The sequence below is a fragment of the Amblyomma americanum genome, chromosome 10 (assembly GCF_052857255.1).
Source record: "Amblyomma americanum isolate KBUSLIRL-KWMA chromosome 10, ASM5285725v1, whole genome shotgun sequence".
Lineage (NCBI taxonomy): Eukaryota > Metazoa > Arthropoda > Arachnida > Ixodida > Ixodidae > Amblyomma > Amblyomma americanum.
Genome location: NC_135506.1, coordinates 33,734,478 through 33,878,656, shown reverse-complemented (window position 1 = coordinate 33,878,656; position 144,179 = coordinate 33,734,478). Strand labels below are relative to the sequence as shown.

Below are 144,179 nucleotides of genomic sequence, written 5' to 3'. Positions count from 1 at the left end.
TGTGCTATCGCCCTTAAATCCTCAACTCCCTCCGCTAATCTTTCCACTACTTTGGGGCTTCACCATTCAGGACATCATTTAGCCTCGCCGCTAGCACTACCAAATTCCGCTCTTCGACATTCTTAGAAAGTTCGGTTTTTGTCTCTCTCAATGCTGCGTCCATTCTCCTGCCTGGGAATGCCCCGTCTGATACCCGCTTATCACCCTTTACACGCTCCATTGTAGTTCTTTTGCACCTCCTCATATTGAGTGTCCACCGATAAGGGCATTGTCTTCCTCCCTCCTAACTTCCAGATTATGCTGCCTCGCTTATCAGTGACTGTGACCTGATTCCTTAGGGTTAGCTTGTTCCTTTTCTCTCCATCGCCTCCAGACTTCCTAGCTGCCACGTGTGCGTAGCTGTTCCTGTCTGAACCTGCCTGACTACTTTCCTATTGCTCTCCATGCCAGTGCAGGCCCCATCCACGTGGCTGGCGCTCGAATGTCTGCCAATGTTAGCTCGCATGGTAGTGTCAGCCATTTTTGCGTCCAACAATTCGCTACGCTGCTCTTGGAGTTTGCGCTTCTCTGCCCTCTCTACCTGCAGCTCTTTTTCTAGGGCATCCATACGTAACGCTAGGCTGGTGTTCGCTTCGTCAGCCATGCCCAGGCGTGCACTTAATACGCAGCATTTGCACATAAAATCCGCGCCTTCGGCCTCCTCTACAGATTCGAACCACGTTTCCTTCAAATTCACTGACGCTTCACACTCCTTGCATTTAACCTTCTGTTGCTTGACCACCTTATTAGCAGCACTCTCTTACTGCTACCAAAAAATGCTAGAAAAAAAAACACTTGCAGCCACATGCTCAAATAAAATTCTGCCTACCGCAAAAGCCGATTACTTAGAAAATAAATACTAACTACCTGTCTAAACAAGTTAACTCACAGATGAGTCCTGCAAATCTATAGCTGCCGGCCAGAATAGACCATGCTGTTAGGTCACTGACCTGCTATTTCGCATGCACTTGACCTAACTAGCTTAAATCTAAACTCTCAAAATATTAAAGGAAACAACTCATCTGTTTGTTGTAATCATGGCGCTCTCGCAGTCGTCCGTCCGCCCGGCCCCGTCACCACGCGTAATCCGAAGAGCACCGAAATAAGCGTCCGCACCGCACCGCACGGCTGTCAGCTGTCAACTAGGGTGCCTCGATGCAGCCAGCGCTGGCATCGAGGCACCCTACTGTCAACCCGCTCACAGCGCACCTTCGCGGCAACAAAAGTCACTGACCAGAAATTTTAATTGTAAAACTGAGAACACTACCGTTTTGCTTGGTGTTGTTGCATTTGAAATACATTTTCTTAGCAAAATAAAACAATACTCATTTTATTCACTGCGCCTTTACAGCAAACTTTTAGCCTACGGTCCCTTGTCGCGCAAATAAATGCTTCCGGGGCGGAGCCCTGCTACTATTGCTACGTACCACCGCAACCTTGCTGCTAATTGGCTGACCCGCGGTCGGCGTCTTGCGGTGCCGTCATTTTGACGACCCGCTCTGAAGTATACAGCCCTTCGTGGCACTGCAGATGGTTTTGTTGTCTTTTTTTTAAATTTCTGACTTGGAAGCAGCGGCGCGACGTCAAAACACTGCTGATACACCATTGGAACTACAGAGGACCTATAGTCGTCCTGGCTATGCATGTGACCGCACTCAGAGCCAATAGAGAACGGCTCTGGGTGGGGCGCGAAACTTGTTATTTCGCGCCGGCACCGGCACATGCCAGGTCTTCATTTCCCTTCGATCGTCCGCGCTAGTCGTCACGGTGTTGCCACGAAGCTCGGGACTATGGACTCTCCTTTGGAGGATTGCTCAACTTCGTCCGCTGTAGTTCAGAAACAGCTAGGCAAGATTTTATTTATGGACCTTCCTAATGAGATAATAGACTACGTGCTCCAAAAGATGAATTATTGTGACCTGCAAAGTTGGAGATTGACCTGCCCCCGAATACGTGATATACTCTTCACTAATGGGTTTTGGAAGCAGAAGTGCTCTCGGGACGGCGTGGTGATCCCAGCCATCATTCCGGACGAACTGCAAGATCGATCCAACGAGTCAATTTACGTCGAAATTCTCTACGAGCAAAACTTGCTCCGGAACGGTGACGGATCCACTCCCGCAGGTAAGTGCACGTTGGTCAGCGCCCGTGCTGTCCTCGCCTTTTTTCAGTGTTGGCAGTAACGTGTTACAAGTAACGGCGTTACCAGTAACGCGTTACTTTTTTCAGTAACTTAGTAACATACTCGTTACCACTTGGGAACTGTAAAGGCGGAACCGCATGGCGCGATTTCAGGCGCGATTGACGCGCGGATGGTGAGACGCGCGCGTCATTTTGACGCGTGCCCAGTATGATCCGTCACGAAATCGCGCCGCCGCGTGCTCCTACTCGGAGGAGAAAAAAACGCCTCGCGCGGCGCGTCCGGGGCGCGTCCGCCAATCAGTTTATAAGTAAGTCACGTGGTATTTGGTCACGTGGCATTTTTGGTTTTTGGTTTTGCCACTAGATGGCCCTACTCTCTGCGCATCTCGACGGAACCTCTTCGGCGCATTTTTTTTTTCGCTCTGCAGAACCGGCGCGCACGTGAAATACACGTGCTACTGTTTCGTGCGCGCATCGTGTTCATCGAAAATGGAGAAAGCAGTCTTCAACGAGGCCCTTATCACGGAAGTGGAGAGGCGTCGCGTCCTGTGGGATATACGCGACCGCCTCTTCTGCTCTGTAGTAAGCGCCCGACACTCCATTTTCTATGTCGAGTTGTAAACAAGGAGGTTATATATTAAAACTTCTGGAGTGGAGGGGACGCTCGAAAAGTGAAGCCGGCGCTCACTGACGCGGCGCCATGTTGCCAGGGGCAGAAAACAGCCGGAACGCGTAGCGTCCGCCGTATAGCTTAGTGGCTCCGTGGTGTTTTGTTGCGGTTGTGCTAGTGCACTGTTTCTTCAACGGACAGCAAGCGACTGCATCGTCAATGGTGGGGTCGTGCGTCGCATTTGGATGTACGAATCGCGTCAAGGCGCCGGGAATAACGTTTCATTTGTAAGTATTTGCATAGCAGTGTACTAGGCTTGGTCGATCGCACCTGACCGCCCCCGACCATGCGCGAATACAACTGTGCAGATTACATAGCGCTTTTTAAGCACTTTATTTTGCCAGAATGGAGCGTATACCGAGCCATGTTATCATGTTTCCCTGTAATAAGTTTCCTAAAGATCCTGGTTTGCGTGGTGCGTGGGAGCGTGCGGTACGCCGGGATGGCTGGGCGCCGAAGGATGGTGACCGTCTTTGTTCAACGCATTTTGAGCGTCAGTGCTTCGACAGGACCGGGCAAACAACCAGACTGCGACCTGGCAGCGTTCCTAGCATCTTTCCGGCACTCCCACCGCATCTCCAAAAGCCTGTAAGTACAAACGCGGCCTCATGTAGTACGTTCGCGATGGTTAGTGGAGATGACTTGTTCTTAAGCTATTTTAAAAACGCGCTGGTACAGTATCAGCGTTTCTAAAGTTGTTGATGCTGGCTCTCCAGCACTGCATGACTACGTGAGTATCGCAATGCAAAGCGGGTCACGAGTAATTAGGAAAGAACGCAAATGCTCTCTTGTCTCTGTGTTTTTCTTTTTTCTCAGTTTTGGTCTCTCGACAGTCGTATTTCATGTTCACTTTGCCATAACTTTACGGCACTATATGTAACAGGTGCTTGAAATACACAAGCTTTCACTGACTCATACGCTTTCCTTCTTACAGCGAAAGAGAAAGCGTGACCCCCCCAAGTGTCGGACGGTGCCCGCGATAAGTCCCGAGATTAGCGAGGAGCCGGTGGAACCCGAAGGACCTACAGATCAAGCTACAGATGAAGTGAGCTCACCAAGCAAGGATTGGTATCGGCAAAAAGCCAGAGATGCAGAGGGACAGGTCAACCAACTGAAAAAAAAGGTCAAGACATTGCACCAGACAAAACGAAGACTAGCGGCGCGGTGCAATACTTCCCGCGAATTGGTCAAGGAGCTGAGAGAGATGAAGCTCTTGTCAGAGAGAGGCCTTGAGGTTTTTGAAGCCTCCTTTTCTCCTGACATGCAACAGCTCCTTGGCAGAGCCATCGACAAGACAAGCAACAAATATCCTCCTGAACTGCGCGCATTCGCATTAACGCTTCACTTTTACTCTCCTGCTGCATATGAATATGTAAGAGCTAAGTTTAATAATGCTTTGCCTGCTCAGCGCACGCTGCGCGAGTGGTACAAGGCAGTGAATGGTGAGCCTGGGTTCACATCTGAAGCGTTTGCGTTGTTAAAAAATGTGACGCAAGGCCGGGACGAGCCATTGTTTGCTGCTCTTATGATAGACGACATGTCCATCAAGAAACACGTCCAGCTGGTCGGCAACAAGGTAGTTGGCTACGTCGACCTTGGCACAGAACTGTCTGACGACAGCCTCCCAGAGGCAACCAATGCTTGCGTGTTTATGGCTGTTGCATTGAATATGAGGTTGAAAGTCCCTCTTGGCTATTTTCTCATTGAGTCCCTTTCTGGATCAGAAAGGGCAGACTTAGTGAAAGAGTGTCTGTCAAGAGTCGCATCAGCAGGAGTAGAAGTTGTTTCGCTGACATTTGATGGAGCCGCTTCAAACTTCACCATGGCAAGGTGCCTCGGAGCGGACCTCAGCTACCATTCATCTATGTTCAGCACCAGTTTCGAGCACCCAACAGAGCCTTCCAAGAAAGTTTTCGTGATGCTTGATGCATGTCACATGATCAAACTGATCCGAAACTGCCTGGGGTCTGTGAGTCACCTCATTGATCTTGAAGGTTCAAATGTCAAATGGTGCTATATTGAAGCTTTGGAAGCATTGCAGCGCAAAGAGGGGCTCCACTTGGGGAACAAGCTCACGAGAGTTCATCTCTTGTGGGAAAAACAGAAGATGAAGGTTCGGCTTGCGGTTCAAACGCTGAGTTCATCGGTCGCTGACGCACTTGACTGTTGTGAGTCCACACTGAAATTGCCGCAATTTCGAGGTGCGCATGCCACAGCAAAATTCATACGGATCTTTGATCGCCTCTTTGACCTACTGAACTCAAGAAATCACCTGGCACGCTCATATAAGGCTGCAATACGCAAGGAGAATGCAGCATCTTGGAAGTCATTTCTCCAGGAGGCTGAACAGTATATTAGGAACTTGAAAGATGCCAATGGAAGACTAATGACTGACGGACAGAAGAAAACTGGGTTTGTAGGCCTGCTCATTTGCATGCAGAGCGTTGCAGTTTTGTTTGAAGGACTTGTTTCGACAGGCAAGCTCAAATACCTCCTGACACACAAGATGTCTCAAGATCACTTAGAGACTTTTTTTGGTTGTGTACGGGGAAGGGGTGGCTTCAACAACAACCCCACTGCCTGCCAGTTTAAAGCTGCATATAAGCGTCTTCTTGTTCAGACCGAAGTCAAGTCATCTAACGCAGGGAATTGCTCCCAAGATGTTGTTACTGTTTTCAGTCTGTCTGCTGCCACTGATATGGCCGAATCTCCAGTGGCAGTAACATCGCAGAGAAGGTCTGCAATATTGGAGCCTTTGGACGACGAGCACGATTATACTGACCGTGTGGACTTTCCCAAGAGCCTGTCAGCAGTAGCGAACTCTGTTGTTCCCTACATTGCAGGATTTGTAGCTGCAAAAGTTGCTGCTAGAACACAATGTGAGGACTGTGTGGCAGCGCTGCATTCCAATGAGCTGACCGGCCTCATTCGTGCAAAAAGCCGTGGTGGGCTTATAGCACCATCCAAGGACGTCTTGCAGATCTGCGAGGCTGCTGAAAAGGGACTCAGAGTGCTGCAAGTTCAATACAAAGATTTAAGGCTGCTGCATGCGCAATGCGAACACCTTGTAGTGGAGATTCTGACCACAGTTATTGAGAGGGCCTGGTTTGCACAACTTGAAACTCATCTGTTGGACTGCGACCCATTAGATAACCATATTTACAACTTGTCCAAGAAAATTGCACAGCTCTATCTGAAGGTCAGAATTCATCACATTGCCAAGGAGATGAACCGAGGAAATTGCGAAGAGAAGGTGCGCACTCTCTTGTCCAGACTGATTATCTTTAAGAATCAGTGACTCTTGTGTATATATATGCATTACTCAATGCAGTATAGATATGCCAAGTTCAGATAGTCGGCATTGTTATTCTTTAGAGTGCTCTGTATGTGTAAGTTTTTGTTTCCGCAACTTGCTGCTTTTCATGTTTGCCTTTCTACCTTAATTTGCCATGGAACCCTGTAATAGAGTGAATAAACCCTGATTAAATGAAAGTAAAGCGCGGTTTTCTTGTTCATGTTTAAACAACCTTTGGGCTTAAATTGAAACACAGACTGCATACACAGCTTTATGGCACCATGAAGCACTTCTAATATTCATAAATTAAACTGCAGGGCCAAATGGTGTCAGTATTAGTGGTGATCTGGTCATGTGCGGCAGATCTTAATCCAGGTAGCAATGACAGTATGCTCGACCATTGCAGTTGCTTTCGTTTCTTTCCGCATGTTTTAGATATTCGAGAACCCTACCATGTATTGCAGAACTGTAAACGCTTAATTGTCCTTCCCATTCCCAGTAAAGAGTATGTTCGTCAGTTAACTTTCCGTCCAATCACTGCTAATGTTTCATTGCATGATTAGCTGAAACGACACGCTTTACGCGCTTTGTTGAGAAAATTATCAGCTTTCCAAGGCAGCGACAGTTAACAGGAGAAATCGCCTACCGGAGCCTTTCAGGCAAATTCACGCGAAAATCGGGGAGAATATACAAGCGAATTTAGTGCCCTTAGAAGCAACATCCCTACCAGAAGATGTTTCTCACTTATTCTTGCGGCTGAGGCGAAAAAAAATCGCAAAATTAGTCGTTCTCTGCTGGCGCGCATTTCACCACGGCCTGTTTCCGCCCCTGGCAAGATGGCCGCCGGTCTGTCTGGCTGGCTTCACCTGTTCCTGCATGCATGCATAGGGGGCCTCCACTCCAGAAGTTTTAATATAACCTCCTTGGTTGTAAACAAGCAGCGGCCTCTTGGCATGCAGAAAGTACATAGTCGCAGTTTCGCACACACTCTTCCTGCTTGAAATTAAGCTTGATAAATATACTTCGGAAAAAAAATGTCGTTGTGTAATTACACTTAGATTATTTCTATTGCAGTGTTGTGTAAGTTTAAGGGCATATTACATATGCGGTAGCAGGGACAATTCATGTCGTTGGGAGTTACGTTGTCTGGCAACCCGGAAAACGCGCCGCGAAGGCGCCGCTCCCCTTTTTTCGTGCGGGTGCTCGCGCGTTGACGGCAACGCGGTCGTCCACCGCGCGTCGCGTTTTTCGCTCGCGGAAAACGCGCCATGCGGTTCCGCCTTAACGGGTAACGTACTTACGTTAACATTTTTCGGTACCGTGAGTTGTCACGTTACTAGTTACCTTTTAAAAAAAAGTTCCACTTATGACCCACTCCGCCCCCTTTTTTTTAGAAAAAAAAAGAGACATCGGCGAACAGAATGTCCGCCGATGTCGGCCGTGCTAAATTTAAAGCTGATAGCGAACTTTCGAGATAAAGCGTGCAAAGTTACTAGAACAATCCGGAACAACGTAGAATCAGCTCTGCCTGGCTGCTATCAATCGAGATAAATCTAATCGCGTCTTGCGTCGCAAACAAAGCGATAAAGTTGTGTGGCGGGAGATTTGAAGAATGAACAAACACAGCAAATGTTAGCGGCAATATCTTGAGTTCTTAAGGCAAAGACGCACTAGTTAAAATTTATGGCTATGAAGTAACGGCAAAGTAACGTGCGATACTTTTTTTCGGTAACGGTAAAGATAACGCGTTACTTTTTTTAGGTAACGTAGGGCGATAACGCGTTCCTTTTTTTCGTAGCGTAACGAGTAACGTATTTAGTTACTTTTTTTTCGGTAACGCCTGCAACACTGCCTTTTTTGTGTAATTAGCCAAGTAATTATAAATAAATGAACAAACAAATGCTTTACCTCGCGCGACTCGTGTAAGCTTCCCGGTGACCTGAATTAGATCATGTTTACAGGCGTTACAGAAGTTGGTGGCCAGGATTTTATGCAGCAGCGGTACACAAAAACGTTTCATCGCAATTTACTTTTTTTATTGCCACTTGCACCTACACAAATGATATGCACGCGCATGCACCTACGCAAAACATACGTATCAGTCGAGATTTGGTTTTCGTGTTACCCTGGTAGGATGTTAAAGGCCCATGCTGGGTTAACGAAATTTCCGGCTTGCAGGCGCCGCCATCCGGTCGCTTCTCTACTACTTAGCTTCTTATCCGGCGGTGGCACCAGCTTTCTCTTTAAAAGTCTGAGTTCTCAACGATTTCGGAATAGGTTTGCGCGCGCTCATCCAGGTTCCGACAGTCCGGCGGCTCCACGGTTCCTCGGAAGCAGACAATATGGGATTGCGTCGACTACCCCGGAGTCGACGAAGATATTGATAGCAGAGAAAGCTGGCAAGCCCTGCTGCGCAGCGAAGAACCCGCTCGGCAGAAACAAGCCAATCCGCCTGGCGGCTGCTGTCGCGTTGAGATGAAATCTATTTGTTAGCCTTTAGTCACGGAGGCTCCGGCCCCCGCCCTCCAGGCTTGCGTGACTGGGGCAGTGAGTAGTAAGATGTGTCCATTTCCGGTGGAAATAAACGCTGTCATCCACCCATCCATCAAGTCGAGATTTCCAACACGTGAAAATGTCGCGACTTGACTTTCGCTGCCGGCGCACACCGCGGCGTCGTTGGTTTCGCCGTGTCTGAAGCTGCTGATGGCTCGAACATGTATGACAAGAGTCCAAACTGTTCAACACTGCTTGGATTATCCATAATTTCTAAAACGTAGTCCTTAAAAGCCCGCTGAAGCAACGCGCTACTCAGCAACGCCGTCGGTGCCGGCCGGAGATCCCCGTGGATGACGTCACGACGGTCCCGACCAATCGCGGGCAAAAGCGGAGTTCGCTCGTCGTCCGATCGTTTTTGAGTGGCTTCCGCCAGCGAGCGGGTCACGGATGGCGCACGGATGGAAAGTTGATCTTCAGAGCATCGTTCGATATCGTTTTTGAGCGGTTTCCTGTTTTCGGCCTCCGGGCAGACGTGGGGCGGAAAGGTGTTGTACGATCACTTTGAAGAGGTTATTAATTGTGGGGAGCAGTCGCGCAGGGAGTAGGCAGGCAGAGGTGGGGGGCGCAGCCCGGTAACTGCCTCCTTTTGCAGGGGTACACCGCAACTGAGCCGCGCGGGCAGGGGTAGAAAAGAATGAGCAGATAGGAAGCGGTCTGAAGAGGTTTGCGCATGACCTACTGCCGCAGCATTCCGACTTGCGCGCCCACCGATTCACACGACGGTCCGTTCGCCCGCGGCCCGCGCATCACGTGCTCATGCGCCACTAAAAACTGGCCTGCGATCCGATGACGTCAAGCGGATGCGACGGACCAAAAGAGCAGACGACGCGCTGGGTGTACCACTGTTGCCAGATTATTTTAAAGCGTTTGGCAACGCTGGTCAAGCTCGTTTCTCCTCCCGACCCATGACTGCGATTGAATGGTGCAGGTGCGGCCCTTTATCCATTTCCTCAATGGCCTGGGCCGTCTTGCTAACCGAGTAGATCACTTCGCAGTGCAGCTTGTCAAAACAGCGCGCCAGCTCAACGCCACTCATCGAAATGCGGCAGCAGAAATACTGGCAAGAGCGGCGGTTGCCAGAGCGGGCGCGCCCATCTTCGCGGGCCGCCGCTGATTCACACGAGGGGAGAGGAACGAACTTCCTTGGTTGTCCAGTCCGCGAGCCGACAGCACACCTCTCGATTTGGTGACGCACGAATACGTGATTCATGGGCCGCGGGCGAACAGTCCGTCGTGTGAATCGCCATAAAAGGTGTTGGCCTCTCTTCAGGGTGTTGCCCGGCAGTGCCTGTCTGCTGTCTAATCGCGTGCGGCGGTACAGGCATGTGCTAGTAGCAAAACACACAGATATCTTGCAGTAGAAATTGCCCGTATCCATTGCGGCGTACTAGAGACACCCGTTGCGTTAGAGTTGCGTCAACGTTTGTTTTTTTTTTTTGCTGCGGGATTTCAGTCGAAGGTGCAATTACAGTACACTGTAGTACAATCGTGGTCGCCTAGATATGGCATGAATATCGGTGCGGCCGACTCTAACGGCCGCGAAGCAATTCGTGACAAAACTTTTCAACATCGCAGAAGAGCCTGATCGTCTGACGCGATGTTGTGGGAAACGATATGTCGACCATTTCTATCCAAGAGGCGGAAAGACGCGTCACATCGCGATCACGTACTCCTCGTTCGATGTGCTATATATGTTCTCACAATGGTCGACGATTTGCCGAAATAACAGAAGGCCGTCCCCTCTGAAATCTTACGCTCAGAGGTGGGAAAATGCGCTCATTTTTGCTTTTCCTCCCTCACCCTCACTTTTGAATCCATGGCCCTCCCTCACCCTCACTTTGAAAAGTTATTCGGCCCTCCCTCGCCCTCGCCCTCACACATCATTGGCCCTCCCTCACCCTCGCCCTCACCAACAGTCGTTTTAAAACTAGTTATTCATGTAGTCGGCTACCTCTGGCGATATTACTGACTAATAAACATTACAGTAATAAACATAAACAGTAATAAGAAAACCCCTCAAGGCAGTATTGGACGACAGATTAGATGCTTATATTGTTGTGCGTGCGCGTGTACGTGTGTGTGCTGCTTGAGCTAATACGTGAGACAAAACCGAGACAGCATCGAGTTGAGCCCCAAAATATTTTTTTTATTCGAGCAATGTGCCATGAGGCATAAGTTAAAAAAGGAAGAGGGGAAAGAATGCACGGGATAGAAAGTTAAAAGAAGCAGTGAAGACCCGTTGCGCTGAGGTAGTCGCAGAGGTTGCTAATGAAACGGTTGACCATAGTCCACTTTACGTAGTCACTTTTGCGGTTCCACCGCAGGCCCACCTCCCTGAAGAGCCGTTTTCTTATAGCAGCCGTCGCTGGGCACGTCCATAACAAGTGCGCACATCACAAATGTCCGGTGCAGCGCTACAGTGAGGGCACCTGTCAGGTGCTGGCAGATCTTTGGCACGCCACCGATGACGGACAGATGGTGTCAGAGCCGCCCCTGCCCGAATCCGGCGCACGGATACCTCCTCCTGCCGAGTAAGACAACGGGGGAGAGGATGCGAACACGGAGGAATTAGAGCGCGTGTTCGCTGGCGCAGAACTTCGGAATCGAAACATGGGACAGGAACGGATCTGGGGTAAGACGGGAAGGTGGCGGATCGTCTGATGTATGAAGATGAGTTATAGCATCCGCTTGAATGCTATGTGGATCCTGGGCATGGCCGCGAATCCAGTGTATGCGCACAGGACATGGATACTTTGCGCAGAGCACATGAATTGATTGTGAAATCTGGAATGTCCGTCGAACAGCCTTAAGCTGTTTAAGGGCGGCGCGAGAGTCGGTGTAAATATGAACTGCATTGAATGTTGGAACGAGCGGAAGGGAAGCACAATGGCATTATAAATGGCTTGAAGTTCCAATGCCAGAGGAGTGCACGTATCCGCAGTATACGTCACTTTGGCAGCGGCAGCGGCGGCGTACAGACAGCCCGTAAACACGCTCGCCTATCTTTGCAGGCGCTGTGGACACGAGCACTGCCTGTGTTTTGGAACCATACCCGGGACGCATACGCGGCTTCATTGCTTTTCCAAGCTTCGAGAAGACCCTATTTTTCAAGCATCAACTGGATCGTCATCTGCTGCCATCTGTTTTCGCCGGCTGGAGACTCACTCCTGGCCTATCAGCTTCATCGAGGGAGCGGAATCCATTTGCATTGCAGTCACTTTGGCAGCGGAGGCGTACAGACAGCCCGTAAACACGCTCGCCTATCTTTGCAGGCGCTGTGGACACGAGCACTGCCTGTGTTTTGGAACCATATCCGGGACGCATACGCGGCTTCATTGCTTTTCCAAGCTTCGAGAAGACCCTATTTTTCAAGCATCAACTGGATCGTCATCTGCTGCCATCTGTTTTCGCCGGCTGGAGACTCACTCCTGGCCTATCAGCTTCATCGAGGGAGCGGAATCCATTTGCATTGCAGTCACTTTGGCAGCGGCGGCGTACAGACAGACTGCAAACACGCTCGCCTATCTTTGCAGGCGCTGTGGACACGAGCACTGCCTGTGTTTTGGAACCATACCCGGGACGCATACGCGGCATCATTGCTTTTCCAAGCTTCGAGAAGACCCTATTTTTCAAGCATCAACTGGATCGTCATCTGCTGCCACCTGTTTTCGCCGGCTGGAGACTCACTCCTGGCCTATCAGCTTCATCAAGGGAGCAGAATCCATTTGCATTGCAGTCACTTTGGCAGCGGAGGCGTACAGACAGCCCGCAAACACGCTCGCCTATCTTTGCAGGCGCTGTGGACACGAGCACTGCCTGTGTTTTGGAACCATACCCGGGACGCATACGCGGCTTCATTGCTTTTCCAAGCTTCGAGAAGACCCTATTTTTCAAGCATCAACTGGATCGTCATCTGCTGCCATCTGTTTTCGCCGGCTGGAGGCTCACTCGTGGCCTATCAGCTTCATCAAGGGAGCAGAATCCATTTGCATTGCAGTCACTTTGGCAGCGGCGGCGTACAGACAGACTGCAAACACGCTCGCCTATCTTTGCAGGCGCTGTGGACACGAGCACTGCCTGTGTTTTGGAACCATACCCGGGACGCATACGCGGCTTCATTGCTTTTCCAAGCTTCGAGAAGACCCTATTTTTCAAGCATCAACTGGATCGTCATCTGCTGCCATCTGTTTTCGCCGGCTGGAGACTCACTCCTGGCCTATCAGCTTCATCGAGGGAGCGGAATCCATTTGCATTGCAGTCACTTTGGCAGCGGAGGCGTACAGACAGCCCGTAAACACGCTCGCCTATCTTTGCAGGCGCTGTGGACACGAGCACTGCCTGTGTTTTGGAACCATACCCGGGACGCATACGCGGCTTCATTGCTTTTCCAAGCTTCGAGAAGACCCTATTTTTCAAGCATCAACTGGATCGTCATCTGCTGCCATCTGTTTTCGCCGGCTGGAGACTCACTCCTGGCCTATCAGCTTCATCGAGGGAGCGGAATCCATTTGCATTGCAGTCACTTTCGCAGCGGAGGCGTACAGACAGCCCGTAAACACGCTCGCCTATCTTTGCAGGCGCTGTGGACTCGAGCACTGCCTGTGTTTTGGAACCATACCCGGGACGCATACGCGGCATCATTGCTTTTCCAAGCTTCGAGAAGACCCTATTTTTCAAGCATCAACTGGATCGTCATCTGCTGCCACCTGTTTTCGCCGGCTGGAGACTCACTCCTGGCCTATCAGCTTCATCAAGGGAGCGGAATCCATTTGCATTGCAGTCACTTTGGCAGCGGCGGCGTACAGACAGCCCGCAAACACGCTCGCCTATCTTGGCAGGCGCTGTGGACACGAGCACTGCCTGTGTTTTGGAACCATACCCGGGACGCATACGCGGCATCATTGCTTTTCCAAGCTTCGAGAAGACCCTATTTTTCAAGCATCAACTGGATCGTCATCTGCTGCCACCTGTTTTCGCCGGCTGGAGACTCACTCCTGGCCTATCAGCTTCATCAAGGGAGCGAAATCCATTTGCATTGCAGTCACTTTGGCAGCGGCGGCGTACAGACAGCCCGCAAACACGCTCGCCTATCTTTGCACGCGCTGTGGACACGAGCACTGCCTGTGTTTTGGAACCATACCCGGGACGCATACGCGGCATCATTGCTTTTCCAAGCTTCGAGAAGACCCTATTTTTCAAGCATCAACTGGATCGTCATCTGCTGCCACCTGTTTTCGCCGGCTGGAGACTCACTCGTGGCCTATCAGCTTCATCAAGGGAGCGGAATCCATTTGCATTGCAGTCACTTTGGCAGCGGAGGCGTACAGACAGCCCGCAAACACGCTCGCCTATCTTCGCAGGCGCTGTGGACACGAGCACTGCCTGTGTTTTGGAACCATACCCGGGACGCATACGCGGCATCATTGCTTTTCCAAGCTTCGAGAAGACCCTATTTTTCAAGCATCAACTGGATCGTCATCTGCTGCCACCTGTTTTCGCCGGCTGGAGACTCACTCGTGGCCTATCAGCTTCATCAAGGGAGCGGAATCCATTTGCATTGCAGTCACTTTGGCAGCGGCGGCGTACAGACAGCCCGCAAACACGCTCGCCTATCTTTGCAGGCGCTGTGGACACGAGCACTGCCTGTGTTTTGGAACCATACCCGGGACGCATGCGCGGCTTCATTGCTTTTCCAAGCTTCGAGAAGAACCTATTTTTCAAGCATCAACTGGATCGTCATCTGCTGCCATCTGTTTTTGCCGGCTGGAGACTCACTCCTGGCCTATCAGCTTCATCAAGGGAGCGGAATCCATTTGCATTGCAGTCACTTTGGCAGCGGCGGCGTACAGACAGCCCGCAAACACGCTCGCCTATCTTTGCAGGCGCTGTGGACACGAGCACTGCCTGTGTTTTGGAACCATACCCGGGACGCATACGCGGCTTCATTGCTTTTCCAAGCTTCGAGAAGACAATATTTTTCAAGCATCAACTGGATCGGCATCTGCTGCCATCTGTTTTCGCCGGCTGGAGACTCACTCCTGGCCTATCAGCTTCATCAAGGTAGCGGAATCCATTTGCATTGCAGTCACTTTGGCAGCGGCGGCGTACAGACAGCCCGTAAACACGCTCGCCTATCTTTGCAGGCGCTGTGGACACGAGCACTGCCTGTGTTTTGGAACCATACCCGGGACGCATACGCGGCTTCATTGCTTTTCCAAGCTTCGAGAAGACCCTATTTTTCAAGCATCAACTGGATAGTCATCTGCTGCCATCTGTTTTCGCCGGCTGGAAACTCACTCCTGGCCTATCAGCTTCATCAAGGGAGCGGAATCCATTTGCATTGCAGTCACTTTGGCAGCGGCGGCGTACAGACAGCCCGCAAACACGCTCGCCTATCTTGGCAGGCGCTGTGGACACGAGCACTGCCTGTGTTTTGGAACCATACCCGGGACGCATACGCGGCATCATTGCTTTTCCAAGCTTCGAGAAGACCCTATTTTTCAAGCATCAACTGGATCGTCATCTGCTGCCACCTGTTTTCGCCGGCTGGAGACTCACTCCTGGCCTATCAGCTTCATCAAGGGAGCGAAATCCATTTGCATTGCAGTCACTTTGGCAGCGGCGGCGTACAGACAGCCCGCAAACACGCTCGCCTATCTTTGCACGCGCTGTGGACACGAGCACTGCCTGTGTTTTGGAACCATACCCTGGACGCATACGCGTCTTCATTGCTTTTCCAAGCTTCGAGAAGACCCTATTTTTCAAGCATTAACTGGATCGTCATCTGCTGCCATCTGTTTTCGCCGGCTGGAGGCTCACTCGTGGCCTATCAGCTTCATCAAGGGAGCGGAATCCATTTGCATTGCAGTCACTTTGGCAGCGGCGGCGTACAGACAGCCCGCAAACACGCTCGCCTATCTTTGCAGGCGCTGTGGACACGAGCACTGCCTGTGTTTTGGAACCATACCCGGGATGCATACGCGGCTTCATTCCGCGCCGTAAGTGTCGCCACGGTCGGAACGATTGCAGCGATCCTGGTATCTGGCAGCAAACGCGGCTGGAGTCAAGCCTAATAAAAAGTAAAATTTCTCGACCATAGTAGACAACACAAACATGCTTATGAATGAAAATATAACCAGTCGTAAGCATTAAAAATAGTATATCAAAGAAATAAATTGCGAAAATGACACAACGCGTCTGCGCCGCCAGTGCCGCCGCGGGCAACGCTGCAGCGCAGTGGCAGCAGACGACAGCGACCGGCGCAAGCATAGCGAAACTACGCGAGCGACTGCCGACGCGACGTGCGCACTGGACCAGCGTGATTACCGTCCTCAGCGTCATGTCGCATATGTATTGTTGCGCGAAGTGGTGCAGCACATCCGGCAAGAGTGGAGAACATCTCTTCAGATTACCTTCTGACCACAGGTATTTATGAATTCACTGACTATCGTATCCCTCTTTGCATAGCCGTTGGCGACCGTTGTGCCTTTGTTTTGACCGCCCTTGGTCGTTACCATTTGAAATTGCCGACGGAATAGAACTAGTTTTACCTGGCGCTGTTTACTGCAGTGGCTTTGGTTTTGCGAGATGAGTTTGATAAGTACGTTTAAGGACATTAAAGCAAAATTAAGGGAAGGTGCTGCAGTTTGAGATGGCCCAACAGCCGTTGCCTCTCGTAAGCGTGGGACCGTTAGTTACCTTGCTTGCTTGTTCGCATGTGTGTGTGTGTGTGTCTGACTCACTGACTTTTCTCGCTGCCTTTAAAAGCTTATTCCCCGCAGATTCCGGTGCCCTCAGAGTGTATTTTAAATATGAATATTCTAACTTCTGTGCCTATAGCGTCGTCAGCGGAGTAATTGTAATGCTCAGTTTGGCTGTTTCTTTACGGAGTTCAGCGCGCTTGAATATTATTTCTTGCGTGTTCGTGCATGGTTTCTGCAGCAGTGATGCACGTCACATAAATTATCGAGCTGTTCAGACTAACACCACTAGTGTTGGACACCGCGCTGAAAGTCCATTGCACGCCGTGAGCCGCATATAGAAAGTCCGCCGGTCTTGTTTTTCTTACTTTTACCGGAGCTGTTCCTCGCGATATCCGCGCTCAACCACCCATGTACTCCGTGGAAGCGTTTCTCGAAACTATTGCCTACCGTAGTGCTGCCGCTCCAGCATTGTAAATTTCGCTCCACACTCCACCCCGGCTGTCCTCTACGCTGCTCGCTCGCGGGGCGCACGACTGACCTTGGAGGGCTCTGAACTCTCCGCATTATTCCCATCTCCTCACATATGTCTCTTATCTCGCGCCTTGTCCTTGACAGCTTTTGGGAAGCTCGCAAATAGTTTCGCCTAGTACGCCGGAAACGCTCGTTTCCGGCGGGTGGGTGAGGGGAAGGCGAAGGTCGCTTTCTTCTTGTCTGTGTCTTTTTTGGGACATTTCCCTTGCTTAAGCACTTTTTTCCCCTTCTTCTGGACCCATGCTATTTGCCTGCACCTTCAGTTTCTTGAAAGAGCAGTGTTTCCTGTTGATGTTCTGCTCACATCCCTTTCACACTTCCCATTTGATCACAGTGAAAGCAAAAGATGAAAAACTGTGCCTACTGGTTCATTTACCTGCTGTTCTTAATCCAGACTTCAAATTTGTGGGCAAGCAGCTGTCTGCCATAGCATAGCTACATTGGCACTTGTGTTTAATGGAGGAATTAGAAAAGAACGAATCATGGGTGGTGGTTAGTATGCAGTTACCTAGAGAAAAGTGTGAGTGGAATAATTGCTATGATCAGATAGAGCTTAAGTCTGCAGTGAAGCTCTGTCCCCATTTCTATCTGCTGCACAAAATTATGCCGCACCCAAAAAGCAGTTGGAACAAAGAACTAGTTATTGTTGCCTAAACCAAAAGCAGATCACAAAAGAAAACATAAGCTCAAGAATTTTAAAGGTTCTGGCTTGTCGATCATAGCCAGACATTAAAAAGGTGATTTCATTCATCGTTTCGATTGGCCAGCATAGCAATAGACTAGCAGGCTGTGGCACATTGTTACAAACTGCTGTCTTATTTTGCTTGCATCCTGCCACAGTTGTTTTCACGCATATATGTTATATAATGTTCGTACCCCTTTGCTGTGTAAGGAGATGCTAATAAGCATTCCTGAAGTGAGGTATGCAAACCTTTAAAATGTATGAAATCATGTTATTTGGCTGTTTTTCAGATTCTCCATTTGGCTGAAATATGCCAATAGGCTTGAACTCCTGGAGACACCAAGGGAAAAGGTCTACAAAACATACAGGCTCTGCTCAAAGCACTTCACGAGGGATTGCTTCACTAGTGATGCCTGCACAAGGCTCACGCATGAAGCAGTCCCTTCCGTGAAGGTGCATGAGCCTCGTCTGAGAGCCTTGGTGCACCCGGGTAAGCAAAATTCCTCTCCCAGTAAATTCTTCCCAAGCTTGATCCCTCAGTGTATCCTGTGGCTTTTTTGTTGCAGATTTCTATGAAGGAGGTGCGGCACAAGGTGAGGGCACTATTTTCAGAAAAACCCATCCTGTAAATGTAAGACCAAAGGGAACAATTGCATTCATAGAGGCTAACTGCAAACATCACTTCCCGGGCACAAAACTTTCCTGCTTCAATGTCATGTGGCCATTGTTTCAGTTGCATCAGACTGCAGTTGTGTACCATGTTGTAGCTTAAATTTCTCTTAACCATATTAACAATCAGATGCTGGATAGTGCACTCCAGCAGCAGTGAGGAAAATAATTTTTACAACTCTATGTTTAGTATTCTTGTCATTATTACTTACTGTTCGCTGCGGTGAATAGAGGGCAGACTGCGCGAATTCACTCCAAAATAGCACACAGGGTCAAGAAAGAACACACACACGCACAAACTGCCAGCAGCTTATTGTGACACACGAGGCGGTAATTATACATGAAGTGGCCGCATATTGTGCAAGCATGGAGGGTAAACATTTTACCGGTTTCTAAGGTAAAAATGGTTCTTTGAGGAGCAACCCGCCAGGATATTTAGCGATGCACATGTCACTTAGGCTATCTGATTTCTTCCTGAATGATTTCGGGAATAAGTTTGCAAGCATTAATAGTGGTGACATTGCACGCTTCATAGATAGGTTTGCAGTTTGATTTGTATTTCCTACAATGCACATCAAGTGAATTTATGGCCTCGTGGTTCACAGTAAAGTGTTCGTTTGTGTGTTTTCATTCTTCTTCCTGTGTGCTGCTGTGCTATTTTGTATGTCGCGGTATATTGATCGCACAAATTTTTCCTTTTTAATCGTAACTGCCTACAAACTCACAAAAACGATTTAAGCCCAATTTAAGATCACACTAACTCCCAGCAAGAGAAACCGTTCCAAATAGAACATCAAGGCCATACTGTGCACTGAGCAGAAGGTGCTGCTATGCAGAGCTTGATTGGCTATCTTTTTTTCCTTGTTCGCATAGGCATTGAATCCGCTTCACCACTACAGTCCACTGCTGCACCAGTGGAAGTCATGCTTGGTCACGGTAAGTCTTCCTGCAATCTTGCATAGGAAAACATTCCTAATGTCTCACTACACCAGTTGGTTTGTTTTCCTTGGGAGTAACTAAGTGGTACCTATATTTCAGACTACTTGCCGTTGCCATCAACACTTGGGCTAGGCACAATTGCTGGTGCAGATTCTGCTGTCCATGACACAGGTAGGTGCACTAAGTCAGGATCTGTTTTACATTACAGCTTGAAATGAAGAACTTTTCATTTGGTTCAGGCTAACCCTGTAATGCAGTATTACTTATGCTGAGGGCTCTGTCATAGCACAAAAAAATAAACATATGTAATTACTTTGCTGGCTGATTTCTTTAGATTGGGAGTGTCTAAGCGGTCGTTTAATTGCAGACGACCCACACTCTTCACGTGCCCCGCAGCTCACTGATGTGCAGACTACGCCCCCTCCCCCAGCTGACGAAGAAGGTAGGTGCAATGCACTAATAGTGCAGTGATAATCTATGAAAATTCAACAATAGACTGCAGCACTATTGCTGCAGATTTGCACGTAATAAATTAACCCTCTGCAATAGCAGCAGTGTGCAATTATGTCGTGGTGTGCAATAATTAGGTGCACGTCGGCACATCTTACTGTACCACTACTTCGGATGCCAGACATTTGTTTCAGAAGAGAAGAAACAAGTGTTAACTTTATGCTCACCAACTAGTATTTCATATATTTTTCTGTGTGCATATGTATGAATGCATTGTTTACGTGGTGGACCCCTGTGTTATCTGTACAGAATTATATTTACAGGTAATTTTTCATTCAGCTCAATGAAAACATTGGATAGCCTTCTCAGGTACTTGTTCTTAAAATTGCTTCACTAGCCTGTTGCTTACCATTCACATACACGCTGCGTAGCCAGGCTAAAAATGTGCACCTGAGAATTAAAATACTTGGTTGAAGCCTCCCACAGTGTGTTTATTTATTTGACAGGTGCTGCCCAAAGCACACCCATCAGAGTGATTGCATCAGCATCATGGGACTCACCTGATTATGGTAAGTACTCAAGAAAACATTAGAATTTATTGCAAACTACAACCTTCCACTTCAATGAAAAAGTATGCATCGGTAACCTTGATATATTCATGATGGGTATCGGCAGGCCCGTAACAGCGTGTAGGTATCGCTTTACTGCACATAAATATTTCTGGTTTTTTCCATTTGCTTAACTCAAGCTTGTCATGAAAAATTGCTCTGAATATTAAGCAGGCAAAACACATGGATAACAATGAGATCCATTAACTATTACCCTGTCTGTATTACGAGCAACTAGTTTCCATTTAAGCGAGGCGTAAAGTTGGTCGCCAGAAAAAACTGTCCCTATCAGCGAGGATCATATTAACGGGGCACGACTGTATTCATCATTTCACACAAAAACATTGCCCTGCAAGTTTGGCAACCTGTAGCCCTGTGACTGCACCCTAATCTTGATTTTGTGAGGGATGTAGATGTAGGTCTCGCTCTGAGGCAAACATAAATATGCTTTTTTTATATATTTTTTGCAGCTGAAGCTGGTCCTAGTGGCCTCAGCGGTGCCAAAGAGAGTGTCAGACAGCCAGTGATGACACCAGCATCAGGAACGCCCAAGAGTCGGCGGAGGAAGGGCGCAGTTGTGTACACCCCTCGCACCAAAAAGCGCTTCGAGAAGTTGCATTCTCGAAGCGACAGGTACCGAAAGGCACTGAGTCGGATTAGGAAAAGGCACGACACAAGGCGAGTAACGCAGCAGGAGGCTCTCAACAAGCTTGAACCGCATTTGCCACAAGACCTTTTTGAATTGGTTAAAGCTCAAATCAGGCTCTGCTCATTTCCGAAATCCAAAAAGCACTGGTCAAAACAAATTAAACAATTCGCTCTCAATTTGTTCTTTCACTCTCCAAAAGCTTATCGCTTCCTCAGAGAAAAGCTCCATTTGCCACATGTGAGGACGCTAAGGCGCTGGCTGGCAGACATCCCAATGACACCTGGTATCATTCCAGGTGCCATGGATGCAATAGAATCAATTACAAAAGATTGGCCACTACAAGACAAAGCATGCTGTCTTTTATTCGATGAAATATCCTTGAAAAAAAATTTGATGTATGATCAATCAAAAGATATTGTAATTGGCTTCACAGATGATGGGAATACTAGGACTTCTCGTGTGGCAAACATAGCCCTTGTTATGGCGGTGTCTGGCATATCAAGAAGTTGGATGCAGCCAGTAGCCTTTGCAGCGTCCCACAATGCAACTTCAGTTCTTGCAATGCGCAAGCTGCTATTAGATTTAATTCAGCAGCTTCAAACCAAAGGTCTTCTGGTGAAAGCGGTCATTTGTGATCAAGGGTCGAACAATGTGAGTCTGTCAAGAATGCTCATCCATTCTATCCATGAACCATATTTTGTTGTCAACAACCGCAAAATATACTTCATGTTTGACACCCCACACCTAATCAAATGCACAAGAAATAATTTGCGACGACATAAGCTCACCATTGGCTCTGAGGTTGTTGACTGGACACACATCGAAACCCTTTACAAAAAAACTCGTCACATTGATCGGGCCTCCAAAACACCAGTTGAGCATCTCAAAAGCAGATTGGCAAAAAAACTAAAAGAGCAACACATCTACAGGATGCCCTTTGCTGACATGAGAGTGAAGTACGCCACACAAGTGTTCAGCGAATCCGTATCTGTGGCACTCCTCACTCTCATTGCCATTCAAGAGCTTCCTGTTGATGCAAAATTTACAGCAGAGTTCACGGAAAGGATGGATAAGCTTTTTGACTGCCTGAACAGTTCGGCCCTGAAAAAGCAGGACGACAAGTTGCGGTACGCAATGACAGAAGGCTCGGAACATCATGTCTTCCTTGAGTCGTGCATAGATTGGATCGCCCAATGGCATTTTGGTGGTCCTCTGGACAAGCAACCACACACCATCAAAGGTTGGCAGATTACAATCAAAGCCTTACTTCTGCTGTGGACAGATCTAAAGGCAGATTTCGATTACACTCATCTTTTCACTCGTCGGTTGCAGCAGGATCCGTTGGAAAATTTTTTTGCAATAGTTCGTCAAAAACATGGCTGCAATGAGACACCTAATGTGTACCAATTCGTGGCTGCTGTAAAACATATTTGGATTGGCCAACTTTTCAAACTTTCGCAAGGAAACTGCGAAGTGACAACACATGCGTTCCTCACCAACTTGGAGAGTGTTTCTGCAGTATTGTCACCAAGCAGCACTCCAAGCACAAGCCACAGCAGGCAGCAAGGCTCAGGTTCATCTGACTTGCAGGCGTCTTCACAAGATGCCCCTGACATAGTATACGAAAATGTTGTGTACCATGTTGCTGGCACTCTTGTGAAGAGCTTTCTTGACCAGAGAACCACAGAATGCACATGTGAGGGAACACTCCTTGCAGCAGACGGTGGCTCTCTCCATGGACGACACCAATTCTTTGCACTACTCAAGGAGAATGGTGTTCCCGAGCACCTTTTCCAGTCAATTGCCGCAACTTCTGAGGCATGTCTAAATTATATAAAGAAATTGGATTCGGCCTTCAGAAAAGAAATCTCTTGCTGTGCTCATTTGTCCAATGTGTCCAGGAATCTTCTTGAGAGGATGCCTAACCAGCAAGCTGTTTTCTGTTCATTAGGCTGCAAAATTAAATTCCTTAAATTATTCTGCCGCACAAGGCTGCATTGGCACCTTTCCTTTTTAAACAGGAGCATGACGTCAAAAACAAAACAGAGTGCTCCCGCCAGAAAGAGGCGCAAATTAGCCGGCTAAATTCATGAGGCACTGTGTTAGGATATTATTGTATTTGGATTTTTAATGCTGCCTACTTACTACACATGTGCTCTCTCTTTAACTTTTTGTTGTACTATTTATTTTTTATGTATATAAGTATTTATGTACCTGTTTATCCGTAATTCTGCTCCGATTGCACATATACTGTACTGACTGCTTTTGCTCCTGCTGCGTTACTTCTTTTACAAAGTACAAGTTTGCCTTCTAGAAGCCTTGTGTGCCTTGTTAGTATGAGCATTGCTATGACCATTGGTTCTCAAATTAATATTGCTGAATGCTAACAACTTACAAGAGGTGCTAGGGAAACCGTTTTGTTTTGGCTTCTCTTTCTTCCTGCGTGACAAGTATACAGGCTCAGTGCCCTTCAAGGAATGCCAGAATTCAGTTAATGACTGGCTGTATGCTAACCATAGTTCTTATGATCAGTAACAGTGCCATTTGTGCAAAAAGTAAATTTGTGAAGCACACCATAATGTTGAAGCATACATCGATTCAGGTGCTCGCAAAAACCAAAAAGTGCTCTGCGGAACCCAGGAGTTCTTGTGGTATATAACTTGGCAACCTCTGGTCATGGCTTGCCCTCTGTTATGCTGCTGGGAAAATTGGTGATAGCTACAGTTCATTTCATACATAAGGTACAACACAGTGAAATGTACGAAAGTAATCAGCAAGAAAAAATGAAGGGAGGTATGTTATTCCGTGCTTGTTTTGTGGCCGAGTGGTCTGAGGACTGACAAAGCAACAGCGTGTCGTCAGCAATAACAGTGCATTTAATCAAGCTCATGACAAATGCGTCATGTAGTAAGCCTGTAGGCAAAGCATTCACCATGTTTCGCTCACCACAAGGAACGCACTACTTTTTGGTCATGGATGCAGGCAGCGCAAACAAGAGCACTAGCTTTGACAGCATTGCACCTGATGTATGAAACAGAGAGCAGAACCCACAGGCAGCAAACGCGGACTGGCTCAGGTGCTCGGCTCTGTAACATTTAAGAGGGGTGTACGCATAAGATGAAAAATGTTTGACATGTTTGCTGGTGTCCAATACAAGCGTGCTCGAAATATGCTGCGGTGCTATTTGTAGTTGCTTTTTTTTTCCTTCTGGAAGTTGTAGCGTTTGGGGGTTTCACCTTTTGGAGCAACACATGGGTCATGAGGGGCACAATAGCAGCGGCCGGCGCATTACGCTGAACTGTGTGGCGTCCATAAGCGTTTGCAGATACTGTACAGTACACGGACCACTTGCAATTTACCATTCAGTAATATAATAACTGGACATTGTGGTAGATGCAGTATAACGCCACATAGAGAAACATTACTGGCCTGTTACGAACCCTGTGCGTTTTCATTTCTCAGATGAGTTATTTATACGCACGCATATTTTGTTACACCCCAATGTGTCATCGCAAGCTGAATTAATGACCTCCAATTACTGTTCGTCACCAGCCACGGCCACAACTGTTCAGAGAATTTTCATAAAGTCGCTTCTCCACACAATTCTCGGCCTGCCCTGGTTGCATCTTCCTCCCCTTGGTATCTACAAAACAAAGAAACCAAAATAGGGCATGGCAGACGAGCTGTGTCCTAAAGCATGCAAGCCTGTAACTCATCTGCCAAGAGCTAAACGTGCCCAAGGTTACCTAAGTTCTTTTCATGGCATCTGTTTACTAAGTTATAGCACTGCAGCATATTATGTTGTCCTTAGTCTGATGCAACGAGTGAAAGGCTGAAACTTTTCGCTGCCCTTCTCTGTATGTGTGTATGCATAGCCACAGACAGATACATTTCAATACATCTCGGATGTTGTACTTCACTGCTGTTCATCTGAACCTGCACAAAAGCATATGCTACATGAATGTAGCACATGCTTATATGTACCGGACCTACCTTGATAGTACCTTACCTCTTTGTACCCTGTATATATTCTCTGTGCACTCGCTCATGTGTTCTAGGTTTCCATAATGGAATTTATTAATTTTGATTTTTAGAACGATTGTCACTGATATTGCAATGCCCAAGATGCCTAAAATCACTTTTGTACATCGATTGTCACTACTGATGTTTCCTTTAATAAACTGTTCTTTGGAGAAAACTATTTACGTTTTTGGTACTCGAGCGAGCGCCCTAAGCAGCTGCTAATCAGCCGCGCTGGCCGCGCCGCTCGCCACCATGCACCGTGCTGCCTCAACAGACACATCGAAATGCAAAAGCGGGTAAGCAGATGTCGTAAGTACTTAGGAAATCAAGCGGGAATGCAGCGCGGGAGCAGCAAGTCACCAGTATTTACGAAGCTTGCATCGAGCTAGCGGCAGCCAGCACCACGAACGCGCGAGCAACCGCCCGCAACCAGCCGGGTAAACAAACGCCGCCATATTGGATTTTTCTGGATTGGCTTGGCTGAGCTTGTTTCAAAAAGTTTTGAGCAATTTATGCCTTTACCGCCAACTCCCAGGCACCGCCACCGTCGCATTTCAAAATCGTCCCCATTGGCTCTACGGGAATGTCACACCCTTGACCCTATTTTTCAAGCATCAACTGGATCGTCATCTGCTGCCGTCTGTTTTCGCCGGCTGGAAACTTACTCCTGGCCTATCAGCTTCATCAAGGGAGCGGAATCCATTTGCATTGCAGTCGCTTTGGCAGCGGCGGCGTACAGACAGCCCGTAAACACGCACGCCTATCTTTGCAGGCGCTGTGGACACGAGCACTGCCTGTGTTTTGGAACCATACCCTGGACGCATACGCGTCTTCATTGCTTTTCCAAGCTTCGAGAAGACCCTATTTTTCAAGCATCAACTGGATCGTCATCTGCTGCCACCTGTTTTCGCCGGCTGGAGACTCACTCCTGGCCTATCAGCTTCATCAAGGGAGCGGAATCCATTTGCATTGCAGTCACTTTGGCAGCGGCGGCGGCAGCGTACAGACAGCCCGTAAACACGCTCACCTATCTTTGCAGGTCGGTGGTAATTTCGATGCCTTTGGTAGAAATGCTACACTAAGTCCTCGCTGTTGCTGCCACGAGTGCTGCTTTTGTCACTGTTCTTGGGCGAAACGTCATAAACGTTCTGGACACGTTCACGATCACTGCCCCTTGAGTTATGGGAAGCTCTGGTACTCTCGGTGACGTACTCGCAGCAATCGGCGAAAAACAGCCGAATAGCATCAAAGAAATTGTCAAAGTGTTAACCGAGGTGCTGGCAAAAATGGATGTGTTCACGGCTGAAGTAAAGACTGAAATTACAGCCATGCGCACATCTAATACTGAGATCCATTCTGAACTTGAGGGCATACGAGAGGCTATTGGTTTCATGAATTAAAGTTTTGAAGCGTTTAAAAAGGATGTCGACGAGTTCAGGCGTGAGGTGGCGGAGGTGAAGTTCCAGAATATTCAACGCCAGCAGGAAATACAGCAGATGCAGAAAGAGCTCGTGGAGGCTAGGAGGGAGATTATTGAGCTAAAACAATACGGCAGGAGTCAGAACATCGAGATTAAAGGCATTCCAGTGGTTAAAGAAGATTTGCGCATGGCCCTTGGTAAAATAGCTGCCTCTGTGGGAGTCGATGTCTCAGACGATGCCATAGACGTTGTACACCGTGTCCGTTCGAAGGACAATGGTACGCCAAATGTTGTGGTGCGCTTTTCCTCTCGTGCTGTGCGGGATAATTTCTTCTCTGCGGCCAAAAGAAGGAGGCTTGACACTGGTATTCTTGGCTTTGAAAAGAGGGAGCCGCTTTACATCAATGAGCATCTCTGCGTCGAGAAGATGTTGCTGAGCAAAGCCCGTAAACTGCGTCTGCAGAAAAAATGGAAATTTGTCTGGGTGTCGCAGGGAAAGATTCTGATGAGAAAGACAGAAACCTCTACAGTGTTAAGAATCTATAGCGAGAATGACCTGGCTGGTGTCGAGTAGTGTTAGTCATTGTTCATTTTTTCTTTTTGTGCTTGTTTCTTCATGGTTTTCAGGCCGAACGAAATAGATCAGTTAACGAAACAACATGTGTTATCGGTATTCCACAGCAATGTGCGCAGTATCAGAAAAAATCTAAACTTGATTATTGCTTATCTCTCGCGGCACACTTTTCGATATGACATTATCGCTATCAGTGAAACGTGGCTTAAGGAGAAAGAATCACCTTTTTGTACCTGGCTACAAACTTTCCTCTCTATCATGGGTTTCCCGTGCACGTGGGGGTGGTGTTGTCTTCTTTGTAAAAAGATAATATATCTTTTGAAGTCCTGCCCATTCTTACTATCAGCGACGATACAATTGAAGCGCTGTTTATAAAAATTGAGTGTGGTATAATTGTTGGAGTGGTCTACCGCCTTCCTGGTTCTGCTATTTCAGTTTTTCTTGAAAAACTCGAATCGGTTCTAGAAATTTGGCCTCTAAGAAAAGTAACCGCATTGTAATTGTGGGAGACTTCAACAGATATTTCGGGAGACTCAAACAACTACACCTTATATATATATATGGTGTATTGCATCGCGGCGATGGAGATATCGTGCGGCTCCCCGCCTTTCGTGTCCGCCTCGTGTACCTCCAGACTGCGGAAACTACGTCTTCCCCGGGAACCTTCTCCCTAATAACTAGCGCTTTAGAACGGGAATCCACAACGGGCTGCACAGACAAAAATATTAACTGGGAGTACGGCTCAGGCCACCACCCTCGCCCTCAGACTGTGCATCTTGCCCTCCCTCACCCTCGCCTCATCATGTCTTTCATCCCTCCCTCACCTCACCATGCTTTTCCTCCCTCACCTCATCCTCACGATTCTTGCGTCCATCCTCCGTCCCCCTCAACTCACAGAGTGAAATCCTCATGAGGTGAGGGTGGGGACGCCCTCATGAGGGCTCGCCCTCGTGAGGATGCCCATCTCTGGTTACACTGCACTCACGATTCCAGAACAACGACGCGATTCTTATTGCGAATTCTCGATCGGGTCAGGCCTAGTACAGGCTGCATGCTAACAACAGTCCGTAATTATAGCCGGGATAATCACATTTTTCAAATAGTTAAGGTTACGTACGTACTTAAAATTTTTAGTCAGTTATTCAAAACTGCACACTGCAGTGTTTTTTTGCATTGCTGACAGAGAAAAATTGCAGCCTTACCTAAGCATTTGCACAGTAGTGGACAATTTAATATGTAAACAACCTCCTCCAGCTACAGTCAGCTGACTGTTAATGCAAAAGACATGCTTATCTATCCAATATATAAGGTGTGCGTGTGCGCCTGTGTGTGTGTGTGTGTGTGTGTGTGTGCATGCGCGTGCGCGTGTGTGTGTGTGTTAAAATTCACATTTTAGCACACTGCTGTCAACAGGTAAAACAGTTGGAACAGGTAAAATCAGTTGTAATTAAAGCAGTTCTGCATTTCACAGAACAGTGACAATGCAACAATAGTCACTTATATTTTGTTGTGTTTTTCAGTTCATTATTAAAGCCAAAATAGAAATAGCACTGTGTGGCTGCAAAAGGGCTTAGACATGCATCACTTGGTTATAGCGCAAGGCTTTGTTCTGCACGGTGATGGCGGGCCATCAGGTAGGCCTTTAGCATTCCTTCATGAGCTCATATTGCCGTTGCACAAGCCAGACTACAGCGTTGGAAACAAGTACGGGAAGTTCTGCTGAAGGCCATGTCATTGTTGCCATGTGCAAAATAAGCTGGCATATACTCTGCGCAACTCCAAAGCATTCTCAAATGTCGCTGTGAATGCAAAACAAAGTGGGTGCCTTTGTCTTGCATAAAAGTCTACACATGTCTTTCTCATTACTATAAACATAATGAAATGTGGGAGCCTGTAAACTGGATTACAGGTAGAGGAAATGCAAGAACCAATTTGGTGGGTTTACATTGCCATGGCTCCTGGCTTAGGCTGGGAAAGAATACTTTATATAATCAGGGAAAGAGGATACGATGACCATATAATCTTATTATCTCGACCAAACACCAACATCTCAAGCAGAATTTGTAAAATTGGATTTCCATTATGAGAGATATGATGTCACCCAATAAAATGAAATAAAAATTAAGCCATTTAAGTACGTGACAGGCATATATGCGTATGTTCTCTGATGCAACTTTAAAGCAATGTTTAAGAGTTATTTTCACTCATTAATAAAATGTAGACTGACTGATTGTAAAGGTAAGCAGTTCCCAATCTAGCCAACAAAAGTGAGCATTGCTAACTGTTAACTGATGTTTATATCACTCAATGCGTGTTGAGTTTTAGAGTGTGCTATTAGTTGCTGACTATCAACATCTTCAGCAAAATATTCCTACTTCACTGCCAGTCTGGTTTTCAAGGAAAGAAATCGACCGAGAAATCGATAGGCATGAGAAGTTTGGAAAAGACCAATTGAAGCTAGGCTGAAAAATGCTGAAAAAGAAAAGCAGTGATGGTTTTTGTCTTCACTGGTGTCTCTTTGCTGCAACTTGAAGTTCACAGCTTTTGTGTTTAATATGAACCAACGGCCCTGTTAACACTATCCTGAATATATATAAAAGTCCCATGCATAAACATGCATTCGTAGCAAATTCTCCCTGAGCCATGTTATGATGAGTCACGTTATGAAGGCGGTGTGTTGCTTAGCTGAAGAGACGATAAGAGAGAAGCACCAAGGAAAATCTGACAGATATGCACGATAATGCTTGTTTATATAGCTTTTCAGTGCATGAGTTCAGCTGGCTAGACCTAGCTTGTGCACAGTGTGCAAGTTAGCGTAAATGCAACTGTATACCGTCTGACAAACTATTGTGCGAATCTGCCCCAGCATTACTTGAAATAGATTGTGAGGAAAGTTTTTATGCATAAGAGAGCATTGTATTGGTTTGGCAATTCCTGAGCAAGCGACTAAGCAATTCATCAGAACGATTTATTTTAATATTTATTATACTTAGCACTAAATGACAATACTTGAGTGGTGAGCTTTGACATGACGTGCCAAGTAGGAACTTGATGAGTTTGTAATTTACTAATATGTAATCAACCATTAGCATCCAAGCACAGCCATACGGCCCCAAAAGAAAGCTTTGTAGCTCTTCTTTGTGGCTTTATGGCTGCACTTGGGTGGAGGTTAATGAGTATTATTACTCCCTTATTACAAATATTCTCTGCCTTGGAGGAATCACTATAATCAGTGAATGGACATCGCCATTTACTGCATGGATTTCTGCAGTAACCAGCTCAAAGAACAACAGGTTAGTAAGCCTTGTGAGGTAGAAGGCTATTCCAGTCTTTAGTGACAAAACAAAAATCAATCTTGAAATGCAGTGGCATGAGCTAACTGAGGCACAACAGTACTTGAGCGGCTAGTGCAGAAGGAACCATGAGTCAGAATAGATTAGTTGGTTATGTGATGGTAAATAGTTAAAAAAACCTGCAGTTTCTGCACTTATTCTAGGATTTTAGTTAAGTTAGGTTTGTGCCATGTGCCATTAGAACACCCAAGGTGATGCCACACAGGGGATCTGAACGCAAGTAACTTGGAAGACGGCGATGCTAAGTACATGTTATGGTGTAAATATCCTAGGTTGTGGGTGGGGCGTATAAGGATTATGAGGTGAGGCTATGCTACATTGCTGTATCGTAATCTGTATCGCTATCAGCTCTGCGTGCAGCGAGCGCCAGCAGAAACTTTCCGAAATCGTTCACGACACCCAGCATGCGTTGAACGGCTAGTTTATCACTCGATGGGGACATGTGCACTATGAACTCCACAAGGGACGAGCTTGGATGGATTCCTTCTTCGTTTATCACGTCACCGAGGAATTCAATTTGTCGAACGCCAAATGCACACTTTGCTGGATTGAACGTTAGCCCCGCACGTTCTGCCTCTTCTAGCACTGTTCTGACGTTTGTCATGCTCTTGCTGGGATTTGCCCCACATGAGCATGTCATCGACATACACCCTAACGCTAGGAAACGCGTCAAAAATTTCACTTAGTGTTTGCTGAAATACTTCAGACGCTGATGATATTCCAAAGGGCAGTCGCAAAAACCGATAACGGCCGAAGGGCGTTGCGAAAGTGCATGTCCTAGAATTAAGTTTCCTCATCTAAGGGAATTTGGTGAAATCCTACGTTTGCGTCTAGGCGAGTGAATACCTTTGCACCGGCCAGCTCGGCCTCTATGTCCTCCCGCCTCGGCATTGCGTAGTGCTCGCGCTTGAGGCACTCATTTATCTTCCTGGGGTCCATGCATACTCTCTTTCCCGTCCTTCTTTCGTACGATAACAAGGGGACTCACCTTGTTATAGTGTACAGGGGACTGTGTGGGCTCGGTGACTTTCGCAATTATTCCGGCTTGCTCCATGCGTGCAACTCGTCTCGAAGTGGCTCCTCTAAGGCCAGGGGTACTCGGCGTGGTCTCTGAACCATTGGCACGGCGTCCTTGCGAAGCACCATGTGGTAGACGCGTTTTACGCAGCCGGTGTGCCAGTGAATAGGTGACGAAAGTTGGCGACCACTTCTTCAGATCTGTTCCGCGACGCGCTGTTCACGCGTGAAATCGTGCAGTCCCAGGTGTTCACTCGGCTCAAGACCTAGGATGGCATGGCGACCCTCTCGTGCCACGAAGAAGCTCAGCATGGCGACGCAATCGTTTAGAACGACTTTGGCACGCATGATGCCAATGTGTTTGATTACGTCTCCGCCGTAGGAGCGTAAAATCGCACTGCTAGGGTACAGCTAGGGGTGGCTGTGGGTTCATTTTGCTGCATATTCCATAAGGCAGCAAATTTGCTTGCGATCCGGTGTCAACTTTTAAATGAACTGCCAAGTTCTTGATTTGGACTTGCACCATCCAGTCATGCTTGCTTGACACATTTCTTGCGGATACGTCGAGTACCTCGAAATCGTCTTCGCCGCTTTCTAACTCGCCAACTATAGTGCCGTCGCTTTACAACACCTGGCGAAGTGGTTTTTTCGCCGACATATCCGGCATGTTCGGCCAAATGCTGGGCAGCTTCTTAGGGCGTGTGTTCCGCCGCACTTTGGGCACACAAACGTATATGTTGTTTCGGACTTTGCTGCTTGCGCTAGCCTTGCCGATGGGATGCACTTGGTGTTCTTGGCTCTATATTTGCTGTTGAGTTGCTGATGCTTCAGCTGCTTTACAGGCTTGCTCTGCTTTCTGCAAAGTCAAGTTGTCTGCGAGGAGCTTTTCACGCACCTTGTCGTCGTGTATCCCGAATACAATTTGGTCCCTAACATGGATTTTGTGAGAGCGCCAAATTTGCAAGCAGGTGCTTCATTTTTGAGGTCTCGCAGGAAATGCTCTACTGGTTCGCCAGCAGCTTGGGTTCTTCTCCTGAATATGTATCGCTCGTGCAGCTCATTGGTCTGTGCAATTCAATACTTATCAAATTTTTTCACCACCATGGCATAGTTGTCATTCTTCTCGCCTTCTGCAAACGTGAAGGTGTTGAAGACCTCAATAGCCTCTGCACCGGCGACACTTAAAAGCAGCGCTGTTTTCTTAGACTCAGGTCGAGGCTTTTCAGCAACCTCTGAAGCACTCAAGAAGATTTCAAACCTTTGCTTGCAGAGCTGCCAGTTCTTTCGCAGGTCGCCTGTTGTACAAAGTGGTTATGGTTTATGGGGGTTTAACGTCCTAAAGCGACTCAGGCTATGAGGAATGCAGTAGTGGAGGGCTCCGGAAATTTCGACCACCTAGGGTTCTGTAACGTGCACTGACATCGCACAGCACACGGGCCTCTAGAATTTCGCCTCCATCGAAATTCGACCGCCGCGGCCGGGATCGAACCCGCGTCTTTCGGGCCAGCAGCCGAGCGCCATAACCACTCAGCCACCGCGGCGGCTGTTGTACAAAGTGGATCCGGTGGCTTGAGGAAATCCATTTCGCTCTACACGATCCTTGGTCTTCATGCGTCTTGCACGCAGTGCATTGCCGTGCTAACCACTTCTGACACCATGTATCGCGCGGATCAGTCAATGACACATCATGTGTCACTTGCTGGCCAAAGTGGGCAAAGCGTTTATTCAGCACTGGTTTTATGCAAGATATGCCGAGGAGGGTGACGCCCTTTCCACATGGGGACGTACCTTGCCACGAACACAGCGTTCGCTACAATTGCGAGTCATGTGAATAGCTGAGTGTTTGAACCAGTATACAGTGAATATACCTTTCTCGGTAAGACCTTATAAGTAGGTAAATTGTAATTATGCTGACAATAAAAAAATATTAGTGCATTCTTAGTAACATTAGCAGACAGGCCATTCTAGAGCATGCAAAACGTTGTTTTGGAGAACTGAAACACGGGTATTTATTGCAAGATGGCGGACCCCGTATAGCCATCAGTGAAGGCATGTAACAAAACACTGAATGGAAAGTCATATTGTAGGTAATAAGAAGCTGAGGCCCAAGGGAAATGCCTTAGGGGACGTCCGAGATTGCAGGAAAAGGCAGGATGCTTAAGAATTGGCAAGGGAAATCTGCCGACGGCTGGTTGTTTAAGCTTGGATCCAGTTTAGTGCTATTGGGTACAAGTTAAAGCATGACAAAAAAAGCCATACATAAATAAGCAAATCACGTGCTTTTTCAAGGCCAAGGAAAAAAAAACACCGAGGAAGGAAGGAAGGAAGGAAGGAAGGAAGGAAGGAAGGAAGGAAGGAAGGAAGGAAGGAAGGAAGGAAAACGTTTATTGAGCTCTAGAGAGTAGGTGAGCAATTAGGCGGAGTCAGGTGTGTCGTCCGTCTTCTTAGCAATGGTCGTCTGCCCCTAGTCCAGGACTCCGCTGGATGCCGCTGCCAGCTGTGCTCGCCGGATCAGACCAAGTTGGACGTCCTGACGGTCGCTGGAGAGCATTCCTTCCCATTGCTCCGCACTCGGGCTTGGTATTTTTGGTGCCACCTCTATTTTCTGGCAGGCCCACGTTATGTGATAGAGCGTGGGTGTTTCATGGCACCATGGGCATTTGTCACAACAATACTAACAATACTAACCGACTCTCAAACGGCATGTCGAAACTTCATGTTAGGCAGAATATGTCACAGAGCGCTTCGCATACTCCGCTCTGGGGACCGAGCCATACAAAGCGCAGAAGAACCAATAAAACATACAATAGCATGGACGCCGGGGAATATTGCAGTCAAGGTGCATGCTGTGAAGAACATGAGCAAGTTGGCTATTACAGGAATGTTTTCTAAATGCTTGCCAATTTGGATGAAACAACTTAATTGGGCAAAACAATCTAGCAGGGCAAGAGTACAAAATTTGTTTGGTGATATTCAACACGTGGCAATGGCATAAATAGGGTCATAGATGCAGGGTAATGATTGGTGAGAAATATAGTGGGGCCAAGCTATGATGAGGTTGGAAGCTATCTGCACAGTATGCACTAGATATGCGTAGGCTCCGTGCGCTGCAGTTTGGAGCACGCGAGTGGCGCAACCTGGTTAACAGCGGTGGCGAAAGGCGGACGCAGCCAACGCAGCTCTCTGGTTCAGTTTGCAGTGAGCGAGGCGAGCGGTGAGGTGTTTCGTCCGAGGGCGAAAACAAACTTGGATAATTGTGGGTGCTCTACCTACTGCTGTGTTTACCCAATGTCATAACAGCTATAAAAACACTGCAGTCAAGGTACCGAATATATTTAAACGCTTTCCTTGGACATCGTGCATGCTCGCTCATGCACAGAGGGTCTGCTGGAAATGAGTGCACTGTGGAATTAAATTCATGAGTGTGAACTGGGAAAGGCTTTACATTGACTGGGGTGTTTTGAACGTGCCATCATTGGTAGGAGCTGCTTTATGTCTTTACGTAGAGCGAAGGAATGCGCTTAGTCAGACACAGGAAATGGTCTCCGGTGAAGTTCTTGGAGCAAGCATCTGAAGTTTAAGTCTTCGTTTGTTATGCTCATCTGTGGTTCAGTGTGTCAATTTTGTTTCTAGTTTTTTTTTTCGTGCGTATATGTATGCAGTGGGAGCGACGTCGTATTTCTGAGAGTGCTTATGTCGTTTTTCACATTGTTTCACCTAAGCGTTTGTGTATTTATTTGCATCATTTTATTTCCTTCAGTGGTTTAAAACTTTGTATCTTTATTTGTTGCATTTATGAGATCCTGTTCTAGACGAATAAAAAGAAAAATAGAGAGTGGTTCAAATTTCTCTATATATATTTATTGGATTTCACATCACTAAACCCTTAATTTCGGGAATTAATCTTTTGATTTTAATTGGGTTTATCGTCCCAATGCAACGCAGACCATAAGGGGCGCCATAATAGGAGGTTCCAGATAATTGCAACCACTTGGGGTTCTTTAACGTGCACTGAAATCGCACAGTACGTGGGCCTCTAGAATTTTACCTTCACCGAAATGCGACCGCCGCAACTAGGATCGAACACGAGTCATTTGGGCCAGCAGCTGAGCGGCGGCCTTTCTATAGTTAAGTATTTACCAAAAGAGAAATACGGCCAAATTAATTCATGTAATTGGTGTCTTCATGAAATTCCTGAAATGAAAGTCCTGTGGAAGATACTTAGGAAGAAACCCATCGTCTTTTTGTATGCTTAGAGCTATGCTTCTCTGAGAGGAATACACAAAGTAAAGCAGTGTCGACCCTGCAGGATATAGAGCACTATCATCTGATATATATGTGCAGTAAGTTTGCGTTTTTCGCAATTCTAGCCGACCATCCACATAGTCGATGTCACAGTGGATGTAAATTACATAGCTGAATTCATTATTTGGGTAAGAGCCTTGTTTCTCAAACTGTAAAGGTACTTAACTAATCTCAATAAGCTCAACTGCGCTGCCGGATATTGCAGAGCCGTCGGGAATGCAACACAATCATGGTTGCTTGGAATGAGCGATCAGCCCAACCTGAAAGCAATTGAAACGAAATGCAGCAGTGGTGGCGTCAAGGCTTTCAATGCGTTGAAATCCGCAGAGAAGCAGGCGTTGACTTAGAATGGCATCGCGGTCAGTGCGCGTCTGCTATACGGCCGGGCTGGCGCGAACGCATCGGGCATGGAGGAAGGCTCAGGGCCAGTCTCGAGGGGGCGCGCGCGCTCTCCCTTCGAGAGACCGGCCGTGACTGAGCGTCCGGTTAACGCGGCGAGTGCCACGAGGCGGCGCTGGCGACGTAGTCGCTGCTGGCGCCACCATACCAGCGCACGGAGCCCTATCAATAAAGGCTCTAGGGCAGTTTTTCCGCTACGCTAACTATGGCGTAACGTGTGTCTACTGCAGCCACTGTCCGTGATGATCCTTGCAGGAATTGGGAACGCTTGCAACAATCACAAACAGCTCCAAATGCACTTTGCCACACCGCCACCGCGTAAATCTTTTGGAGAGGCGCTCTGTCAACTAATGAGCGTAGATGATTACAGAATTCAGCTAGGGGAACTGCCGCTCGCCGCTGCTGCACGCGGCGAAGTTTGCAATCGCTCTGAACACTCGTAATATCAACATGTGGCAATATGCTTCGCTGCATAGCTGCCATATGATATGATATCTGATACCTGATTTAGTATCTGCTGCGGGCCCTTGGACACATGATATTAAACTTATTTTTGGAATATGGCGGAGTGCTTGGCTTGAAACACAATGGCACGGGTTGGCCCGGTATTGCAGTGCCTCCGGGATCGGTCCGGGGCATAATAGCGCGCGCCTTGTCTTTCTATCTTTGCCCTCCTTTCAGCACGCGGCAGCGAGCGTGGCTCGGCTTGAGCCAGTAGGCAGGCCCGTGCACTTTCCTTTTCTTTCTTCCTATAAGCAGCAGCAGTAGCTGCCACCGCCTATGCCTTGCTCCCCGGTCCAATCAACGTTGCCCCAAATTTGTCCAATCAATCTTGCCCCAGCAGAAGCGATGCGGAGAGGCCTGAGACTGGGATAGAGTGTACAAGAAACGTTCTAGTACATTCTAACGGGGACGTCACGTAAAAAGCAGCAATAGCTGCAATCCGGTCGCCAGCCGGTCGTATCCGCACACTCGCAAATCCGCATAGAAGTTGAAGTGTGTAAACTCTATGGTCTGTACTGTGTTGTCCGTTATCCGCATGCCGTTTAGAAGGCGCAAGAAAGCGATCTACGGTGGCCATTTCCTTTCCTCAAGAAACAATTTTGTATTTTAGCAATGCCCACCTACCAAAACTGGGGACTCGTTGGAACAAGCTATGACATGTGCGCGTGCATGTACTGTACAGTATAGTCCTGTGCACATGGTCCATCCAACATTTTGTAGTACTCATGTATGCCTGGTGCAAAACATTTATTCTTCTCTGTATAATGAAAAATATATATAGTTACACTGATCATTTGAGACTTTTCGGCACCAATTAAAAAAATTTCATGGCATTCAAGGCTAAATTTCGCACGGGAGCTGGCGATATGGCCACTTGGTCGCGTTGCATTCGTCAAGAGCACCCTGGCTCCATCGAAAGGGGGTCTTTAGTGATTCCAGCACAGGTGGAGAGGGTAATAGAGGGAGAGAGCTAAAGAGAAAGCTGCTGGCAGCCTGTTTTACTCATAGTTTTATACAAAGGGGAGAAATAAATTTAAGAGCGTTTTTTTGCTCAGTTTATAACGTGATTTTATAAAAAGTGCATGGAGAAATCATCAGTCTATGACACAGACCTTAAACAAGTGATCCCCATGCTCTGCCAGTGTGCTCAATGGTATTTGAAGTAAAACATCTTACAGTGAAATGATGCGTCAGTAACTCTACCCTATGCATATTTATGATACCACTACTTAACAGTATTTTTGAAAACGTGGGTAAGGCTAGCATCTCTCAGCAGTCTCGACAGGCTGTTCAGATGGAGACATTGCGAAAGTAAATAAATATCAATAAGACTTTTGCAAGCAAAAATGTGCTTTCGTTACACTTTATACAAAAAGCGCGAGTTTTAATTTCACTCTAAACAAAAATTCAACAAACTGATGAAAAATAAAAAGCAAACAAATTGTTATGCAAGTGAACAAACAAAAGTAACAAAAATATTACAAGAACAACAAGGTCTAGTCTTCCTGACAGGTGACAAGTGCAGCCTCTGAGTTCTTTAATAATATAATGATATAATAATAATAAAATAATAAGAAAAACAGTCGAAAGAAGCTCCGTTCTAAGGCGGTGAAGCTATCTTAACAGTGGACCGTGGTGCATGCGTGCACGAATTTGGAGGGCGGGTCTGTGTATGCTCGCTTTCAAAAAAAAAAAAGATCGCTGTGTGCAGACTCCGATTCATTCACCAATGCCCAAAGACAGTGAAGGCGAGGGGGGGGGGTTGTATTAAGACCCCTCATCAATATTGGAGGTGGGTCTGAGACCCCCCCCTTGACTTTAAGCCCTGGTCGCGAGAGAAAATAACAGTTTGCATGAATGTAAATTATGAATTTATTTACGAAGAATTATGTCATGGCTGATTAAGTTAGCAACTTGGTGCATGCATTTGCACTTTCTGGTTAAAATTAACGTCACATCTTTTCGTTACATTATTTGCATCAGTGGGTCATGCGCGTCTATTTACCTTGAGTCTTTTTATATGTGCGTGCTTTTGGCCGTTTTTAAGGCGAAAGCTCTACTCCTCATTACAAAATTCTGTCAATGACCAACAGTGAGGTCAAGAGCTAGATGGTCCCAAAAAGTGTACATGTGTGACGACGACGGCATACGGCATTCACAACAGGTCCAGGAGCAGCTACTGCCTCTTTCCAAAATCGCCTCTGACGCGCCATTTGCTCGTAAGGTTTTATGGTTTATGGGGGTTTAATATCCCAAAGCGACTTAGACTATGAGAGACGCCGTAGTGAAGGGCTCCAGAAATTTCGACCACCTGGGGTTCTTTAATGTGCACCGACATCGCACAGTACATGAGCCTCTAGAATTTCACCTCCATTGAAATTTGACCGCCGCGGCTGGGACCGAACCCGAGTCTTTTAGGGTCAGCAGCCGAGCGCCTAACCACTGAGCCACCGCGGCGACTCCCATTTGCTCGTAAGGCATAACTGGTGGGCCTCCATGTGCCGCCAGCCTTCCCGACATCATTTGTACTAATGCAGTCGTTTGTCATACAGCTTTCCAGGTGGTTTGATACAATTAAATGTGCGAGTCAAGTCGGAGGCTAGTTTGCAACGGGGATTTGAACTGACAACATATGCACCTTCAATTGTGTGCCTTCCCAGACTCTCTACCTCTTCCCTTAAAACGGGTCCACCTTTTTCCACAATTTTCTTTCCTCAAAAACCAACTTTTGTATCAAATTTGTGACGCAACTGCGCATTGTACAGCTTTCCAGGTGACGTCAATCACCAAAAACTTCCCTGGCACAGATATTGTCCTAGAAGGTGCCATATAATGCAGCACTGAACATTAAGTTGGCTGAACAATGATTTTTATATAGGTATGAACGCTGAATCAGCTGGCCTTGTGAAAATGTTTAATCCTGTTTGTTGTTTTTTCTTCTTTAGATGCATTCCAATTTTGGCAGGAGATAAGGGCTGGCTTTAGACATGTAAGAAATCCAGATATGGCCGATCCTGCACTTTTAGGTAAGCTTACACTTTTACATTTACTTAAGTTTTACAGCATGTTTTACCATTGTGTGGTCATTAGAATTACAAGAACTTTCTCAATCTTAAGTGACGTCTTAATTTATTGAGGTTGCCTGCACTTGGGAAAATTAAGTTGGGCACCTAAGAAGTGGCGTGGTAACTGGGACACAGCACTGGCAGGTGTGCCACTGGTAATGCCATTGCTGTTCTCTTACAGCATTTGTAATACAGTCGTGCCTCATTGATATGGACGCTTTGGTTCCAGAGAAAAATTATCCATAAAGCAAGTTGTCTGTAATAATGAATCACTAAGAAAAATATTTTTTTAAAAATCACGTTATGCTAAACGTCTGCTTCTGTGCACAGTGGTGGTCAGCGAAGTTGAAATTAGACACAATTTCGGGAGCCCGAAGGCCATTATCCTGGTCGCCACTATGATTGAAATAATGTAGTGTAGCTTCATGGGCTTAGTGATCTATGTGTGACCTGCTTCATCGCATATAATCCATGGCCAGATGACTGAACTCCTTATACAACTGTTCGCTTCCCACGACTCAGTCGGCTGGTAGCTGCTGAACAGGCTTTCCATGTAGTACAAACTGCTGTGAGTTTTCTTCGCACCCATTCATGCAATATGGCAAATGGTAAGGGGCGTCAACTCGGCAATGTTGCACTGTGGGCAACGTGGTGCCAGTACCAGCGCGGAAGTTCCCCGACTACAAAAGCCGCTGCGCCCCTGGAGCCATTTGGGGCACGACACCGCATATCAACCGGTCATGCAGACGCCTTTCCTTCTACTGCAGGTTAGTTACCTACCCTGTGCCACATGTTTTCGCACTAGTGATCGCTTCCTGCTAGCGGTGTCGTGCCCCAAAGACGCCAAAAACGCCATTGTCTTTTGCCATAGATTGTTATGTATTGCCTCCTCCTTTTGTCTTCACGCCCATTTTGCTTCTCTTTTGCTCATTTTATCTGGAGATATCGAACTAAACCCAGGCCCTACCGAAAACGATGCCCCTCCGACCCTCGAATCTATCTCACAGGCCATATTACGCATAGAATCGAGCCAGAACACTATACTTTCTGAGCTCGCCTTGATCAGGTCGACACAAACAACCATTGAAGACTCTGTGCGTCGACTTTCATCACGCGTCGAAGTACTTGAAAAAATTGTTGAAAACAACCCTGAAAATGATGTCGCATCTAAAGCTACCCCGGACTTGACTAAACTTTCTTCTGACGTCAAACTGCTGACGACCAAGTACGATGACGCCGAAAATCGCTTACGCCGCTCGAACTTATTGTTCTTTGGAATCACAGACGATCTCGGTGAAACTTGGGCACAATCTGAAGAACGCGTTGTTTCTTTCTGCTCGGACAAGCTTGACATTTCAATTGAAAATCATCAGATCGAACGTGCGCATCGATTGGGTCGATTCGAGGTAGGCAAAAACTGCCCAATCATTGTAAAGCTAACACATTTCAAAGACAAATCAGGGATATTGCTTGCTGGTCCGAAGCTGAAGGATACATCGTTTTCTATCCGCGAGGATTTTTCAGCCAAGGTACGCGTGGCTAGAAAGAAACTTTTCACTTATGGTCAACAGAACAACGCCTCTTTCAAGATTCGTTTTGACAAGCTGCTGATTGGCAAAAAGGTTTTCACTTATAATGCAGATACGGATTCCGTTGTCGAACTAAAACCATAGTGATTACTGAAAACACCGAGACCCCCACAATCGCCTCATTCCAATCCTGCACAGCGCAATCGCTCAATCGATACCTACAATAATGTTTCGCTTTTGCTGACAAATATTCGGAGTTACCTGCCCAAAAAAGAATCGGTTGAGGCGCTTCTCGACGACCACAGCACTGACATCGCATTATTCACCGAATCCTGGCTAACATCCGATATAGATGATACCGAACTTTTGCACGACAATCAATCATTTCACTCCTACCGGCGAGACAGAGTTGGTCGTCGGGGAGGCGGCATTCTCGCTCTGGTGAAAACAAGCCTTTCTTCTACCCCAGTTGATATCAATTGCCATAGCGAAATACTCTGCATCAAATTTAATTTTCCCTCTTGCACCAACATTCTAATTGCATGCTATCGAGCCCCCGACACGGATCCTTCTTTCATAAGCGACCTTCACTCTGTTCTTGAAGATTTGCAGTCTACATTCTCTCATGCCAACTTCATACTCTGTGGCGACTTCAATTTTCCAGACATCGATTGGGATAACTTGACTGCGTCATCTCGTCCATCAAAATATTTCTTGGATCTGGTCCTTACGTTTAACCTTACCCAAACAGTGTGTGCACCAACTCGAGGCTCAAACATACTAGACCTCGTCCTTGTATCCAATCCAGAATTAGTTCAATCGCTTTCGTGTACTAGTGGTCTAAGTGATCACTGTATCATAACTTTCAACCTGTCCATTGAAATTCCTATACGCCAACCGTCTGTTAAATACATCCGTGATTATTCTAAGGCCGATTTCCCAAGCATTAACTCCCACCTTGAAGAATTTCTTCAGACGTTTCAAATTTCCATACATAGCAGATCCGTGAATAACAACTGGTGTCTATTTAAAGAGAAAATGTTATCGCTTATAGAAGCTTACGTCCCGCTCATCTGCATTCGTGGGGATGCCAATAAACCCTGGTAGTCAAATGCGCTGAGGAAGTTGTCGCGAAAGAAAAAACGCCTATTCCGTAACGCAAAGAAATCAGGATGCGCTATGAAGTGGGACAAATACCTTGCAAGTCTGCACGAATACACGCAGTTATTACGATCTTCAAAACGAAAATTCTACTGTCACGATCTCATAGAGATAATGCGGGTAAACCCCAAGAAGTTTTGGAACTTGCTCACGCCCAATAAAAACAGTTCGCACAATATTTCCCTGAAGGCACGAGACGGCTCCGATGTTCCAATTTCCGAGCGCTCCGACGTCATGAATTCCTATTTCACGTCCGTATTTACCCAGGAGCCAACAGCAAGCATTGTTTCCGTGCCAAGTCTAAATTATGCACCTATGCCACCTGTTACCATCACAGCAGAGGGAATTTTAAAACTCATAGATAATCTAAAGATATCCACTTCCCCTGGACCAGACAACCTCCCTGCTAAGATTTTTAAAGCAACTAAATATTTCACGAGCCAAATCTTACAACTCATTTTTGCCCAGTCTCTTAACACTAGTCAGATTCCAGACGACTGGAAATTAAGCAAAGTTGTCCCAGTTTTCAAAGCTGCAGATCGCTCCGACCCCTCAAATTATCGACCAATTTCACTGACATGTATCTCTTGTAAACTTTTCGAACATATAATATACTCGCACATCGCATCTCACCTTGACCACAACCGTTTCTTCTTTCCCAATCAGCATGGTTTCAGGGCAGGTTTTTCGTGCGAAACTCAGCTGTTCGAACTTACAACTGATCTTCACCTAAATCTAGACTCCGCCTTCCAAACCGATATAATTTATTTAGATTTCGCCAAGGCATTCGATCGCGTCCCTCACCAGCGTCTCTTTTCCAAACTCTCAGCTCTTTCACTTGACCCGCTTGTCTTATCCTGGATCCACTGTTTCTTAACCAACCGCTTGCAATTCACTGTCATCGCCAGTCATGCATCTCAAACTACTAGAGTAATCTCCGGGGTTCCCCAAGGATCGGTTCTTGCTCCATTACTCTTTTTAATCTTCATCAACGATTTGCCATCTGGTATTTTATCATCTGTCCGTCTCTTTGCGGATGACTGCGTCATTTATCGCCGCATCAACAATAGCAGTGATCAGGAATTATTACAGGATGACCTAAGCCGAATTCAGAAGTGGTGTTCCGACTGGCTAATGCAGCTCAACGTTTCTAAATGTAAGTTCATGCACATCTCACGTAAACGTTCGATTCTTCATTTTTCGTACTCCCTGAACTCCATAGCGCTGTCTCAAACTAATTCATACCGGTACCTCGGCATCGAGATAACAACCAACCTAACCTGGGCTAATCACATCACGAAACTATGTGCTAGTGCCTCCAGATCACTCGGATTCATCAGGCGATCACTTTCCATGTCCACCGCAGCCACCAGACAACTAGCATATGAAACGTACATTCGAACTAAACTAGAATACGCCTCAACAATATGGAATCCTCACCAAGCCTACTTGATAGATTCACTCGAAGCCATCCAGAATCGGGCAGCACGCTTCATCACCTCACAGTATAAATCTCAGCTCAGCATCACAGCGTTGAAATTATCCCTCGGCATCAAGTCATTAGCCTTTCGCAGGAAAACTTCAATTCTTTGTCTTTTTCACAAACTGTACTTTAACTTTCCAGCACTTCGAGAAAACCTTCTACGAGCTCCGGTACGATCATCTCGTCGTTTATTTAACTCCTTAAGCATACAGCGTTTGCACGGCTCCACCAATTATTTCAATAAATCTTTCCTTCCCAGTGCTATAGAAAGCTGGAATAACCTCCCCGAACACATTATCATTGAGACTAATCCTTCCAGATTCAGACAGCTCCTAATCGACCATCTCAATGACAAATAATTTTTTCCTGCACCCTATGCCAGCTTCCAAGCCCTGCTAACTGACCATCCTGTGCTACTTCCAAAGTTGCAATTTGTTTTTGTTTATATTTCTGCTACACTCTGTCATGACGTGATTATTTGAATTTGTTACTTCTGTCTTTTTTCGTCTTGTTCTACTATATTCTATATTTTCTATATTTTTCTGTATTTTTATATTCCTTCTATATTTATATTCATTCTATTTATATTCATGTATGACGGCTGAACACCCCTGTACCACCCCCTCCTTATGTAATGTCCCTGACGGGACCCTTAAGGGATAATAAATGATGATGAAAGCACAAAACCTGGAAAGGAAAGGACTTCAAGCAGTGAAATTGAAATTTTCCACGGTATTACTCTGATGCTCTGCACTGAAAATGTAGAAATTGAGACATCCATTTGGGGTAGTAGAGATTTTTTAAAGCGATAGATGTTAGGCGCCCGTCCCAGGCTTTCTCGCCGCCGTCGTAATCGGTGCGCCGGTCAACCTGGGTTGCATAAGCCTACAGGTGGCTCTGTTTGAAACAGCCACCTGCCATTGCAGGGGTGCATCACATGACCACTACACCAGTGCGCCAGGACTATACACCCAAAACTAAATGCCTAAACAGCTATCGCTGAATCTCGCGTTACACAGTAGTAACCGTCCTTGAGTTTTTTCTTATCACTGTCCCTATGAACGCGGCAAAAATACATGGGTCCAGTGGGCTCTGTGCATATTCCCTCTGTTCATTGTCCGGACAGCGAGTTTCCATATTAATGAAGTGTAAATGCATTGGAAAATTTGTCCCGAAAAAAATTGTCCATAATTATAATCGTCCATATTAAAGGGGGTCATATTAAAGGGCCACAGAAAGGGGTGTTTGAGCTTGGCTTTAAAATGCTTGCACTATGTAGAGTACAGGCCACCGAGCATCCATGCCGCGTACGAGACCTCAAAAGCGAGCGGGAAATTTACAATACATGTTTAAAAACTCCCGATTTCACACCTCGCGGTGACGCGCGGCGCAGTGCTTTTGCACGAAAACCTGGCAGACGACGTCACGTCTTGCAAATGACATCAGCAGCCGGGTGTTATCATTGGTTCACAGCGCCAAATTGTTTCAGACATCGCGTGCTACCGCGGCCGCGGCCACTCCGTGCGCGCAGCAGCTGGCGGAGGTAGGGGAGGGGCCGAGTGAGTGGGGCCGGCGGAGGAGCGCCACCGTTTTGGCGTGCGAGAGGAGAGGGAAAGGCGCGAAGACGCGGAAGTTCAAATTTCGTCTGCATATAACTCAGCTTCCACAAAACGCATTAAAATAATTCTTGCTGGGGGATAATTATGAACTGTCGTCTTTTAACATCCCAGACTTTTCGCACCTTTATTGAGAGAGACCCCCTTTCTAGGTCCCTTTAACGAGGAACAACTCGAACTGCAAGTTAGTCCAGTAATAAAAAAAGACGAGTATGCATGTACCCAGCAGCTGGCCTCCCTTGTGACCCCCTGCTGTGTGTGGTTCAGCTTTGAGAAGTTTGCTCCAGTTTCTTCAAACATTCAAAGTGCGGTGACATGGTCGTGAAATTCTTCCATCCGAGGCATGGTGTCTTTCTTGAGCTGTACATCTTCATCCAGCAAATAGACAGTCATTGAATTGGAGGGAGACATTTGAGATGCAGTTCAGTTGTGTGTGATAATGAAGAAATTCTTTTTAACAGTGCAGTGTATGTTGGTACAACTGACGAAGCTGTGAAGCTTTCATAAAAGCTTTGGACTGAAACTGTGGCCTTGTGGTAGAGCATCCGCCTCACATTAGGGAGGTGCTGGTTTCAATCTTAAGTGCCGCCGGGTACCGACCGGTTTTTTTAATGAGTAACGATTTCCTCTGGCCTGGTGCTTGGCTCTTTGGGGTGAAAGGCTTGTAGAAGGGCGAAGGGAGAAGGAGGTCGCTTCACCCTTCCTCTATGGAGAAATCTATCGGTGATGAAAAAAGCTGTCATCAGAGCATTCAGATTATTTAGATTGGCTTGGTGTAGAAATGTGCTTAATCTCAGCTGATCCATGCTACCGCCTGAGACCTTCAGGAGATTGCAATGTAACACTATGAGGTCAGGTCAAGGGTAATTCAAAAGATGAGAATAAAGTTAGTTGTGGACATTTAAAGGTGAAACTATTAACTAAAATGAGGTAGAGCTCAAAGTGGATGTGGCCTTGCATGCAGCTGCTGGCTAAAGCTGTAAGCCTTTCTTTTAAACTTTGTGGCTGTTAGCTTCTGTGTTCGCCCTTGTGTTTTTGCGCTGCTCCGTCTAGCCATGCTTAGTGTTGACTCAATTTAGACTGCAAATTAACATGCAGTTATCACTATACGTTTTACAGCTTGTTGATTTACGTAACCTGGAGTCCCTCTAAGTGAATGTTAGTCACTTCTTCAATGCCATTGCATTTTGGAATGCGAGCTGACCTCATGCGATTTAACAGTAGTTAGACGTACTAAAAGAAACAAATCGCATCAAGAACTTTAAAATGCTTTCCTGGAAGCACTGGAGTGCTATGGCGGGTATAGCACATATTGTTTGTGCACTAATACTGGGAGCTTAGTAATGGCTGAAAATTTTGTAATATTTGCTAACTTCTGTAGTCTTGTGATGCCCATGTGGAATAATCTTTCAAATGAAATTGCCACATTAAGTCAACTGCACTTTGAACTTCAAGAATGTAAGTTTAAAGGGGGCAAGTATAACCTTCTGGTGATTTCTTAGCCTTAGGGATAGTGGGAAACAAGCAGGCAGATAATGTAGCACATAAAAATGAATGTACCTGCAAAGAAATTCTTATCACTTTCTAAAATAAAATAGTCTGCATCGAGAAATCAGAACTAAACACCAGTCTAACTGGAGCGCACAACTAAAGAAATAGCAAATTATCTCATAAAAAGCAATTGCAAAAGTGTGTGAAAACTGAAAAGTATTGTCAAGTGAATCTAAAGTGTGAAATAACTTACAGTTCATAACAAAAATAAAGTCACTGGAAACTGTTGTGACCATTCCAGAGATGTCTTAAAGGACTATAGATACCAATTTTTTTTGCATGTTTCCTTCTTTCATATGATACGTTAGACATTCTCACCATGTGATACTTGACTACGACTGCTAATTAATTTTTGACTCAATTTCTTCTGGATGTAGTTTCAAATTCATGAACCGAACAATGTCTGACGTATAGTTGACATTTAGGTCACATGAAGAACAAAAAAAAAAACGGCACTATAACTGCTGATACATTGTTTGTTGTCCTTCCAACTCTTGAAGCACAGGATGGTTTAATCGTTCCAGTGAATTAAATCTATGTATCAGCGTTTATATTGCAGGTGTTTTCATGCCTGACGTGATGTAAAGATCAACGCTATCATTTGGTTGATCAAGCAGAAATAGCATGAGAGTAGAAATTCATTATAAATTATTCAGTGGTCATGGGCGAAAATCATGTGGTGATCTATGTATCCTAATGTTTAATGTATCATTTGAAAGAAGAAAACATGCAACTAAAGTTAGGTGTCGATAATCCTTATAGGGGCTTTGAAAACACGTTAGGAGAGCACAACTTGCTCAATCACTGCATTGTGTTGTCATGAGCACTTGAGCCAAATAATACATTTTTACACACAGCAGAGAACCCACAATTGCATGCGAAAGTTGGCGAGCCCCTTCCGGCGACTTTTTCAAGCTCGAATCCACCTCCGTCCACCTACAGCAGTGTCTACAGCAGTAGAAGAACGCGCGGCGTCTGTCGCGTACGTGCAACTAAAAGGGTTTGAAACTGCATGCGCGTATGCTACGTAGACTTCTCACGTTTGCGTACGTGAACTCTGTACGTACGTGAAACTAAAATTCTCTATTCTTATTAACATCTTGAGCAATCGTTCATCGTACAGTGTTCCGTGTGGTGTCATAGCATTTCTCTTTGTGTATCCCTTATATGTTTTAGTCAAGTTGGAGGCTAGCTTGCGACAGGGATTCGGACCGATGACATATGCACCTTCAGTTGAATGCTTTAAGGAGAAGTTGAGGTGTCAGTGGAGATGTCCAGATAGAACTACTGCGCCCTTTCCTTTCCTGAAAAACCTTTCTTTTCCTCAAAAGACATGCTTTTGCATTCCTCTACATAAGTAGTGCCCTCAGAATTTTTGTCTGCTCTGATTTTGCTGGAACTTTTATGGTACATTCCACAGAGTTTTCTGGGCCTTTGTGCCGAGTTTTGCAGCAGGCATTGTTATGTAGCGGCGCAAATTCATTTTAAAATTACCCATTTTATGGCCTCAATCAGGGAGATTGTTTTTGTTATCATAGTGAGCAATGCTCAACTATATAGTATTAAACGGGCCTTGAACCACCCGTTACGCATAGCTGGATAATGCATCAAACAGTTAAAATACATCTTCATAATCATGACAACCAAGTTGCATAGTGTGGCTACAAAGAACATTGCACTTATAAACGATGAGCAAGTACAGTTCTCTGCTTATAGCAGCTTTTACACGTTCCTTGTGATGTGAAGGAGCCCTGTATCTATGCGATGTCAGTGCTTGCGGTCAACAGTTACCAAACATGGTCGTCGTAGGCGGGGCACTGGCACTGCAGGCGCAATGCTAGGACCAGCTGAGAATTATGTTGAGAGAACGTCCATACCCGAATGTTGAGCATTTAAAGAAGCCTTTAAATAAACACTTAGTTAGCACAGCAAACATGTGTCCAACCATTACATCACATGCTAGTGAACACGACCTGCACTCTTGCCCCAAAAGTTGCGTTACCACTTCCTACCCCATTTCTTACTGCTGTCACGTCAAGGTGTACAAATGGCGCCTGCTGGCAGTTTTTGTCCTGTGTCAGGAATGACAGATGGCAGTGGGAGCTTAGCAGTAGAAAAAAAATACTGAAAAAACAAATCAGTGAGCCATGTGGCAGAGTCGTTAGTAAATATATTATGCATACATTAACTAAATCCATAAAGTGTAAATGTGGGCAGGCTATTGCAGGCACCTTGTTGCATTAGAGGCTTGTTACTTCCAATATGGCAATAAGGACCAGGAGAGAAAACTCTTGAAGGTTCCGAGGGGCTATATTTTATTGCTGAACTCTGCCAATATGAATCACCTTCAGAAAAACTCTTGCAGCTGGAGAGTCGAAATCTGAGCCACTTGGTAAAAACTTAAGAGGAAACAGGTAAAAAAATTGACTTGCGGTTTAGCATTGCTAAGCATGAAATATTATATGAAAGAATTTTATTGCTGGTGGACACCACTGCCACATACCTGAAAGCGTGACTGCAGTGTCCACTGACCCAGGGAGCCAGTTATGCATGTCCAACTTTTTCATCGTCGGTGGCAATTTATCCAATGTACACTGACAGCCTATGCTCCAGTGCCGCGTTTCTGCAGCAATGTTGTCAATGCCAATGCGTATTGCTCTAGTGCCATGTTTCTGCCAAGCATTGTCCACACCAACGCATGCAGCACACATCTTTATATCACTTCTGCCATATAGCTCAAAGCGAGAATATTAGTTTGATAGTAGTATTAATTGATTTATTCATATAGGAAGTTGTGGACAAGTACTACACCAGGGAGACCAAATCCTGTTCTGGAGAGGGAGTGCATTCTTGGTTCTGGTCACCGAGATCAGGCCACAACCTAGGCTTGGTTATGCAACTACAACATGCGGAGTTTTTTTAACCTGGTGGAGAATTGCATACTAACCTTGATTCGAACTGTGGTCCTCTTGCATGTGAGGCGAATGCTCTACCTCTATGCCATCGATGACCAAAAACTGATGATGGTAGTATTAGTTGATGAAGAGCACATCGTCTTCTTCATCAACTAATGTGTAGTCACAGCGTGAGTGTGTGTTGCACTTCAACACGAGGCGGGCTCAGCTGTGGCAATAGCCAAATGGTCTCATGCAGTGGCCAGCGAAGCTGATCTGTTTGCGCACTAAAATGTTTTCAGTACAGTCTAACTTGTAAGGCACTCAACTAATTGTAATGCAGTTCTTGTGATCGACCGAGAGGTATTTAAGGGTACCTGACCAGCACCTGGACATAAGCGATTTTTCTCCCTGCAGGAAGAAAAGACTATTTTCTAGCATCATTTCCGAGGTGCACGAAGTACCAAATCATTGACTTGAAAAGTGAACGCGATCTTCCAGAAATAATGGACAGACTCAGGCCTGACATTGAAGTCTCCGAATGGTACGTGCTGAGCACTTGCTGAAATCTACCTTCTTTTTAATCACTTTTGATATGTTACCAACTTACCATGCTTTATCACATTCAGTTTTGCTGTGAGCGTCATGAACATTTCTTAATCTATGAAGATCTGTGTGTTTAATGTTTGCTGTGATAAGTGTGTCAACTCTACACTGAATCTAGGTTAGCCTATGATTTTCTTCTTCATTTTCAGCATTGTGTCTAAGCTGGCTTATACCATTGGAGGCAGCATATGTACCATTTTTATGCAGTTAGTTGTCAAGTGCTTGGTGGTGTATCACGTAGCTTTTTTGTTGAATACATTAGAGATCTGTGCTATAGTCAGATACAATACAAGAATGGAGCGGCAGGTACCCCTCAGAGCAGGCCCTCCAGCCAATGGCACTGGCTGATTTTCATGATGGTGCAGCTAATCCCCTTAGACCTGCTAGACTGGCATCATAGGGTGTGGCAGATGAAAGGGAATTAATCATGGCTGGGTTGGATTAACCACGGCGCCACATGATTCGGTCGATGCCATTGGTAGCAGGGTCTCCTTTGAGGGGCATTTACTGCTTTGTTCTTAAATTGTGTCTGACTGCAGTCGAACCCATATACAGCGAACTCAAAGGGGATAAAAAAATAGTTGGATATGATGATAATTGGCTATACAAAAACAGACCTAATATTCTGCTCGATATAGTTACAGGTAGAGGTTTACTTTTTGGAGCATCCAAGAACCGCAAAGTTGGTGCAGGCAATGTGAAAGCACACTTAATTTCATGAAAAAAAAATGCTAATTTTTGATTGCTTCTTGTTCTGGGCAATAAAGTTAAAAATGCTGATCTCGATCTTATCAAGGCTGCTCAGGTGCGAGACCTTGGTGCCCTCCATTTCACTGAAACAACACTGAATTAGGCTGAATGCTGATGCCAGCTATATAGCAGCTGTGCATGGGCATGTTTCCTCCTGACCATAACAACCATTTTCACTGCTAGAATTGCCTTCCTCTTGGAGTGCCAGCAGTTCACACGACAATACCCCCATCAGCGAGGTTGGCTACAGCTTGAGCTTCAATGTCAGCGTTAATGAAATCCTTAACAGTCACTTCTGTTAGAATAGCCCACGTAAAACAGGAAAAGTCGTGAAACAAATCATACAAACCTCCGTCATTGTCCGAGGCTTCCGGACATTCGTCTCCTGCCTGTTCAAATTCTGCCCTGTGGAAATGGTTGGCCACTCTTCACATCGTTCCAAGTGCCGGCGACCATCTGAATGGCCCAAAGGAGGTCAACCTTCCAGTCAGCTGCAGTGTGGAGTTTATTTAGGAACTGCTGCACAAGTCGCCTCCTGTAGCTGGCCTGGTGTAGAATTTGATATATTGAACGACTGGCTAAAATGGAGTTCGATATACAATGTGACATTCGTATACTTTCACACAGGATTTTGAATGGGATAGTATGTGTGTTCAATATAGCGAATAATTCTATATATCTGCACTCGTCTGCATATAACTATAATCTACACTAAATCTGTCTAGGTTAGGGCCTAACATGATTAAAAATCCTTAGGGCATAATTCATCAACACTTTTATATAAACAGGTCAACTATCACCGTGTAGAATATTAGAACTAAGCAGAGGTTGAGACTGCATGTCAACAAAATAATGGAAAGAAAATGTTATTTTACAACTTCAGTGACAAGGAGAGAATTGTTAAATTGATGCCAGTCCATTTTGTTTATATATGACCTACTTATTTCATTTACACCTTGCATGGTGCATATTTAGTGTTCTAAGCTGATCACATGTAGTAAGGGAAGAACATAATGGTTAATATGTATGTGTAAGCAATAGCTGTGTACCTTATGTAATGCAGTAACAGGCCATAACTACTGTAAATAATAGTTACTAAATAGCTGCATGCTGCTAGTTAATGTATGTAGTTTAGATGCTATGACATTCTTACAAGAAAATTGCAGCACAGAAGATTGAAATTCCAAACATGCATCACAAATTAGTGCTGTGTTTATAGAGCCTTTCCCTCTTTATCACCCAGCATGGCTACTTATACCACTGAATGTTGCATAGTGAGTATAATAAGCTAAGAAGCAGATATTGCTTTTGGACTTCCCCGCATCTTTAGTTAGAAGTGTTGCACTGCATGGTTGTTCAATGAATTACAATGACTTGTTGACAGAATACAGTGCAGCATTGATTGCACATTCACCTAGTGTGCACACAAGCATATAATATCTAGCGCTGCTGCAGTGGCTCAGTGGTTATGGCGCTAGGCTGCTGATCCAAATGACGCGGGTGTGATCCCGGCCGCGGCAGTCAAATTTCGATGGGGGAGAAATTCTAGAGGCCCGTGTACTGTGTGATGTCAGTACATGCTAAGGAACCCCAGGTGGTTAAAATTTCCGGAGCTCTTCACTACGGCGTACCTCATAGCCTAAGTTGCTTTGGGCCGTTAAACCCCCATAAACTATAAACCAAACTTATGTTGAGCTTAAGTATGCCTGACAAGCTTGACAGCAGTGTGAAAAAAAAAAAGCTTTGCTATACTTTTTCATAAGCTATTTCGTTCTTTGCCAGTGTATGAGCTCTTTATCAATCTTTACACCTGTATACTTCTGGTTCCTCATATTTTTATGAGAAAGCAAATATGTTTATTCTTTATAAATAATGTGAAATGTGTAAGAAAAACCTTTAGAATGCTTATCTCCCAATGTAACACGCTTTGCATCAACATCATAGTGGCACAGCAGAAACCTGGGTGTTTTGCTCATCCACTTACTGCCAGCCAGTTCCCGTTGTACACTGTGGAAGCTAGCCTCTGCACCCAAAGCACACCGTGCAGTTGATGTGTTTTACGTGGTCATATACTGTTAATGCACCATGCATTTTTAATTTATTATGAATGAAAGAACCTATTTATTGCTCACTACCTTTTCCCGCATCTTGACAAAGTGTAATTGTCTTGGCGCTCCTAACTCTTGCATTTTCTACACCTTTTGTTAGGTATACAACTGGACAAGATTCTGACAGTGCATACAAGCTGACTGTGTTACTTCTCAGTGGGACAAAAGAATTGTTGGTTAAATTCTCCTCTCACTGGATTGCAGCTGTAGAGTGGAGTGAGGTAAGGGTTTGCTTTCAAGCACATATCTGTGGTCATTGCCAACAGGTCTTTATTCAGTATATTGGCTTTGTATGCTCTATCCAAAGAACTTTTTATTTTAGACACAAGGTGGAGTATTTCAGAACTTTATGGAAAATATGCTCAGGCATACAGGAAGGTTTTACAAGTTTCAGGCATTTCCTCTACTGCGTGAGACAGTGTATTAACAGTGTATTAGGTTAAAGTGAACTGATTTCGCCTTGTGACTCAAGCATGACGTTGCTGGTGAAGTGGGTAATTTTAATTTCACACAGAATTTTGTTGGAAACTAGATAAAGTGACATTTTGATGAGATGCTTTGGGATATGATTAGTGAATCCTGCTATGCTATCATATATTAGAGTACATAACTTGGATTTTAAAAGCATCACTCTTTATTCTTGCAATACCTGGAGCACCACTAGGGCAGGGGCACAAACTTCACAAAAGAACTCCACAGTGCTGTGGCAAACCATATCTTCTAGTAACATGTTCCAGTCGCTAATGGTATGCAAAAAATAAGTGTTTAAACAAATCTGTGCAGCAGTAGTAGGGATGAACTTTCAATCTGCTATCATTTTGAGAAGAAGCGTAATGCGGTTGCTGTAACTAATTTGAGACACTAATTCCCGTTTGAATACGATAAATGCTGAAGAAAAATTTAAGCCGTAAATTTTTTCAGCATTCATTTCAACGATACCATCAAAGTTCTTTTTTCATATTGCTAGTGCTGGGAAACCTGTCAAACTTCCCCGTAACAAATCATGCATCAACGGATTGTACATGCTGGAATGGATCCCATATAGGGCAGGCATACGCTCATATCGGCTCTCAGATACTCTAATATATACGCCTGATATGCAGCCTGTTTTATTTATTTCAGAGTACTGCAGGCCACTGCTTGGCCTAAGCAGGACATGTTTCATGGACACGTTCTTTAAATTCCACTGTAAAAAGCTCAGTGCTATCCTTGCCTTATTTCCTTGCCTTATTAATCATTGTAACATGAACTTCAGCAACAGCCAGAAGCATTGCAGTCATCATGCTTACACAGCAGTAGAGTAAGTCTTTTATTATTGGCTCTCCCATCACATCTGAGAGAGGGAGTACAACAAAGCCAGCTCACTTCGGAGTACTGACATTGCCTCTCCGCATTGTACGATGTAGGTACTGACACATTTCCTCTTCCCAACACTAACCGTAGCTGGCTTCCACATTTATCACCCTTCTCTCAGCATACCACTGCTACCTTGGTGCATTTTTGCTCCCGGCTTCCACATGTGCTGCCTCTATCTCTGCATATCGTGCTTGCTACATGGAACACCGAGAAGGTTTGAGCATGACATCCTCTCTTTGGCACCTGCGCAACTACTGTGCTGTCACGGGCCTGCACGTGCTCGCCATGATAGCCAGATGCATGAGCCATTTCATGAGTGTGCCTCCTTTCGCAGCTGCACATGATGTGGACATCACCACAAATGAGATCTCACAGTTTGGGTCTCTAGCACCTGTTACTTTAAAGGTTTTAAGTAATGATGAACGTGTCGAACAAAAGCTGTGTACTAAGTTGTCGTTGAATTTTATCACTGCACCTAGCGATAAAGTTATATATATTGAAAGTAAGCATTTGTTAAACAGAAAGAGCAATAATCAAACTCTTTCAAGGCCCACACAGGCAGCTGTTGATAAAACTAAGAATGTTGTGTTAGAAAGGCAGTGTTGGAATGTGGTTCACTTGGTTATGTGAATTCATTATTCAAGTTTTTTCTGGAGGCATGCAGGCGGTGAATAATCATGGGCATCTTGAGACTGGCATCTTTTTGTGCAAACAGTTTTAGTAAAGGAACAAAATTAAAGATCAGAGAATGAAACAAGTTGGGCTATATGTAACTGAATGCTCTTATTAGCAACCTATATATAAACAGATGTTTTTTTCTGTAATTGTGTGTTTATTGTGAGGGTTGTTTGTGTCATTATTTCTAAGCAAACTGCTATTTGAATGCACCTAGGGTTGGTGGCAGAGCCAGACATAATTTTTAAGGGTGGAGGGTGCTTTTTCTATTGAGGCAGTTTGAAGGAGTGGAACAATTATGTGGTGTGTGGCATGGTACAATAATATTCCAGGAAGCCACAAGCCCGAACATTTGATTGCAATGCCCCACTCCTTTTGCCTTTTTCTTACTTGGGCTACACCAGGCATATGCTACCAAACACTTCTTTGTGACAGGCCAAGCCAGTTTTCGTGCTCCTTTCAAGTTCACCCTAACCAAAACCTACTGCTGTCAAGTGTTCCCAAAGTATTAAATATAGTGTCTATATACAGCTTCTGAAATTGATTGCATTTCAGATACCACCTGCTGCAGCTTAAGCTTATTGGGACTATAGCTGTACAAACCATAGCATATAAAGTCATGGCCTTGCTTGGTGTTTACAATCATTTTGTCCAAAGTTGCGGTTTGCTGTTTCTTGTCCTACTTATCCCAGTGTTTTTTCTGCATATTAGAATTAAACAGAAAACTGTGCGAATTCAGACCTCATTGTCACTTGCAGGTTAGACATGTTTTTAAAGACTACCCGGTTGGTGTCCGTTACATTAAGTTCCAGCACTCTGGACGCTGCAAAGCAGTTACTGCCTCCAGACCGAAAATGATGGGAGGCGTTGTCCGTCTTCATGTACAGCTTGCATGCTGAAGAAGTTCGTAAGTTATATTCTGTTATTTTTGCCTCACACTGAGTTGAAAGCTTTTATAAAGGATATTGCTGCTGTGCATGTGTGTTTGTGTGGTGAAGATTTGATTTCAGTTGGTTCAGAGACCTGTAAACCAACCCTGATAAAGAGAATTCCATTGTAAACTGTCGGCAGAGTAAATTTTGAACTGAGGAAATGCTGTTAACATGTGCACGCACGCATGCACGCACACATGTTTAAACTGAAACTTCCTTTTGCCATCGTTTTGGGAAGATGTTCCGGCATGTTTGCTGCCTAAAAGTATTTCAGTGAGCCGGCAAATCTCCCATGTGCTGGGAATAGGGGGTGGAGATAGGAGCATAAGGCTTGAGTGAATAGATTTGCGAATCTGATGGTAAAGATCCTTGGTGTTTGCTGTTGGCAGCACATACGTTGGAATGGGAGCAAAGGTACGTAGAAATTCACCGCTTGTACCAAGGCATTGGAGGAAATTAAAGGCAGCAGAGGGGCATGCATGTGTCAGTAATGTTCAACAGGATTGCATATGCTGCCATGCTAAACACTTTTCTATTCTGGTTTGAGCCATACCTTCAGTTTTCTATACTTTGACACTGCAAAAAAACCCTGAATGGTTGAAATCAATCTTGAGGCACCCACTACAGCGTTTCTCATAGTCCATGGTGTTGCTTTGAAGTATAAATACATTAGGCTCACGATAATTGAAACTTAAACGTTTAATTCATATGCTGTGTTTTCTCAAACTAATTCCAAAATTTTGGTTTGCTGGCTACATTTTTAATGCATTTTAAAGCCGGTTATTTTGTGCCATGGTTTCATTTAATTCTCCTAATTCAAACTTTTTGTCTTGCACCAGTGCTCCTGGTGTGTGAAAAAAATTGGTGCCAAGGCTTGATACGTGTGGCTTGTGGTGCCACGTGAGCTCGAAATTTGGCCCGTCCAACCAATTAACTGACGTGGCCCAAGGGGGTGCCAAGTTGATGTCCTATCGGAACAACAAGCGATCGGAGGCCCCTTGTCACCACATAGTTTCATTCTTTGAGCTTTGCTGCCAGCCTGCGGTGATACCAGCTATTGGCTGTGCATCAGAAAGCCAAGCCCAGCTATGCATCGTTTCAGATGCCGATTGGCACTTTGCTGGTCTTTTTTTTCTTTCATTTTCAGTGTTTCAGTGCAAATGTGCGTTCCCCTTGAGCGGGGTGGGCACGGGAAGGGGGAAGGAAAGGGGGGAGGGGTTGTGGGTCACTCTATGGGGGCAGTTCCATTTTAACCATCTATTTCTTGTACATTTCTCTTGAAATAAATGGGGTTTAGGGGTTCAGTATGGTTTTTTTATGTAAAATTTCTCGTTTTGGGTAAGGCAACAGCCCCCTCATTCCCCCACCCCTCCTTCAGTTCACCCATGTCCCCTCACTTTAGTCTGCGTGGTCCTGTGCGCCGAACATCCGTGCGCATCACGAGCTGCTTGTTGTGTGGTGAAGCCTCCTTACATGGACGCTTGTGCAGAGGCTCCACAGCTACTGCATAGCGCCTGCGAAGAAGCCTGCAGAAGTCGTTACTGTTTTGGAGCAGTTCTGCTTGACATTCACTGACAGTGGGCATGCAGTACAGCACGACGGAATTGGAAAAAATCATCATTGCCATGCAGTTCTCACTCAAGAACAGATGACTGTTTCCTATTATTTCATCAGTTAAATTTGCTGCAGTGCGAAACTGTTTTCTGAAAGTTTTTGTAGCCATTTGATTATTTGACCTTCGGATAATTCCAGTCTTGTATCTGTTATAGAAAACAAGTAACTAATTACAATTTATTTAATCAGAAATGTAATGGATTTTAGTGGTACATTACAACCCATGAAACTGAAAAATTACTGAGAAATAATCATTTACTATTACGTTACTTTCCACCCATATTTTTATTAGCACATACAGGTAAATGGTTTGGATCCTTTTTTTTTCTTCCTTTCAGCGTAAACAGATGGGTGTGTTTAGTGTTACTTCAGAGTGAAATTTATAACCTCCCTTGGCAAGTGCGAAATCTTAACCTGCCCCCATAGACAGTGATGACTTGTCCGTCCCTCGAGCCCGGGTTTGGCTCACACCAGAGGGGTTGGCTGCCATGCAGAAGCTTCATGTGTTTTCGGCACTCTCACCAAAGAAAAAGATAGAACATGCCCCAGTAAAAGACAATTGCGGCCGTGAGCACGCCGGCTGCCTGTTTGCATGCACACAACAAACATATGCACATGCCTATGTGCATCAGCAATAGTGCTGTGTATCACGATGCAGTTCCCGGCATGTTTCGTCAATCGAAATAGATGAGCCCTGCCTTCTGGGAAGCCATCGTCTGCTGTGAGCTTTGGAGGCCAAGTTGTGTAGTGTTTAATATTTGCTTCTGTGGGCAGATTGTTGCAGAGTTGTGTTAAAGCAAATGCAAGTTCTAACAATGTAAGGTTTTTGTATTTTTGCATTCAAATGCCATATTGCCTGTGGTACTCCTTTCTGGGTCACTGTAATGAGCAGCTACATTGATTCCAGCAGTTATTCATTTTTTCTCTGTGGTGTACGTATATCTTTTGTCACTTCTGTTTGTTAGGTACTCGTTCACACCAAACATTAATGATCAGCACCCATATTGTGAATAAGATATGCATGGGGCTATGCTCCTTGTTGTACAAAGGGTTCTCAGTGAAAAGAATGTACTATCAGAGGCACCCTGGGGCAGTGCTATCTATGTAGGCCTGGGGCTCAGCGGGCCTTGGCCAAGCCATTGTACCCATAGAGTTTCTTACTGTACACTAGTGGGAAAGCTGGCGGCTTTTCACTTCATCCACCGTGGACGCCTGAGGCATGCTGGGAAGACAGCAAACCAGATTGACATATAGTGGCTTGCTGACTGTGCTACGGACTGGGTTTTTTTGGTTGTTCAGTTTTGTTTTCACCACTGTAGGTTTTGCTGATGTTTTGTGTGCTTTGTGGTTGTGTGCGCAGCTACGCAGGCAGTTTATTGAGATCCAAAGCATCTGAAGGCGCTTGACTCGAAGTGAGCTGAGCAGTGTCTGGGGCCTGCTAGGCCTAAATTTCGTTTGCCCCCTCACTGAGAGCCATTTATGCAGCAAGCTAATGTTTTGCATTGCGGGAACCCTGCTACCTGTGCATTGAAATGTGAAAGAAGGCATCAAGGTTCTCGTGAACCGAGAGGTCGGGAGTCTGCTGCCGTGGCCACTCTGCACATTTCTCGTAGGAGTCTCCGAAACACTATAAAAGCGCAAAGTACAAGCGCAACTTATGTTACCTGTACTCACCGAGCATTGCGTTTGATTCATTTCGAAGACTGGCGGTGGCCGCGCATTGCAAGCAGAAATGACTTCCAAATATCCGCATGTTGCACTTGTCAGCATGAACACAGCCGTCACAATTAGTTGTGGTAGGAGCGGTTTCGCTTCCTAATTTATGTTTTTCTTGGCAAAATTTGTAAATGCAGTGCCAGGACATGCCGAGAGCCGGCAAATATTGCACACCAACTAGTTTCTCAAGGAAAGCGGGAGTCCCACAATAGCAGACTACACCAATGAAATGTGTCTGTTTTTCGCACTGCGTAAAAAGAAGTTCTGATGTGTAGTATTTTAAGAATGAACAATTGTTTTGCAGGAATATTAGGTCTAAAGAGCATGTCTGTTAAATGCAAAAATTATTTTCCACGATTAGCTATGTTTGGCGGTATGAAGAGAAACCTCTCTCTTGCCATAGGCAAATTTGTTGCTTGTCTGCTTTTCTGCTCATTTATTGCAGTGTACAGCAAACATGTTTTATTAGAGTGCATATTTATTGGAAAACAACGCTTCCTTGCAACGTATAATTTGTGAAAAAATCTATTTTTGCAGTCGTAGTTATGTTTTAGGGCCAAGCGAAGAGTGCCTTGCTGTCTGCCCAGCATTCCCACGATGGATGAAGTGCTCTTTCATGGCTCTTTCAGAAACTCGCACAGATGGTGGCACCAGCTTTCCCTCTAGGTAATATTTAGAAACTCTATGATTGTACCGGTAACAGTTTAAATCGTATCCATACAACAGACCACGGACCTGTTTTGGCCCTCGGACCAAGCTTTACGTGACATCCCACTCCCGGTCTGTGAGGCCAGGTCCACAGATCGGAGCAGGTGGTAAATGCCAGAGCATTGTTCCAGGTAGCGGATTATGCACCTTTGGTCACCATACGTATTTGCAAATGTAGCATGGCGACAGGCCGCGCGCATGCCTGATCCACTTATGGCCAGCAGCAAAAATATCACACGAGTTCACTACATGTTTTCCCACAAACATTGCTTGTGTGACCGACCACGCTACAAACTGCAGGACAATTAAGTGTGGTTTCAGTATGGTATCCACAATCTGTCATGTGGTACACTAATTGAAATATGGCATATCCATTTCTCCAAATTTTACCAGACGTTTACTATGTGTATTTTAGCGCATTATCAAACACCCATATTTTATATAGCATCAAATGTCACCTGTGTTACAGAAATGCTACCAGCTGCCTGCACCCTCCTGGGACCAATTCTCACCTCCTCCTGGCTTCAGACAGGAGCAGATCTCATTAATTGTCAGGCGTCTTCCTGCTGTCAAGTCGAGGTTCAAAGATCCCGGTCGTGGGCTGCTTGGCCCATGCGATGGCATGGACTCTCTTATCAAGCGGTGTATGGAACACTTGATAAGTGTTCCATACACTTATTTTTGTTTTCCCATGGATGATGTACTGCGGTTCTTTTCCTTGTTTAAACCGTAGGTTTGCAGTGTCTTTTGTTACTGATAAGCTTTGTTTCAGAACCTTTGTTTTCATGTATGCATTTTTTAAAATCACGATTGCTTGGACAAACCTTTGGCCAACAGAGCTCTTCAACCAGCAGGCATGGTCTCTACGTTTCAAAAGTTCAAAAAATCACTGTTCTGCGGGCTTGGCTTGAGTGGCCCCTTAAATGGTTTCTGGCTACCGCTGCAGATTCTGATTTGGTTACTTCATCAGTTTGTGTAACCTGATGCTGTGTTTATTTATTTATTTATTTATTTATTTATTTATTTTATAATATCAAATAGCCCAGAAAGGGGCATTGCAAGAGGGTTAGGTTGCACATAAAGAATACTAAAGAAAGGAAGAAAAAGACCATACTCTTCACAATGCCAACATAAAGGTAGCAAATACGAATTGGACATAAACAAATAGCTCACAAACAAAAACAAACTGGACCAAAAAAGAGAGAAAGAGGTGCAGAACGGTGGGCAAGAACTCGATTACAGATTAGAAAATAAAAACTGCATACTAAAACAACAATAGGTCAACATTTGAGTAGGAAGGTACACATAAACTTAAAAACATCGAGATTTCAGCATATCTTTCAACATAACTATATCTTCTATGATTGGTTATGTTCTGATACATCCGATACATACTGCAGTTGTGATCACTTAATATATATATTTTTTAAACTTCAGAAATGTAATTAGCTCCAGAATTATTCACTGAAATACTAAACTAAAATATTTTGAACAACCATGTCATGGCCTCTTTAGGAACTAGGTACTTTTATAATTTCTCCATAATGGTGAAGTTCGGATATTGTCATCATCAGCCTTATTGCGCCCACTGCAGATCAAAGACCTCTCCCTTGTCTCTCCAATTAACCCTGTCCTTTGCCAGCTGCATCCACCCTTTGCCTGCAAACTTCTTAATCTCATCAGCCCACCTAACCTTCTGCCGCCCCCTGCTACGCTTGCCTTCTCTTGGAATCTACTTCGTTACCCTTAAGGACCAGCGGTTATCTTGCCCTTGCATTGCATGCCCTGCCCAAGTCCATTTCTTCCTCTTGATTTCGATTAGGATGTCATTAACCCGCGTTTGTTCCCTCACCCACTCTGCCCGCTTCCGGTCTCTTAGCGTTACACCTATCATTTTTCTTTCCATGGCTCGCTGTGTTGTCCTTAACTTAAGCTGAACTCTTTTCATTAGCCTCCACGTTTCTGCCCCGTAGGTGAGGACCGGTAACGTACAGCTGTTGTACACTTTTCTCTTTATGGATACTGGTAAACTGCTGATCATGATCTAAGAAAACCTGCTATATGCGCACCAACCCATTCTTAGTCTTGGTTTGCGGTTTATGGGGTTTAACACCATAGTGAAGGTCTCTGGAAATTTAGACCACCTGGGGTTCTTTAACGTGCACTGACATCGCACAGTGCACAGGCCTCTAGAATTTTGCCTGCATCAAAATCCAACTGCCGTGGCCGGGATCGAACCTGCGTCTTTCGTGTCAGCAGCTGAGTGCCATAACCACTGAGCCACCGCGGCGGCTCATTCTTATCCTTCTAGTTATTTCCTTCTCATGATCTGGATCAGCGGTCACTACCTGCCCTAAGTAGATGTATTCGTTCACCACTTTCAGAGCCTCGCTTCCACTTGCTAACTGCTGTTCCCTTACGAGACTGTTGAACATTATTTTAGTTTACTGCAAGTTAATTTTTACACCCACCATTCTACTCTGTCTGTCTAACTCATTGATCATGCTTTGCAGTTCATCTCCTGATTGACTCAGTAAGGCAATGTCATCAGCGAATCACAGATTACTGAGGTATTCTCCATTAACCCTTATCCACAACTGTTCCCAATTCCAGCCTAAGAATTTTTTTCTCCTCATTTGTTTAATCTGTACAATAATTATTTATTTAACCAAACAAATTCGAGAAAGTATCTTTATGCTGAACACTACTCAAGTCTAGCAATCCTGAATTTTTACCTGCCTTTGCAAACATTTGAGATGATTTGTATTTGGTTAATAATTGGCTTTATTTTAACCTTATTCAAATTTTTTGCATTATAACTAGACTTGTTTGTTTTGCAATGTACACAGCTCACCAGCAATGATTCTTTTTCACAAATCAAAATGTGTGTCACATTTTGATAGCGGGCCCCCGGCAGTAAGTTAGGTGGGCGGATGAGATTAAGAAGTTTGTAGGCATAGGGTGGGCGCAGCTGGCAAAGGACAGGTTAATTGGAGAGACATGGGAGAGGCCTCTGCCCTGCAGTGGGTGCAGTCAGGCTGATGATGATGACTGACAGCAACCACTCATGCAGTACACAAATGGCACATTTTTGTAAGAGGATGAGTAGTGTTTTACATTACCTCTGCAATTTAAAAACCTTTTTTCCTTTCTGTGCCAGAAAGTTTGTAGCCCTAGGCTTACAGCAACAATGTGCTGATAAATGTTTGGAAAAAAAAAACCTAGAATAAACTGGATATTGTAAAGATAACTAAAGTGTCCTTTCTAACATCTGTGATACAGCTTCTCTTAGTTTGTTTAAAAAGGTCAGCAAATGTCCTTTATGCCACCTGTGATAAAGCTTCTCTGTTTATTTAAAGCAGCTGGCCTTTCGGTCTGAGATAACCAAAGTGTCCTTTCTAACATCTGTGATACAGCTTCTCTTAGTTTGTTTAAAAAGGTCAGCAAATGTCCTTTATGCCACCTGTGATAAAGCTTCTCTGTTTATTTAAAGCAGCTGGCCAGTTTTGGATTGTCAAAGCTGAGTGGGCATTTGTGCAATAAAGTGCATTATTAACAAAAGTACTTCTTTTTCATTACTCTCTCATAATCAAAAGCCATATACAACGCAAGTCGAACACATTTCAAATTTTCTTGCGCTGGCCGTGCTCGTGGCAGTTTTGCAGTATTTCGCAGTAGACGACGGCGCTGTCGGGTCGTGATGTCACTTAGGCTGCTATGGTATGGCTGTCGTTGGCAGATGGAGGGGCTTGGAGCCCATGACTTCTAACTGCAATTTCTAGCTCATATGCATGCATAAAGCCCTACTTCTTTCTTAAGTACATGAAACCATTATTTGCTGGTAGACCATGTCATGACTCCTTTAAAGGGCAACTCCGGCACCTCCACGTATTCACTGATACTTCAAGGTAAGTAAGTAAGCTCTCCGTAGTTTTCTAGTCACTTATGAAAAATTTTGCAGCCAGGCAATGCCTTGCTGCAGCGCAAATCAATTTTGGAAGTTTCTCATTTCGTGGCCTCAATCGGCAGTCTTGCATGTGTGACATCCGAGGTTGACACGCTCGTAGATTGCTGAATGGAAAAATTTTGTGCTTGTTTTTGGTTGCTTCAGACAAATAATGACTCAAGCTATCACTTACAGCTGCCAGTTTAGCCAATCAAAGCGCACATGATCAGTTCTGGGACAGTATCCGTGAAGTCATTGGTTGGTATGTCGTGACATCAAAGTTGAGCCGAAACCCAGTTTTGGTTTCCGGCTTTCTGATGTTTTAAAATACTTGGTATTCTGAAAAAAATTTTTTTATCAGAGAGAGGACTCTCAAGAAGGTTATGTGATTATCAACTAAAAACGTTCAAAAAAACCTCCACAGTTGCCTTTGAGGTTGGGGGGTATGTTCCGGCCCCCTTGTTTTGTTTCTCTTCAATGTGGCCTCCTCTCAGTTACCTGAACAGGCCTTAACTAACAAAGGAGGGCGCCTACGTCGCGGCGGCACTAGCGCCAGAGACGGCGTGATTGTTGCGGGCGTGGAGGTCACAGCTCTCTCTTCGGTCTAGGCGCTGAGCAGTCATCCCCTCAGGGATAGCAGAACATAGTGCCTTTTCCCCAACAACCTAAACCACCAATCTCTCTTTGGCCTGAGTGATCCCCTCACGGATAGCAGAACATAGTGCCTTTTCCCCAACAACCTAAACCACCAATCTTTCTTTGGGCTGAGGAACTCTATGCGCGCAGACGTTCCGACGTGGGCTCCGCCCTCCGCCAGTGGGACTAAGCCTTGTAGTTCCTGCCAGCTTGTCCCATCCGGCCTCGGAGCTCCTCTCCTGTCCTAGTGTGGGCGAACATTCACTGTTAACCTTGCTGCTGAGTCGCACAACCTCAATTCCTTAACGTATTTTTTTGCTAGCTGACATTATTGTAGTAGCAATAAATGCCTTCCTGGTGTCAGCCAATGTCGTATTCCTTTGTTCCCACAGAGCACGGACCACCATGGTCGGCTTGCACTCAGTAGCGCACGCAATCGCAGTTTCGCTAGGCAGTTTCAACAGTTGGCTGCGGATAAATGGGAAAGGCATATTATCCCTATTTCACCCCAGTTCCTCCACAGGCCATCCATCCGCCCATGGTCTGCAAGACTGTCTGCTGCCCATCCTAAATCAGCTTGCACCTCGAAGTACCGAGGTAGAGAAGAACGTGATCTTTGCTGGTGGATAGGGGACAGCTTCCTATATTTCCCCATAGTCAGGTGCATAATATCGCCCCATGTGTCACACTGATTCCTGCAGTGCATTACTGGAATCGGTATGCTACCCTTTGCCGCTGGTGGTTTTAGCTGACCTACCCGCTGGGGCTGTGCACTGCATAGCTTCGGCTGCAGAGCACGACACCGTGGCTCCTGCATTTAGATAAGCAAAAGACGCCCATGTATTACTTTTAAGAGCATCATAATGGCTGAGCCCTCGACTTGGACGACTATGCCACCCTCATATCACCTCCACGTTCATCCACGTTCATCCTCATGGCGCAGTTCCTTTCTTTTTGTGAGAACCAGTTGCTGTTTCACTGACCTGCCTGGGCTCCCCCATATCCTGTCTTCGCTCGAACAAGTGCATGCTGGCAAAGACAGCGTCAGTGTGATGGCTTTCAAGCGGTGCATCCACACATTTCCCTCAGCTGGCAGCAGTAGCTATACATTGCCACCTTTGCTCTTTCAGCCAGACCACCTGTGCCTTCCCCTTGGTCATGACAAAATGTAGCCCAAATATAGCCACACAGCAAAAAAAATAATTGGCGGTGGTTTAGCTCTGGTTAAACCTGGAGTGACGCGATAGCTACAGCTGGCTGAGTGGAACTTGCTCAGTCGAATTGCAAAGTCAGTCATTTGCCATTCCGTTTCGCTGGGCGTTCCTTCTTCATCTTCGTCCCACCTGACACGGCGCATGCACACACCTGTGCAGCTCGGTTTCGCCGCCGACAGCAGCAGCTGCTCTGCACCACGTGGCTGGTCATGTGACCAACCATGTGACCAACCATGTGACCAACCACGTGATCAGCCATGGCGCCACGCCGCCGGCAGCTGCTCCACACCACGTGACAGCGTGGCAGCACAGCCACGGAATGGCGGTGCCGCCACACTGAAGGCTCGAAATGCTACCGCAATGTAGCTGTCGCTACAAAAATATTTTTGGCCCCAACACAAATTAAAGTTGTCCAGTTTGGCTATTTATAGCCCAATCTGGTAACCTTGCCACATACCATGTGGCACCGTGCTGCCAGAAGGCTGGAGACAGCAACTGAACACCATTAAAATTGCATTAAAGTCCTGACAGAAATCTATATCTTCAGGAAATAGCAATGTATACTAGGTTAGCCATAACTAGGTTAATATGCCACCTAAGGTTAATATGTCATGCTGATGTATCTGCTTTGAGAGGACGAAAACAATACAGCAAAGGATGCTTAACAAGCAATGAGAGACACTGCTTTCCATTATTATGAGAAATCTCATTTCTATCATTACCACCGAAAAAGAGAGATTAAAGCAAGCATTATACATGCAGATCCGGGACAGTCAGTCATTGAGACAGAAACTGGACAGATGTTTTGTAGTAGTAAGGTTTTAGGTGTGGCACTATGGCCCCCGTGACCAGCGCAGTGGCTGATAATAGAAGTGATGGAACTCCAACACCGAGCAAGAAACAGGCATTGCCATCTGATATATTTTTATTGTTATCTTTTAGTATGCAATAGAGTAACATTATGCAAACATGCGAACACACAGCAAACATGGAACTCAGTGTAATATCACTGTCAGGAACTTAAAATTTAAGTGTGTGTGAAATGAAGAGCTTGACGGAAGCCTGTATGGTTAGGATGGCAAAAATACATGCAAATATAAAATTTACCTGCCTATAAAAGACAAATGAAATGACGTCAGCTCCTACATGGGAGCCTTCTTCCCAATAAAGATGAAATAGAATGGCACCGACTTAAGTACGACGAATGATGGGACACAACTACGTACACTGATGCGAGATTTTCATGGCTGCAATTAGTCTGTGCACTGCTGTCACTTGTATAATCAGACACAACATACAGACTTGAAATGACAGTGTACATACTCAAAAGTACGTACGGATAACAAGATGTTAAATTCCATAACCTTTTTAGTACAAGTCTGCTCTGTAGTTGTGTTGATGTGAAATAACATCAAACAGCAAAGAAAACAGCAGATTAGTGTAATTTCCACTATACAGTCTGCACTTGGTGTATAGTCTGCAGGGCTCTATTTTGGTTGCAAAAAGAAAATCTTTTTTTACATACATTTTTCATTTTTTACATACATTTTACATTTTTTACATGTAGTACATAGTCTACAGGGGCCAGCTGTGCACTCCACACACAAAATGTGCCTGCACTGATTAGCTTAGATGCTTTATCATCTCAAAAAATGTGCATAACTGTCAGCTGTAAAGATCCACCATTTTCAACAGCAGTTGTCACAGTCAAGATGCTCAACTCTAGCATCCCATCATGGTCAGTATAATCTGGGCTGTCACAGCAAAAGAAGCCTCATCTCTAAGTCGAAAGAAGACTCGCCATTGCTTTCGGCACCTTTGCTGTTGGTCTCTTCATCAGGCACAGGTGTCGGCTTTTTAGCGAAGCCAATCATGTCGAGATAGTGACTATAGTCGGATACAACTCAAGTCTGCAGTGAAGCTCCACCCACATTCAGGAACGCAGAACATAGAAAAAGTAGACTGTTTTACCATTTACCAACGGTCTACTTTTTCTAAACAAGAAACCTAAACAAGAAGCTAACAATGAATCAAAATTATAAGGTCAAGAAGTTTGATGCCTCTGGACTGTTTGATTCAAACATTAAAAATTTGATTTTGTTCACCGTTGTAATTGGTCGGCAAAGTAACAGGGCACCGTGGCCAGTGTTGACAACTGGTGTTTCATTTTAAGTTGTATCCTACTATAGTGTCAGCAAGCGTGCGTGCAGGAAGTTAGCTTCGTGATATCACAAAAGAGCAAGTATCGCAAAACTTCGTGATAGAACTGCACTGGAGATTTCATGTAGGCAATAACAAAAAAAAACTATAGTAGTCTGTAAAGACCGAAATTTGAACTGTTAAACATGTACAGCACATGCCCTGCATACCGCAATTTACAGTACTTTACCTTCGGTAAAAAACTTGAAGTTTTGTGGTTACACTATGATTTAGCAAACACTTGAAAAAAATCATATTTCAGCTAACTGTACTCCATCTCACAAGTTGTTCGCAGTGGAATAGAAGCTATGAGAACGAGATGATGGTTTCCATATTGGCTGGCGAGCGCATGCAACCAGCACACTTGAGGGAGCCGCCACCTCAAGCTTACAGCTAAGACCTCTAACTTTCTGCGGCGGATAATTTGAAATTCTGCGAACTGAGAATAAATAATCTCCAATATTCTGTGGGTAATATCAGAGAATGCCTCAGAATGCACCTTGCATTATGTTCGAAGCCAAGGTATGCTTACAGTGTGAGTTGATTTCCTTTCTTCGAAAAAGAAAGGCATAGCTGTGTCGTGCTTAGGATCAGCAATTGCTAAGTCATGTGTTCACGCTATTGATAACAGTTTCAAACAGCAGATCCAGAGGCTTAAGTCAGCAGGTTTCCCTAACGACGTGATTACACTAGCCTGCAATAAACTCCTGAAAAAGCTTAAGTCATTTGGAAAACCCGATCCACCAGAGCCTCCCAGTAACGAGAAAAGAAAGTGTGCAGTAATTTAGTATGTTCACAGATTATCCCACCGATTAAAACAAGTAGGCACTAGATATGGGGTAAGGGTGCTGTTTACAGCTCCCTAAAAGCTTGAAGAAATCTGTTCTATGGTAGATACTAGAGCCAGATTAGAAAAACAAAAGTCAAGAGAAAGTACAAAACAGTGCAATATAAAACATGAGCTGCTGTTTGCACCTTGTGCCGAGGGAGTGGTATATGAGGTACCGTTCACATGCGGCAAGAGTTATATAGGCCAAACTGGTAAATGTGTAAACACACGACTACGCCAACATAATTCATCTTTAAAGGGGGCTCCTATTTCTAATTTGGCCCAGCATTACAGAGACTGTGAACTTAACAATTCTAGCCCGTTGGACAAAAATGCATGTGTACCACTGTTCAATAGAACAAACATCCTGTATAAATGCATGTGTACCACTGTTCAATAGAACAAACATCCTGTATAGGCATTCCAATCAGCTAACAAGGGAATTATCTGAGGCTTATCATATTCACAAAAACTCCGACATGTGCATCAGCACACCATCTGTTGTAATCCATGATTGTGAAATTCGGTATCTTGGTTCAACACAGTGATTCGTTTTGTCATTTTGGGGGTAGGCGCATGCGCTGCTGGCTGCCTTGTGTGAGCTATTTAACCTTGTGTGTTTTCCAATAAACTTCAGTTGATAGTAGCGCTTGTCCTTCTTGTCTTTCTCTTTGTGTCCCCTGTCGCAGCGCTTTCAAAGACGTACCAACTAGCTCAATTGTCCGTGTTACTCCTTTCTTCGAGCTCTTCACTGTAGCTAAAGAGAACTACGCCACTATGCTTACAGAGCTATCAGAAGCCCCTTTGCAGAGCTGGGGCAAAGCACATGGCAGTGAAGTGCAAAGGAGAATAGATGTGAAAGAAGGTGGTACGGATTGTTAACCACCTGCTACAATGAAGCAGTGAAAAGAGGCCCAGTTGGGGAATTTTGCAAGAGGTTCAAACCTAGCAACGCATGAATATGGTCATTCCACACAAAATGATGAATAAGGAAATGACAAGGCCACCTTTGCACCGTTTTCCTGACGCGTGCAGCTCGATCTTTGGATAATTTGCCCAGATATTGTGGTGCCGAGATCGGATTTACGAAAGTCGGCAGTGTTCGGTCGCAGCCGTATATTCGGAACTTGTCAAATATGAACTAAATAACAAACACCTTCGATTCGTATTCCAAATTTCGAATATTCACACACCCCCTAGTAATAATTAGCCATGAGCAACTGGGCATGCCTGCTATGGCCTATTATAACATGGAGGAAGCAACTGATGGACATTTTAAACGGAGTTGATAACATCACACAGATAGATTTGGAGCTACCTGTGGTTCAGCTGTGTAGTAACGAATCATGGACACAGAAGAAGCACGGGTGAACGGCTTGCTTTCATCATCTTCACTTTCGTCACTCCCGCTTTCGTCGCTCTCCCGTTCGTAGGAGTTGGTCTCAGCCGATGACTGCCGACAGCGGGCCATCACAATGATGAAGGACACCACTGTGCTCTGCGTATGAAGACAGGAGGCAAGACTGAGCGTTACAGCACACACACAAGACCTAATGCCCTGCACACTCCCGTTCCACAACAGATTACGAATAGATACCCTAAAAATATGCAGGCTGGGCTCTCCAGAGTGCATGTATTCCTTTACAGAAAGGCACAGCCATACATGTGAAGTGGATGTCCCTGATTCCAGCGATAGGCACCTAGTAACCCCATCACTTGTTTAAAAGACATGTGCCAACTTGATTACTCAGTCCAGCCAGTATGGTAGAGGCACCCCGATGGAGTCAAGCCATAATGGAAAGTGAACCTCTGCATTCAGCAAATGGGCAGTCTGTGCATTCACTGTTTGAGCTCGCAAGTCATGTACACAGCCTGTATTGCTGCCATGAGCACGACACACAACGCTACTCTCTCACTTTTACCTAGTTTCACAGGGAAAATTTTGCTTGATAACGTTTTTTTCAGTGTTTAGTGCTTCTGTCCTGGATATTTCGTAGCCACTCCTGCTTTCAGGCAATGGCAAAGGTCTTCTCATTCCAGTCAGCTTTGTGCTCCACAAAATGGCAAGGTGTTGGGGAGATCTTACAGTGACTCATTAAAACCATTGATTCACTTACACTGACAGTCATACTGTCAAACAAATTGGACAATGTACTCCGCAGCTTAGAGCTCAATTGTCGAGAGCTTTTGATAGCAGAGACTCGCAGAGAGCAGTGATGGCATAGAGGTGGAGCATTCGCCTCATGTGCAAAAGGACCGTGGTCCGAATCCCACCTCTGCACTATTTTTCACCAGAAAAAAAAAAAAAATTAACGTGCCAATGAAACTGAGTCACCAGGCTTGGGGTGCAGCCTGACACCACTGACCGGTGCCAGCTACATCCTCTCACACCAGAACAGGATTTGGCCACCCTGGCATAGTACTTGAACACCATCTCCTATACGAATGCATCAATCAACCCCTGGCTCTTATTCTCCAGTGGCCACAGAGCAACTGACCATGGTGATGGTCAGACCTGTGATGCAGTGATGGGTGCTAAGAATCTTTGGCTCCAGACAAGCTAACATTGACAACTTAACCTAGCATCGCTTAACACTAGGACCTTATCCAGTGAAGCTAGCCTACCTAGCAATGCTGTCTGAGGAGCTAGCGGGTATTAAATGAGATGTCATAGGGCATGGTGAGGGTAGGAAAAATGAATCATATACAGAGCTAAAGGGCGGGCACATACTATGGTGGTTTAGCAAACACTCAAGAACTATAGAAGGATACAACTTGAAAAAAAAAAAAACAGCACTTGTCCCCAATGGGCCTTGGCCCACCAGGTCCTGGTTTACTCCACTTACCAATCATGACAGCAAACGAAATCAGCTTGTTAATGCTTGTCTATGAATGAAACAAGCCAGAGGCATAAAAATTTTAGAGCTTATAATTTCACCTTGTGGTATGCTTCCTGCCTGGGTGATGAGAAAAACTTTAATAAAGGACTATTTTTTTGTCGTGGAGGAATTCTGTGTGGTGGTCGTGAAGGTGGGCGCAGCTTCACCGCAGATTTATGTTGTATCCGACTATAGATGTGGGACTCCTGATCAAGAAGGATATAGCTGGCAATAAAGAGGAATTATACAGCATTAACGAGAGGGTGGCAGCTATTGTCATCTTAAAAAGAGGTACAAACTGAAGGTAGTACAGGCCTAGCCATCTACACTCCATCATGATGACCAGGTAGTTGCAGGTCGCAACAGGTGATACAGGTGTGGCAGTTGCAGCAAGGCAAAATTTTCAGTTGTTCCACGCATTGTCGTGATGTGGTTGTTTGCGAAGTGCGAGATTTCGCAGCACGACGACGTCAGAATGACGTGCTGTGGGACCGCAACAGCAATAACGGCAGCAGCGCTAGTGAAAACGATGGTGCAGGTGTGGCTGAGTAGTCCAGTGACTAATACATTTTCGTTTTGGAATGTGCCCACGGTCACACCTACATGCGGCAGCCGCAGGATAATGCTATCCCGTTCTATTTTAATTATTAACCACCAAGCTTAAACGACCTCCAAGTTTTTTTCTTTTCCTCTGAAATTTGATATGAGGGGGTTGACTTACATTCGAGTTGACTTACAATCATGTAAATAGCTGCTGTTTGTAAATTGGAGGAGAGTACTCACCCCCAGGAAGAGCCAAGTGGCCCAGTAGTAGGCAGCACCAAAGATCCAAGCCTTGAAGAAGTAACGAACCAGCAGGGCGCTGCTTCGGCTCATAATGCACTCCTCTGCATGAACACAAGCCCACAATGAATTTGCGCAGAAGAAACATATCACCTATCGCCTGAATCGCCAGTTACACTGTAAGAGGAGAAGGGTGTGCTGCGCATTATGCCAGCTACCCACATGACTCATACTATAGTTGATAGTTCCGATGCAGTGGACTCTTGATAATCTGAACTCAAAGGAGACAAAGTTTCAACGAATTATGTGCAGCTCAAATTAACGGCAGCCTTTTTATACAGTTTATGTCGATGGGACCAGACAGGGCCATTGGGATGCTTATGTGAGTAGTTCAAACAGGATGTTCAGACCATTCTCAACAATCAGCACAGTGCATTTCACCTCCTTTCTGCATTGATCTATACTCTCTCACTCATACTCCTTCGTGTTGCACCACCGCTAACACCACTCCAAAATGGGAGATGTGCCCTTATAAGTCCATACACGCTGAGACTTTTTGACCTCCATGCAACTTACTGGAACTTTCACGGTGGGTTCTGTAAAGTCTTCTGACCCTTCCTTCCAAATTTCAAAGCTGGGAGGCATTTTGTTGCAGCGCAAATTAATTTTAAATTTTCCTGTTATGCGGCCTCAGTTGGGGCGATTTCTATGGCCAATCTTGCGTGTGTGATGTCATCAGCTGTACGCCCGTTGATATTTGCTTTGCGTTTATTGAAGAAAATCTCAAGCTCAGGCTTTTTTTTTTTTGGTCATTTCAGACAAATGAAATGCACGGTCGTCATTTTAGCCAATCAACGCACCCACGAGAAGTTTTGTGACACCAATACTTTGTTAAAACCCAGTTTTTGTTTCAGGTTCTGGTTATTGGTCTTTTATAACTGATTTCCTTTTTACTATATAGCAAAAAATTTCACTGTAGCTAACTAAGACCAAGATATATAATTTGATGGTCAACTCAGTGTGTTAAAAAATCCTTCGGAGTTGTCCTCTAACTGCTGTCACTGCAAAAACCTTCCACAAAGCCAGATGGAAGGCATAGTCTACATTTACACGCCATTAAGGAGTTCACTTTTGTTACTTGCTTACAAGGCACATGAGCTCAAGAACTTCCATATTCACAAGCAGTGAGGAGACCACATTTAAAGCAAATAGATAAATATGTAGTAGAATGCAGGTTACAGAACACGGCAGTTGTTTGAGATAGAAAGGTAGCTGGTCCGGCTAATCAGGCAGACATCTGTTAGACTCAGAATATTATGTGAGGCTTGATTTGTGGACCAAGCTATATGCACGTGTTGAATGTTCTTCACAGGTTCCATTAAGTACGATCCACAATTCTCATTGCTATGCCATGGTGTTGACTGACACAGCTCTGAAGTGCTAGGCATGGAAAGGTTTGCAAAACATTAGTGGCATCACCAGCACTGACCAACATGTCATGAGAAGAAGTAACAACTTATCTTGAAACCGCATAATTTGGAATGAAAAGGTCTCAATACAGCTGGAGTGGAAGCGTATTTTGCAAGTGCTGCCTTTGCTGTTTGGCAGAGCTTACATATCTTGCTTAGACATGCGAGAAGCTGAAAGCCGTTTGTTTCTTCCATCCTGCACATCAAATAATTCGCAACTACGGGCACTTGCTGTTGTTGTGTCTCCTGGAGAATGGTTTTGCTGGAGTGAGGATCATTTCTGGCACACCTGTTGAGCAATACTCCGATGGTACAGTATTCAAAACTATCCAAGAACTGCTCAGTAAATATTCAAAGTTTTAAATAGCTTTCAATTTCCATTACCTGATGGCTCACTGAATCAAATAGGTAGAGTTTTAATTTGGCATATGACAGATAAATTTTTCACACACCCCTTGAAATGGAAAATAGAAGCCAGGGGAGCCAGTGATTTGTCTTTTCTGCTTCTCCTACCCTGCCTGGTTGTGCAGTGTTTGTCCAGTTAATGACAAGCAAGAGCTTCACTTGCAAGAAACAAAATTGGTACTATTACTAAAGTTTTCTGTCCAAAAGCACACGATGATAAACTCACCAGGTGGTGCGTATCCATCACAAGGCTGTGTGCCACTGATACTCTGCAAATGTCACCAATGGGTCACACTTAGTCAATTGCACTGACAATCTGTGGCAGTTGCATGAAGCAACAAACACAAATGTGAGATCCAACGACACCTAGACGACAACGTCAACTACAATAAGAGAGTCACAAGGAAGAACATTTGCTTAGCAACACAAGCCTTAATTTGCAATTACGAATCAGATGCACGAACTTGCCCATTTGCTGAGCTTTATTCAGCTTTGTGTTGACTTCATGCTCTTTGGTTTGGTTTATAGGGGTTCAACGTCCCAAAGCGACTCAGGCTATGAGGGACGCCGTAGTGAAGGTCTCCGGAAATTTCGACCACCTGAGGTTCTTTAACATGCACTGACATCGCACAGTACACGGGCCTCTAGAATTTCGCCTCCATCAAGATTCGACCGGCGCGGCCGGGATCGAACCCGCGTCTTTCGGGTCAGTAGCCGAGTGCCATAACCACTGAGCCACCGCGGCGGCCACTTGATGCTCTTTAACTCCTCATGTAAAGCAAGATGGACACGCTTGCTTTTGTAGCGCTGTTGTTGACTAAACTAGTACATGCAAATATTTTTTTGTCAAAGGCTGCATTTATAAATTTTACACAGGCAAGCTGAAGTCGATCACCCAGTCTGGTTCAAAAGCAGTTTGCAGCAAGAAATGTACAGTTATGATAACTGCTATCGTTGACTTCATACTGGCATATCTTGACCTCGCTGCCCTTAGGCTGTAAACGCAGCTGTGAGGGAATTCATTTTGTATCCTGGGCAGTCACCTTTTATTATGAAATGGAACTGAAAGGTGCTCCATTCAAGCGAAAGCTCTCCAGTGGCACATTCCTTTTCGGTGTAGGCCCCACCAGCCACCACATGCTCTGCCACTAATGAATCAGTTCCTGCATGCTGTTATGGTGGAGAGTGGCTGTTGGTGACACTATCAACACATTACATTGTGGCTACTTTGTTGGACATGAAGCATGCACGCTTCAGATTTTCCTACAGCTTTAGAAAGAGCGACAAGTCTGATGACATGATGTCTAGGCTGCGAGATGAGTGGAGCAAAACACCTGCCCTCATTCTTGTACAACGACACGCAGAGGACAATGTGCCTGTAGCAGAAGCACACTGCCACAGGTGGACACGGTGTCAAAAAGGGATCCACTTGTGGAAATAAGGTCATTCCTAACTTACATTTCAATGCAACATACCTATTTCAATCCCATTGCTAAATAAAAAATTTGCAGCTTAGGAGGCAAGAATTATTGAATGCTTCTCACGGTTATCAGTTCTGTCATCACAATGTGACTCAAGATGATGATCTTTATGATGCAAGAGCAGCTTCGGTCAAAGAGCACCACGGCACAAGGTATTTTCTTTTATGCAAGGTGCGATAAAGACCCATTTCCAAGCATTTCACCCCATAGAAGCCCAGCATCAAGCCCGCGGGACGCTTGTACCCGCTGCATCACTAGTGCATACCCAGCGGCACTGGGGATTGAATCCCGTACCTCCTCCCGCATTCGAGGACCATGTGAAACAAGGCGAAGTAAGACTTGCCAACATAGGATCACAATCAAATACCCAGGAATTTGGCGTAACACGACCTCAGTAGTAGGAGTAAGGCAATAGGAAAATAAAGAGGAAACAGTACAGGTCTTTTCTGAAGTAAAGAGAACGAAAGGCACACACGGTGGACAGAGCTCAACTAACAGCGGCATGTTTCATTGCACACGTTTCGGTGGATATAAATAACAGCTTACAATTTTGTTGCCAAGTTCTAATAACTTTTCACCCTATTTTTCTTAATCTACATTTCAGTTGTCAGTAGGGCTAAGTCCCAATCTCTGTCTACCCATTCTGTCAGCCGTGTTTGTGTTCTATATTAAAAAACAATGCAACTCACCTACCAGCCAATTCTTTCGAAGCATGGGACTGCCAACTGACATCAGTGCGGCCACTATCACTGCCACACGCAGACAGAAGAGTAACAAGAAAGAGAGAAAGAAAGAAAGAAAGAGAAGTGAAAAGAATATAAAGAGAGGAATGAACAGCCTCGGCCAAACAAACTACCGAGTATCTGTGAACGTACCTGGAAATGCTGTGATCCATAGGTGGCGTACTGGGGGCAGACCGAGTAGACCAACACGTCAAGGGCCAGCACCACAAATACCAGAGTAAAGCACAGCAGCAGCAGTGCCCGAGGCCGTGCTAGGCCCAGGTCCAGGCGGTACATCTGCATGCAGCGTGTGACCACAACAAGCTAGTAGTCTGCACCACTGCAGAAGCTGGAGCCCTTTGAAAAAAATCAAAAAGGCTGCTGCCCAAATGCATCCTCGTGCACTTCTGTTGTGCTGTGGCTTATCATGTAGTGAAATGACGCCACAATTAATACCAGCTACTGTACACATTTGTGTTCAATTCTAAGTAGCACATTGTATATTTTACAGCACTTTAGAAAGGTTTTTCCACATCTGCATCGAGCACCAGCCATTGTACACAGGACACAGGGCAGAGGAACAAGTGTTGGGGCAGAGCATGTGGGCTGAAGAAAGACAAATGAGAAGAAAGACAGTGCAGAAAGAAAAAGATGCAGCAGGAGCTCGAACAAAAGTGCAAAGAAAATTCAGGGACAGGCATCAGAGCACACAGCGATGCAGCAGTGCAGACAGGGGAACCGGAGCACACAGCAACACAGTTACATACATAGAAAACACTGCAGCAGCAGCAGCAGCAGCAGCAGCTACAGAGCGGTGCTCCTAAAACCTGTGGACTGACGTGACAGGCAGTATCAGAGTGTTCACATGGTAGGTAATTTGTGCCTACAGCAATGCTACATATAAAGTGGAACAGCAGTGTGTGGAAGCTCGTACTTGTGACGTGGCATGTAAGTGAGAGGCAAGGCCACGAAAACGTCAACAAGCCGGGGGTGGTGGTGGGACTGACGCAACACAGTACACATGTGCAAAGCAAGCCGCAACACAACATAAAAGCAAACGCAAAAACACAAAGCGCAAATACGAGGGCCTCGGTTCTGGCAGGCTGGAAGCTATAGGTAGCATAAGACGTTTCTCGCACAGCTGATTGCTCTCATCGGTCGGTCATGTTCCACGTAACACTCGGGATAATACAGGATGTTCAATGTCAGCCACTATGGACGAGGGTGGTGCTGATGAACACTCTCAAGGTTAGGTTACACACAACTTAAATACCCCCGAAAGCAGAAGACTGGACAGCCATTGCCATAGCCTAGTTGGTACAGCACCATACGTGACATACCGGAGGTCGTGGGTTCGGATCCCGCTAGTGGCATGTGGCTGTTTTAATGTGATAATGTTAAGGCTCCCATTTTACAGTAAATCCGGTGGCACCAGCAATATTGGCAGTGGTGTTACAAGTAGAAAAGCAGGTGGCCCATCTGAACTTGTGACATCATCACACCTGTCCTCTGGATCATGAGCAAACTGCCCGCTGTGGCAGGTGGCGGTTCAATTATTTATTGGTCATGAGCGGTTGCTCGGGAAGAGTGACCCGGGTCTCACAAGCCCCGCCGGTGGCTATGTTTGACACAGCCACCTGCAGGGACAGTTGTGCATCACTGAACTGCGCCGGGAGAGGTATAAGGCTGTTTTTTCAGACTGTTCCGTTATTCGGATAATTTTTTGGGTCTTGCCGAGTTTAAAAATTCAGTTGGCAACTGTATTTCAATGCATTCACTAGCAAGACGGTTATTCGGTGCACACTTGTAAGTCCTACTGTATGCACACTAAATTGTTTTCGTTCAGGAGAGCTGCATTCTTCTGATGACCTCGCACACCAGTGGCTGCCATTTTGTAGCCACTGCCATATGTTCCACAGTTCCAGAAGCCAATATAATTACTCTGACCCCAAAATAGAAGAAAAACTGGCGAGATGGCGCCACATGCAAAATCAATGACCAAGGACTGAGAAAGCTGCAGGAATGCTGCGAGACATCATACAAAAAAAAAAATTCTGGCAAGTGCAACAGGCAATCAATTTCTTGAGCAACATTTCTTTGCTGTGGATTTTCAGGCCCCTGCCGAGGACTGGGCCCGACACAATGACGACAAATGCAGCTTGGCGACTAATGCACAGTTATGAGAATTGAAAATGAGAGTGGCACGTACACTGAAGCACAAACTACTTGATCCCACAATTAAGTGTTGTTGAATTCCAATATTTTCATCCCATGCTTCTCTTAGAATAATGAGATACTCACCCTGACAAAGAGGCAGCAGATGCCAATGTGCTGCAGGCCATATATGGTGCATGCCACCAAGAGAAGCAGCAGGGCCAGCATGAGCGCAAAGTCTAGTGAGGAGTAACTCAAGCGCCGCAGCCACACCAGAGCCATGTCCAGCGGGTTGGGCAATGTCGGGTGGGGAAGCAGGTAGCCCATGCGGTGGCCCAGGGAGTGCATCGCTTTGTCCAAACTGCAGCAGCAGCAGCAAGAACCTCAATTACCACCCTTCTAACCATCTCTGAAGACTTCGGGGAAAAATTGGGCCTGGAGCAAACTCCCGATCTGCATGCATGCTAGGCTGCCTCTCCTCCTTTCCTCCTTCTTAATAGGACTCTTAATAGCACTACTCCTTCTTAATAGGTATGGCTGACAGCCCTGCATGTGCCATCTGCGGGTGTGATGAGACTATGGCCCACATTCTTTGTGAATGCCCTGCCTACAGCGCCAAAAGACAGTCTCTCTGCTGTGCACTGGAGCATCTAGGCCTGCACCCACTGACGGAAACGGAGATTCTCGGCCACTGGCTGTGGTGGTCGTCGGCGGTGAAGGCCTCCAAGGCACTGCTCCGCTTTTTGAGGACTTCTGGCCTGCACGATAGGCTGTGACTTTACTGAACGCTGTGACTTTGCATAGTGACTTTAATTTCCTGCAACTGTCTTTTCTCCTTCATCTTTTTCTCCCCTCACCCCTTTCCCCCCGTGTAGGGTAGCAAACTGGCTATTCTTCTGGTTAACCTCCCTGCCTTTCCTCCTCCTCCTCCGTTCTCTCTCACCAGGCTTGTAAGCAGCATGGTGCCTGACTGCTCAGTGAAGACAGGGCCACCGGCTGCTAGCTTGCATTGAACTCTTACCAATCCTCATCACCCGTCATGGCTCTCTTCCTACACAAAACACTTTCCTTTCACTACAAAATGGATGACATGTTCAGCATGCAAGTGTCTTGAAACGTTGTCCAGTACAACATTCACTACCTTTTTCTATAGACAAAAACTATTCACACGGAAACAGCCTACATCACACTCCCTGAACTCACTTTTATAATGGAGCTGCAGTACAACGGCTCAGTGCAGACCCTAAGAGATCACTGCCCAATCTAGTTCTTTACTCACTTGGACAGCAGCAGGGACAACCAGAGCAGCAGACCAAGCAGAGCAGAGACTATGCCAAGCACCACCTGTCAGAAAGGTTGAAGAGAGGTCAAACACTTTTCAAGACTACACTTCTGCGCAACAAAAAAACCAACAGGACAATGCCTACCTGGATGGCTACCAGCCATGAATGGCAAAGGAAACAGAATTGCACACAGTCTGCTAATGCACTCCAGACACATTCTCAAGCCAGGCCCTACTGTGCCACGTGGTTTCATGCTATAGTGGTGCACGAAGAACTAGCACACTACTAGCATGTGGATGTGCCCTGCCAGAAAAAGCAGCTACAAGTATGGAATGTTTTCAGTAGAAGGTGACCTAGCACTATCAGATGGCCTGCAAAGAAACACTTAGTTAATATTAATTATACATGTCTGCTATGCTCTTATGAGGACACCCACACCTATGGTCCTAAGTGATTTAACTGTCTAATGGAGAGCAGAGTGAACTGTACACATTGCCAGATGGCTGTGACTACTTGGAATCCATTTTGCAAATGACTATGACAGCCCCACTAATGGACATGCTATGGAATCCACAAAAAGATTTGCTTTGTTTAGCAAGAATTGGTGCTCATATTGTGCAGAATGACAACTCGATGCATTTCATGCACACACCAAGCTGTTCACACCAGTAGTTGAACCTCCCATGAGTCTCATGTTACAAACCCACACAATTAGACCACCAAAATTTGAAGGTCTGTCAGCAGCATCAGGACCAGTTACTCAGGATGGCTCAAATATTGTAAGGCACTGCCGATGCCTACTGGTACCAAGGCATGCATTCAGTACAACCCTCGGTAGATGGCCACTGAAATATTACTGAAGCATTTACCTGTAGAGGCCGGGGAAGGAAACAGAGCCTGTATAGGCAGCCTTCTCTACGCAGATCCTCTACGTGGAGCTCCCACATCTCATCTGGCAGCTGCTCTTCCACAGAGGCAGTGTGTGACCAGTTTAGAAAAGCCTCTGCTTCCATGCCTCGCAGCCACTCCTCTCGAGGGACAACATGCCGCCAGCTTGGTCTAGCCTGTTGTGCCATGTTTTGCAGCCACACCCCCGAAGCAGCAGTGCACTGACACCTTGGACCAGCATCGTCTTCAGAGTCTTGCAACCACACCTCCAGGTGGGCAGCATGCTTCCAGCTTGAACTAGCCTCTTCCGTGTGGTGCAGCTGACCTTCCACAACGGCTGTGTGATGCCACCTTGGAACAGCCTCTTGTACTGTGTCTTGCAGCTGCTGCTCTGATGAGGGAGTGTGCTGCCGGCTTGAACCAGTCTCAAGCAGCGACAAGGAGTTCAAGGAACCAGATGCCTTCAGGACTGCGCATCGTTTGCCCAGCATAAGCCGCAGTGGCAGGGCCGACAGACCATAACCCTGTGGTGAACCAAGAAGATGCACGGCTGCATTGTCATATTCCTGTTCTGACAATTAAGAACAGACCACAGATAGAAAGCTACAACACTGTACAGTTTTGCCCAACGCCTACGTGACTACAATTGTAGCATCTGTATGGACAAAAAAGGCAAGTCCATATGCTAAACATGGCCAATAAGTCAATGAGTGAGGCTTTTTTAATTGCTGCATGTGATAAATGGATCTTGCCATCTTTCTAGAGAAGCTAGTGTGACAAGTTTGATGCCCTAAAGACCTTTCCTCTACTGGAGCACAAAATGTACAGTTTGCATCAACCTTGTGTGGAGCGCTCGAGCAGTGCACATCATATGATAAAAAAATGAAATTCTACAGCAGTCCACAGTCTCCGAGTAGAGTGCTCATGCCCACCTCAGCTGTAGGTCTGTGTGGCTCTACCTCCGCATGAACATTGTATGTAGAATCCAGCTGCTATGGCGAGATGTCACATTGCTTGCCGGGCAGTGAGCCCCTCGAGTGTTGTACCCTATGCTTCAAAATGCTTTAAAATGGACCTTCAGTTTGTATTTACTGGTTCCACCATACTTGGAAAGATAGTATTTCTGCTCACATTCATTAGCGATGCACAACTGTACAACGAAGTAAGAGGAGATATGGATGTATACTTGAAGTATCAACGCATGACAGTTAGCTGAATAAAAAGCAAGTTGCACTGCTGTGGAATAACCGAGCTACAAAAAGCTTCTATAATAAACAAGTGAGACACTTCTATAGATAGTGTATAACACAATTACTACTAACCGTGTAAACGATGAGAAGACCCATGCCAAACAGCGTGAACAGCGAAAGCAGAAAGCACAAAGAGTCTTCATCACCTGTAGAGTCGACAAATAGGGCACAGCTGCGTTAATTGATAATAACTAAATCATAATAGCAAAACAAAGAACTTAAAAGGATAAGAATTACATTCGCACGCTCTTGGCGCATTGCACTTGTGCATTCTCACACTCCTTAATACTTGGATGCTGACTAACTTGCAGCCCAATCTGGTCGACAGACTTCCCCTCACTTTTCCATGAGAATGATCTTTGCTGCTGCTTCCTTCAGTACCACCACCCGCAAACTTAACATGAATTTCTGAGCGCGTGGTTTAGACTGACACCAGCGCTGCGAAGTGTTGGCCAGTGTGTCCGGTACATGCTGCTCACCGAGTTAGTGGCAGTTGAAGGTATTGGGTGGCCTGATTGTTTGACTGCTCTTTTGACTGTGATGATTTACCGTGGGAAACTTGCAGTCGTGACAGGGTCATTTCGCAGCCTCCAGCCTGTGGCTGCGGCAATTTGCTTGCAGTTTTTATATTGTGGTAGCCAAATATGGGCAAGCGAACTTTTGATTTTGGCGAACCGGTCCCATCACGAGCGTAGCCACCTCACAGCGAACGGCCACCGACGGAAGTGCAGTCAAAACGAATAGGGCAACTGCTTTTGTCAACCGCCACAAACAAACTGAGAAGCATGTCCCCAGCAGTGATTTAACGAAGTTTTCCGCTGCAAGTTTGATTTTGTTCTATCAAGGCTTCTCTGTAGTCGCCTATTGCTCTTGGGCTACAGTTGCTCTCACTGGTCTTTACCACGCTGAGCTAAGGTTATCGTAAGTTGCTGATCCCACTTCTGGATGTTGTTGTCATACCATGTTTGTATGAAAAGAGCTAATACGTGACAACAAAACAAGGGTCCAATGAGACTTAAAAAGAGAGCAGTTACATTTGCACATTCCTCACATATCCCACTAGCGCATACGAACTTTCACGCTCTTCGACACACACACTTGCGCTGCTGTAGATTACTTGCAACCCGACCTGGTCCACTGAAATGCTTGTCCACTGAAATGGTCGTGTCTGGTTGCTTCCACAGTGACTCACTCTTGATGCTAGAATTTGCCTTTCCTTTGTTGCTTCTTGTGGGAATAAGAGATACAAAATTTACATACCTATGAACATAGCCGCATCCAAACTAAACATCTCTACAGCAGAAATAATACAGGATGAGCAAAACAGAAACAATTGCTTACAGTTGTGGTGTGATCAGCACAAAACTCCCTAAACAATGAAGCTAAGCAGTCGAAGAGTTCGAAGATACAGCACTCCCAAGCTGCGTCTCCATCAAACCCTTTGAAGTGCTGTCCACATTCAATACAGGAGGCAATAAGCACACAACTGAGCTTCACCAATAAGTAGCGACCAACTTTAGCGGTTATTTGAGGAGGTTATTCGAGGCTATTTGAACGAACTCATAGCCTCTCATCCTCATTTCCAAATTATATAAAATGTGAAGTTTGACGCAGAAAACATCACAAAAAGAAAGCACTTAATTTGGAAAGAAGCATGTTACTTGCCCACCAACTTAACAGTAAAGAAACTGCACTGAGAATGCAAGCTTCACATTTTTTGACAGCAAAGCACACACCAGTCACGGTGTCAGATATTTGAAAATATCAAAGGTGCACTAACATTCTTTATGAACATCGAAATTAATATAGCTAAGAGACTGACACCAAAGGGTGGCGGCAACAATGCTGATCTCAGCCAAACTCCTGCCGCAACAGCAGTTAACAAGCAGTCAAATGTCTGCCAGACCTGTGTTGAGAGAAATGACTGTGACCCAAAAACATGACTGGAAATTGGAAAGCAAGTGGTTCCCGCACAGGTAACTACAGGGTAAAATTTTGGTCTCATAAGAATAAATGCTATAAGCTAATGCAATAAGGCTTTTTGTTTGCTTTTCTGTTTCTCCTCACTTCTGGATAATCCATAAGCCTGTTTTTCAATTCCAACGCTCCAAACACTTCAACAAACTTCTAATGAATAAAATTCTAGTGCGATGCGTATGCACCTCTTCATGGGGTGCTGTGGATTTCTGTGTAGAAATAATTCCACCAGAAATCTATTCTAATGCCGCATGGCACAAGTTAGCGCAGAAGAGTCGAGGGCCAAATACATGACACAAGGACAGTGCAGCTCCTTTCACTCAGTATTTGATGTATTCTCAGTAACTGACCCAAAGTTGAATTTAAGCAGAAAAAGTTTGTACAGCTAGGCTTACCAGCTTAGCGCACGATTAAGCAAAAGCTGCTATAGCTCTGGTTTAGAAATATTGCCCTACATTCTGCCCCAGAACCATCCTCAGGTTGTGCAATCTTTCACCCTTGTCATAAGGGTGAAAGATAGCACTTGGGCCACCCTCTGGGTAGCCACCTTCCAGATATGCATTCCACTGCTCTTGCCATAGCCTCCCAAGCCAGTGGACCACCTGTCGTCTCCCGCCCTCTCTATCTATTCCCTCTTCTCCCCTAAAAGTGGAGAGGAAATTTCTCTTTCCACTTTGCCACCTGCCATGTTTGGGTTGGCAGGTGGTAGTTTAATAAAATTTTGATTACCTTAAATTCCATTAAGTTAAATTAATTCAATCAGTAATTAATTTCTTGTAGCTGGTGCAGTTGATTCCACGGTAGAATGCACGACTATAGGGTTAAACCAAAGTGAAACAGCTACCGCTGTTAAAAATAGGCCACAGACTTACGGCTGGCGGCTAGCTCATCGACCAGGAAGCGAACTTTATACCACCCTGTGCTGTTGCTCAGTGGAGGCGGTCGCATGGGAATCAGGTCCCTGCATTTCAAGAATGATGGGGCCCAGCATTCTGAACAATTTGCTTCTTTCACTGATTCTATAAATGTTGCAGCATTAAGGAGCTTGTGTCACAGGAAAGCTGGCGTCATCGTCGGGGTCATTGACCGTGAGCGAAAAATGCGCGAAACATCCCAAGAAGCAACCTAGGGGGCAGGTGGGCCACTTAGGTCGCGTGATCTTGCAGCGTCATCACAACCTGCCCACCGGATTGTGAGCAAACTGCCCACCGTGTTGGGTGGTAGTTAATAATTGGTAGTGAAAGGTTGCTTAGGAAGAGCATCTTGGGTCGCATACGGGCCACCGGAGGCAGCACCTGTGCTGCGTGTGGCATGAGGACTTGCAGCGATCTATGAATGTTAAGTAGGGAATGATCAGTTCCGCATATATAGGAATTAGCTCACTAATGTTATTGCATCATACCTTTAAGGCAGAGCTTAAGTGTCCCCTCCAACATTGGCAAGTGCCTTGCCAAAGTTATCACCAATGATGAAGGCCAAAAAGAACTGGACCAGGCTTGTTGAGAAAAAATGTGGAGGAGAACTAAAGCTCCACCTTAATGGTATTAAGCAGTGGCATAAGGCAACCCAGGTTGCTTTTCGTGAGCAACTTCTCATGCCCAATCATATTAATTTAACTGCCACCTGCAACGGTGGGCAGTTTGCTCACAATCCAGTGGGCAGATTGTGATGATGCCACCAGGTCAAGTGACACAGGTGGCCCACCAGTCACCTAGGTTGCTTCTCTGGAGATTTTATCATGTATTTTTCACTCACAACCAATGCCGCCGATGATGACGCTGAGGCCGGCTTTCTGCAATATGGACTCCTTAATGCTATCAAGTAAAAATTGTGTTACAATTATAGTGAATGCTACTAGTATTCAAGGTATGCAATCAACATGAATGAAGGCAGCAACCCTGCATGTACATGAGCTGGCAATGCTAGCATCATAAGCTTTTCAAATTCCAAGCTGACACATGTAGCAAACAGAAGCAGTGTTATTTTTATTGCTTTTTTTCTGGCAGTAAACAGACAAAGGATGCAGCTAAAGAGCAGCTATTGCTGTTGTCTAGAATAAATGTAGTGCTTGAGCAGATAAGGGAAGGGAAATGAGGGGCTCGTTATGACATAAACATGAAGAAATTTAAGCCAACAGTCATGGAAACCAGGGAGCACAAGGGAATGTTTCTATTTTTTAATTCTAGTGTTGATCATGCTAAATTAATAGTGTAACTAAATTATCACTGGAAGATAATTGGTTAGGAAGCAGAAAAAAAAACAACTGCAAGCCACCAGTGAGATACGAATCTACGATCTCTGAATTCAAATTTCACGTACAGTGCTCTACCAATTGAGCTAAAGTGACGGTTGTCCAATCTTCTGCTTTCGGGAGTCTTTACAGTTTGCATGTAACCTAACCTTGAGTGTCCCCACCTTTGTCCATAAGGCTTCTCTTGTCTTCTAACTATGTGATCAATAACCCAATGCCACTAAACAAAATAAACTAAGCACACATCACTACCAATATGTGGTGTGAAGCTGAAATCCCGTCATACTCATTTACAAACTGTATATTCAATGCAAGGCAGGTTACAACAAAACTCATTCAAATAAAACACTCAATTTCTTGAGAAAACTGTTTGACTACTAGTTGAACAATAGGGAAGTTGCATTAAGAATGCAAGTTTTTCTTTGGCCAGCAGTAAAGAGCATACCAGTCACATAATAGAGCGGAAAAAGTAGACATTCCTAAAGGCACCCTAAACTAAAACTTCTTGTATGCGTAATGCTTTACCAAGAAATTGTGCGGCATCACGTAGACTACTACAGGACATGCGGGCACTTCCTCATTGTTAGCTTAGCACTAGCCAACTAAGCCCCAAATAAATAAAATGATAAAAAAACAAGGTCTCTAAAGTCCTTTAGCTTTTCCTTTTGTTTCTCAGAATCCAACTTGGACACTTTTTTGTTCACACCAGTAATTTCTCATATCGATAAGATGAGCAGTCCAAGCTTACTTCTATTTCTTGGTGCTTGCCAAAACATCCTGCCTATTATTTCTCTCTGTGATCCACACTACTTTTACCTTCTCCCAAGGAGCAACACCTTACGGGCAGCCACTGAAAGCAAACTGAAGTCAGCCCGTCTCTCGACAGACTACCACAATCCAATGACAAAAGAAATGACTTTCAATGAAAACAGAGGTTTTACAAGATAGAAAAGTTCAAAGAATAAAATACAGGCATTGCTGCCACCGGCCATTTTTGCAAGCAGACTGGTCATGTCAAGAGAACATTTTTTGAATGCAGACTTCTAAGGCCTGCCCACACCACCATCACATCAAAATGATCATGGTGTCCTTTTTTATTACTGATGTCATGAGTTTGAATCAAGTGGTAGAGACACAAAGTGCCAAAAAATCAATCTTCGTCAGGACGTTAATAAAAGCGGATGGAGTTGTCCTTGGTGTTCGATAAAAACAGATGCCTGTGTATGCACTATCACGAATCTCTTGCACCTCCTTCACCTTTTGGAGCAGATTGTAAATAGCCCCTGCTTCAGATGTTCATGATGCCTGAGCTAGATCTGTTCAAAATGCCATGCCAGGACCATCCGGAGCAGCTAGACATGAGCATTCTGGTGGTTAACTCACCCAACAGTGAGCACTATGCCAGCAGAAACAAGGATGAGGCCGATGTACTTGAGCGCTGACACCACCCTCTGCAACTGTTGAATTCAGACGTTATCAAAAAGAATGTTGAAAATTGCCACTTTCATCCTGTTTTCTACCTAGGTTCAAACATGAAATGCCTTTTTTTTTTTGTATTCAGCACTGTAAACATGAAACACATATCCCCTCTCGTCACCTTCGTTACTGGTCAGCACGAACCTGCAGATTCTATACATGGCTGGGCTGTGGCAGCATGTGAAAATGCCCATGTACCACAAAACAAAGAGTTTGCTGACTACAACACCAAGTGGTCAAAATGAATTCAAAGCCGTTCATAGTGGGTTTTACCTCATGACCCAACCATTGCTTTTCATGTAAATATAGCAGTATGTCAATTTTAAAATATTTCATTTTCCCACCACATATTATACCTTCTGATACAGCACATCTAGAATACGCAAGATAAAGCTCCGGCATAAATTCTTCAGGCAAATGCATTTCTACAGTCACAAGGCAATGCTACCTCACTGCACCACTGTCGATGCGCACCTTTTATACTGCGCCACCACTTAAAACCTAACTGCAATCACTACATCTGCCTTCATCATCCCGTCATACAACAAATATTGTCTTTCTCTGATGACACCACAAAAAGATGAGCATGTAAAAATTTGGGTAGCTGCAACTGCTGGCCTCACTTTTGTCCTCACTGGGTTATTTTGCTTCACAAAGTCCAGTTTTTGGGCAGAACAATCTCTGAGCACACCTGCTACGCATTGCTGCCTCTAAAATAGCAGCTGCTCTCCGAGGCTGCAGTATATACGCATTACTTATTGCAGCAGCAGGAGTTCAGCAATGAGTTAAATCTTAAATAAACATGGGTCTAAATACAACTCAAGAGACCAGCTTTTTTTTTCTGCCTCCCTCAGACACCTAATGAACAGATAAAATCAAATTCCAATTAATTCCAATTTTATCAGTCACAGATGGAGGGTCTGCAGAAAAAGCTGTCCTTGGCCACCTTGACAAGTTTACAATCCTGTTATTCAGCAGCTGTTGTTCACGTGACCGAAGACTAAGATTCTGTCCGACATTTTTGAACAGCAGGTTACCCTTCGAACCCACTAACAACAACAACAACAGCAAAAACAGAAAACAGTGCTCATCACCAGCAGACAAAGTCTGGTGCTTGTAAAACGCTAACCCAACCATACCTAAAAATAAATGGACTGCATGCTCACCATGAAAAGTTCCTCGTTGTCCTCCGATTCCAGAAACATGTAGGCGAAGGGCAGCACCACAATCACAAGAAATGCCAGCAGTCCATACAGCACTGCAAGCAATTCAGCACTTGGTTACTTGATCACTTGAAAAAGATTCACCGCATTTTAACTACCGAAAGCTGACCACTTACGATCCTGTAAGGTTGGTATTGATCAATGAAAAAGACAAAGCAGCAATCAGGCTGAGCAGCAATTGCTAATCACTGGCACATAAGAATGAAGCTCATGGAGCATGTACCTTAACGGTCTACCACTTGTCTTTCACTTGTGCTGGTCTTTGGAAATGAGCACCGCATTGAATTTTAATTCATCAATTTGATCACAGCCTCATACCATAATTTACAGTGTACAAGATACGTTTTTTTTTTCACAATATTTTGTAGGTGTGCCTCATACGATAGTGCAACTTTATATACAAGGAAAAATGACATGCCACCACACACCATCATTTGCCATTCCCATTAACCATGTTTGAAATCTATGTGTACAAGAGGGAAAAATAGATTTACTTTTAAACGTTATGTTACGGGAAGAGCCACTTCGATTTTGGTGTCAGTTCTATCACCATCACATTCGTTTGGCTACGCACATATTGTGCGTTGTTCTTGCTCAACATGACACTGACTGCGAGGCAAAGGTGCTAAGACAGAAAATTCAAGTTGCGCGTTGCTGATTATGCATGTGCTGTAGAATGAGTACCGAGTAGTAGGGACGCAGTTCAACGCGAGCAAAAAAATGATTTAGGACTTGCGCAAAGCCACAAGAGCACTCTGGTCAATGAATCCAACAAAAAAAAGGGTGGACTGCAGGAAGAAGGCGCACTAGCCATACTAAGAGGATCTTCTGTGCATGACAGCTGCCACAAGTGTGTGTTTTCATCGCATTCTCTAACAAAGAGATCCTCAGCACATTTCTGTAACACTTGCTGAATGAACAGGTATGTCTTATAGACCAGTGTGACTTATTTGCGATTTTTTTTACAGTACTGTTTCGAGAGGGGGAGGGGGGTTACACACAGGTGTGATTTACCATATTTCAGACTTTACTGTCCAAAAGAAGTTTAATATGAATGGCAATCAAAAGAAAGGTGCACACATGAAACCCTCCCTCCTCAGGTACTAGGCTGATACTTCGCTGTGCTCTTGCAATACTTGTACACCTCAAACAAGGATTTGCAAGAACTAGGCTACCACATTGATTAGAGAGACCTTCATTCAGATTTTGCCCACAAAACATTTAGAAAGGGCAAAACCATCTCGCAGTTGAGCATGGCTAAGCGTGGAATATATTGAGTAGCACTAGTTATAGTGGGCATTTACCATGAAGGGCTTCACCCTAAAGGCCTTTATCATATGCCACCACAGGTGGCCCCAAATGTGCCTAGTAGTGCTATCATAAGGCCTTTAACCTAAAGGCCTTTGCTAAAAAGGCCTTTACCCTGAAAGCATTTACCTTGAAGGCCTTCACCCATGTGTACCCTTCACCCAGGCCCTCACTCAGGTGAGGGCCTGCAACCTGGTGGGCCACCTGCCATGAAGCAGGCTTTAGACACAAGCGTATGTATGCCTGAAATTGGACAATGTGCCTACAGCTCTAAAATAAAAACTTGCAGCAGGCTGCGTGATATTCGACACATTTGGGCCAATGTCAGTGGTAAGAAGAGTAATAAATAAGGTTGTTGGAATGATCATTTTGCACTAACAACACATAACACGTGCAACCACCTGAAGTTTTCGTGCCCTCTTCGAGTTCGACATTTACAGCGAGAGCTTGAACAATGCTTTGCAGCAGGGTGCCAGTGCCAGCGATGGCAGAAAGGTCACGTGATCAAACATGGCAGTGCCCATACTCTCGCAATGTAAAGCGTCCATAAGCCTTCCTTGTAGATCCTTCTGACCTTAGAATAGGGTGGCTATCGAGTTTCCCTACAGAGTTCACGCAGGTTTCATCAACCCTCACAGGTGTTACAAATACAATTTCGCATAGTGCGAATATGGAACTTTTTCTACAAGTGTGCAGCAGCTCGCAGTGATTTCTTTGTTTCAGAAAAAGTTAGCGCTCTCTATATTGCAACTAGAGTGCTTTTTCTGAACACAGTAAATAGTATTTCTCAAAAGAGTAAGCTTGGCAGCACATGCTTTTCGGTATAGTCTGATAAACAGATACTGTCACCAGTAATAATAATTTTTTTCTTCTGCACTTATAGCATCATCTGTATCTTCTAAAAAAAGTAATGTGTGTGATTCCTTGATTACTAATCTGACAAATTCTGGCATTCTGATATCATAATTTTCTAACACTACGACACTTTGCACGAAATATGTTTATGTGGTAGTAAAAATAATCACAATTGCTTTGCACAGAAACCTGACTTATTGGCTTTCCTGAGGCCTGCTTAGACTATTTTGGTGGTAAAATATTTTTTGTAAGAGAAATGGTGGGCGGCACCTCAAACTCAAAATACTCTATCACAAACATTGCCCATAAGTATTGCACCCTTAGCTACCAGAGGTCGAGGCACAAACCGTAGTAGGCCAGCTGAACTTGGGATTGCACCACCTGCCGCTCCGATAAGTTTACTGCCCAAGGCAGAAAGGTCCCATCGTCGCCTTTCATGGCTGACATGAGGGAGACGTCAGCCGGCCGAAGTATGGCTATGGCCAGGCTAGCCACCAGTGTGATGGTGCTGCACGCCACGGCGAGGGGCTCCCGATCGCAGACCAAGCTCAGCGCCCACAGGTATGCCAGTGACACCAGCAGACACAACTGCATATATGAATGTCCACATGACACATGTGCACTGGAAGCTATGCAATACAGCAAAGCATAAGTGAAAGCTCAAAAACACCACTCTTTCTGTCCTCTATTTTTTTTTTTAACGCATCCCCGTTAAAGATGAGTACAGTGGTGAGTAAAAAAGATTAGCACGAGTGACCAATCACCAGTGTACTGGAATGGCACTGACAGGTTGTAGAAATCTGGAAGCCGGTTGCCTTGCAAAGCAAAAACTCTCCTTCACAATGTCGGTGTGGCTCATTATGCAGGCAGAGGTTGGGTGCTGCACTGGAAACTTCTATTGCAAGCCTTAAACCCTGCATGCACATGGTGAGCGGCAGCTTGGCATAGTTGTGATTCATCTTCCGTCAATTAGCACGCGTGGCAGGTGCGTTGCACCTGTCAAGCAGTGCTTTGGTAGAGGTTAGCTTAATCTTTTTATCACGACATGCAGCACGAGTGTGCCGGAAAGACACGCAACATTTCCCTAACGCTAGAAGTCTCCAGTGTTGCACCTCATTTCTGCTCACAAAACAGGCCGGACCACCATAGTGAAGGAGTTTTCACTACTCAGCGCAGCCAACTTCCAGGTTTCTGCCAGCCATCCATAACAAGCGCCACACTGTTCCCACTCCTCAGTCTAAAGGATGGTTTTGTAGGCAGTCATCGCTGCCTGCAATGGACTCTCTTTTAATGGAATAGCATCAGAACCCCCATGTCGGAAAAATCTGTCCGCCTGAGGCCTCAGTAGGCAGGCGGCAAAATGAAGGGCAGAAACATGGAGGCTAATGAATAGAGTTCAAATTAAGTTAAGAACAATGCAGCGAGCTATGGAAAGAAAAATGATAGGTGTAACATTAAGAGACCGGAAGCGGGCAGAGTGGGTGAGGGAACAAACGCGACTTAATGACATCCTAGTCGAAATCAAGAGGAAGAAATGCACTTGGGCAGGGCATGTAATGCGAAGGCAAGGTAACCGCTGGTCCTTAAGGGTAACGGAGTGGATTCCAAGAGAAAGCAAGCGTAGCAGGGGGCGGCAGAAAGTTAGGTGGGCGGATGAGATTAAAAAGTTTGCGGAGATGCAGTGGCCCCAGCTGGCAAAAGACAGGGTTAATTGTGGAGAGATGGGAGAGGTCTCTGCCTAGCAGTGGGCATAGTCAGGCTAATGATGATGATGATGAAGGGAGGAAAATCCCCTCCATTTTCAGAGGAGGGAGGAGGGAAAGCGGGGGACAGAAGCTGAAGAGAAAGTGGGAGGCAAGAGGTAGCATAAAAGAGAGGGAAATCCTCTCTCCACTTGTACAGAAGATAAGGGAGAGGGAGGACGAAGAGAGAGAGTGGGAGACGACGGGTGGGGGAGAGTGGAGTGCGGGTAAGGCATGTCACACAGTCTGAGCCAATCATCGATAGCGGCTTCTCCTATCAAAGGGAAGCACTAATGCATAATCTGAAGTATCAGTCGCATTGACCGTCTACAATTCCCTCTTGTTTGTTTTTCCAGTCATCGGTCGCTTGTGCTAATCTTTTTACTCACCACTGTATGTGCATCATAATGCACGTCTCTTGGGGTGTCTTGATGTAGGAATGCATTTAATGGAGACACTTTCACCTCTCTTTGCAAATTTTTGACGTACTGTCCGGTGTCCGTCCATGCATCCATACCATGAGAATCACTGTTAAGGCACCAGATAATGCGCCATGTGCAGGCGAACTGAGCGCACGCCTGCTGCATCAAGACCAATCAGTGTACGCACACTGATGGTGCACAATACGTGCTATGCTAAAATAAGTGTATCTATTATGCATGTGCCAATGCTAGCATCCTCATTTCTTTCACTGCCAACTCCATCCCTTCCTTCACAGCACCGTTACATGGCCAGCTCTCCCTAAATATGAGCATTCGGTGACTCTCATTCAGCGCGTACTCTGCACCTGTACAGCAGGCTGTCAGCACATGGTACTCTCTGCAAGCATGCGCTCATTATCTACACACCTGCTGGTCACAATTGCCTCAGATTTCACCCAGCACTCGAGATGGAAGGGCCATTTCCACCAGCCTCTGAAAACTTCACTCGCACACTGCGTTCCTATGACCTACGAACACGGGTCAGCATACACACGCATTCCTGCAGTGGGGTAGTCCAGGTGTCACAGACTACACCGCTTTTTTTTTAAAGATACAGCAGTTCTGCAGCCTAAAGTACCATTAGAAGCCAGAGAGTACTCACTGTGCTCCGGTGTAGTCACCTCTTCAAGACCTGTGTAAGGCAACATCAGCAGCCTTTGTTTAAATCAACTTCCTGCTCCCAGCGGCCAAAAAGCTTCCAACACTTCACCAGGAGATTATTTGTAATTTTGATTTATATATGTTTCTTGGTGCATAAGTACTTACCTATATGTAACTAACTTGTGACCAAGGGTAGAAAGATATATCATACGGGGCACGCCAGCTGCATGCCAGTTTTCTAGAAGTGCAGAATGAGAATACTACATTCATTTCACGCCGCCACCTTCTTTCTTTTATTTTTCACTCCCATCATTTCCATTCTCACAGTAAAAGCGAAGCAAAGTCACTGAGTGAATGCGTATCTCAGATGGCATACATCGTTCTGCCTACCCATGATTTGATTGTGGACACAACAAAACTATCTTCCACGCATATAAACACTGCGTGTGTCTAGTTGTTGAGCTCACACTGCAAGGAATTAAGTTGCATTGAAAAGCACAGTTCGTTGCAATTAACTACCTTTCATAACTAAAATAGCAAGTTAGAGAGAAAGATATAGTAAGCATCCATTTCTAGACCCAAGCAATGTGGATGTTCCTACTGTAATAATGCCACACAAAAAGACAACTGATTCTGAGTGAGTGAAACACTTGAGGATGCACATTTGTGTCATGGGAAATAATTGGTGCGAACTGTTATGAAATCGCAACCAGACTTAAACCGCAGCCCTAAAAGCCTCGTGCTCATGCCTCGCGGACTTCTCAGCAGTGCCGTTTAAATTCAGCCCACAGGCTGCCAGGTCACAAGGCAAGGCGAAGCTCACCCCCCCCCCCCCAAAAAAAAAATCCACCTTTTTCACAAAATGTGGTGCCCTCTGGGAGGGGGAAGGGGGGGAGGGGGGCAAAAATTCCGCTGCCAATGGTTGAAATTAAATGCACGTGGGAGATGTAGGCACGACCTGGTTCCACAAGGTGCCAGCTGCGCCTGTGAATTGACAGCTGCCAGCATCTGTCGCATGCACCTGTTACTAACATGAACTGTGCATGTGCAGTAGGAACACGCAGTTTCATTTTCAACCAGTGGAGCTGCAGGAGAAGAGGCGCACATGCGCAGAGCGGCCTTGGCGCATTCCTACGTGAAGTCAAAGCCATTCCTCTTCCAGCTGGAAATGGAAGCTTTCTGAAGTCCGTTTTAAAGGGACACTGAGGATTACTCTATAGTAGGATACAACCTAAAAAAAAAGTTAATAACACAGGCTAACAGTCCATGGCATACTGTATTCACAAGCATGCCTTGTATGAATGTTGAGAAATAAAATTGAATCAATCAATCAATCAATCAATTACTCAGATGGCCAATCACAATAGTAAACAAAGTCCAATTTTTAATGCTTCACTATATTAAACAAGCATGGTATCAAAATTCTCGAGCTTTTAATTTTTTTCTTGTGGTTAGCTTCTTGTTTAGGCAACAAAAAAGTTTTAACAACGGACTACATTTTTGTGCGGTGGTTTTGAATGTGGACGGAGGTTCACTGCAGATCTTAAGTTGTATCCGACTATAGGCAATTATTGTTGTAATAACTGACTGACTCTTTTCTGGGTATGTTTGATGTTTGTCTGGCTCGACGCAATTATTGTCTAGAAAATTGGATAAAAAATTTTCCCGCCAGTCGATTCAAATTCGTGACATCCTTGCTGAAAAGGGCGGATTGCCACTCAATGGAAGTGTAGCGTGACCTCCGAGATTCGAGAAAAAGCAGTGTCGACTCGCGCACTTCACTTGCAAAATCGGCCGATGATGAAGACACCCGAGTTTTGAAGCGATAGCTTCCTTACGCTATGTAAGGCCAAGGCCACTGGGCAGAGCCGGAGCCGTTAATGCGCATGCGCCGAGCAACAGGTGCGCCGCGCGTGACGTCATAGTTGTGCCGCCGCCGACTCCGCAGCCTCGCTGCGCCGAACAAATAGGTGCGCCGCGCGTAACGTCAGAGCTGCGCCGTCGCCGACTCCGCAGCCTCGCAGCGCGCGTCGCGCATGCGCAGCAGCTCACAGATCACCGCAGTGTCTTCGTAGCTATAACCAACGAAACACCTTCTGCTGAATAAAGAGCTTTACCACGTGTAACCATGTTTATGAAGCTATCGTGTACACGCTAACTTTACCGGAGCTAAACTGAAATGCATCGCATTTCATGATGGTGGCAAAATATGTTCAGCTATTTCGATTACGTGATGAACAAAGCGCGAAAAAAAATTGGAAGAAGCTTAAGCTTCGTCTTCAAGAGTGAGACACGACAGCGTTTCCAAGGAGTACACGGAACGCCATCGCCCGTTCGGCGCGACGCGTGGCCCGTTGGACAATTAAGAGAAAGGACGCCTGTCCCACAATTCTCGCTGGACACCCATACCACGCCGTAAGGGAAGGAAAATTCCTTCCCTTACGGCGCGGTTCAGGTGTCCACCGAGATGCGCCATTTTTCGGTCACAGCCAACGCCGCCGACGACACCGGCTTTTCTGCGACACGAGCTCCTTAACGTTGTCGCGTTAAAAATCGCTGCATATATATTCGCCGCGCCAACTAAAAGCGAGACAGCGATCACTTACCAGACAGGCGACGCCGAACGGCGCCCATGCCGCCAAGAGGACATCGTTAGGAATCGCCATACTACACCTGAACAAACCAAAACGACGCGGCCACTACAGTCGCAGCTACCTCGTAGTGCAAGTCGCTCATTTGAAGACGGCACCCACGCCAACACAGCTCGGAACTGTACAGCAAAAGTGTCGATGAAAGAAACGACGGAAGAGGTGCCCCATCGGAGTACTCAGAGTACTTTGGCCTATTATAGAAACTTACTTCCGCCCTTCCGCCGCTTCTTCCCGCGACTTGCCCGCGATACCGTTCGCGCGAAGCTCCTAGCGCCTACAGGCCTGCGACAGCGCTACCAGCGCTACTACGGTCACGTGGTAAGAGAAATTCGCACCAAAGGGTGAGAGAGTTGCTGCTAGCTGCTATCACGTTACTCTACGTCACGGCAGGTGCGAGCGTCGTCGTCGGCAGCGTGATGGGACCCGGTAGGATTGCTCCCCCCCCCCCCCCCCCCCTCCCTTCCTGCCCCGTACTCTTTCTCGACGGCTTCATATTGCACGTTCTTCCTGCGGAGGATGCGGAGGCGCGGCCGAAGTAACCCGAAGCTTCTGCTGCCTAGAGGCGTCCGCGACGCCGCGTGTTGGGAACCGACAGCGCATTGGATTTGCTTGCTTTTGAAAAGGCTGTGTATTGAGATAAGGTGCATAAATAAAACAGAATCAACATTTGATGAGAGACAGAAAACAGTGAGAAAGGGGGCAAACAAATACGTCTAAATACATTGTACTAAAACCAAAATGTGATGCATTTATATAATGCAATGATCTACGTAAGAAACTGAATGATGAAGATGCTGCGATTCATCTTGGGTTGTTTGTGCATTACTTTTTAGAAGAATAATGCCAATTTGATGGCACTTTAGAATTTGCTTATCATGTGTATTATCTAGTGCTTTAAATGCTAGTCATTGAGCTTGATAATTATGCTAGCCAAGAGAGAGTAGAGCTGCATAATAATTAAAGAGCCAGCATATTTAATTCTGATACCCAGGTATTATTAGGTTCAGGATTCATGCTGGAGTAATAAAAAGTGATAAACTGCTTTCTGCGAGTACACACAAGTTGCAAATTGAATTTCAGAAAGTTTATTCATACAGCGTCACATCTGGCTGCTTCACCTACATATGCAAATTTATGCAAATGTTAGGTAATAACATAAATAAAGTGCACAATGTTAACAGATAATTTAAGTCACTAACATAAAGAACTTGTAGAGCTAAAGAACTACTGCTGGTACTCATCAGATTTCAAATCAGGGCTCCCTCGGAACCGCCGTATTGCTCACTAAGCCATTGCGTGCACTTGAGGCTAGCACGGGAGAAGCCGCAGTGGAACCGTTTTGCAACAGCCCAGAGAACAGGTGTTTTGACATCTCCATAGGCAGATGAAAAGGTGTATAGATATAAATGGTTGTACATAGAGAATAGCCAGAGTTAGTGAACGCGTCCTTCAGACAATGACCAACTTTTAAGCCTCATTGCTTCTTTCAGTTTTGTTAATTTCCTGGAAAAATGCAATTCTTATGCGCCTTTTAATGCTTAGAGTTTGTTCTCGAGAAGTTTGATGATTTCTGCTTATACATCTTATTGCGCTCTATGGTCATTAAAATTTAGCACCTATATTTGCTTTGGCAATGTGTATGTTCCACGTCGCCCATCAGAGCACAAGCGCTGAGGCGGAGAGAGTAGCGGGAAATGTGCAGTGGTGTATCCATTCGATAGAAACACGCAGCCAATACCATATGCATCGTAGCTGGATGACGCCATGCTATGCACCCATCTTGGGGAGAACAAACATGCAAAAACAGTAGATGAAGTCTGAAAAATAATGAACATGTTTGGGGGACACAATATTGTGTTTTGTTACAATAAGCAATTTAATTTCTATCCTTACAAACAAAAAGGAAGGAACTGAAGAAGACATTATTCAAGCATATCTTGGACCGATGCTTTGTTGTGACAAGGTTTCAAACGGCATCAAGGCCTCCATGAGCACTCTTCAGCAGGCAAACAGCACATCAACAAAGTTACGATAGTACACTAACAGCCAGCAAGAAGCAGCCACTGATATCTGATAGTACATGTTTATTTTTTCTCCACGTACAGTCTAATAATACATGTGACGTAAAGGGCACAGCAAACATGGAACATTTTCAGCAATCCCTGTTAGGATTAAAGATCTTCCAAGTACTATGTACAAGTTGTTCCACTCCACACACTTTACAGCACAAGTTTTACTCTACAGCTATGTTAATAAGAAGTGGCAACAACAGAGAAAAGCAGGATACCAGACTTTCTTGAAAGTTATTTTCAACTCAACAGAACTATAAATTAGCAAGCAGATAACGAAAATCAATCTTACCACTCTAATGCCATAACTGTTTTATGCTTCCATCCCTGCCATGATGAAGCATTGAAAAGGTCTTTCAAGGTATGTGATACTTGTTAAAAACAATGTGAATGACAAAAATACAAGTAGGACAGATGGCCACAGTCTCTCTTGGCAACACAGGCCGACAACCTTGAAAGCTGGGCCAACCTATCGCCATCAATGGCTTATAAGAAAATGGACTAAACAGATCTATTGAACGTGCAGTGCCTGTTCTTTTAGTGTGGTGCATCTGCACAGTGCTGAATTTTGCATTCGTCCTTATCACCTGGATGCTGGTTCCTTAGGGTTTGTCCTTTTAACATAGTGTCAAATCCAAGAAACCCCATAAAAATGATTCCTTCTCGAAAAAACAAGGACTAACAAGTTATACGACTACAACCCTTTGGCAGATCAGTGCATTGTGCACAAATCTTATTTACAGCTGCCTTAAGCAGACATAACTAAACTGTTTACCACAGCAAAGGCAAAAATTACTTCCCCAGAATTCCTCCCAGTAAGAATCCACCCGCATCAGATGCAGCATACTATGCTGCATATCCATCAAGGAAGTTTAAACCAGAAATAAAACTTTATTTTGTACAAAAACACTATAAATATAAATCTTGCACACATTCACTATAATAAACTCACACAAAGGATATAACTCGTCACACTCCAGTTTTGTGGTCTTTCCTGACTCTCACCACTGGAATGGATATCAGCTTTCAATCAATGCGCCACAGCAAAGAGGCATCAAATCTCGGACTGCAACTATCCACTACATCAGCAGCAAGCTGCGCCAATCAATATTGAAGACTGCACTGGCATATATCGTGCACCTCCATATTCATGTAGCATGCCTTCTCACAGGCTCTCTTCTGCTCAAAGCTCTTGACTTTCCCCTTCAGGCCGGCACAAAAATGGCATAGGCCTGATTCTGCAGCCACAACCACAATGGGTCAGGTCTCCCTAATGTGCACTAAACGCTACCCCCAACCTGCATGCATTGGTTTTTCGAGTGTTCTGAGACCACCGCAACCACCATAAAGAAGGACAAGTTTTGCTGGTATAAATTAGAGCACCCACACAGAAAGTTACAATGGCTCAGTGCAGAACTCCTTCCCATTTAGCTGCATGCAAAAAGAAGTTATATGGCAAGTTGCACTCTTTTCACAGTGATCAGTATCAGTTATTCAGCAGCATGCCAATTAGCTGCAAGAAAACGGTTATACATGAATATAACGAATTGCCATGTAGAGAATTTCTCGATGCTACAAGGCTTCTCAATACCCAGACACTGCCCCCACTGAAGAGCGTGTATCTGTGAACTCCACATAAATGTGGCGTTGTGGCAGTTAACCTGAATGTAACGAACTGGTTACGCCGACTATCTAGTGCTCAGTTACTTGAACTTAGGGTGAACCAGTCAAAAGTTTCATGACAATAAAATACAAACTGCCATGAGATGAACATCTACAATTGCAACGAGCAAATGCAGTCTACATGATGTGCCACGCTATAGCCGATTGGCACCTCTCCGTGGCAAATGCAACAGTCTCCACAGCTTTAACTTTTGCGACGCCACAGCAAGTTCATGTTCAAAAGAGTTCATGTTTAAAAGCAGCTCAAAACAACAGAAGGCAGCAAAGTAGGCACGGGGCGAGCCGCCCGTGCCCACTGCCGCTGCTCGGCTGCCTGCGCATTTCTGGTGCCAACAGCCGATGTGTGCCAGGAGCGAGGACGGTGGACAGCAGCGACTCAAGGCAGAAACAAGAGGCCATTTCCTCGGGCAACAGTGGCCAAGAAGACAGATAGGGGACACAGGGGAAGAAGCGGGTGCTTCCAACTCGCCTGCCTCTCTCACACAGTGTGGCGGAGATGATCATGGCTGCTGCCCAGTCGAGTTATCAACCCAGCCATGAAATGCTTCTCTGCGTTTACGACTTCGAGTAATGGGGAGGTGGCTAACTATGAAAATTTGCGAGGCAATTCAATCTACGTTGTTTTTCACTTTGGTTTCTGCTCTGCATTGTCCTTTCGAGTCTTCAGGTGAAAACTGCATGTACCAAAACCTGCATATAGCGAAAAATTGCAGATTTCTCTCAAATTCGTCACACCCGGGCATAACTGTGCAATGCTGCAGGAGCAATTGGTGCCAACTGCTCATAAGGATGGATCAAGTGCCATCTGCAGTTCAGTTGCAGGGCGGACAGGGGCAGCCTTTCAGGCACGCACAAGAGGCTCATCGTCGTCGTCCTCAAGTTCATCCGAGTCAACCTCAACCGATGACTGCCGCCCGCGGATCATCAGAATGAAGAAGGACACCACTGTGCTCTGCGCATAAAAAAGGAAGGCAAGACTGAGCACTATGGCATATGCAAGACGTGATGCCCTCTGCACCCCCACCACACGACATCAGGGACACCCTGAAAAACACTCAGGCTAGGCTCCGCACACGGTGTGAATTCTTTTGCTGGAAGTAAAGCTTTCTCTGTGAAGTGAATGTGTCCGATTCCAGCGATCAGCCCCATCTCATAAATCTGTCACTTGTTCAAGAGACCCGACCACTTGATCACTCAATCCAGCCAGTGTGGGCTAGGCACCAGTATGAAGGAAGTCTCGCCGTACCGGAAACTAAACCTCAGTGCTCCATAAATGATCAAAGCATGTGCATTCATTCAATGAACTTACAAGTCAAACAGAGTGTCCACTGTTGTGAACAAGACACACCTATTGACGTCAAAACACTACTGCCTCGTTTTTAACCAGCTTCACAGGTAAGATTTTCCTCTCAAGTATTTTTCTTTTCTGTGTTCGCTATTCATTGCCAGGGTAGCAGAGGGCCACCCCTGCTTTCAAGTGATGGTCTCTTTCTCTCTGCAGTGCCTTTCTCATTTATCCAGTTTTTGAAGCACATTACTGAGGAAACTATGGCCAGTGCTCTTTCAATGCAATCATGCTCACATGAGCATTACGCAATAAATACCATATGGCATCAGTGCAATGTTTCATAACTTGAAGAGGTTCAAGCCCATATTTGTAACCTTCAATTTGACACTCTGGCGGGGAATCATTTATAACAAGTGATAACACCTTTTGCCTTCCGTGAAGTGCATCAAGTGGGAAAGGTGATTACGCCTTGGCAACACCAATGCATGCACTCAACAACCATCAGGGTCAGAATATTGCGGATGCCAACCATGCGCTATTTATACTAAGTTAGGACCTTTCCAGACAATGTGCTCACATTTTTGCAAATGCCCAAATACAGAGTTTCTCAATATTATCTCAAGGTATCAATCAGTGGCATACATTTAGTGTGGCTCGGGCTGCTGACTGCGGTTAAAACTGGGAACAGCTAAAGCCCTGGTCTACAGCGACAGATGTGTGCCCTAACAAATGGCACTGCAACTGTGCAAAAGGAAAAAGCATTTATTCTGCATGTGACGACAGTAAGGTGCGTGCAGTGCTGACCTTGGCTTAACAGCAAACAATCTGCAGCCTCCCTGAACTAGTTCCATTATACAAGGTTCAACTACATACACACTGTTTGCATACATAAATGCACACACAGTCTCTGCTTGTAAAAGTGAAGAAAGTACTCACTCCAAGGAAGATCCAAGTGGCCCAGTAGTAGGCAGCACCAAAGACCCAAGCCTTGAAGAAGAAGCGAACCAGTAGGGCACTGCCTCTGCTCATCACGCATTCCTCTGCATGAACGCAGGCCCGCGATAAATTTGTGCGGCAGATACCGTATATACTCATGTAACAAACCCATTTTTTTTCTGTAAAAGTTGACATCAGTCTGGGGGGAGGGTTCATTTCATGGGAAAAAAAGTTTCAACAAATTTTTTTGGAAGGGTCGAGATTTCATGTCAAACCTCAGTCCATCCTTCCCTCATCAACAAGCGCATGTGGTCAGATGCGTTCGTGTAACTGGTGTTTAGCACAGTTCACTTTGAAGTGATCCAGCAATTTTGTGGTAGCCGCGGCGCCGGCCAATCGCGGCGAGATAACGCGAACATGCTGAACACCGGCCTTGAATTTTTACGCGAGGTTCAAAAAACACAGAGGACGGTGACGAGTGTGTAATGCGAATGTTTAAGCCTTAGCTTACAGCACACAACATTTTGGCACTCTGCCAAGTTCGATGAGTGCGCCCACGGCCCCTCCCCTCCTCCCCGCCCCTCTGGCAGGAGCTCTCCCCAAAAGATAAACAAGTGCTGATGTTATCAGCGGCGGGCAGCATCTTGGCACACTGCCAACGTCTGCGCTGTACAGTACAGTGGAGACCATAACTACTATTCAATCAGCATATAACAAATACACATAACTACTATTCAATCAGCAGCAGTGCTCACATTTCACTTGTTTGGGAGAAGAAAAGCAGCTGGTCTGGCTAATTCAGGCAGACACCTGTCAGATTCAATTATTTTGCTGGGTTTGATCTCTAACCCAATCTTTATAAAAGACTGTTGGAAAAATGCTTCATTATGCTTATCAAAAAATTACCCAAGATTTCAGCATGTAGTATTAAAAATTCCAAACAGCATTCAACTTGCATTATTAGATTAATTCATGGAATCAAAACAAGCAGGCATACAATTCTTGTCTGAGGATGTCTAATATTTGCACACTACTACATGTGTTTGTCTAATATACAGTTAGACTTCGATGCATCAGAGTGTTCTCGTTTCCACAACTTCGTGTCCATAGAACACCGCATGATTTAAGCTCCACTATAACGAAGCAAATTTTGCTGCACTTTCAGCGTGATGAAGTTTCACTGCCGGCTTGAAACGAATCCAAAGAAAACCTGTACCACGAGTTCAAGTGGTTGAGCAGTGTGCGTACCAAAGTTCGCACCAGAGCGCACGTATGAAAGTCGGTGCCACCCAGCTGACAGATGCAGAGTGAAAAGGCAGAAGAAGTGATGATGATGACTGCAGTGGCGAGCAAATCCACTAGAATGCACGAGTTTGCACAGCATAGAGGGGCTTTCAGCCAGTCAGGTAAGCCTGCAGCTCTTGTTATCTCCCATCTTGCCTATCTTGGCCCAAATCAGCAGCGAAAGTTTGGTTTATTAGGGTTTAACGTCCCAAAGCGACTCGGGTTATGAGGGACGCCATAGTGAAGGACTCCGGAAATTTCGACCACCCGGAGTTCTTTAACGCGCACTGGCATCGCACAGCACACGGGCCTCTAGATTTTCACCTCCATCGAAATTCGACAACTGCGGCCGGGATCGAGCCCGCGTCTTTCGGGCCAGCAGCCGAACACCGTAACCACTGAGCCACCGTGGCGGCAGCAGCGAAAGTGGCACACTGCCTGAGCTCGGAGGCAGTGTATCGCGTTTATCGATCCCAAGGCTCAGTAAAAGGACTGGAAGAGTCAGGGCCGTCGGCACACTTGCCAGGAGTAAAGCCAGTCCTATGCTTCATGCGTGACACCTCGCTTCACACCCAGACAATGTGTGCTTGCACTTGTGGTGAAAACAAGCGACCAGGTGCACGATGGGCACGATTTCATTTCATCAGGTGCTGACTCAAAAGACACTCCTCGGTCTCGCCGACATGAAGAAGTGGTGAGAGCAGGTGTGACTCGATCACCATCAGCCTTCCTTTGCTTCACTGCCCACGAGCCAGTGGCAGAATGCGTCGCTGTGTCAGCGACGTGCTCGGGTATTTGCAATTATGAAAAGGACGATGACAATGTTGAAACTCAGGCTCACAACGGGTGCACCAAATGCGGAGTACTCGACACAATAGACATGCTGAGGCGATTCGCGGCCCACAACATGAGGAAGAAGCAGTGAAATCCTTATGGGCTTATGAATGATGCATATCGCCGTTTTCAATAGCAAAGGATGTGCTGACGCAGCAGATTAATTTCACTGCAAATCAAGGTTTTTCGTGTGAGTGGGCCGCAACTTGTTTTGGGGATTCTCTGTGCACTAGGAGATGAATTACAATGTAGCTAAATTTCAGACGAAGTAAAACGCAGATTTTACAGACTTCATTATCTCAAGGTTTAACTGCAGAATAGAAGGCAAGAGAGGCAGTGGTCTCATCTCCTCTGCTGCTCTTAATCTGCCCGGCTGTTTGGCGATTCACTGGCAGGAAGAAATTTTCCTCTCAAGAAGCGAGCTTAGTAAAATTCTCCCATCCGAAAACAGATATAGGAGCAGTACACTCACCAGGTGGTGCATCCACGTTACAGGGCTGTGTGCCATTGACACCCTGCAAACGATACCGATGGGACACATTCAATATGGAGCAAGGGCATACAAGGCTGGTTTGGCTGATCTGCACCCCTCGTCCACAGAAATATGGCCGAAGATATCACCCTCACTCAAAACCACACCTCCCGGGCGAAACAGCTGGCAGCCTCCAGTGGAACAAATCTGCTAAGGTGTACTGTTACTCTACGATGTGTGGCACCTCCAGGAAGCAACAAACACAAAAAAGAGTCTGCAAGAGCTCCTAGACAACAGCACACTGACTGCAATGAGACCATCTTGAAGGAGGACACTTGCTCAGCCATATATGCTTTAATTTGTACATAGTTGCACAGATGCCAGAAACTGATGTGCCAGGTGATGAGCTTCATCCAGCTTTGTGTTGACCTTATACAATTGAAATTCTCACACACAGTTAGATGGAGAGCAAGCTGCCGGGCTAGTTGGTGATGCATGTTGTAAACTAGGAAGCGCGAAATACCGGACGAGGGACAAAGTAAGGGACACAAAAAGCGCCCGTGAACCTGTTTTTGTGTCCCTTACTCTGTCCCTCGTCCGGTATTTTGTGCTTCCTAGTTTACAGTTAGATGGATGCCCTTGCTTTTGTATCACTCTTGTATACCAAAGTACCGCTGTAGTTCTTTTTTCTTTTTTTCTTCTTTATTATGCATACACTGTCCAAAAAAATACACAACTGTTCAGATCCCTAGCCGAACAAGAACGAGCAGACATAAAACAGCAATGGTCCACAAAGGCTCTCTAGTGGACAAGACAAGAATGTCTTAAAGGAGAGCGCAAAGCCAAAAATGTCTTAAAGGAAAGCGAAAAGTTACTATCAATTTTTAAGTCATTGAGAATTCCATTCTAGATTTGGGTGCCATTAAGTTTGATTAGTCTTCGACCATAAGTATTACTAGCACGGTGGGTGGTTAAAATTGCAGCGGATTGCAGCTCTCGTGGTTCTGGTGGGAAGTCTGGAGAAATTTAAGCGTAGTGGGTCATTAGAACTTGCAATACTACCATATACTGCCACCCGCGCATAAGTCGACCTTTCTCAAAAAATGCCCTCCTGAAATTGGGTAGGAGGGGTTGTCGACCTATATGCGGAAGTGACCTATTTGTGGGGTCTATGGTTGTTTCGCTGGGATTGTGGGTAGTACGTGCCCTGTGCCAGTACATGCTCCCGACAGGATGCACTGAGCTCCATGCATTAAAAAAAAAAAAATTCATTTGTGTGCAAAGCGGCACTGCACACAAATGAACAAAAATTAGAACTGCGCGCCAATCACCTGGCTCGCCTGCACTGGTGACCACTTTCCTGAACGAGCAGTTGATGGCGCGAGAGTGAATTTGCGAAACAGAAGAACCACAGGCAGTTCAGCTCAGCACTTGTACAACAAGTGAAGAGAAGCATATTCTATTTCTGTTTCATTAGACTAAAACTGACATGTTTCTCATTCTTTAAACCAACTTTAATAATGATCATCAATTTTATTCTGAAGACATTTATGACACCTTGCCATCCAGGGGCATACTGATTTTACAAATTTCTTTTTTCCTGTTGTTACTGAACTATCAGTCACTGTGGATTTCAGTGTGCAAATAAATTTTCATATTATATACTATCGTCATGGTCATAGGGTGCATAAAAGTCAGTCTGGACTAATACAGTAATCCCTCGTTGTAACGAAATCGCTTTACTCTAAATATCGCTATATTCGAAAATTCTTGCGGTCCCGACCCAAACGCACGCATTTTAAGCCGCATTACTCGAAGTACACGAAGAGCTTGACCCGCCTAGAGCGAAGTGGCGAGCGGAGGAATCTCCACCGCGGCGGCAACCCTTTTGCGCATGCAGTGAAAAATTAATACCGCCGACGAATTAGTCTCAGGCAGGCACAGAACAGGCCACAAAAGTACCAAACCTACGACCGATGACCTGCCTAGTAACGGGTACCAAGCAAGTGCCGAGTGTCCCCAGCTGTTTACAGCGGATGCAAACGGAAGCGCGCCCGAATCGGTCGCAGTCGGATCACTGGTGTCCCCAGTGATAGAATCCAAACGAAAATACAATTTTCATGACATTTTGCGATGCCAGAAAACCGTGGCGACGTGAATGCCAAAAAGTGGCCAAAAGACCGCGGACAGACTTGCGCCGTAGCATTCCAAGGGGTGCGCTCAGTGAGCAAAATTTTACCGCTGTAAAGAACATTTCTGGCACTGAAACGTGCCAAAAAGCACAAAAAAAAGTGTCCCTCTTGATTATGAGCCCATTCATACTTGCCAGTCGCGAGCGAGGTGAGCTTTCGGCAACGAACTGAGCTGCTCCCTGGCTGCCGTAGTCGTCGCTAAGCCTAACCTTTTCACATCGGCCAAAGTAGACGAAACTCTCCAAAGCGCACGAACAACGTCATTGAAGAGATTTCGCTTCAAACGAGAAGGCGACCCGCAGGTCGCGCTTGCAAGCATGAACAACGGTGTTATTGAGCTGCTACCTGGTCGCAAGCGTCTGCTGGTCGCACACCCTTTGCAGTGTTTGACGCGAGGAGCTACATTAACAAACCGGAAAGGCTACTTTGGGGAAGCCGGCCTAGAAATTTGCTTGCTGCTCATCATAATCGGCCTGCATCACAATAAAAACACCGCCCCTAGCTTCGTTTCACTTTTGACGATGCAAATCGACTGATAACTTGCCGAAAACACGAAAAATCCGAGCGTCGCCAGCGGCGAGTCAAGCTGTCAACATGGCAGGTCAACACAACCACGATGTTTCCCCGGCGATTTTCTCGAGCCGGTCATGCTTGATTCGCGCCATCTGACTAGACAAACCGTCTAAATGCATGGTAGGGTCATTGAATTTTGTTCCTAGACATCTGTCAATGACGCGGACACGACGCGCAGACACTCGAACCGTAGAATTAGAACAGTGTCGTCGACAACGGTGTGCCGAAAAACTCAGTTGCAAACCTCACAGCTGTACACCTCGGGAAAAAAAAACTGTCCGTAATTATGCGAAGCCCCTACTGCAAAACCGTTCAGTTTTCACGAACGCGCTGCGTACCTACAATGAGCGGCTAATCGTTTTTTGAGCACAACAAACACAACCTCAGACTCGAGCCACGGCATTTCCGTGATCCGTGACCCCCCCCGCATGAAAGCGGCCACTGCCTTCGCGATTCAAAATACCCCGAAGGTTGAATGCATGAGCGGCGACCGCGGTCTCGTGCAATGCTTGGTCAGAATAGAGCAGGGGTTGCACGCGCCCGGTAAGTACTTGACACAGCCAAAGCTCACTGCCTTTTTTGCACCTGAATAAAGCTTTTGCACCTGAATAAAACTGAATACATTTTATTTTGACTTCCTCGCCGTAGCGGTGCAATTAAAGCCTGACTGCTTTAGATTTTCTCCGGTGGTCGCTTATATCGAATTACCATTTATAACGAATTTTTTCGCCGTCCCGCTGACTTCATTATAACGGGGGATTACTGTATGTCGCTCAGCACGGCATAATGCACCTGCATATACGATACAGAAGAAAGAGGCTTGGCTTTTCCACACATCTGACCTTTGCATCTGATGAATACTGGCGTTATTGTCAGGTATAGGGTTGCTGTATACTTCTGCACACACTGTCCAGTATATCAATAATCGTTAAAGCATAGTCAATTAACGAACTAGTTGTGCCAGTAACCTAAGCAGGCCCGATTATACAACTGTGTTAACTAAAGTTATGATCTGTATCATTTGTTAGTTTAATTTTAAACTCACCAATAGCCACAATATGGCCAAGATTGGCTTAAAATAGCATGTTATTGTAGAGTTTGGAGAGTGGTGAGCACACCAATAATAACACCACAATCAAGTTTTAATGGACAGCACAGAGGTGCTGTAGTCTATGTACAGAGTCCTATATTTATTAATTTCACAAGCACGTTAGTCATTCATCCTGTTGGCTACAAAAGCAACCTACAGTCTGGAGTCTCAAATTACAATGCTCTCCCTGAATAAGCAGCCAGAAGAAACAGAGCAGCATGCACAGTAAGCAGGCCTGGCATACCTCGAAACGCTGTGATCCGTAGGTGGCATACTGTGGGCAGACCGAGTAGACCAACACATTGAGGGCCAGCGCCACAAACACCAGAGCCAGGCACAGCAGCAGCAGTGCCTGTGGCCGTGCTCGGCCCATCCGCAGGCGGTACATCTGCACACAGGGCAAGCACCAGCCATAGTATGTGCTGTGCCTCTCAATTAATTCGCAGTACTGTGGAACCGGTGCCATATCGACATGTCGAAGTTCATGGAGCTGAACAACAGGAGCCATGTCAAGAAATCAAAAGGGCACCTGTCACTTGCCTATTCTGTTCCTATTTCTGTTCTGCTGTAGCTGAATCTGTAAGGCACTTGTATTGCAATGCATGCCAGCAACTGTGTGCAACCAACTCCCAGCCGCATTGTTTGTGCATATTCTTTCACGTCATTAGCAGTGTGGCCACTTTCCGTTCAAACACCGTGGTCCGGGTATGGGTGTCTTGCGTGCGTGTGAAGACTCCACCTCCACTACCCCCCTAGCAGATTGGAGCGTATTGGGGCACCCCCTGGCACCCACCATTAAAAATGCATCTCCACTACCTACGAGCACGCATCCACCCACCTCCACCCCACCTGATATACACTTAGCAGTGGAACAAAAAAGTGACGGTGAAATCAAATTCAAAAATGCAATGGAAAGGCGATCATAGTAAAAGTGACACTTACAATCAATACTGCTAATGCAGATTTGTTGCATCACATCATATTATCATTTGCACATTTTTTCACTTTAATAATGATTGATGGCTGGTTATCAGGTAACAAAAGGCACACTAAGTGTGTCAGTTCTCAACGAACACCTCTACTCTGCGTGTTCGTTGCTATTATTAATTTTTTACGAGCCGAGATGCATGAAAGTGATAATAACAACAAACTGTGTTGACAAAAAGGCCAAGGGGCAAGTTCTTTGAGCATGCATGGCAGTTGTATGTGTGCCCAAGTTCTGATCATAAAAAAGCCTCTGATTACTTCAATATCTGACACACACTGCTCCGTGTGCAAAAAGACAAGACCAAGACAGTCTACACAGAAACACAAGGGATCCATCTCCAAACATTTTCTCCATACTGCAGAAACACCAGTGCAAGCCTGTAGCTCCCAGCAATATTCATCATTTTTTCATTACAGCAGAATCTCACTGATAAAACTCTCACAGGGCCGAAGAAAATATTCTCATTACTCGAAAACTGCACCACCAAAAATGAACGAACTCCGCAAGCTGCAAAAAGGAAAATGCATTCACAGAAATCTATTTATAGTCTCATGTCGCCACTCAGTGCTGCAGCGGTGAATAATGAGCGACTGGTGATCACAGCCGCAGTGATGTGTAAGCTACGCATACTGGTGTCAGTGTCGTCGGCGATGTTCAGGCCATGTATTACAGCTTACTGCTCGAGGTGCGGGTTGTGCTGCTTCCGTGTATGGTTGTGGCTTCCATGTTTGCATCACAAAATGGGGCGTGGCAGCAGCCGAGCGCCATAACCACTCAGCCACCGCGGCGGTGCTAGACGCTGTTTGATGACTATGAATCTTTTGCACTTGACTGTACAACTTGCGTCACCTCAATCACGCTCCAAAATCCTTAAGGAAAGTGTTGTCAAGCGGCACAATGCCTACTCTGAGGAAGAGGCACCAGATGCCGACGCGCTGCAGGCCGTACGTGGAGCAGGCCACCAGCAGGAGCAGCAGGGCCAGCACAAGCGCCGAGTCCAGCAGGGAGGCCCCCCAGCGCTGCAGCCACACCAGGGCCATGTCCAGCGGGTTGGGCAGTGTCGGGTGGGGCAGCACATAGCCCATGCGGTAGCCCAGGGAGTGCATCGCCTTGTCCACACTGCAGCAGCAGTGGGAACCGCCAATGAATACACCATTCACCTCCACCTCCGTTGACTTCAGGCATGTGGCGAACTCTAAATCTACATGTAGCTCCGACACGGAAGGTAACATGCAACCTATACTCAACCAATGATCACTTTCAAGTACAAGTTAAAAGCACACTTTTTCTTTTGTTCTGAATAGTTTTCTCTAAGAGATAGTAATGCCCATAGGACAGTTTCAAACTTCAGTGTAGAAGTAACAACAGAATTCGTTCTGGTGTGCAAACAGACTGTTCCCTTTCATACTGAAGAAACATGCACACAGAAGCCCATTCGGGTGTTACTTGGCGACTTGCACAACCCCCACAGTAAAAGCTCAATGCCGCTAACAAAACTTAATTTCACTGCCATCTTCGCGTGCAGTATGGAATAGATACATGCAACACAATTCTGAGCAAGCAATTATAAAGTCTACCATTCAATCTAAAACAATGCCCCCTGGATGCACCTGCCGCAGTGGCTCAGTGGTTAAGGCGCTCGTCTATTGAGCCGGAGTACCCCGGAACCTGGCCGCAGTGGCTGCATTTCCCCTCCATTCAAACGCAAAAGGCACCCATGTGCTGTGCATTGTAAGTGCACATTAAAGATCTGCACGTGGTCAAAATTATTGACCTCCACTACAGCACCCCTTTCTTCCTTTCTTCTTTCACCCCCTCCTTTATCCCTTCCCTTATGGCAAGGTTCGGGTGTCCACAGAGATATCCGAGACAGTTACTGTGTCATTTCCTTTCCTGAACCCCCCCCCCCCCCCCCCAAATGCAAAGGCATTGCATCTTTTCACGAAAGATTCCATACACTTCCCACAGAAAGCACACACAGCATAGCGCCTGATTTTTTAGCATTAATGCACCCATTTGTTGCTTTTTTGTGTAGACTCTTACCAATCTATGCTCATCACCACCCAAGATAACATTCCTTCTCCAGAAAATGGAGGACGGTGTGCTTAAAGAGCAAGTGCCTCTGTGGGAAAAAGTAGGAAATTCATCACTTGTGACATCAAAGGCTTGAATAAACACACAAAAGAATTTTGTCTGAAGGAACAGCAGCTTGGACACAGAGGGCCCAAGCATCTACACCCTCACCCCATGTGGAATTTGTCATCAGTTCAAAACAACTGTGGCTAAAGCTAATCCCCAAACAAATTGCCTGGATTGTGCAGATCCCACGGAGGGCAACTGGAAAGCTTCACACTACAAAGCAGCTGTGCAACCAAGGACACTAATCACATGCTCGACACTACGCGAGATCCCAAAATCCCTCTGTTCCACAGGTGCAGGGAGCGTTATCCCCCTCCTCCACTACTATGTCTCTATGATGATGCATTTTTATGGCACAGGAGTATCTGTGGCCAAAGAGCGCCATGGCACAAGGTGTTTTTTCTTGTAACCAAGGTGGGGCCAAGGATCTATTTGCCAAGCATTTCACCCCACACAAGCTGAGCACTAGGCAAGAGGAAAGCTTGTACCCGTTATATCACAGGTGGCACTGGGGATTAAACTCCGCACCCACTGCATGTGAAGTGGATGCTCGAACCACTAGGCCACCAATGCGGTTACTAGTACTACGTCTCCAGCCGCCACCTCTGTTCAACAGGGCAGTGGACTTCAGGCCCATAGACAAGTCAAGCGCTGTCTTGTCTATGCCTTGTCTATGTCCCGCCGCTGTTGCGCTGTTTCCCTGCAATGAATGCATACCAACTGTGGAGTTCGCTGACTTTTCTGCGAACTCGTTGATCTTGTGTTCGCAAGGAAAGCCGCTCCAGTGGGGTCGGAAGTCCCGAACAAAGGGGCCCGTCCCGTCCCTGCCTCCCCTTTGTGCAGCGGACGTCCTCGTTTACGCCGCGCCGTCACGGGGATGACCCGCCGGGAAAAACGCGAACCAAGTACAGCTGACAACATGTGGTTGTTAAGGGGTTGACGAGGTTTCGGGGGCGCACGAGATATTAGCCGAGTGACCGGAAACCCAATATTCCTGTAACGACTGTCTACTTCACTTAACGACTGTGTTCTCTTTGTTGCTGTCAACAACCTGAGTCATCGCCTCGTCGGCACATGTTTCTAGCGTCTGTGGTGCCGCGGGTGGCGTGGGGAACGGAAGTCGCATTTGTGTTGTTTGTCTATTTGATTGCGACCTCTTTCCCAAATGTTTAATCAGTACTTTTTCCCCAATCTCTGATCAGTGGGCGGACCTTATTTTCCTTTCCCTAACCACTGATTGGCGAGATGGGTCGTTTGTTATCTTATTGGTTGCTGTCCCCGCTAAGGGCGGAGACAGAGGGTTTAAAACCAAGCGCTCTGGGTTGAGCGGGGGCTGAATTCGTCTGATCCACGATTTAGTCATGTAAATAGTTTTCTCCTTGCTTTGTTTCTTCTCGTTTTTTTACCTATGTTGTAAATAAATAGTTAACCTTCTCCTTTCCTTGAGTAATGTGAATGTTTGCGAGTAGAACCACCGGGTCATCAAGAAACCCCGATTTCATCAAGTAGTTTCCTCTCATCGCCACCTGGAAGGGGAAACAACTGGCGCAGTCGACACAGGATCTCAACTGGCGCAGTCGACAGGATCGCAACTTCTTTCTACTCAAGGCATTGGACGGAAGGTGAGAAGAACAAGTTGGTGGACAAGCTGTTGTCCTAAAGGAGAAAACGTGAAGCTGCGTCGCAAGACTGACGTTGAAAGCTTCAGGATCACGGGTCGAGTTCGAGAGGACGTCGGAGGCTCAAGTCAGCTAGGAGCTGAAGGAGCCGGGCAACAACAAGCCGTCGAGGGTTCGAGTCAGCGAGCTGCTGAAAAGAACCAGGCGTCCACATCGAACGGGTTCGAGTCAGCGAGCTACTGAAAAGTAACCAGGCGACCAAGTCAAGCCAGTCACACGAGGCAGAAGTCAGCGAGCTGCTGAGAGATCCAAAGCTCAAGTCGTCCGCATCGAGGAGCCTGTCGTCATCACGGAGGACGACGAGATCACCGGGGCAGAGAGCAACCAGTAAGGTAGGAGACCTTTCTGCTTTCTCCGAATTCACCATGTCGGTGTAGTGTTTATGTGCTAGAAACGATAGCGCGGAAAACGGAGATGGCTGCCGTACGGTATGATCAGGAGGGCAGGATGCGATGCATTGAGCAGGAGGAGGCTGAACAGCTAAGTGAAATTGAAAATTTGAAACTGCAAATTGAACTGGAAAAGAGAAAACTTGCACAGATGCAGTTAAAATTAAGATAGGGGGCGAAAGTCGATAGCGAGGTCTTATTCGCATCAGTTCAATGTTTTGTCTGTATGAAATTTGGGCATTCGATGATTGAGTGTCCAAAAGAGCAAGAACAAGATGTTCCCGCGGTGAGGGGAGATGTGTGCGAGCTAGTAACTCAGGTAGAGATACTGCCGCCGGCATGCGGCGACTTGCACACCGACGATCAGAGTTCTGAAGCCTGTGTGGATTCAGGGGCCGAAATAACAAAACAGGAAGGTGATATAACGTTGCGTGCTAAGCCAAAAGAGTGTACTGCAGGCATAGGGGCGTTAGTCACAACTGTGAAGCATTTGCTGTCAGAGCAACCGAATATAGAGCAGACCCAGGAGGCACTTGAGTGTGTTGCTCACGATCAAGGGTTCAGCATCGTGACCCAGTCTATGTGCGCTAACTCTGATGCAGCCGTAAGGGTCGAGGACGAGAAGGCGGATCTGAGTGCGAGAACGTGCTTTGCAGTCGATGGCAATCTAGCAGCCAAAGAGGAGTTGTCTTACCGGCCGGTGCTGACACTGTGCGCACTCACAGTGACAGCAGATCCAGCTAGAGGTGTAGGGCAGCTGGTAACACCGGAAACACACGCACTAACAGAGCACTCTGAAAGGGAGCAGCTTGAAAAAGAAAATTACAGTTCAGATTTCGAAGAGCATTTTGAAAGTCCCCACGATTCGGTTCGCGACAAAGCCGGGGCTTTAGTAGAGCTTCAGGCAGATCCGAACGCTGCAAATGTTCCTGCAGCAGATTGGGAGTTACCGACGACAACTGCAAAGAGTTTCACAGCAGGTAGGGAACTCGGAGATTCGGATACTGCATTTATCCCTGTAAGTCTAAACATGAAGCATAAAACCTCATTACCAGAAAAGCGGGAGCAAGCTGGTCAAGGTAAATGGGAGAAAAGATTGCTTAAGGGCATGGTTTTCTTTGAAGAGAATGCCGGCTGCCAGCCGTACAGGCAGCTAGTGCTACCTGAAGAGCGATGTAAAACTGCATGTGAAGTAGCCGGTGACAGGCCTATCCCAACTGTGAAATTAAAAGAGGCAGAGAACGCAGACACGATCGCAGCGGCAATCTTGGTAGAATGCAGGGAGCTGGTGAGCTTTGTTGCTTTTGATGAAAATGACGATGTAGACCCGATAACGGTGGTAGCCTTCACAACCGGCGCCGGGCCGGATAAATTGGAATTTTGGTCCAATCTTGTGGACAAAGCTAAAAGGAAACATTTTCTTTTTCGAGATGTAGGTGGCTAGAAATCATTCTGCCAATTTGGCGCACCGATCTGACATGGTGGATTCTGGAATGTGCAGATTGGTGTCCTAACCTTGTGTGTGCGGACTGAATTAACCGCAATGTGCGCGCGTGTGTACGTGTCTGTGGACTGATGGGACAGCCGAGCATACATGGGCGCGTGTGTGTATTTTAATTTTGTGTTCCGGCAAATTGTGACTGAACTTTTATGTCACACTGACAGCAAGTGTCCGCGTGACATTCTTGGTTGGGAGGTGTGGAGTTCGCTGACCCTTCCGCGAACTCGTTGATCTTGTGTTCGCAAGGAAAGCCGCTCCAGTGGGTTCGGAAGTCCCGAACAAAGGGGCCCGTCCCGTCCCTGCCTCCCCTTTGTGCAGCGGACGTCCTCGTTTACGCCGCGCCGTCACGGGGATGACCCGCCGGGAAAAAACGCGAACCAAGTACAGCTGACGACATGTGGTTGTTAAGGGGTTGACGAGGTTTCGGGGGCGCACGAGATATTAGCCGAGTGACCGGAAACCCAATATTCGTGTAACGACTGTCTACTTCCCTTAACGACTGTGTTCTCTTTGTTGCTGTCAACAACCTGAGTCATCGCCTCGTCGGCACATGTTTCTAGCGTCTGTGGTGCCGCGGGTGGCGTGGGGAACGGAAGTCGCATTTGTGTTGTTTGTCTATTTGATTGCGACCTCTCCTTTCCCAAATGTTTAATCAGTACTTTTCCCCCCATCTCTGATCAGTGGGCGGACCTTGTTTTCCTTTCCCGAACCACTGATTGGCGAGATGGGTCGTTTGTTATCTTATTGGTTGCTGTCCCCGCTAAGGGCGGAGACAGAGGGTTTAAAACCAAGCGCTCTGGGTTGAGCGGGGGCTGAATTCGTCTGATCCATGATTTAGTCATGTAAATAGTTTTCTCCTTGCTTTGTTTCTTCTCGTTTTTTTACCTATGTTGTAAATAAATAGTTAACCTTCTCCTTTCCTTGAGTAATGTGAATGTTTGCGAGTAGAACCACCGGGTCATCAAGAAACCCCGATTTCATCAAGTAGTTTCCTCTCATCGCCACCTGGAAGGGGAAACAACTGGCGCAGTCGACACAGGATCTCAACTCCAACCCGCCCAAATTTTGGCTTTGCTCAATGTGATTTCTAGTGCACAGGGCTCCAATATGCGTAGAAACACAGCACTTGTCTTGTTTATGTCCCATCGCTGTTGTGCTGTTCCCCTACAATGAATGCATACAAACTTGCCCAAATTTCAGCCTGACTTCAGGCCCTGCTGAAGAGTGGCCTCTAATGTGTACAACTCAACTATGAATAAACAGCTCAATTTTGTGCCTGCAAGTGCTTTACTCAGTCCGCTGCAGACACCACAGTGGGTACAAGTCTCCTGCGGACATAACAAAAAAGTAGCCTCTGCAACAAATACATGCTGGTCTACTACTAACACTACACAATGAAAACAGTGAAAACTTCACGAAGGATGTAGAAAGGTAAGATGAGACACAGGCACTGCATTCCTTTCTGCGTCCTTCGTAAAGTTTGCGCTGTGTTCATTGTGATGAACAACCAGCTAGCTCATGATGTGTTCTTCAGGTACTAACACTAATGTTACTTTTTCCAAGCCTGTTGACTTTGTAGACACCCATCCTGTAGCTACTCCATAGACAAAGATTGTAAATAAAAGCGGTATTTTACAGACTGTCTAAACTCTCTTTTACGGTGCAGCCGCAGTATCCAGCTGAGTATGCAGACCCCAGAAACCCATCGACCCTTCTGCCTCCAGACTCACTTGGACAGCAGCAGGGATGTCCAGAGCAGCAGACCAAGCAGCGCAGTCACTATGCCCAGCACCACCTGCCAGAAGAGGTTGGGGACAAATACTCTTCAGAACTGCAGTTGTTGGATAAAAAAAAAGATCTGCTACTGAACGTGCCAACCTGCATGAATACCAGCCATGAATGCCAATGGCATCTTAAACAGTTCAACGCTCCCTTTGCAGGTTGGTCCCATCTTCAAGCCGGGCACTGCTGTTGCCCGAGTCCACATCTAACTCTGCTCACTTAAGGTAACCAAAGCGCTCATTGATCGGTTGAAGCAGTGGAAGCGGTTATGGCTCTCAGTTGAAATGAAAATTGCAAGAGTGCAGTGGCATCATCTATATCTGTGGCATCCACACCTTAAAAAGCCTCTTCGGTATCCGCTTGCCTCTGAACATTTGCCTCGTGATCCTTGACTTCGCGCTTTCCGCGATGTCATCATTCTGTGCGAAGTACGTTGCCAAAGTCAGACGTTATTTACTAAAGCCATTTGCTGTAAAAAAATTTCTTTTACTCTAAAACGAAAAACAAAATGTGCAGTCGTCTATGGAAGGCACAATGGGATCTCAGTTCCACATTACTATATCAGAGATTTTATAGCGGGATTCTACTGTATTCGCTACTTGTGCAAATATTGGTACAAAATGAATACTGATGCAAAAGAGCGAAGTGCTAGCGGTGCCGCTATAGCTCATGGAATTAAAGCTGCAGCTGTCGAAAGACAGCAGTGACATCGACCAGGGGCATGCAGCACGAAATCAGTACACTACCTCTGTGACTGTCAGCCATGGGCATGGGAAAAATTGCATTTTGCTACTGACAACGATGGCAAACAAACCAGCACCACATCTCAGTTGATGGGAGGGATAACAGTTATGAGCCATGACATTCAATATCGAGCATGCTAAGCCTCTCTGAACCTCGCCATGTCACCCAGACTCTGAGGCCATCTTTTGGGCTATCTAACCATGGGTTAAAATTAAATTTCTGTTCATCCAATTTCTCACAATTAAGGCTGAATACAATGCTAATTAATTCCTGTACATCTCAAAAACTAATTGGTTATTCAAAAGCTAGATGCATATTTGAAATCAGTGCAAAAAGCTGTACAAGTGTGTTTATGTTTTCATAAAAATAGGTAAAAAAGCAAAAAAGTTGGTTTCAGAATAAGGACAGCGTAGTGTGCAATGGTAAATAAAATGATGTGGGTAACATTATGAGACATGAAGAGAGCAGAGTAGGTCAGGTAAAAATGCCCACCGGTGATACAATGGGTACAAGCTTTCCCCTGGTCTGGTGCTCGGCTTATCTGGGGTCAAATGCATGGAAGATGGGTCTTTGACCCCACCTTGAGAAGTCGAAAATACCTTGTGCCATGGCGCTCTTTGGCCATAGATGCCCTTCTCCATAAATGTCCATAATCCAATCCAAGGTCAGGAAAAAATAAGTTAACGACATGCAAGCTGACCTCAAGAAGAGGAAATGGGTATGGGTGGAGCATGTAATGCAAAAGAACTGATAGTTCTCTAGGGCAATGAAGTGGACTCCATGGGAAGGCAAGCACAGCAGGAGGCAGCAGAGAGCCAGGTCAAAAGGCGAGATGGAAGGCCAGAGGGGATAGGGTTGCAAAAGCCGGCATGGCACAGGGCCAGTGGGAGGTCAGTAAGAAAGAGGCCTTTGTATAGCAGTGAATGTAGTTGGGCTGACGACTAAAGCGCTGACCTGAAAGGGCCTGGTGAGGTAGCGGAGTTTGTAGAGGCAGCTGCCACGCAGCTGCTCCAGGCGGCGCTGCCGCTCGTCCAGGTCCCGCAGCTGCTCCTCCAGGCGAGCCGTGCGCTGCCGGTTCGAACCGCCTCCATGCCGTGCCAGGGAATCCAGCTGGGTGCGCAGGGTGCGCCGCTGCTCCCCGACGTCTGCCGCCTCCCGGGCCGCACTGCGCTCACCCAGCACCAGCCGCAGCGGCAGGGCTGACAGGCCAAAGCCCTGCGCACCAAGGGAGGGTTCAGTGCCTCGCTGTCGTATAGAAAATCTCAGACTGTTCGTCCCTTGCCCAGGCTGAAGAAGTGACAGTGACAGCTACAGCATGCACTCTCTCTCTATGAGAGTACTACTTACCCTCAGGCCGACTTGAATCACCTGGATTACAATGGCATGTAATTCAAGTGATACATGTGATACATGTGGGCCTTGAGATTGGCAACGAAGTACGCATACTCAAGAATGTACAGGCCGAAGGGAGGTGCACTGCTTCAACATATGGAGACTTTGCGTACTACCTTGAAGTTATACACAGCATATGCACTTCACTGTGGTTCACGCCCCGCAAGGAAAGCCCAAGCTCACTAAACATGACATTCCGCTGTGCCAACGTGGTGATATGCGAAATGCAATGCAAGGGGCTGGTCAAATGCATGACGCTCATGCTTGCACGCGAGGACATCCTCGTTTCCACTCCTTCTCCGCAGCTCAACCATTGTCGCTCTAACATGAGGGAATTCCATGCTACAACAGTGCTCATCATCGAGTTCAGGTTTTCGAAATTATAGCGCCTGCTACAACTTGTATTTAGAAAAAAAAAGAGTAAAAAATTACTCGTAATTGACTACACGGGAAAAAAAATGGATTACCAAGGATGTTACACCCTACAATAAAAAGTAAATTCAAGGCAAATGTAATTTATAGTAGTCCATTACTTGTAACACGCTACAAGTCTGCTCCTGGGCCCGCCCGGACAATATTCTAGGAATTTCCATTCCCGCCTTACTATTGTGGCAGTGGTGCCATTTATCCAGGAAGAAAAATCGTTCATACAACTACTGCTGTAGACATTTATTCACACAGTGACAGTGCTCTCAAAAGGGGTCACAGACAGAAAGCTACGTACCACATTCAAAACTGAGGCGCCTCAGGTATATGCACGTCTACACCTACAAGTCCTTTATTTCTCCTCCTTCAGGGACCGTCTACCATGTGGGCCGATTTAGGCTCTTCCCTGGAGTCCCGTGCTTACCGTGTAGAGCTGTTGGCGTTTGAATAAGCGTGTTTTTGTATAGAAAGGGCTTCTACTGCTTTGCCCCTAAACCTCTATGCATACAGCCATTCATTATTTAAAGTCCTCCCATCCCTAGCAACTGCGGATGTACATAATATGCACTGTGCAGCTCATACTTTGCTCTATTTCTAGGACACAAGTGATCCACCTCATCGTTTCCCAGCCCATTCTGGCATATGGGGCAAAGATCTTGCAAAGATGGTTACATCTAAGCCCTTGAGGAGTGGTCTTATGCGCCACTCTTGGCTATCCTTACGTAGTGTCCACTCCTGCATACGCACGCACGACAGTACAGCGGCTCTGGGCTGCTTCGTGGCCCATACACAATTCAGACAGTATGCTATGCTGTTCTGATGGCTATCTGCCACCCCGTCTTTACCAGCATTCTTTCCTCCTCCTCAAGGGCGGTTCACATGCAAGCGAACTGGCGAACAGAGCGAACAGCGGCGCGGCGCTGCGAAGCGGTTCGCGAGCTTTCGTTTCACATGCATCGCCGCTGCGCGTTGCTCACCGCTGCGAAAACCAATGTTGCTGGCAAAAGATATGCGCCTGCAACTGGTTTTGGTGGCCTGCAAACACAAAAAAAGTGCAATATAAAAGCATTATTTTGTCATTTATTTTCATAGTTTATTTAAATAAATATAATTATTGCGTTTTAAGCATTAAACAGCGCTTTATACAATTTCTTTTCTAAACAAAAGTTCGTACGTGCGGCGTACAAACTCGCGTGGCAACGCCGGGCCAGTCTAGCCACCCTTGCCGGGCGGTCATTGGCTGAGATGCGGTGCTGCCGCGTCGCCGCGGCGAAAATTTCCAACTTGCCCGAACCTCGCCGCTCCAGCCGCTGGGGCTTTCTCCGCCGCTTGAGAGAGGGTGCATGCGCCGCGGCGGCGGAGTTCGCGAGCGGTTCGCTTGCATGTGAAACGGGCTTCAGCCTACTGTTAAACTTCTCACGAGATACGGCCACTTTCTCCACTATCTACGCCTCTTTGACTTGTAGCCTGACCTTGTGAGCTCAGGTGGGAGATGCACTGCATTAGCTAACACACAGTTGACTCGCACCACTGATTCGGTGTTTCGGCTGCCAAGAGCACCCTTCTTTGATCGTTCTGGCACAGTGCTTTCTTTACGTAGGACTCCCTCTACTCGGGCCCTCTTCATCTGCCTTGTATGGCAGGTTGATTCCTTCCTATTGAACCTTGTTTGTGCTCGTCCAAATGCATACAAAGAAAATCCATGCAAATGCACTGGAATTACTGGAATTCACCTCTAGGCTCGCTCAATGGACGCTTACAATTTCACCTCCCATTTAAAGGGGCTGTGAAACACTGCTTGAAAGGATGCTGGTTACACTTCAGATGGATTATTTATGTCACACAGATACTGACTCAAAAAAATTACAAAAATCGATCCCGTTCCTATGCATCCTACGCATAGGATGTATGAGGGCTAACAAAATGCTGCCCTCAACTGGATTTTCGCGCAGCTTCCCATTCCCATTTCACTCTCCCAATGATGACACTTGGTGGGACCAATCAAAACAGTCTATCTGAGCACGTCGCGGAAGTTTGCTCTACATGGTTGCCTGTTCTCCAACTCGTTCTTGCCAAGGCTGGCAGTGCCGTTTGTATGGTTACAGCAACCGTGTGAACGCCCAGCTGATCCATCGATGCTTCATCACCACGTCGACGGCACAGAAGGGAACACCGATCAGTGACGTTCCCTGACTTATGAGTCCGAACTCGAGCGTGAGATACTGCGACGGTGTGACGGCCTGCGCAAGATGCCAGGCACATTTCGCATAGCGCGTACCGCTACTGCTTACCGCCTATTATCCTATTATGGCCCGTCGCTCCTTGCGCGCTGGTTGGTCACGGCGAGCAAGGAGCGCGCGCTGTTGACGGGAATGTGGCGCCATCTGGCACCGCCGCCCGGTGATCCTCAACAAGCTGACGATACGCACTGCTAAATGTGAAACGAACAGCTTTTTTCTTTGCATCCTTCCTTGGGACCGAAACGAACGCTTACAGAGTGCAATGGCTCGATCGGATCGATTCCACAAAGCCGTTTCTCAGATACTTGAGAGAGTAGCCAGAAGTGTTGTGTGCTAGGTCGTAGGATGTTTAGAGAGAGGCGCAAAGTCCTTCGATGCAAAGTAGCCACAGCTTCTGGTGGTGTATTTTTGTTTTACTTGCTTTACAGTGCTTTTATCTAAGGCAAACAAGTTGGTTTTGTTGATGCAAGATACAACACAAAAACTTGACAAAAAGTATTTCCAGTTATTTACCCAATTTGCAGTATATTTACCGTTTGTCCAATCATCCAAGTTCCCACCAAGTGACGTCATATCTACTGCTAAAAACAGCCACTGCATGGTGACACCGTCAGTGCCATGAATTTGTTTTTGCTAGCTAATTAAAATATTAAAATATTAAAAACCGGAGCAGACGCGATACAACCGATACTAATAGCATCACTATAACTCATTCTATGCAACCAAGAGGCAAAATAATGCACTGCTTATGTGTTTCGGGGCCCCTTCAAAGTCCTGCGGTGCCAAGGGATCTGTTCCATCAGTTACGGCCTGGTGTCGCATCCACCAAATGCTACCTCGAATTAAGATCGAAGTTGATGCTAGTCCGAATTGTTTGCACTGCAATATCTCACACACAATTTGCCACATTCTTTTAGAAAGCCCTCGCTACATTAATGCGAGGAGAGCACTTGAAAGATACTCCTGCCCTCTACAAGGAAAGACTTTTGGGTGGCAAGCAAGCCAAAAGTCGTTGATGGCTGGTGTGTGATTAAGGGCGTTCTCAAATTTTGGCCAAGCTATTTGCCTTGAACACTTCGCAAGTGTTGTGCATGGCCTACACAATTATTACTGTGGTCCACGCAAGTGCATACGTGTGTGTGGTGCCAACATCCACTATTGTCTGGTAGATATGTTATGTCATTTCACTGTATTAAGACAGCATCACCTACCATTCCAACTTCATTTCTCCCTCTCCTTCCTTCCTGCGGAATATCAGATCAGGATCACCTCTGTGCTGTCCGACCTCTCTGCATTTCCTCTCACTACACTTTACTCTCTTGTTCCCTCCTCAATGCTGTGCAAAATAGAATATTGTCTTTCCAAATAAGCTGGTGTGATAAGTCAGATGCATTTTTAATTTTCTTCTTTTACTGACACACACAGTGTAGAGAGATATAGTGTGAGCAAGGAATATAATGCAAGCATACAATACTTAGCCCCTCATCTACAGCAGACTCAGGACAACTCGAACTCCGATAATGTGCTCTTTCGGTTAATTCAAGCAAATTACAATTTTTTTTTTACCTGTACATGTTCATTTATTTTACAGCTGCTTAATTTGTGCTGTGATTTCTCTTTAAATTCGCTTAATTCATACTTTTTGTCTACCTCCAACACACCCTGCATGCAAAAGGGCAGCCGCCGATGTCAAGATAGGTCAGGTTTGCGGTTCCACACGAACTCAAAATTTTGCCTCTCCAACTGCCGTGGCTCAGTGGTCAGGGCGCTCGGCTACTGATCCGGAGTACTCGTGTTCGAACCCGACAGCCGAGAAGTGAGACAGGTACTGCGTCATTTCCTTTCCCCCCCAAAGAAACAATTTCAATTTCAACCAATTAGCTTGGATGGGGCCCGAAGAGGGGCCATGCCAAGGTCCGCCCGGCCCACCAAGCAATCGGAGGTGCTCCATCATAGTGTTATGTCATTTTCTGAGCTTCGCTACCGCCCTGTGGTGATAGCGTTTATCGGCTGTGCACCAGCGAGCTAAGACCAGTTGTGCGCCGTTTCAGACTCTGACTGGTGCCTTGCTGCTCATTTTTAAGGCGAAAGCCTTTAATGGCTCATACTCACGGTGACTGTCCATCCAGTCACGTGACCTCGGTGCCCGTCCGTTACATCCTAGGTCATCATAGGTAACCTTGTCATGTGTCATGTGACCTTGGCACGTGATCACAACCTGCCAACTGGACTGATCAAATTGCCCACTGTGACAGGTGGTGTGATGCGCCGCCAAGCAACAACTGCGCATGCGCAGCGTGACGTCACCGCTTAAATTTAAATCAGTGCAATCAGTCAATGAGTCGCGAACGGCTTTCGCCTTCCTGCAGTTAAGAGATATCCAAGTGCCTCCAACAAATATTTTTTCTCATTCGAAGGCATCTCACTACTTCGGTACAAATGTGCATTCCCCTCAATTCCGTCTGCACGGTCCTGTGTGCCAAATATGTGCTCTCCTCACAAGCTACTCATTGTGCATATGGTGAAGCCTTCTTACATGGACGCCGCCGCTCGCAAGGAGGCGCCTGTTCTATCATGTTGCACCTGTGAAAGAGGCCGTGGAAGGCCTTACTATTCTGGAGTAGTTCTGCTTTGATATTCCCGACGGTGGGCGTGTAGTAAAGCACAACGGAATTGGAAAAAATCGTCACAGCCACGCACTTTTCAAGTAAAAGCAGATGACCGTCTCCTATTTGTTCGTCAGTCAAATGTGGAGCGGTGCTAAACAGTTTTCTGAAAGCTGTTTTCCTTGCAGACATTTTATGATTCGACCTTTGAATAATATGCACACCTTTTACAGTCCCTTGAGGTCACAATTAACGTGGTTTTTTATTAAGAAACCAGTGCATTATTGAAAACTTTTCCAACCACAGAGCCATGTTGGAGACTGCTGGTTGAGTAACCATATCAGTGCCTTTCATCCACATTTTATGCTGTGCTGATGCTTTTAGCTACATTTACATAGAGAAATATTTGAAAATACTGCTTTATGCACGATATCCATGAAGGAAATCACATTTAGCTTTAGATCACATTAAGAAGAGCTGCCGATAAGTCAAACAAAAATCTCTGGTCTCTTGAAGATTGAATTAAAGAGTATCTATTATTTGTGTCTCAAAGCCTTGGTGGCTTCCCGTTTTCTAGAATCTCGAATGAGAAGCGGCCCGCACCAGTACCTCTTTCTGCATATCCGGTGCGAAAAGGCAAAGACCAGGCAAAACAGAACAAAGAAAACAAGTGTCAAAGAAGACAAGGCATCCCAGTGTGCTGTTAGCACTATAACTTACCGTGTATATGATGAGCAGGAACATGCCGACCAGCATGAACAGCGACAGCAGAAAGCTCAGGGAGTCTTCACCGCCTGCAGTCACAGTGGGGACAGGCTAAGCAATGCTGCGCCTTGCACCAAACTCAATCAGCAAACTGGTGGTTAAGAGAAGTCCGCTGAAGTGAAGTGGATGCTAATAATCTGCTCCAACAAACACCGTCACCAGTCATCTATAACACGAGACAGATAGCGATAATGACAAGGCCTATCTAGAGTTACACTGTATCCAGAGTTCTAGAGTTTTGTGTTCATTTTCCCTGTGCCACTCGTGACCACGTGACCACAAAGCATCCATGCAATGTAGGGAAGCCTACTTCTCTGCATCATCTGGCACTCGATTTCCGCCAAAAACCCATTAGTTTGCTATTGTTCGCGCCCTTGGTGAAATATTCTTATTGCCCACGCATACATATTCCTTAACAGGTTTCTTTCGTATCTAGAACATACAGTTTTATAACAAATTTCCTCTTATTTTCAAAACAACAGCATTTGTGACTTCTGCTGTACAACGGACGGCGACAGTCACCGATGCAGCAGGTGGTTTGCTACAGTGTCTAGAATATACTGGCTAGTGTGCTGAGCACAGGCAGCTCGACACAGGAAGGGAGAGTGCCGTTTCCAATGACTGCCAACAGTCTCCTATTGAGGGCGTTACTTACAGGGAGTGGACTACAAAGGGTATGGCCTCAAGTTTCTATCTATCTGTGTCGCCAGGCAACAATCTGGCTTAGCAGACGATATCACTTAGCACAGCCACTACTGCCATGTGGATGAATGTGTAACTTCTTTGGTGAGTGCACCATCTGATTGTTGCACAGAATGTCCAAGGTAAAGTGGCCTTGCAAAGAACAGACATGCAATATCACAATGCACGTAATGGAGAGGATTAAGAAGAGTGGACTAAATTAAGAATTTAGCCCACTCCCTGTAAGCAGCGCCCCTACGCAGCAGCCGCTGGCAGTCATTGCTCCTACTGCCACCTCGATGCTCTCGGTTGGCGCATTAGGCAGTGTATTCTAGGCACTGTAGTTTTGCTGATAAGTTGTTAAGAAAGGTCTTCATGCAGCCTGCTTATGACTAAGAATCTGTCTGAACCCATGACCATAGCATTATGCTCATAATAAGAGAGTTTGACAGGCAAAAGATGAGTGGCATGATCGGGCAACCGCCATAATCGCTGCGCCAAAATTGGCTCCAACACACTACAGTTGCACTTCTCCCTCATAACCTGGATGCTATCGGTGGCAACTTGGTGGACCTACGCACAACTCTGGCTACCTAAGGAGCGTATATAGTAGTAACTCTAAGCTTATCCCGTGTCCTTAAGTGTTTGTCATGTTTTTTTCTTCTTTACAAGCACCCGCTTTGCATGCTGCTTGTCTTTTACCATTCTGTTACACAAAAGCAGCAACCAGCTTGAAGCTGGCTCTGCACAAAGCACAGAAAGCAAGCACTTACGGCTGGCAACGAGCTCGTCGACAAGGAACTGAATTCTGTCCCATTCCGTGCTGTTGCTCGGTGGAAGCTGTCGCAGAGGAATGACTGCCCTGCATGTTGACAACACCCAGGGTCAGCATTTTGAGGCGCTCTTCACATGCGTTCAATGAAATTCTATTGAGTTCCAATAAGCCAACATGCTGACAGACTGATTCTAACAAAAATGATGGCAAAATGCTTCCGCAGTAACTAGTAAGGGATGAACTCTATTGCTGCAAGCAACTGGTAGAGGAATACTATTAGCATTAGACTGATGGCAGCTGATTGAGCTGGCCTACACTAAAATCATATATATTTCAAGCCTGATGTCCAACCCACTTAACAAGCAGCAGCTATATTATTTTTAACTGAAAACATAGGTGCGAAGGATTCACCAGTTTCCTCCATGCCTTATTGGTTGCTAAGGGTGCTTCCAAGCAAACCAGCTGTCCTGGAGGACTCTCTTGTTTTCCGACTTAGTTATCAATACTCTGCTATAACTAGAGCACATAAGGCTACAATTTTGCTGCAAACTAGATTGTTACCTGCCTAGCATAGTAAAAACCACTTCCACACTATCACCCCTTTTGAGTGATCCATAGAGCCAACAGATGCAACAAATATAAAAGAAAGTTCCATTTTGCAAAATTTTTTCCTTGAATACTAGGTAGTTAAACATTGCTCTTTGTTAGGCATGCTGTTGCCTTCAATGCTTATGCGCCATTAAATCCAACAAAACTAGTTAAACAATGTAGAAGTTGTGCATCTTACAAATGAAACTTTTATTCCAGGACTGAGCAAAGAACGTGATAGTCACGCTGGCAAAATGGAAAAAGTACAAATTCCAAAGGTGCCTGAACTAGCGCCTTTTTTTTTCTACCAGCAACAAGAGCACAGAAGATAGAGTCACACATGCCCTTTGCTTAGAAATCTTGGGCTATCACGTAGATCACACTCACTCAACACCGAACACCACCCCCCCCTGCAGCTGTCGGACATACTTCCCATGCACACCACCCCAGATTGAAATAGCCAGACAAAAATTACTGACAGGCATTTAGAAGGAAAAGGTTTTCTTCTACACCTGGTCATTTCATATTTAGGAGGCCAAAGTGTGTGAAACTTTACATAGGGTCCATCTAGTATCAAAAAACAGCGGTCCAAGTTGGACAAAATTTGGAAGTTTACGAATTGTCGCATGCCTGTGGTCAATACCTAAAACTATGTTCAAGTTACAAACCGCGAGACTGTTGATAAAGATACTACTGCCTGGCTACAAAGTGAAACAGATGCACTAACAAAAATCCACAAATATAGCAGTCCAAGAGAGAAATTCAAGAGTTAAAGGAAGCAAAAAGAAAAAAAAAATGCTTTTCGCATGTAAGCCCCCACAATATGGTCCCTTGGAATAGCCTAGTCACTTTTTGAAGCAGAGTTTCCCAAGTGGTATGATCCAAGAGCTCTGAGACATAGCAGGACAGTGTGGCTTTAATAATTTACGAAACGTTCACCCTAGTGGTAAGGTGAATATGAGCAACAGCTGGGGTGGTGCGAAATGCCAGTCCCAGTGTTCACAGTAACTCTAGGTAGGACTGTGGGATGTCTGTTGCATTTATGCTTCTACGCTTGCATTTGCACCATGGGTAAGCTTCTCTAGTGAATACCTGCTGACCTAACAAGTGATGTCATTGTGCTCCAACCAATCAGTGAGAGGGATTCTGGCCACTAAGCATAGCAAACTGTCAGAATGTCATGTGCAATGTCACTCCACTCTGACCATTCAGCACGGCGCGTTGCATCTAGTATTTTATGCGGACAACACCGATGTCAAACAGTAAGCATGGCCGTAAGAGCTGCCGATGTAAACGCTTCTGACATGGTTAACCCAATCCCATTTTCCATTTAAGTGGCATTATCAGGAGGGAGCCCAGCAAGGAGGGATGTGCGCAACGTCGCTGCCCCATGAAACTTGCTCCCCTCTGTTGCATCAACAAGGGCAGTTAGAAGCAGAGAAGGACATTACTATTACCACAAGAACTGCTGGCTAGCAGAATGAATGCCTCTTTTCATCCAGCACTGAACTCCACTGACACCCTTGTCTCTTTAGAGAAGTGGAAAGTTGGGCAAGTTGGTTGAAATGCATAGCTGAAAAAAGCACAAAAGGGAACTCACGTTCTCCCTTTCGAGTTTTTTTTTCCCACTATACCATTGTCCTGCCCTAATGTAGACTCCTTCACAGATGAGATGTGCTGCCCAAGCCTGCTTGTGTTTCACGATCTTAGCCATACTGTCCTCCCCACAGGCTGTAATCCCCACTGTTCTGTTTTCTCACACGTGACAACTGTAGGCTCTACCCAATCACTGTTTCCTGTACAATTACCACTGCAACCCACTTTTTCCTCCCTCCTTTATTTTCTGTAAGAGGATGTAACAGTGCCTGGCTCTAAATTCTAATGACGCTTCCTTTAAACCTTCTCAGTGCTAAGAGCAGCTGGACACTCACCCAATAGTGAGCAGCACACCAGCAACCAGCAGGAACAAGATGGTGTACTTCAGCGCCGACACCACCCTCTGTGAGAAATCACTTCAAATATTACCATCAGGAAAAAATACATGTAAACACGACACCTTGCACGCTGGTTCAAAGGTATTATCGTACAACTAAGCATTGAACGCCTCTTTCCTACACGGGCATCTGACATGAGTATAGTACGCCACATCACCACCTATTATTCCTTTCGTCCAAGTACAAGTCTGCAGGTTTAACTCCTGGAAGTGCCAGCCACTTTTCAAGAGATGTAGGCAGTTAGACAGAAGGTGCGTCAGGTCTAACGTCTTGAAGCTGCAGCTAGGCTACGAGGGGCGCCATAATTGAGGGTTCTGGATTAATTATGGCCGCCTAGAGCTCTTTGATGTGCACTGACATGGCACAGCATACGAAGGGTCTTTTGCATCGAAACGCAGTCCCAACAGGCAGGATTCCATCCCAGGCCTGGGACTCTGCAACTGAAAGCCAAATCGGCTGAGCCATCGCAGAGGGTCATTTCAATAGAGGCTCAAGGCAAGAGTGCCTTGAGATCATGGTGCTGAGATCTGGGTGCAACTGCAAGTGGTCAAATTTAATCCAGAACCCTCTACTGCCACTTGCCTAATGACCTAGACATGGCTTTGGTGCACGAAAATACACTAACTTGTTTCATTTTCATTTTCACCACTACATTGCATACTGCATCTTTTGGCACAGCTCATCTGCCAACAAAACACAGTGCTCAGATAATGAATGCTCCAGAAGAACACTCTAACCAAACTGGAAAAAGAACTGGTTTCGTAATGCAAACAAGGAACTAGTCACAAGCCAGTGCTACCTCACAGAATCTCTGTCAGCACACATCTATCATTCTGCCCTACTGCCTACACTACTAATGCTATTGCAACTTTTGCTTTTGTCAATCCAATGGACATATTGGCTTTATTTTACGATCCGACCAAGAAATCAGCAGGCACAAAATTAAGCTGGTACATCAGCTTCTTAACACACTTTTCAGCATCTTTTTAGTTTATTTGACACTTACAACCAAAGCATCAGTTCAAGTAAACTCAAATTTTGAACTAAGTGAGTTCTCATTAATGAGATCCTGTAGTGCTTGCAAACAAAAAAGCAAGACAGGTCAAAAGTTCAGAGTTCAAGTTCATCCTATGTGAGAAGGATGACTCCAGACAGCGAGAAACGAACCACACACTCACCGTGCCAACTCCCACATCCAGCGTGTCATCCTTCTCTTCCGAAAAGAAGTAGGCAAAGGGCAGCACCACAAATGCCAGCAGCACCAGCAGTCCGTACAGCACTGCAGGCAAACAGATGCTCAGTCGCTAACTTGCACAAGGCGCAGTGCTTTCAGTCAGACTTGACTGGTGGTCTGCAGTGCTGACAGGCTAGATTATAATTATATTTTACTGGCTGAGATGAGGCTGCAATCAAAATAGGTCGGCACAGCCTTGTAAACTTGCACACAAGACCCAAGCTCTCATTGCTGGCGCCCGAACTGATCGTCACCCGTATTCTGCTCACCGGCCCTCTCTAAACAAACACCTCATCATGTTTTGATTACTCACTTTGTTCACTGGTGTATATGGCTGTTCAATGTATTAAAGACCACAACATCTGCGATAGAATCAGTAAAGATGACAATCCACAAAATAAAACAAATATGCAAAATACTTTTTTTTCACAGGCAATACTCCAATAGTTATAGCAACATTTCCATGCCAACCAGAAATCTCAAACAATTTTCTGCAAGGGTTGGGCTACTTGGTCCGTACGAGTCCAATTTGTGTGTGGGGAAGGTAGATGACATGGCAATCAGCATTTGCTGCGTGTTTAATAGGAGTACTGAGAACAAACTCAAAATATACACTGACAATGGCAAAACCCAAATGACTGTAAGCTCAAAGTTCAGAATATAGCCTGCATGGTCTGTTCTGTCGTGCCTTCTGGTACAGGATGTCCAACTACTCCATTTGAGAGCGTAGACTGGCAAAAAAAGAAAATCCCTTAGTCCCCATCATCATCATGGTAAGTCACGTTAGGGCCATTGCAATTAAAAAGGCCTCTCTCATTTGGTCTCCAGTAACCCCTGTCTTGTAACAGCCGCAGCCACCCATCATCTCGGCAAACTACAACTTAATTACTGCACCTGGGCCTCCACGACCATAGACGTTTCTCCCTACTTTATAAAGAGCCTTCCATTTTTGGCTGGAGGATTTTAAAAAATTCCTCTTAGCAAACAACTGGCCTATCTGCATCATATGATGCCTGAAAAACTGTGATCCACTGTGACATGACCAACTGATCACAGGAGAAACTGATGCAAAGACCACCTGACTTTGTGGGTGGGCAAGTTGTGTCGCAGATGCCAGCATGTGACATCACCTGTCAGATTCACTGCAGCTTGCAATGCTTTTCAATGAAATGGAGTCACAATGGACACCAGCTTCTCAGCAATCCCACACAACTCGAGCAAATGCCGATGTTAAATTAGTTCTCAAGAAAAATATAATATAATATGCTACTTTGTGCATGTTTATTAGTGCCAATAGACCAGCAGTTTGCGCAGAAATATGCTTTAAAATCCTCCTGCCAAATATAGAAGACCCCGTACATGCTACACTAGACATGCTAGGCCTTAACACCACTACATGCTAGGCCTTAACATGCCACAATGGCCCTCCCCCAAAGCAGTATTGTCAGTAAAGCAAGAATGTGTGACTCAACACTACCCCGCCTGCACAGCTTTAATGGTGAACCATTTTGTTTAGGCAAGTCCTCACCCTACCAGGATGCGCAATAGGTGCTGCTCTTTTTTACCTCATATGCACGCTTTCAACATACTGTGCACAAATGAAAGGAAAGTTTTGCAGAAGAGAGCGAATTGCTGCTCCAGCTTGTCACTGAGCACAGCTATGAAATATTTTGAATCAGTAATGGTAGTGTGACTTCTGAAACCTCGGCTGCATCATATCACTGCTCCACTTTCATTAAAGCTTCCACAGCTACATACCTGCGTTGCCCGAAGTAATGAGCCAAGTTTGTCAATGAGCCATGAACTATCATTACGGTATCAAACGTGCCCCAACTCGAAATCTTTTCTCGAGGCACAATTACCAATCAAGTCAAGCACAGCCAGAAACTTCCGCACCACCAGTGGCAGCGAGCAAGTTTAGCATGATAATACATGTCAAAATGCCATGAGCAACTCCGCCATTTGGCGACAGTAGAATGACAACTTCATTTGGACATGTATGACAATAACGAATTTTTTTACGGTGCAAGGGCAGATTTGGCTAAAGAGCGCCATGGCACAAGACATTTTTCATCTACACAGGGTGGAGTCAAAAACCGATGTTAAAATCTTTTCACCCCAAATAGGCCAAGACCCTGGCCAGGGGAAAGCTTGTACCCATTGTACCACTGGTGCACACTCAGCGGCACTAAGAATCGAACCTTGCACTTCCCGCATGTGAAGTGGGTGCTCAGACCGCTAGGCCACCACTGTAGTGCATTTGGACATGTAGGTTTCTGGATTGAATCCAAGTCCAGTGTGCGTATGTATATTTTATTTTCCTGATATGAGATCAGTCTTCCGTCTTTGTACATTAGTTTAAAGGGGCTCTGAAATGGGCTTTCAAGAAAGGTGTGGTATTCCTGGCACGTTAAAGGACGCCACTTCGCAAATATCCTCCAGCACAAATTTTTTTTAATGCGTTTTGTGGAAGCTGAGCTATCTCTAGTAAAAATTTGAATTTCAGTAGCTTCGCACTTTTCCTTCTTTTCGCATCACTTTTTGCCCAGTCGAAGGTCAGCGCTCCTCAGCCAGCCCCGCCGCCTAGGGTGGAGCTTCCTGACCCGTCAAAGTGACGCTGTTGACTGGCCGCAGCCATGGTAGCTGCATGACGCCTGAAAGAGTCTAACCAATAGTCACCTCTCAACAAACAACAAAATTAGGCACCAGTGCACAATGGAGGAGGGTGCGAACATGAAAAAGTCACCGGAAAGGACTCGCTAACTTTCGCGCGCGATTGTGGGTTCTCTACTGCGTGTAGAAGTGTATTATTTGACTCAGGTGTTCATGACGAGAGAACTTAGTGACTGAAAAAGTTTATGAACTTTCCTCAGAAGGCATTTCAGAGCCCATTTAAGAAATTTGTTGCCTCCTGCCAATTTATGTCAATCTTCAAGATGCATGGTGAATTCAGAACATTCAAGCATGGTGTGTCTCATAGCCTGGGTGCAAATTGGGATGTTAAAGGGACACTGAGGAGAGCTCTATCAATTTTTTTTTGTTAGCAAAATCTGATAGTTCGGCATTTCATGGCTTCGTTGCCGCTTGTCCGGGCGCGAAAGATGAATTTATTTCAAAGAAATTTAGATTCGAAGATGAAAAGTTTTTCCCGCCGCTCTGATTCAAACTCAGGGAACTCTTATGACGCCACAGCATCTCTTATGACGTCTCAGAACAGAGTGACGTGCCACGTGACGTAAACGCAGACTCCGTGATTTCTGACGGCTAGCGGTGCGGTGCGCAACCTTCCTTTGCCAGCCTCAGAGATTCGCGACATCCATGAAGTAAGGCAAATTCCTCCAAGTGGCGGCGATACCTGTATTATGGTTCTTGCTATTTTCTACATTACAAGAGCTTTGTTTTCAGTAAGAGTGGCGTTTTTGTGATCAGGAGCTGCTATTCTATCGATACAAGCCAACTTCAATTTCTCCTCAGTGTCCCTTTAAACCACACATGCTATACGATACGATATTTTTCAGGTTAGCTTCTGCAGTATAAGGGATCCAGAAGCATGTGCACGTCGGTACATGGCGCCGTTGGTAGATGCACTTCTTGCTGCATCTCTTCTCATCAAAGGTAACAGGCAGCTTCCAAGTTTCCTTGCAGAGTTCCTTCTGATCAAATCAAATCTCCTGTCAAAGACACTGCCCCTCAGCATTGCACACTTGACAAGCAGAGGCACGAACCATAGTAGGCCAGCTGGACCTGGGACTGCACCACCTGTCGTTCTGATGCATTGGCCGCCCAGGGAAGGAAGGCTCCATCGTCACCCTTCATGGCCGACACGAGCGAGACATCGGCCGGCAGAAGTGCAGCCGCGGCCAAACTGGCCGCCAATGCAATGGTACCACATGCCAGGGCCAGGGGCTCCCGCTCACGCCTCAGGCTCAGTGCCCACAGGTACACCCAGGATACCAGAAGGCAAAGCTGCATGTACACATGAACGCGTTTCCTGGACATCACTCAACATAGTACAGCATACCCTAGACATCCCTAAACAAAGTACAGCACAGCCAGGACATCCCTAAACATAGCACAGCATAGCCAGGACATCCCTAAACACAGCACAGCATAGCCAGGACATCACTAAACATAGTACAGCATACCCTGGACATCACTAAACATAGTACAGCATAGCCAGGACATCCCTAAACATAGCAGAGCATAGCCAGGACATCCCTAAACATAGTACAGAATACTATGGATGTCCCTAAACATGGTACATCATACCCTGGACATCACTAAACATAGTACAGCATACCCTCGACATCACTAAACACAATACAGCATAAAGTGCAAGGCCTCCAAATTTTTTTCTACCTTCAACTATGAACTAGAACAGATCTGAAGTCACACTGGTAGCAAAGGCGCACCATCACACCACACTCCAAGAAGGCAGCTCACTGCTCAGTCCTAAACACTTGGATTAGAACTGGTGCAACCGAAAATAACAGGAACATGAAGCTGACAGACGCGAAGTGCAAGTACACGAAGTTATGTATGTTGGCTCTATGTCCCTGTTGTGCCAGGCTGCGCCAGTTGTTGTTGAAGCATTTCTGACCAACTTGCCCAAAGGTTTATGCTTCTTAAACTTGAGAATTCTGCAATAGTTTTACCACTTTACACGGGACCGCAGGCTATGAAAAAAATAGAGGAGAGTCTCCAGTCAGTCTCTCCTTAAAAACTGCACAAGAGACAACGCATGGTCAAAGTCATGCACGAATAGGTACAACCCCACTAGTGTTGGGGGTCTGTGGAGTTGTAACACAACATACCTGCATACTGCAGACAACACTGTAGGCTGGCAAGAAGAAGGCATTCTGTGGTTTAGTCATACACCCTCAACAAATGTGTGTTGTCACACTGACAAGACAAAAAGCTTGTACAACCAAACGTGAACACAGTTAGACCGTTCAATAATATTGCTACATATGTTTGAAGGAAGACGAAATGTTCGGAGAACGACGACAACGCCTTGGTGCGCTCATAATATTTTGCGAGCGGTTCGGGTGCCTCAGGCCTTCAAACCTTGGCCTCGTGAATACTTTTGCTGCCACGTAACATTTAGTGCAGGTTGCCAAATTCAATCCCGGGCCCATAGCTAAATCTCCCCAGCGGCAGAGACCTCGCCACCATTACCACGTCTACTGAATATGCTCCATCACCGCCAGCAACACAAGAGATCGTCCTGGCCTGCACCCGCAAACCAGGCACAATCTGCGGGACCGACGACATTGATGTGGATGACTGGCTTGCCCGTTATGAACGTGTCAGCACCCGTAACACGTGGGATGTGACGCTGATCCTCGCAAATGTGATATTTTATCTGACCGGCGCTGTGAGCAAGTAGTTTGAAACACGCAAAGATGACTTGACATCGTGGGACATCTTTTGGCAGAAGCTCCGCGACCTGTTTGGCAAACCTATCTGCTGTCAACTCGCTGCCAAAGGCTCTCGTGTGTTCCAGCGTCCTTGAACAGCTCCATGATGCTTCCACGGCAGGTCATCTTGGAGTATCCCGCACGTACAACAGTGTGCACCGCCGCATTTTTTTGGCCAGGTCTCTACCGTTCTGTCCGGCACTATGTAGCCGCTGGTAAGCTCTGCCAGCACTGTAAAAAGCCTTCGACTCTCGCCCCCGCCCACCGTCAGCCGATTGCCATCCCAACAGATCTGTTTTGCCATGTCGGCCTCGACCTGCTCGGCCCTTTACCGCTGTCTGCTATGGGGAACAAATGGATCACCGTTGTAACGGAATACTTCACACGCTACACTATCACCTGAGCAATTCCAACAAGCTGCACTACTGATGTCGCTGACTTCTTCCTGCACAACGTCATCCTCCATCACGCTGCTCCCCATCACATGCTCACAGATCGCGGCCGTTGCTTTCTATCCCATGTGGTCGGCGAACTCCTCAGCTTGTGCTATGTCCGTCAATTTCGCCACAGCCTACCACCCACAGACACACAGCCTAACCGAACCTCTGAACCATACCTTGACCGACATGATTTCCATGTATGTCTCTGAACATCACCGTGACTGAGATATTGGGCTCCCATTTGTGACCTTCGCATATAATTCCACACATCACGATACAGCAGGCCACTCTCCATTTTATCTTCTGTTTGGCCGCAATCCTCTGCTGCCCTTCGCCCGTGTACTTCCCACCACTGCCTCCACAACTTCTTATCCTCGGGAAGCCATTGCCCACGCTGCCCATATTGTAGAGCGCCAAAGGTTGTCCACGTCCCAAGGCTCGCAGAAACGCCATCATGACTGTCGCCATCACGACATTGCCTACCCTCCTGGCTCCTTTGTCTTGCTCTGGGTCCCGTCCCAACATGTGGCCGTGTGAAAAACTTCTGCCCCGCTATAGGGGCCCTTACCATGTCCTACATCCAGTGACCACGGTGACATACGAGATCACACAGCTGCACCCACACTCCTCGCCCGCTCCAAGCTGCACCAATATCGTCCATGTCTCCTGCCTGAATTCTTACTACTCGAACTCTGCCTTTCCCGTCTAATACGCACCGCACCGGGACTGCGCCTTTGGCGCGGGGGAGTAGTGCTTGGAGTATGACGATGACGCCTTCGTGCTCTCTTGTGATATTTTGCGAGCGGCTCAGCTGTCTCAGGCCTTCGGACCTTGGACTCGTGAATACCTTAGCTGTCACATAACAATATGAATTCCTGCTGGTTGAGACAGCATTTGTTTTCAGTTTGTCAATATTGCTGGCAGGCAATCGCTATTTGTGCTCATTTATTGCTTCCGTAATCAGGACACACAAGAACAAGCATGTCCACTGACAGAAGAATTCTTAAAAATGGTTTACAATATTTCTGATGCAAGCACAGCAGCACCAGACACCAAAATTTTATTTACAGAAAAAAAAGCCTCTTTGACCATTGACAGTGCCAAGGGAATGCAAGGGTTGGTGGGTGCCACCCCAGGAATTTTTTAGGCGCTTCCTCATCTCCATGATGAGGGGTTGGTTTCATATTTGCTGAGGTTTCATATTTGCTGAAAGTACCTGAAATGTTTTAGTCCATGCATTCAATAGTGGTTGTTAAGCGGATATATAAAGCTGTCATCACTCTGTTTTGCTCTTATTTTGTTATGAGGGGTAATGACGCGAAGGCATCATGCTTACTCAAAATTTGGCTCGCCTTCCCCCTTGCCCCCTCCATGCCACCCCACTGTGGATATCTTGGCGCCATTCTTGTCCTTGACAATCAGCTACTTGCCGCTGCCGTTGCTTATAACTAGTGAAGGTGTTACTGTTACGAATCGATTTCCCCAAAGCCATTAATTTAACAGTAGCTTGGTTTGGGCTAGTTGGTAACAGTTCTTAGAAAACATAGCGCAAAAAGGACACGGACGACACAGAAGTGGACAGGACATAGCGCCTGTCCTGTCCACTTCTGTGTCGTCCGTGTCCTTTTTGCGCTATGTTTTCTAAGAGCCATTAATTTAACGACTTCACTGAGACGCACTGAAGCACCATTTGGGCGCATATGATGCAAGCAAAAGTAAGCAATATCAGGCACGTTAATACAGTCAACAGTGCTTCCTCCTCCACTGGATGTGCAACAAGCCTGGTGCACTCATTCTAGGGTAAAAAATTAATTACAAGTGAGAGCAAAGAGGGGTACAAGACTGCACTTATGCCTACACCGTTAGTGCATGCCTACAGGCATATCAGCAGTGCCCAAATAGTGGAGGCAGTTACGATACTCAGTAGCTGCTTCATCTCCATGCACAAAAACACATTACGTTTTCAACATGCCTCTCTGCCTACCACAATCAGGTTCCTACTGTGAATGAATTGTAGTGCATCTTGTTGCGCCACTACCTGGAAAAGGTATGACTGCCATTATGACAGTGTTGACCATCAGAGCTCCGCTTAATTGTTTTGCAACCATCAAAAAATGCTGGCCAACGTAAACGCCAGATTCGGAAACCTGATATCCAAAGCAAATGCTCCATGAGTATTTTGTTACACAACAGCCATCAAAACTCGTGCGCAGGTGTGTACTGGTGGCCCTTTGAAGGCTATAGCAGAAAGCATGAGGACGTCCCCTTTGCTTACTCAATGAAATACATTCATTGCTCCCTTCCTTTGAGCAGCTAAGTTTCCATGCAAGAATTACTGCTGTACAACCCGTAAAGTAGTAGAACCCGAAGTGAAAACACCGCGCACGCAGACAGCTGCGTCACTTTATTTTTCAACAATGCCATAAACATCTTAACGAGGTATTGGTAGCAAAGCATCTCGTCCCATCTCGCTCTCGATAGGCATGAACGGTGATAAGCGGCAGGGGTAATCAACGCTCTGTACAAGTCGAACACTTTCTCTAGCATGCTTTTGCAACTAAATGCACAAATGTCAGCTTCGCAAATCGACAAGCGAGGCAGCGACCACTCACCAGACAGGCGGCGCCGAACGGTGCCCATCCCGCCAACAGAACGTCGTCCGGGATCGCCATACGCCTCCACCACCAAAACAAAAGCACTTCAATGACAGCAACAGCGACTTTAGTCCCTCATTTGGAGACGTACCCGCGCCAGTAACAATACAGCGTGTGATGCTAGACGCTAGCACCACTCGTACTACACGACCTAGAACAAGCGAAAAAGAAAACGTGACAGACACCACTACAGGCTGTTAACGCGCTAACAGAAACTTCGATAAACTTTGACGGAGCTTCGCCCGCTTCGGCTACTACGCGCTCCGGCCTGTGATATCGACCGACAGTGCTGCCAACCTCGAAAGCCACTTCACCCCCAAATTTTCACTCAAACTTCCCTAGATTTCTCTAGATCCGAAAAAAATATTCAGGCATGGAAAAAAGGTGCGTAGTTGAATTGTGAACTCCTTTATTTCGCAGAGACCCTCTTACCACACTTTGGTAGCAACTTTGAATACAATAACACATTGATTTCCCATGCAAACTCGCGTACCACGTGATCACGGGTAAAGAAAACATTAGTTAATATCACAGCCTAATAAATCCTGGCCTAAGCCCTGAAATGAACGAAAATCTCGCAGTGAACACTTACGCTCACCGGCTGCAGTCAAAAAGCGAGGGAAAATCCACTTTGTGCCCAAATGTTGGTGTGAACAAACAAACGCTAAAACACAGGACACGTCATTCGGGTGGCATCCCGACTGAGTTTCACTCCTGCATATACATTTCTTTTTTCATGAGGTCAATTAAGCGTTCTTTCACTGCAAAGTCATAACAGTTGGCCCCTCTTAGAACCCGCTTGGCGTGAAGCGTAGCTGCCAGGGTTTGCGTCACCAAGCTGTTTCTGGTCTTTGTTTTCATCGGGTTGATCTGAGAGAAAACTCTCTCCACTGTTGCACTGGAGTGCGGCAAACAGAGAAGCTTGTAGACGAAGTCGCTCAAGAGAGTGGACATTGGGCTCCCGTCTCCTTGCCTGGCGTCTCTCACCCGTTTCCAAAAGCGTTGAAAGCTCGGTCTGCCGGCAGGTCTATTTCTCTATTGCGGAGCAGTCTCCATTCTGCGTCAATTTTGTTCATTTCTCTTTCTGGCACCAGAGAAGGGAATGATGTGGCAAGTGGGGCTATTGAAGAAATCCGCTTTTCGATGACAACTTGCGGGTCGATTGCCTTCAGTATGTTCATCTGGACGTTGTCCAATGGGATTCTGGTTAATATCTGGCTTGCCGCTTCAATATAAAATTCCAAACATCTGAGGCGGAAGTTATGAGTAATGGTTCGGTCTATGCCGTGAGGTTCCGACAGTGCCGACATCACTTTTCCGCCGAGGTATATCTCCTCAAGAGGTATGAAGTTCTGTGGGTCTCTGTACGGTACACGCTCCAAAGGTACATCCCGCAAACAGATCGGCTTTATGTCACGCTGAGTCGAGGGCATCTCCTTTGTGACCGAGACCGCTACCCCCACACGCTCTAAGGGTGTCTGGGAGTGCACGCAAAAGTGCGCGAAGTGGTGACACACGCCTGCGAGACTTCATATGAAGTCGCCTAAGCGGTTGTGAAAGAGCAACGACTCTTTCTGCTTGCATCCGGGTCGAGTTGGTCCTCAAAAAGACTAACCACTTCACCTTCAACTGGCGAGTCACGGGGACTGGTTCTAAGGAGACTCGTCACGAATTTTTCTACGGAATTTCCCCGGAACCCAGCCAAGAGAGTCCAACCTAGACCAGCCCTTCCAACAAGCAGCTCACCCTTAGTTTGAAGTCCTGAAACAATTCGTTTGTAATTTCCTCTCTCTGCTCGATTGAATTTTTTAACTGTTATAATTGCGTTCTCATTTGATGTTACTGCTTGTATCGTTGTCCTAATTGCCCTCTTTGTATGTTTAAATATGTTTTACTAGATCTGTTTTTTTGAACCTCTTTCCATGGCATTGTTCTTGTATTTTCCTATGTACGAAGCCTTCCCCTCCTTACGTAATACCCTCAGAAGGGGCGGGGCCTTAAGGGAAAAATAAATGATGATGATGATGATGATGACGTGATGACGAAGAATGTGCGGTGCAGAATGACTGGAGTAGCAAAGTCAATCTGCTCCTCTGAAGCGGAGAAAAAAGCAGAATCCACCGTTCTCGCCGGCCTACAGAAGAATGGCTACACACGTGGCTTTATTCAGCGCGTTGGTCGCCAGTCAAGCTCAGAGGACAGGGGGACCATCTAACAATGAGACAACGAAACGCGCGTGTTGTGCTTCTATATGTGAGGGGAACCAGCGAGGCACTCGCACGCATTCCGAGAAAACATGGAATCGACATAGGCTCACGAACCTGTTTCGACAACAAGCCGCTTCTTGCCACGACCGAAAAACCGTGTCCCAGAGAAAAACAACCAGGTGTCGTTTATAAAATCTTATGCTCAAAGTGCCCGGCACCATATATTGGCGAAACAAAAACCTCCACCAAAGAATAAGGCAACACAAAAATGACATCCGGCAAATGAATTCAGAATCTAACTCCTTCGCCGAACACTGCGAGCGCGCCGACCACAGGATAGCCTTTGAGGAGGTGAGCGTCTTGGCCGTGGAGCCAAACCGATTCAAGAGGCGACTGCGGAGTCATGGCAAATCCGGCTCACAAAGGTGTCGATGAATAGCACTCCAGCAACACTCTCCTCCGCGTACGTTAGTGCATGGACTGCGCCACGCGCTAACAAACGGAGAACGAAGGCAGCAACCCGCTGCTTCTGGCACACTTTAGTCACCCCTGAAGAAGAGACCGCGTTGGTCCAGAAACCTTGGCTAAAGTTAAAAATATGGGTTGGCGTCAGTTTCCTCTAAACACACCCAACTACCTTCAGCCGTGATTTCGAGGAATCGTGCTTCTTGGACAGCGTGCTTCTGGTACTGCTAAAGTTAGACTGTTCCAGGAACCGACCAGGAAATTCGAAGCAAAGGAAGCGTCCCAACTTTTGCCTGGGCAGATGCGCCATCGACTCTGTTCAAGGGCGGTGGCCAGACTTGTTTATTAACGGGTAAAGAAGGCGGGAACCGGAGACAAACCCTATTTCAGGGCGCCCCTCCGCCTTACCCATCGAGTCTCTACCAGCGCTTCCCTCATCATCTCTGTACAGTCCGTGCATTTCCTTCACCATGTAAATAGAATGTCTTGTTGTCCCCCCAAAGTCTCCCTGAGTCCCGTCATCCTCGTACCTACTCCCGGCCCGACCACGCCACCTCGATCCCAACAACGCTTTTCCCTCGTGCACATGGCGCATAGCCAGATTCTCAAAATCAAGGTGGTGAAGAAACAGTGAATAAGGAACCGATTCACATCGAAAAATAAAAAAGCCCATGCGGAAAGTAAAATTTCCCTAGATTACAACAAAAATCCCTTTTCCCCTAAACAAAGTTCAAATTCCCTAGATTTAGGGGAAAATCCCTAGGGTTGGCAGCACTGTCGACCGAGGAAGTAGAAAGAGCACTTCCGGTCATGTGGCACAGTTCCGTGCAGTTCGTTCTAGTGCAGCTTGGCACTGGCTGGGTCCAAAACGAATGGTCGAGTGCAGGCCTGGTCGTCTGCTAGCCTTTCCCCCCAAAACCAATTATTATTATTATTAACTGAGTGCCAATACCAGTTGTTGGGCGAGTTGGTGCTCTGTGCTGTGTCCCTTCTCCGTCCGTCTGTCGCGCTATTATAGATCAACTGAGTGCCGCCGTCATCAGCGGGCGCCAAAATTCCGAACCTCGTGAATTTTTCAAGCAGAAAATAGCAATGAAGTGTTGCCATGAGCCAGCCCCAGGAAATCATCGTTTCACAGAAAAAAATAAAGTAGTAAACAGACTATTTGTGAACATACGCGCTGAAACGTGTGTCCACACGGCTTGACTTGACCGCTTAAGTTCACAAGTATGTCGCAACAGTTACTCACTTCCTCCTTTCAAAAAAGAACTGTCATCATATAATTGAGATAGATTAGTCATATCATCATCCCTTGCACTATACTGACACTTTCGCAAACCGAATACGAAACTGGTGCAAGAAGTGTAGTTTAAGTATCTTCGATTTGGTTGCACCACGGCCTCCTTTTTCGTATGACGAATGGTCGAGTGCAGGCCGGGTCGTCTGCTAGCCTTGGCGTCGCCACTAAATTGCAGCCAGCAGCGTGGCGCCCAAATCAACGGCCGCCAACATCCCGAACCGCGTGAAGAATTTTCAAACAGCACATCGCAGCGAAGTGTTGCCATGAATCAGTCTCGATGCAACCTTGCGGCAGCTAAGCGAAACGCACGTGTGTTCTTTTACTGAACACGACTGAGGTGCGCGCGCGCCGACT

General features: G+C 45.9%; 3 protein-coding genes and 1 long non-coding RNA gene across 5 annotated transcripts; 2 read left to right on the top strand and 2 right to left on the bottom strand.

Moving 5' to 3' along the window:
- The first annotated feature begins 15,712 nt into the window (after positions 1-15,712).
- On the top strand, positions 15,713-25,134 carry LOC144107890 (uncharacterized). 2 transcript variants are annotated; one of them, XM_077641112.1, is made up of 8 exons: positions 15,713-16,127; positions 17,909-18,108; positions 18,185-18,211; positions 19,161-19,223; positions 19,326-19,397; positions 19,594-19,668; positions 20,183-20,245; positions 20,755-25,134. In XM_077641112.1, exons 1-8 carry the CDS (start codon positions 15,886-15,888, stop codon positions 23,016-23,018), a joined length of 3,006 nt encoding a protein of 1,001 aa, XP_077497238.1. In that variant the 5' UTR covers positions 15,713-15,885; the 3' UTR covers positions 23,019-25,134. The 2 variants fall into 2 exon arrangements, with proteins under 2 accessions (XP_077497238.1, XP_077497239.1); XM_077641113.1 differs by having other exon boundaries at positions 20,163-20,245; positions 20,755-20,840.
- Positions 25,135-50,248: 25,114 nt separating this feature from the next.
- Positions 50,249-62,518, top strand: LOC144106504 (uncharacterized). The gene is made up of 4 exons (XR_013309033.1): positions 50,249-50,371; positions 53,392-53,512; positions 56,081-56,229; positions 60,762-62,518. It is a non-coding gene; the product is annotated as an uncharacterized LOC144106504 (long non-coding RNA).
- Positions 62,519-69,495: 6,977 nt separating this feature from the next.
- Positions 69,496-97,212, bottom strand: LOC144106512 (putative lysosomal cobalamin transporter). Its single transcript, XM_077639354.1, has 13 exons — positions 96,951-97,212; positions 91,868-92,108; positions 89,301-89,392; positions 88,042-88,115; positions 85,280-85,368; positions 82,503-82,576; positions 81,162-81,704; positions 80,289-80,353; positions 79,157-79,370; positions 77,009-77,152; positions 74,879-74,921; positions 72,779-72,882; positions 69,496-70,614 (listed from the first exon to the last, which is right to left on the bottom strand). Exons 1-13 carry the CDS (start codon positions 97,008-97,010, stop codon positions 70,411-70,413), a joined length of 1,947 nt encoding a protein of 648 aa, XP_077495480.1. The 5' UTR covers positions 97,011-97,212; the 3' UTR covers positions 69,496-70,410.
- A 1,847-nt stretch (positions 97,213-99,059) lies between these two features.
- Positions 99,060-140,128, bottom strand: LOC144107622 (putative lysosomal cobalamin transporter). The gene is made up of 13 exons (XM_077640723.1): positions 139,812-140,128; positions 135,065-135,305; positions 131,284-131,384; positions 130,043-130,110; positions 127,522-127,610; positions 126,023-126,096; positions 119,593-119,853; positions 117,843-117,907; positions 111,310-111,523; positions 109,661-109,804; positions 105,562-105,604; positions 102,972-103,075; positions 99,060-101,699 (listed from the first exon to the last, which is right to left on the bottom strand). Exons 1-13 carry the CDS (start codon positions 139,869-139,871, stop codon positions 101,589-101,591), a joined length of 1,575 nt encoding a protein of 524 aa, XP_077496849.1. The 5' UTR covers positions 139,872-140,128; the 3' UTR covers positions 99,060-101,588.
- Between the last annotated feature and the right edge of the window lie 4,051 nt (positions 140,129-144,179).

Bases quoted from the DNA above. Each gene is read 5' to 3' on its own strand.
- LOC144107890 (XM_077641112.1), top strand. From the start codon at position 15,886: ATGACACAACGCGTCTGCGCCGCCAGTGCCGCCGCGGGCAACGCTGCA. The intron at 18,212-19,160 runs GTGAGGGCACTA...TTGTTCGCATAG, and splicing joins TGAAGGAGGTGCGGCACAAG to GCATTGAATCCGCTTCACCA. The intron at 19,669-20,182 runs GTAGGTGCAATG...TTTATTTGACAG, and splicing joins TCCCCCAGCTGACGAAGAAG to GTGCTGCCCAAAGCACACCC.
- LOC144106512 (XM_077639354.1), bottom strand. From the start codon at position 97,010: ATGGCGATTCCTAACGATGTCCTCTTGGCGGCATGGGCGCCGTTCGGC. The intron at 92,109-96,950 runs GTAAGTGATCGC...TCATATATGCAG, and splicing joins CGTTCGGCGTCGCCTGTCTG to TTGTGTCTGCTGGTGTCACT. The intron at 81,705-82,502 runs GTTAGTAGTAAT...GGTTCACCACAG, and splicing joins GTCTTCTCATCGTTTACACG to GGTTATGGTCTGTCGGCCCT.
- LOC144107622 (XM_077640723.1), bottom strand. From the start codon at position 139,871: ATGGCGATCCCGGACGACGTTCTGTTGGCGGGATGGGCACCGTTCGGC. The intron at 130,111-131,283 runs GTGAGTGTGTGG...GATTTCTCACAG, and splicing joins TGGATGTGGGAGTTGGCACG to AGGGTGGTGTCGGCGCTGAA. The intron at 109,805-111,309 runs GTAGGCATTGTG...CCCTGTGTGCAG, and splicing joins TCTGGTGCCTCTTCCTCAGA to ATGTACCGCCTGCGGATGGG.